The sequence below is a fragment of the Antechinus flavipes genome, chromosome 1, assembly GCF_016432865.1.
Source record: "Antechinus flavipes isolate AdamAnt ecotype Samford, QLD, Australia chromosome 1, AdamAnt_v2, whole genome shotgun sequence".
In the NCBI taxonomy this organism is placed as follows: Eukaryota; Metazoa; Chordata; class Mammalia; order Dasyuromorphia; family Dasyuridae; genus Antechinus; species Antechinus flavipes.
In genome coordinates this window covers 216,544,467-216,687,204 of record NC_067398.1, presented here as the reverse complement: position 1 = coordinate 216,687,204, position 142,738 = coordinate 216,544,467, and the positions used below count along the sequence as shown (strand labels likewise).

Here is a 142,738-nt window from a genome sequence, read left to right as displayed (position 1 = left end):
TCTTTCATCTATATGGCGTTTTTCTCCAAATTTACACTTTCTTTGCATTTATTCAATTTTCAGTTTATTTCCAGAGAATTTAATTAGAATTGATAAGAGTTTTTATTACTTGTCACACCATTTTCTTCTTAAACTCATAAACATTTCTGTTTGACTCAGTTAAAAATCTTAAAAAAACAAAAACCTATCAAACCTTTTCTGATTTTGGTGCTTCATTCCAATAGGTGCTTCATTCATACCACCAGGTGGGCCCTGGTGGATGCAACTTATTTCCATTATTGCCGACTGCTCCTTTTCCTTTTTTTAATAACAATAAATTAAGTTTCATTTAATTTTCAAATTAGGAGAAACTTGCTTTGCCTCTTCTCCTTCCCCAGATTTTTGAGGTATGAATTTTTCCTTACTATTCCATATATTTGCTGTGATTGCCTCCAACTGTATGATTTTTTTAAAATTAAAACTTTCTTTTCAAAACATGCATGTATCATTTTTCAACACTATTGCAAAATCTTGTGCTCCAAATTTTTCCTCTCCTCCTTATCCCCTCCCCTAGATGGCAAGTTATCCAATATATGTTCAACATGTGCAATTCTTCTATACGTATTTCTACAATTACTGATCTGCACAAGAAAAATCAGATCAAAAAGAGGAAACAAAATGCAAGCAAACAACAATAAAAAGAGTGAAAATGCTATGCTGTGATCCACACTCAGTCCCCACAATCACTTCTCTTGGTATAGACGGCTCTCTTCATCGCCAGATCAGTGGAACTGGACTCAATCATCTCATTGTTGAAAAGAGCCACGTCCATCAGAATTTATCTTCATATAATGCTGTTGCCATGTACAATGATTTCCTGGTTCTGCTTATTTCACTCAGCATCAATTCATTTAAGTCTTTCCAGGCCTCTCTAAAATTATTCTCCTGATCATTTCTTACAGAACAGTTAATATTCTGCAGCATTCATGTACCATAACTAAGCCATTTTTAACTGATGGGCTGATCCAGTGATCAGCTGATCCCACTTCAATTGTATGTGTTTTGTATATACACACAATTGGTTTGTGTGTGTGTGTGTGTGTGTGTGTGTGTGTATTGTTTCTTCAATTTCAGCCTAAAGTTTTTAAGGGCAAGACCATCTTTTTGCCTTTCTTTGTATTCCCAGTGCTTACTATAGTACCTGGTGTTTAAATGTCTGTTGACTAATTGACTATTGCTAATCTCTTGGAAAGTGACCTTTTGAAAGTAGCTTGTTCACTGGCAGTGATGATGCTTTTGACAAAAATATGCAGTTCTGGAACCTTTTCTTTCCCTGTCAAGTCAAAAACTTGTGAGGATTAAAGACATATGAATTTAAAGAAAACCTATTGTGTGAGGATTGAAGATATAGATATGTAGTCCGCTATGTGATCCATGATATACAATCAGGATATTTTGGCATAAAAGATGAAAAAAATGAAATGAGAGACTCAAGACTGGCATTTCCATCCTGATTTTTCTTCTGGTGTGTGTTCCAATTAAGTTCCATTGTCTTTAGATGCGTATTTCATTTGGATGTGTTTCCATGTGATCTCAAGCTACTTTATGGAGAAGACAAGATACCAGTGAGGAAGAGAATAAACTTTTATATAGTGCCAGGCACTATACTAAGTACTTTAAAGAATTTCATTCGATTTTTACTCTGATATTATGCCCATTTTACAATTGAGGAAAGTTGGGCAAGTAGAAGTTGTGACTTGTTTAGAATCACATAGGTGGTAAGTGTCTGAGACCAAATTTGATCTCAGGTTTTCCTAACTCCAGGCCTAGCCCTCTATCCATTGTACCAATTAACTGCCCGTTGGAAAAAAATGAAAACGGGAAAGCTTAATTAGCTTATAAACTAAACATAAGAACTTGTAGAATTATAACTAGGAATTTTTATACCTGAGACTAGTAGAATGAAATTCTACCTTTACTTAAAAAGTATAGTGGGCCACTTTTTGTGGGAGAAAAAGCCAGTGGCAACTGCAAGGATGACTACTAAGAGCAGGGGAAAGTGATTATATTTATGAATGGAGGTCACTTCACCCAGCCTGTCCTTTGATACGTTATTGTTTTAACTGTTCCAGCTAAGTGGGTGCCAAAGTCTGTAGTTTCTATGTTGTTAAAAGATGGTAAATGTGGTTAAAGCCCTAACTTTGGTGCCCCAGATAAATTCTTAGTTAAATTGCCCTAGATAGAGGTCTGAGAATTTCTAAGAAATAATAGAAGCAAATGATTAATTGTAAAGCACTTGAGAAATACGAATGGCAAGTTAGTTTATTGAAGTATTTCCCTTTCATATTTAAGCAAAGTTTACAATCATTATTAAGAACAGAGGCATTGAACTTGTCCCAAGGACATAGCATACTTCAGTATCTTACCCAATTGTTCATTTGCACACTAGAGAGGAATATTTCAGAAAATGTCCTGAATGGTCTCCCTAAGTTAGAATTTCTCTCTTCCCTCCAGACGAGAAATTAGAAACATCAGAACCTAGCTCCTGAAAGAACAGAACTGGAAAGAGTTCTGTCAATTCTAGATTGAGAGTTTTTGACCTTGCTGAAAGAGCACATCAGTACCAAGCTGAAATTTGGAATTGTGCTCCCCCAGCTCTCAAACTCTGTGTGTGTGTGTGTGTGTGTGTGTGTGTGTGTGTACATACATACATACATACAACTACCATTAATAGGTCTGATGACAATGAATTGTAAACTTGAGGGATATCATCATCAATTGAGGAGTGAGTTAACAGATCATTACCAAGTATGTGATGGAAATGATGAAAGGGATGGTTTCAGAGAAAACCTGGGAAGACTTCAGTGAATTGATGCCGAGTAAAGGGAGCAGAACCAGAAGGATAATTTAAATCATGACAAATATTGTAAAGATAGGTCAGCAAGGTATTTTAATCTTCAATAGGTTTTGTACAAGCATTGATTTTAATTGCTATTTTCCTTACTGCCTTCCAGTGGCATAATAATAGGGGTAAATTTTTAAGTAATGTACGTCCAGGTTATAGTGTAACAGAAGTTTTGTTTTGCAGTTTAGTTGGGTTACTAGATACCCTGGCTGACATATTAACACATTTGTAAAAGACTGAGTGTAAAAATTAATTTAAACCACCTCCAGAAAACATGATGAGGGGAAGTTTGTTGTTGCCTGTAATGCACTTAGACACGCAGCTAGTGCCTGATTTAATTAGAAGAGGTGGTGTGGTTCATTGCAAAAAATAATGCACCTACCGAGGATATGGCTTTGAATTTCATCTCTGCTGATTAGGAGCTGTATAATTTTGGGCAAATCACTACTTCTCTGGGCTTCAGTTCCTCACTTACTAAATGAAGTTGGACTAAATGACCCCAAAATTCTCAGCTCTAACTGTAATACTAGTGGAAATCAGATCTGGAAAGAGAAGTGGACAGCTATAGCCCTAAATTTAAAAACCAAATGAAGTCAGAGTAAGAACTTCTGCAGCTAGGTACCTCAGATTTATGTCTTAAAAGATCTAGAAGTGGTCTTACTGATTGTCAGGAAAATGGGATGAGTTTGCTTTTTTTTAATATACTTTTTAAAAAAGTAATTCAGTAATCCCCAAAATAACTGAATTATTTTAATGCCATGTTCTTTTACTTTTCTGGGAGAATGTCACCTAATTTTCAAAAGCCAAGAAGGAAGACTTCCCTCAAAAATGACCAGACTTTCTTATGCCTTCATGCTTATGTTCTTTATATTGTCACAATCCTGTCTTTGCTCATTTTATTTGCTGTTCCCAAGAAACATTTTTCTTTTTAAGAATTTCTCTTAGTTTTGCTTCTTTTTGTTATATCTATTGCCATTTGGCAGCTGGGGATGGGAGTGTTAAGGAACTAAACTAATTTGTAGCCTTTCACTCCACCATAATCTCAAGAGGTTTGAAACTAATAATAATGAGGATAAAGGGGAAAAGAACTATAATGACAATTAAAAAGCGTCTATGTGCTAGTCACTATGCTAAGTACTTTACAATTATCTCATTTGATTTTACCAATAATCCTGTTAATTAGATGCTATTATTGCCATTTTACAGATGGAAAATGAGCAGAGATTAAGTGACTTTACCAGGACCTAAAACGTGTCTAAGACTGAATTTGAATTCAGATCTTCCTGACTCCAGACTTGGAGCTCTGTTCACTATGCCACCTAACTACTTATGTGTTTGTACCCCATGAAAAAATGGTGTCTTCTCTCTTTGTTTGAATAAAAGGAATATGAGTGTTTTTATTTCTATAGTTCAGGATCAAGAGTAGAGTAGAAGGAAACATAGAGCAAGTACTAAGATAGAAAAAATAAAGCAAGTACTATTGAGTGAACATACAATAAAGAAGAGCAGTCAGGAAGGGTGGAAACTGGTCAATTCCAGTGAATCCCAGTGGAAAGGGTAACCAAAATTTGACAGAAGTCTGGTAGTTTTTGTAGCGTTCTTAGCTGGATTGAACAAGACCAGATATTGGGAGGACCAAGCCAGGAGCCTAGACCTTGATTGTTGCTGATTCATATATCACACTTTTGTTCAACCAATTTCCCAATCAGTGGGTCCCGTATGATGGGTTTTTGTTTTTCTAGGCTTTTGTTTGTCTTGCCACCCTCCAAAAATATGTTGATTTGAAATTTTTGGCATATGATATTTCTTTTTGTTTCATTGACCTCTGTGCCCTGTAATGGGTCAAAGAATTTGAATATGACTTTTATCACATAATTTCAAATTCATCTTCACAAGAGTTAGACCAATTCATAGCTTCTTTGTGACTATTTTCTACCATGTGTATGGCTTAGGACATGGTTGAAAGAACAGGGTAAAAAAAAAAGACAGAAAAGATGATACTTCTTCACTCTGGAAGGATTATGATTGAGAAGGGACAGGATCAAAGTTCATAAACAAATGAAGAGAATGAAGAAGAGGAACATACCCATAATACTAAACTAGTGGCCTGTCCTTTCAAGCTTTTCTTTTTGAAGCTTGCAAGGTATGAGTTAAGGACAAATAAATATATATTTACAACATTAGTATTAGTAGTTACCTCTAAGATAACATTGTTAAAAACAATCAACTTCAGAAGTAGTTTAAATTTATGTCAATAACTTATATTCAGCATTTTAAGGTTTATAAAATTTTATATCTTTGTTCTCACTTGAACCTCACAATAACCCTGTGAAGTAAGGTTTATTAAACTGCTGAGAAAATTTAAGATGCAGAAAACTTAAGTGACTTTATCCTGATCACACAACTCACTTCACCTCTCTAGGTCTCAGTTTCTTTGTAAAGGAAGAATGTTAGACTCAATGACCTCTAAGGTCTCTTCAAACTTAAGTTCTCTAATCAATTTTTCTAATTGATCCTGTTTTAAAAGTGGAATGTGAACACAAGTTTCCCTGAACTCCAAATCCAGCATTTTCCCACTATTCAATGCTGCTCCCAACTGTGAATGTAAGATGTAATATCAGCAATCATCCTAATACAATTTAGAATGATCACAGAAATAAATACTCTTGGTTTTGAGGAGTAATTAATGCTTCTCTGTCTCTTTGCTTATATTAAATTTCCTCTGTGTGATATTTTCCTTGAAATATAGAGTCTCCAAACTGCAGCAAAACATTCTTGGGGTTAAGAGCTAGTTTTCCCTTGCATTCACACAATCTCTTCTCAGTTAAGGTCAGGATTCAGATGCAGTACTCATCTCTTGGGGTTATCCAGAAGAGCATTTTGTGCCTCCAAAGGGCATGTTGCTTTGTTGTTTGTCCTTTCTGAAAGAGGCCCATGATATCAGGGAGGTGAAGCCATGATGTGCAAGTGAATTGGATTTAAGAAAGGGAAGCTGTGCAAAGTTGCCAGTCTAACCTCCTCCAGAGCCATCTGGGTCCAGTGTCAAGATACACTTCAGGACACTGGAGATGGCCCTGGACCCAAGGAGAAACCTTGGCCTTTTTAAGCTAAGATTTTTTTTAACAGGTTTCTGTAAACTTGGAGCTTCTGATCTCGTGCAGTCCCTGGTCATATGATTTTTTTAAGCAGAGGCTAGGAAACCAAATGAGTTGTACTTTGAAGCTGTCCTTGCCCCATGCAGATATGTCGTGGACTGATAATGACATCATCTATTCGGTTTAATGATAAATTCCTAACAAGAAAGCCCATCACAACCTGTTTTGTTCCTTTTTTGCCCTCATTCAGTCCTATACTGAAACAGAAGAGATCATGGCAGATAATTCCACCAGTGACCCTCACCTCCTTAGGCAACAACTTAACACGGCTGATATTGTTGTCATCGTGATCTATTTTGCTTTAAATGTAGCTGTGGGAATATGGGTGAGTCCCAAATGGAAGCTTCTTGCTTTTGACTTTTTGAAACTTAGGGCATTTTTTATTTTCTAGTAGGTTTCTGGAAATGGTAGCATGGTATAATGGAGAGAGTCTAAGACTTGGAAATAGGAATACCTGGGTACAAATCTTGTCTCTGATATTTATAATCTGTTTAACTTAATTCCTATGGGCCTGAAGTGACTTCCTAAAGCTATCTCTTGACTTAAAGATCAGGGATAGGTTGCAATCTGCAGTTTTTCTACTCTAATGAATTCACAATCATTTGATTATTTAATATTCTGGGGGATATGCCTTAAGTAATTAATGGAGACTATTAGAAAATATCATTGTCACATTTCCTTGTGCATCTTACACTGATTATGGCCAGACTTGAATTCTAGCCCTGGCTCCAGAAGTTCATGGCCAGGTAACTTTGGGCAAGAGTTTCTTCATCAGTCAAATGGGAACAGTAATAATATTTCTACTTTTCCTTCTTCACAAGCTTGTTGGGAGGATCCAAAAGTATTTTGAAAAGTATGAGCTGAATGCTGAGCAAATGTGAGATTTTTATGTGGTAATGGAAGCCTGGTATACTGGAAAGGGCAGTGAATTTGGAGCTGGGAAAGATCTTGAATCTTGCTTTTCTGAAATATAACTAGCTCTGTAACTCTGGGCAAGTCACGTGGCTTGTTTGAGCCTCGGCTTCCTCATCTGTAAAATAGGAATAATACCAATATTACTGCACAGATTGCAGAACAAATGAAATTATGCATATGAGGTATCTTATAAACTTTAGAGTATTATATAAATATAATTTTTTTTTTTTTTTGCTATTATTGTATTGTCATACTGCAGTCATGAGAAATAGCACTGTGTGGTGGATAGAGACTGTACTGGGGTCAAGATGACCTAGGCTTTTGACAGGTAATGTCTGTTTGACACTAGGCAAGTTCCTAAGTTTCCTAAGATGTAGTAAGAGAAAGGTCTTTAATTTTTTTTTAAATTTCCAATTAAATATTTATTTTGTCTCCCTCTTACCACCCTTTCATTCAGTTGGAAAAAAGGAAAAAAAATCAGAACTCTTGTAACAAATGTTCAGTCAGACAAATTAAATCCTCAAGTCCAAAAAGCTGTGTCCTATATTGAATCTTGAATCTATTGTTTAGATGAATCTTTGTTAGAAGATAGATAACATGCTTCATTAGTTAGAAGATAATTCATTGGGCAATCCTACCTAAAAAAATTTAAAAATCTGCCCCTCTCCCTGTCAAAATCAGTTGGGTATGAGCAACAAGGTGTTTGAAGTCTATCAGCTAGAACCAAGCACAGAAAGATTTGAGTGACAGTCATTCAGATAACTAGCATTTATTAGTCACTTATCCACCACGCATTGTGTTAAGCTCTAAAGATATCAAGAAATGTAAAATGAAGCCTCTAATCTCAAAGAACTCTGTTTAAAGGGGAAGACAATATGCAAACAACTATATATTGACAAGAAATATACAGATAAATTGGGTATAGTTTCAAGGAAGGCAGTAAGATTAAAGAGTAATGGAAAAAGCTTCTTAATATGGGATTTCAGCTGCGATTTGAACCTCCTCTTCTGTTTGATGTTGGACCTGAAGATTTCTAGGACAGGCTTTCCTTGGAAATCAGAGATCTCTAATGTTGGTTTCTTAACCTGCGCTGTACCTATCATCCTTCAATGCTGTAGATTTCCAGCAGTTTTTTTGCATGTAATTTAGGTAAATTAGCTCTCTATGGGAAAGTTCTCTGGTGTTGCATTCAGTTCTACTTTGGATGAGTAACAACAGATGCTCCCACTCACTTTCTATATTCTATTCTAAGCCCTTCCCTTGTGCTGCAATCACAGAAGTGTAATAGCAGGAGGTTGTGATCAGTGGGAAAAGCTAACAGAAGACCTGGTTAATGGAATTTTTAGCAAATCTTTCAGCCTCTCTTGAGTCTTAGTTTCCTTATTTGTAAAAGGAAGTAACAAATGGCAGCCTAGGTCATGGAAAAGGCACTGGATTGCGTCCCAGTGCTACCTTTTTTTTTTTTTTTTTTTTGATAATAACTTTTTATTTACAGTACATATGCATAGGTAATTTTTTACAATATTATCCCTTGCACTCACTTCTATTCTGATTTTTCCCTTCCCTCCCTCCACCCCCTCTCCTAGATGGCAGAAATATTTTATATGAATGTTATAGTATATCCTAGATACAATATATGTGAGCAGAACTGAACAGTTCTCGTTGCACAGGAAGAATTGGATTCAGAAGGTAAAAATAACCTGGGAAAAAAAACAAAAATGCAAATAGTTTACACTCATTTCCCAGTGTTCCTTCCCTGGGTGTAGCTGCTTCTGTCCATCCTTGATCGATTGGAACTCAATTAGATCTTCTCTTTGTCGAAAAAATCCACTTCCATCAGAATACATCCTCATACAGTATTGTTGTTGAAGTGTATAATGATCTTCTGGTTCTACTCATTTCACTCAGCATCAGTTCATGTAAGTCTCTCCAAGCCTCTGTATTCATCCTTCTGGTCATTTCTTACAGAACAATAATATTCCATAATATTCAAATACCACAATTTACCCAACCATTTTCCAATTGATGGGCATCCATTCATTTTCCAGTTTCTAGCCACTACAAACAGGGCTGCTACAAACATTTTGGCACATACAGCTCCCTTTCCCTTCTTTAAGATCTCTTCGGGGTATAAGCCCAGTAGAAACACTGCTGGATCAAAGGGTATGCACAGTTTGATAACTTTTTGGGCATAATCCCAGATTGCTCTCCAGAATGGTTGGGTTTGTTCACAACTCCACCAACAATGCATCAGTGTCCCAGTTTTCCTGCATCCCCTCCAACATTTATCATTATTTTTTCCTGTCATCTTAGCCCATCTGACAGGTGTGTAGTGGTATCTCAGAGTTGCTTTAATTTGCATTTCTCTGATCAATAGTGATTTGGAACACTTTCTTATGAGTGGAAATAGTTTCAATTTCATTATCTGAAAATTGTCTGTTCATATCCTTTGACCATTTATCAATTGGAGAATGGCTTGATTTCTTATAAATTAGAGTCAATTCTTTATATATTTTGGAAATGAGGCCTTTATCAGAACCTTTCACTGTAAAAATGTTTTCCCAGTTTGTTGTTTCTCTTCTAATCTTGTTTGCATTAGTTTTGTTTGTACAAAAGCTTTTTAATTTGATGTAATCAAAATTTTCTATTTTGTGATCAATAATGGTCTCTAGTTCTTCTTTGGTACCAAATTCCTTTCTCCTCCACAAGTCTGAGAGGTAAACTATTCTATGTTCCTCTAATTAATTTATGATCTCATTCTTTATGCCTAAATCATGGACCTATTTTGATCTTCTCTTGGTATATGGTGTTAAGTGTGGGTCCATGCCTAATTTCTGCCATACTAATTTTCAGTTTTCCCAGCAGTTCTTGTCAAATAATGAATTCTTATCCCAAAAGTTGGGATCTTGGGCTTGTCAAACACTAGATTGCTATAGTTATTGACTATTTTGTCTTTATTTATTTATTATCTTGTGAACCTAACCTATTCCACTGATCAACTAATCTATTTCTTAGCCAATACCAAATGGTTTTGGTGACTGCAGTTTTAGATCAGGTACAGCTGGGCAACCTTCATTTGACTTTTTTTTCATTAATTCCCTTGAAATTCTCCACCTTTTGTTCTTCCATATGAATTTTGTTCTTATTTTTTCTGGGTCATTAAAATAGTTTCTTGGGAGTCTGATTGGTATAGCCCAGTGCTATGTATGAATCTTAATAGCTGTGTGAATCAGGGTCAGGAACTTTCAGTCCTTCCAGTTTTAGATTTTGTTGTCCCATAATCTATGCTACCTATCCAAAAAGATTAGTTGGGTTATATGAGGATCAGAGAATTTAAATGAACTTTATCACTCAAGTAGTTCAACCCAAGCAAAAATTCTCCAACATCTCCAACAAGTTGTCATTTAATCTCTTTGAAGATTAATATGTGAGTAATTTACTACTTTCTAAGACAACCCATCTCTTTTTTTCCTTTCTCTTTTGTTCCCTCCCTCCCGTCCTTCCTTCATTCCTTCCTTCTTCCTTTCTTCCTTCTTTTCTTCCTTTCTTCCTTTCTTTCTTTCTTTTTCTTCCCATCCTTTTTTTTAAACATAGCTTGAACCTGCAATTTTCTATGTAAGATGAGAGAGTTATGATTTCCCTTAACCCAACTCAATTGACATCATAGCATTTAGTTTCAGATGATGAGGTCAAACTAACTGGAAAACTGTGGCCATTCTCCATCTGTTCTAGGAAGGACAGTCCAACAAAAATATTTATTAAGAAATGTGAGTTGGTGGGTGCAGCTAGGTGGCTCAGTGGATAGAGCACCAGCCTTGAAGTCAGGAGGACCTGAGTTCAAATCTGATCTCAGACACTTAACACTTCCTAGCTTTGTGACCCTGGGCAAGTCACTTAACCTCAATTGCCTCAGCAAAAAGAAAGAAAGAAAGAAAGAAAGAAAGAAAGAAAGAAAGAAAGAAAGAAAGAAAGAAAGAAAGAAAGAAAGAAAGAAAGAAAGAAAGAAAGCAATACGAATTGGAAGTGTTTCCCAACTATGAGAAAATGAGGTAGCTATGGCACACTTTGTGGGGAAATTGGGGCCAGACTAGAGTATTTCAGCTCTCGGCTGAAAAAAAAAAAGGCCCCTTGGCTTCTAACACCAACCTTTCATCAAGTTTTTTCATGGCATGGGTCCAGGACTGGGATACTAGCCAAAAAAGGGAACCCAACCCAGCCATGCCTGAAAGAAAGGAAAACAATTTTTTAAAAAATGAAATTAAAAAAATGATTAAAAAAAGAAATTAGACTGGAAGAGGAATTAATAACGGAATCCATTCATTTTGTACTGGTGAGTAGGATTTAAAGTCTGTACTTCATACTATTTCTCATTCCATCTTTCAAAGAAGAAAGACTGGGACTTTAAAAAAAAGCATTTAACAAAAACTTTTTTTAATAGGTTGGACCATCTATAACTCAGTATTAGAATTTGACTCCCAGGCAGTGCCCTCCCTGAACTTCCTCACATCTTTAGATAATCCAATTAAAAGAATTTTTCTATTAAAGCCTTAAAATTATTAAATTTAAGCTAAGTACATTTGATATTTTTATACTCAAGTTCTTTCTTTCTGGTTGCTTGTAATATTTTTCCCTTGACCTGAAAACTATAGAAATTAGCTATGATGTTCTCAGGAGTTTTCATTTTAAGATTTCTTTCAGATGACTGGTCAATTCTTTCTATTTTACTTTGCCCTAATTCTAATAGATTTGGGTGATTTTCTTTTAATTACATTTAGGCTTTTTTTTTGAGTATTGGCTCCATGTTTCTCAAATTATCTCTCCTTGATCTATTTTCTAGATTAGTTATTTTTGATATGAAATACCTTACATTTCAATAAAGTTGATGTTATTTATAGTAATGGCAGAAATAAAAACAAACATATATAATTGGGAAACTATTAATTGCTCATGAATAAATAAAAATTATGATATAACTGACATAAATTTAATTATATAATGCTATACCAATCAAACTTCCAAAGAATTACTTTATAGAACTAGAAAAATAATAATAAACTTCATGTAGAAGAAAAAAGGGTCAAAAGCCTTAAGATAAATGATTTGGGAAAATGCACTAAAAGAGCTACCAGTCTAATTGGCACCTGTTAGTAGTTCCTGCACAGCATCTCTACCCTCCATCCCAGATCCAGAAATGTTTCTTTTTCTAGGACACAGAAGCATGCCTCTTTCAGTTCCAAAATCAGAAGTCTCGACTTTTCCCAAAACCTCTGCCCGCATAAGCTGATCTTGGCTAGAAAAAGAACTCCCTTCTAATTTTTCCCTGGATATCTGGATCAAGACATGGCCTGGTACAGTTCCTAGGTATTTGTGGAATTGTTGTAACAAGGAGCTGAGCTGTATTGCTTCTTCTTATCCCATTATCCCTGCTAGTTTCCTATTTTATTTTACAGGTGAGGAAATTAAGATCTAAGGAAGTGGTCCAATGATACACAGGGTTAGAGGCAGGATTAGTCAACTCTATGATTCATTCATATAAGCAATCCCAGTGAGAAAACCCTCTCTACAAATGTAGATTTAAAGAAATTCCTTCAACCAATCTAAATCTATAAATATTTATATGTACATGGATATATGGACATATGTGTGAACATATTTCCTTATACCAATGAAATCTCAAATGAAGACATATGTATACCCACATATGTTCACATGTAAGCATTTAAATGTATATATTCAGATTTGTGATTTCATTATAAGGAATCATTTATATACACATTCATATTTATGTATCAACATAAGAAGATTCTAGGTTTGTATAGGTTGAAGGAAGGGTATCTCTGGTAAAAAGTAAGCCTTGCATTATTTTCCATTTCCTGGGGAATTATTTAGTAAGATGGAAAAAAGTAGAAAGAGATTTAATCAAGGGTTCTGCTAAAGGCCTCATTTCTAAAATACATAGAGAATTGACTCAAATTCATAAGAATTCAGGCCAATCTCCAATTGATACATGATCAAAAGATATGAACAGATAATTTTCAGATAAAGAAATTGACACCATCTCTAGCCATATGAAAAGGTGCTCTAAATCACTATGGATCAGAGAAATGCAAATTAAGACAACTCTGAGGTATCACTACACACCTGTCAGATTGGCTAAGATGACAGGAAAAGATAATGACAAATGTTGGAGGGGATGTGGGAAAAATGGGACACTGATACATTGTTGGTGGAGTTGTGAACTGATCCAACCATTCTGGAGAGCAATATGGAACTATGCTCAAAAAGTTATCAAACTGTGCATACCCTTTGATCCAGCAGTGTTTCTACTGGGCTTATACCCCAAAGAGATACTAAAGAAGGGAAAGGGACCTGTATGTGCCAAAATGTTTGTGGCAGCCCTGTCTGTGGTGGCCAGAAACTGGAAAATGAATGGATGCCCATCAATTGGAGAATGGCTGGGTAAATTGTGATATATGAATGTTATGGAATATTATTGTTCTGTAAGGAATGACCAGCAGGATGAATACAGAGAGGCCTGGAGAGACTTACATGAATTGATGCTGAGTGAAATGAGTAGAACCAGGAAATCATTATACACGGCAACTGCAAGATTATACGATGATCAATTCTGATGAACATGTTTACCATGTTTAACATATATTGGATTATTTGCCACCTAGGGGAGGGGTTGGGGGAAAAGGGAAGAGGAAAGTGGAATACAAGGTTTTGCAAGGGTCAATGTTGAAAAATTATCAAGCTTCATTAAAAAAAGAGAATTAAACCTGTAAGAATTCTATTTAAACCCCAGAATTCCCAAATCTGAGGGATATGATCTTAGAGGAGATTGAGGCTGACCCCTACCTGCACAAGGAACCTCTATACTACAACTATTACTTGAAGACCTCCAGCAAAGGAGATGCAACTAAATTTTTTTCATTATATCATGTGTACATGTGTATTCTCTATAATCATGGATTCAAAGATCGACTTCCCTGATAATCAGACTGATTATCTAAGCACAGGAAAAATCTGACTATGATTTCTTCCCTCAGGAACTTTGGCATTCCCCTTTATGCTTATACTTAATAAATCTTGGGCCACTAATAAAAGATTCATATCATCTTGACCAAGCAGTCAATGTAATGCTAACTTTGGGGAGGAAAGTTCATTGGCTGAGTAATAGATGAATAGAAAGGCCTCAGAGTCTCTCTTGTTTGGAAATCTGTGCTTGTTGTTTAATTTATTATTGGTGAATAAGGATTTCTCATTCAGGCATCATATAGGTCTTGAACTTTAGCTGGAGAAAGTTCTCAGAAATGTCTCTGTAGGACCTCCTGAATCAGGCTGGTCTATAGGATTCACTCTAATGATATTATACACTATTAATAGGTTTTTTCCTTTTTGATCTAAACTTAAGATTCAATCTTTGTAGTAAGGAATTCCTACTGTGGAAAATCCATCCACTGATACCATTCGATTCCTTTTCCGTATTAGAAAGTTTAGAGTTCCCTGTGCCTCTGAAAAAAAAATTTTTTTTGTGGTTACTAAATGACTATGTGCTTTTATTTTGTTTTTAATTTTTGTGCTCATATTAATTCATAAAGGTATCCAGAATTTTCTATTTTCTTATACCAATCAATTTTAATTCTTGATTTTATTCTTAGTGATTGGTAATCTAGAATTCCTTCAGTCAGTCTCAACTTGTCAGCTATTTCAGGCATCTCCACAAGAATACTCTTTTTAAAAAAAATTTCATAATTATAACTTTTTATTGACAGAACTCATGTCTGGGTAATTTTTTACAATATTATCCCTTGCACTTACTTCTGTTTCGACTTTTCCCCTCCATCCCTCCATCCCCTCCCCCAGATGGAAAGCAGTCCTAGACATGTTAAATATGTCACAGTATATCCTAGATACAATATGTGTGTGCAGAACCGAACAGTTCTCTTGTTTGTGCCTCTGAAAATTAAACGACTAACCTGGTTATCCTAATAAGAATTTTTCAAAACTAAAACTTGAATACAGGTTTTGTTTGTTTTATTTTACTCTAAGATTAGTTCTCCATCTACATTACTGCTCTCTGCATCTCTAGTAAGCAATAATTATATACAATACTACTTATCCCTCACATTTGTGTTTTATAGTTTTAATAATAGCTGAATTTATAGTGTCCTTTAAGGTTTGCAAAATACTTTGCATATTTTATTTCATTTAATTCTCACAAAAGTTCTGTGAGGTAAATACTACTATTATTCTCATCTTAGGATCTAGAGGATCATCTCTAGATCATATAGAGAAGGAAATCGAGTCTTGAGAGGAGTTAAGTGAATTACCCAGAGTCACACAAGTAATAGATATCTGAGGAAGAATTTAATTTTTCCTTACTAATTCTAGCAGACTTTTTAAAACAATGATCTCCTATCTATTATCTTATTTATCTTATTCTACTCTGTATCTTAATTTGGAATTTTGAGAGATATATAGGAATCATTATCTCTATTTTCCAGATGAGGACTAAAGTCCTGCTCTGTTATCTCATAGTGGCATAGAAGAAAACTTGGGTTGTGATAATTACAACTAACATTTATATAGAACTTTAAGTGGAAAGGTGTTTTATACACATCAACTCATTTTTTTGAATCTCACAAAAGCCCTCTGAGGTGGCTTATAAGTATCATGATCCCCATTTTACAGATAAGGAAATTGAGTCTCAGAAGAATTAATTGATTTGTATATATCATATAGCTTGGAAATATCACAAGCAGGATTTGAATTCAGATCTTCTTAACTTTTACCTGCTACATCATGCAGAGTACAAATTCTGCTAGGTCCTATCTAGCAAGCTAGAAGAGTTTCTAGCCCAGAAAGTTATGAACTCAGAAAGTAACTGTATAAATATCTCCAAGAATCAATTTAATTAAGGTCAAAGAGTCTCATTCCAAGTTCGATAGTGGGTGTTGAATTTTTTTTAGCCAGAATAATTCAGGAAGATCATCTACTAAATTGTAGAGAGGTTGTGATCTGAATTAGTAAAAGAAATATCATAAAAATATTTTATGACTGAAATATCTTCTGCCTTCTCTTTTACCTGGCCAAATTCTACCTGTCTTTCATGTCTCATATTCTTCACAAAAAAATTCTTCTATTACCCTTAGTTTACATCTTTCCTCAGAAATTCTTTAGTATTTCCAGCCTGTACTATAGTATATATATAGTCTGTACTATGTATTATAAATATAATTTAATGTTTAATTTATACTGCTCTATATCATTCTCCTTTTATTGCCAGTATACCAGGAAAGTCTGAGGCCACTTTAGGGAGGCCTTTACTTCTTATCATGCTTACTCCCATTAAGCAGTTGGAGATCTCTTGGGAGTCTCTTTCATTACTCTGTGATGATGATGATGATCGTTCTTCACACTTTGCTTTCTAATATACTTCTAAGACATTTCTGACCCTACATCTGAGATACCATTGGACCCTTACAATGATTCTATGAAGGAGGTAGGCCACAGGTATCATTATCCTAAATTATAGATGAGGAAGCTGAGGGTGAGAGAGCACGGTGGATCTATGTAATAGCTGGTTAGTAAATAGATAAGGAGATATTTTTCTTCTATAGATGTTCATCTCCTTGGTATGACCATAACTCTGGTCACCCCATGAGTCTTTTTTGAGTTGGTTTTGGCACAATTTTATAAATTATGAGAAACCACAGTTATTGATATCTGATTCTAGGGAGGAAGTAGGTATATTCATTTCAGGACTTTTCTCTCTCTTTTCAGTCTTCATGCAGAGTCAACAGAAACACACTGAATGGATACTTCCTTGCAGGAAGGGACATGACATGGTGGCCAGTAAGTATATGCTGAACTTTCCCTCTCTTCCTTGACACTGAGCTTTTCTCCTTTTATCCCCTTCTTCTCTTCTCTGTCACTCCTCCATTTTTTCTTATTCTATCATCTTCTCCCTACTCTCAGTTTTTTTTTTTTTAAATCTTTCTGCAGGTCCCTGAATTCTGCGAGCACTTCTATTTCCTCTTGGCTCCCAACTAGTCCATCTCCTTTTTAGTGTTGTCTTCTCTCAACTTTGAAACCTAGCTTCTTTATACTTTTCTAATCCTCTCAGATTCCTATTTCCAAATAACCTTTTTTTTTAATAGCAAGGAAAACACTGAAACAATTTGGAAGTTATGGGAAGGATTGACAGATGACTCCTTCCCTTAGGAATGGGTACTGAGTCTGTGGTAGAGACCAAGACACCTTGGGCACTGCCAGATGACTCTGGCTCATAAAGTCAGCAATAGCTGCATCCTTCATAAAACTTTCTAAGTCCTCTATTCTAAATGATTTTCCTTTGTCAGAGATCATGCACTCCTATCAAAAGTCATAGAACTCTTGACATATGGGCACAAAAATCATACATACTGAATTTTCTGGGACAGATATTATTTCAAATGGGATAAAAGGCTTTGCAACAAGATTATCTTTTGTCAATCCAGACATCTGAAGATCAGGACAATATGATTAAGATATATATTGGGGGTGTGTGTGTCATTTTTCAGACCCAGTGTTAGCTAGTCTGACTTAGATAAAGATCCAGCAAAGGAGAATTGAGAAGAAATGATCAGTTAGGCAGATAGAAGGAGAACAAGGAAGAGTAATGATCCCAAAACACTACCATGTGTAATGCTATGTTCCTGCCTCAGAAAGTCATGGACATATATCTAGTGCTATAACTTTGACTCCTGTTTCCCATCTAGTTGCTTGAGAAACCTGAGAGTGCAGGAGAAGATAGCAATGGATCGTAGAGGAACTGTTTACTCAGCTCTGTTCTGTTCTGCAGATTGGAGCCTCTCTCTTTGCCAGCAGTGAAGGATCTGGACTATTCATTGGACTGGCTGGGTCAGGTGCAGCAGGAGGATTGGCCGTAGCTGGCTTTGAGTGGAATGTAAGTGCCATCATCTGTTCATCTCCTCTCTTCCTCCTAAAGCCTGATATGAAAAGTCAAACAATTAATTACTAGAATTCTCTCTCTTCTGGGGCCACAGTTCTCAAGAGTAGGGATGAGTAAGCATCCCTGAAAGAATTAGAAAATAATGGGGAGATTTTTAGGGTATTTCCAGAATTTGCCTATCTTTAGACAGCTTCTCTTGTTCAGGCCTGTCAAGGACAAAACTCTCCCATTAGAACTTTTATGAGACAATCCTTAGGGATGCCTGTGCACCCCTGACAGAGCTTGCCAACTTGGAAGAATTCACAACTTGACTAAGAAACAGTGTGTGGGATGAAGTTTAATTGACTTTATTTTTCCTTGCTTAAGTATGGTATAAGGGAAAGAGAGCTGACTCTGGACTAAGAGATCTTGGATTCAAGTTCTGTCCTTGATGCTGTCTATATGACCTTTGGCAAAATTTACTCTCCATTGGCTTCTTTTTTTTTTTTAAACTATGAAATGACAGCAGCATTGGGCTATATGGCCTCTGAGATTCTTTCCAACTCTAATTTCCTAATCCAGCCCTTTATCAAGGAATCTAGAGAGATCCCAGGACCCCTGAACCCTATTTCTGGCTCTGCAACTTTGCATGAATCAACCATTCCCTCCTTTGGGACTCAGTTTCCTTCTCCGTAAATCAAAAGGGTTGGGCTAAATTATTTCTCTAAGGGTCCTTCCAGCACAGACATTTTCAGAATGTTGGTCAAATTAAGTTGCTTTTGTGTCTAAATCCATTTTCCTACCTTACAAAATTCTATTGAGAGTTCGATTGTTTTTTTGTTACTGACAGGACTTTTCAGGATCCTAATTCTGAATATTAACAATAGATCATTTTGGACTATGGATCTGTGAGATAAAATGTAAAGCCCCAAAACTAGAGGAGACTCAGAGATCACCTATTTGAAATAATCCCTTCTCTTTGCTGAGGAGGGAACTAATGTCCTGAGTAAATGGATTCAGCCAAACTTACCAGGAAGTGAGCCAGCACCAGGGCCCAGGCCCTACCTCTTACTGTAGGGCTCATTCTTTCTACTGCATCTGTGTCATGGAGAGAGCAAATACTTACACTTTGTCTTTGTCACTCTTTAGGCAACATATGTGTTGCTGGCCCTGGCATGGGTATTTGTGCCCATCTACATCTCTTCAGAGGTGAGTCTACATTCAAGATGACCAATGATACTTGGTGGTTTGAACCTTGGACATTAGTTGAGTGATGATGGGAAGGGGCTAAGAAAGTCAATGTGGTTTTTATGAAACATGAGTCAGGCACCAACTCAATCCCTGATTTCCAGGCTTTTTTCTGAGTTGAATCTGCTAATTAAAAAAAAAAAAAAAGATACATTCTTACATATCTTGAAAGAAAAACTTGGGTTCAGATTTTATCAATGATACATACTCTGTGACCCTGGGCAAATCATAGCTTGCCAAAGGCCCAGGTGGTTCTTTGAGATGAATAGTCATTGATCTTATTGGTAGAGAGAAGTTTTCTCACTGGGAATTCCCTGTACCAGTGACTTCATAGGTTCTTCTTACGCTCTCTCCATTTCCCTCCAAAGTGATTTGGATCTCTGAATGGGTATCTCTACTGGGTATTACTTAAAATGAATCACAGAATCATCACAGGGAATTTAGCAGCTGAAGGTTGATGAAGCACTCCTCATCAAGAAAAGTAGCTTCATTTTGCAGATGAAGAAACTAAAATTCAGAGAGGTTAACTAATTTATTCTTAGTCACAATAGGGATTCTGAAATTTTCTAATTTTAGATGCAGTGTACTCTCTCCAGTACTATGTTGGTTCTATCTTGTCCATACAACTCTATTTTTAGATGGTGAAAGTGGATAAAGTGCTGGACTTGGAGTCATGAAGGAACACCTGGATTTAAATCTGGCCTCAGATACTTACCAGCTATGTAATATTACTTGGGCAAATCATTTAATATCTTTGTGTCTCAGTTTCCTCATCCGTAAAAAAATTAGGGTTAATACCAGTATCTAAGGGTCATGAAGATAAAATGAGATATTTGTTAAGTACTTTGCAAACATTAAAATTCTATATAAATGTTATAGCTATTACCAATTCCTAATTTCCCCTACTTCAGCCTATTTTGATTTTAATCTTAATAAGTAAAACTCAATTGTAAAATGTCTACATTTGCTATATCTTACAAGATTAAAAGAAGAGTTAGGAGGTAACTGAGATGATTAATTTATCAATAACCAAAGAGCATTAGATTTATAATGAGACCTGGATTCAAATCCCAGGTCTGCTGTGACCATGGGCAAGTTGTTTTCCCTTGTTTATAAAGGATTCAATTTCCTCATCTGTTAAAGAGCAGATTGGATTAAATGATCTCTGAGATCTGTTCTAGCTCTAAATTTGTGACTTTATATGTGAATATTTTTCTTGTGCTCAATCCTGGCCAGTGGCTGCTGGGAGACAGGATCACAAGAACATAGATAATTAGATTTAGAGTTGTAGAGATCCTTACAGAGGCTATTTCCTGACATCCAGGAGTTGAAGGTAAGGCAAGGGATAGAATGTATCTGCCAGGGTTATTAGGGAAGTCATGCAAAAAAAAAAAAAAAAAAAAAAAATTGATGAACATTTACTTCGAATTTTTGAAAACATCTCCCCCTAGAGGGCATGGACGTAACCACTGATATGCTTTTTAAAAACCATATATTTTGTTTTGAAATTTTCCAATTAATTTTCTCCCTCCCTCTAGCCCCTTCTCCACATATTGAGAAGACAAACAATATGATATGATATGATAAGACAAACAAAATCATACATGTGAAATTGTGCAAAACAAATGGCACAATCTTAAGACAGCAAAAAATAATTTCTGATTAAGTTTTAGTGATTGAGGTTTTCCCCAAAATAATTTGTTAATTTGGGGCTAACCCTTCATGACTTAGGCAATGGGTTTCAGTAACTGGGGTTCCCTGAAGAGGATTTGGTAGATTTAGACTCTTGACAGAACAGACTCAAGAATACAAAAACACTAGTTCATGGTGATGTTTATTGTCAGCTGATGCTGGTAGATCTCTTGAATTCCCCCTATGAAGGGCAAACTAAAACAAGTTGGAAAAAATGGAGCAAGTTCAAGCCTTCATACTGATCAGTATTGGGATTGCCCTGTGAGTAGCCAATATACTTCTCAAACAAAACAAAACAGCAAACAAAAACCACTACAAGTTAAGTCAATCAGAAATCACTGAAAGTTAAAGTGGGAATGAGGGCCAGAGATATTTTGGACTTCAAAATGACTTTATGTATTTTCCCTCTACCCAGATTGTCACCATGCCTGAGTACCTTCAGAAGAGATACGGAAAGTCCAGGATACGCATGTATTTGTCCATCCTGTCACTGCTGATGTCTGTTTTCACCAAGATATCTGTGAGTAGCCCTGGCCTGTGAAAAGAATGAGTACATGGGGTTGTTTGGGATCTAAAGTGAGAAGGAGAAAGATCTTGCAGCTTGGGAGCCACCCACCTGCAGGAGAAAAATTATCTTGAATTACAGGGTCAGTAGAAAATTGTAAACTTAGAAAATGGGATTTGGAGATGTTGAAGGATGTGAGTATGTACATTTTTCGGAGGGAGGAGGAAAAAGGCTAGAGTGCAAGGACTAAGCACAAAGGAGTCTTCACTATTTGAAAGACTGCCTAGTGTAACCTTTGCTAGTCCTGTGACTAGAGTGCAGGAAATCTCCACTGGCATGTTGCTTTGCTAGTCTTGTGACATCTTGAGTCCATTTCAGATATTTGCTGGGATGTAGGTTAGAGAGCTGGGTTTCTTTATGATCTTTTACATTTGTATCTTTAGTGGAAGTTTCTTGTAACATTTTTGATAGTTTGTTTTTCATGTTAGTTCTATGATCTAGCTGTGACTTACTGTGATTATAAGATGAAAATAAAATGTTTTCTCACATGGCTAGTAAGTTTTCTCAACAATTTCTTAAATAATGAATCTACCTGACAGCTGGGATTACCTAAACATTCATTAAGCATCAGTCTTTTATCTATATTTTTCATTTGTTTCTGGGATTTGGATTCAGTTTTTTGATTTTTTTTTTAGTTTGTTTTTCTAAATTTTTTTGCCCAATATTAGGTAGTATTCATGCAAACTATTCTATAACAAGTTTTAAAGTCTAGTAGAGAAAATAAAATAAAATCTAGCAAGGTAATCTTCATCTTTTATACTTTTTTTCAACTTAACCTTTATCAATCTTATTCTTTTGTTTTTCCACATAGTTTTGCTATATATTTGTCCTGTTTTATAAAAAAAAAAACCAATAGAATTTTTATTGTCATTGAATCAAATCTATAAATTTAGAGATGATTGGCATCCTTGAATACTGAATTTTTTTTCTAGTTATTTAGATTTTTCCTTATTTCTGTCAGTTTGATTTTATTTATCTTTGTTTATTAATCATAGGAATATCCAACTAAATTAATTCCCAAATATTTAATTATTATTTTTGGTTATAAATGGGATATTTTTTAAAGAAAGCAATTTGTTCTTACATTTAATTAATGCATAAGAATGTAGATGATTTGTTTTACCTTGTGTACTATAAATTTGCTGAAATCATTAGTCTCAATTTGGAAGGGTTAAGACTGATGATATTTAGGTAAACAATGTCATCTGCACTTTTTTTTGTTTTTGTTTTTAATGCTAATGTCTAATTTCTTGTTACTTGTTAATATTTCTAATACTACTTCAGCTAGTTAAAATGGACACTCCTGTTATGTGTCTGCTTTTAATAAGATTGTTTCTAATGCTCCTCAATTGCCTAAAATTCTAACTCTGGGTTTTATATATTTATTTCTTATTGTGTCAAAGAAAAATATCTCTATTCTTATTGTAAATGTTTTATATTGTGAATGAATGTTATATTTTATTTCAGATTATTTAAATAATACTTTTATTTTTAATATCACCTTTATTCCTGAATATATTTCCTGGTTATCTCCTATCCTACCCAGCAAAACTTTGCTTGTAACAAAGGAAAGGGAGAAAAAGAGTTGTTCAGCAAAATTAACCATTATAGTCAGACAGTATCCATATTATTCCATATCCATTGTCCTTCATTTCTTCAAAGAAAGGAGACAAATGGTGTTACATTTCATTAAATGCTTTTCTACATCTATTGTTATGTTCATCAAGCAATCAATCAACTAGTATGTATTAAATATTTCCAGGTGCCAGGCACTGTGCAAAGCTCTAGATAAAAAGATAAAGGTGAAATAATCACTGACCTCAAGGATGTTCCATTTTAACAGAGACCCCATAAACATATGTAAACATGAAATATGCAAAATGAATATAAAGTAATTTTGAGAGGGCCGGCACTAGGAACTGGGAGTAGTAATAGAGAAAGTAATAAACAAAAGGTTAAAGAAGATGACCCTTAGACTGAGTATTAAAGGAAACTAAGATTGTAAGAGAGGAGGAGAAGGATATTCCAGGCATAGAATGGAACACAGACAAGCACAAGTACAGGAGATCTACAATATCTTGTCTGCTGAACAGCCAGGGATACTAGATCCCAGAATATATGGAGCAGAATAGTGTGAGAGAAAATTGGGAAGGTTGCAAGAGGCCAGGTTGTAAAGAGTCTTATTTTATTTTATTTTTTATTATTATAAACTTTAAAAGCATACCAAATACAAACATTTCAAAAGACTATCCCCAAAAAACACACAAAAGAGGGATTGTATATGAAACTGTCAGCTTCTATTATAATTTTTCCTCAGTCTGTACCATTTTTTTTAAAGAATTCAAATTTAACAGTGAAGTTCTAAAATTGTTTTGATTGCCTATAACTTTTCTTATCTTTCCTGATTATTTTTAAATGATTCATTTTTCTTTTTCTCCTTTTAAAAAATCACTATCAAAATTTCCACGCTCTTCCCATTCCCCTCTCCCCCCAAAAAGAAAAAAAAAACCTATTCTTATAATTAATAAGCATATTCATACAAAAGCTTTGATATTTTGGTATCATTTTTCTTTCCTTTCTTAAAACTTTTTTTTTTTAGGAGAAAAAAAGCACACTTAATCCCTATATTTGTCTTATTTCATTACATTTATGATTATTGAAGATATTAAGAATATGAAAGTATACTATTAGAATGTAAGCATTTCATCACTACTGAGTCACTTCTAATCATTCAAATGTATTTACCTTTCTAGATTGATCTTGATTATGCTTGTATTGTAATGCTGGAGAAACTGAGGCAGGATAGAGATTACAGAGTTTTTAATATTTTATTTGAAAGGGAGAGATTACTGGAACCAAATGGTTCCATGATTTGGTCCCAGGGCTGAATGAGACTATCATCTCCAAGAATCCAGCATCCAGCTGCTAACGTGTACTTCCCACATACGTAGCTCCGAGTAACTGGGTAAACTGAAGCAGGAGTGGAGCCAGAGCACTGTGAGCTGGAACAGACTATCAATCCAGTTCTGATAGGGTGGGGAGAGGCACCAGACATTCTGATAAGTTGGGATCAAGAAGAACAATGACAGATTGGGGGGAGGCCCTGGACATTCTGATAAATAGGGAAGGTCTCATGATATCTAAGATAGAAGGTCTTTCTCCTTATCTGGACCATGATGATTAGAAGGGAGAGGTGGTGTTGCAGGATTGAGCAGAACAATTAGGAACTGAGGCAGGCATTTCCAAAATATATAGAGAACTGACTCAAATTTATAAAAAATCAAGCCATTCTCCAATTGATAAATGGTCAAAGGATATGAACAGACAATTTTCAGATGAAGAAATTGAAACTATTACCACTCACATGAAAGAGTGTTCCAAATCACTATTGATCAGAGAAATGCAAATTAAGACAACTCTGAGATACCACTACACACCTGTCAGATTGGCTAAGATGACAGGAAAAAATAATGATGAATGTTGGAGGGGATGCGGGAAAACGGGGACACTGATGCATTGTTGGTGGAGTTGTGAACGAATCCAGCCATTCTGGAGAGCAATCTGGAATTATGCCCAAAAAGTTATGCATACCCTTTGATCCAGCAGTGTTTCTATTGGGCTTATACCCCAAAGAGATACTAAAAAAGGGAAGGGGACCTGTATGTGCCAAAATGTTTGTAGCAGCCCTGTTTGTAGTGGCTAGAAACTGGAAAATGAATGGATGCCCATCAATTGGAGAATGGCTGGGTAAATTGTGGTATATGAATGTTATGGAATATTATTGCTCTGTAAGGAATGACCAGCAGGATGAATACAGAGAGGCTTGGAGAGACCTACATGGACTGATGCTAAGTGAGATGAGCAGAACCAGGAGATCATTATACACTTCGACAACGATATTGTATGAGGATGTATTCTGATGGAAGTGGATTTCTCTGACAAAGAGACTTAACTGAGTTTCATTGGAGAAATGATGGACAGAAACAGCTACACCCAAAGAAGGAACACTGGGAAATGAATGTGAACTATTTGCATTTTTGATTTTTTTCCCGAGTTATTTTTACCTTCTGAATCCAATTCTCCCTGTGCAACAAGAGAACTGTTCGGTTCTGCAAATATGTATTGTATCTAGGATATACTGCAACATATTTAACATATATAGGACTGCTTGCCATCCTGGGGGGGGGGGGGGAGAAGGGAGGGAGGGGAAAAAATGAAACATAAGTGATTGCAAGGGATAATGTCGTGTAAAAATTATCCTGGCATAGATTCTGTCAATACAAAGTTATTATTAAATAAAATAAAATTTAAAAAAAAAAAAAGGAACTGAGGCAGGACAGTTTAGGGAAACTGAGTCAGGACAATTAGGGATACTGAGTCAGGACAATAAAAGGGAACTGTGGCACACCAGTATTTCTTTTTTTTTTTCTGTTAAAATTTTTATTCTTAACTTAACCACCAGAATAAGAATATTCACATATACACAGTAGAATATAGTTGTTTCTTGATAGTATACACTTTTATTTTATTTTTTAAATCTTTTCATTTTATTCTAATATTTCTTACTATCTCATGAAATTATTAAAGTTTGTTGTTGTTTTTGCTTTGATTTTGCTCATTCGGTTTTTTAATTTTTTTTTTTTAAGGAATCCACTACTTGGCAAGAATTTCTGTTTTCTATTTTAATTTATTTTCCTTCCCATTTTCCTCCTTGATTTCTAATTTTACTTATAATTTTATTTTTTAATCTTCATTCCTTCTGACCACTCTTATGGCCCTTGTGATCAAGACATTTTAAAAATGATTTCTCTGATATAGTTACCCTCCCTGCCATTGTTATTACCTCTTTAAAACATCCATTTATTTATTTATATTCATTCATTCGTTCATTCATTTATTTTTAGTTTTCGCTTAAATCATAATAAAGTCCATAAGACCAAGGCCATATCACTGGAAATGAACTTAGTGTTTATCTTGTTCAATTGCTCATTTTGCTCATAAGCAACCTGAAGGTGAGGTAGTCACTTTCTAAGTTTTCATAAGTAGTCAGAATTTGAACTTATCTCCAATAATTGCAAAGGCTGCCTCTGTACACAACAGATCACATGTTTCATTAGTTGTCCACATTTCAACTTAGGTCTTCCTGACCCCAGGGCTGATGCTCTATTCCCTGTGCTACTCAGCTGCCACAACTTTCACTTAACTTTTAATTTCATTTTAATCTCTTATTTAATTTCTTCTAGTCATTCTTGTAATCCTTGTGCTCAAACAATTTTTTCCTTTGAGATTCTTATAGAAGTTTTGGTGTTAGGACTCAGGCTGCAGAAGGAAGCAATTTTTTTCCTTCTTTCTTTTTCTTGTTTTTTTTTCCCCCTCTCCTTTTGGAGGAGGAAATGAGGTAATGAGGAGGTAATGAGAAAAATGTGTTTTTACATGATTTCATATGTGTAAGAGAAATTGTATTTTTTTTTTTTGCTTTCTCAATGAGAGGAAGAAGGAAAAAAGAGGGACAGTTTTGGAACTAAACATAAAATTGAATTTTTAAAAAGAAGTTAGACTTTTTCCTTTTGGGGGGGTTTACTTCTTGAAGTTCTCTTAAGCTTTAGTGTTTATTCTTGGCAGATGGTGCTTTCTTTTGCTTACTCACATTTTCAGCCTCAGTTCTTAGTTTGGCAGTTTATACTCAGGTCTTTCTCCTCTAGTCCTCTTGGTTGGCTCAAGTTGACTTTCTTTGGGCCTGACTTTAGCATTTAGCATAGTGCCTAGCACATGACATATGCTTAATAAATATTTATTGATTGATTGACTGACTCCTTAGTAATCTGAATATTGCTGCCATTGTTGAGCCAGTTTGGGATGACTAGTATTAGGTACTATCATTTGCTGAAATTTCTGGCTTTTTGCTTAGTTTCTAGATGGTTTATGGTGGATTCTGACCTAGGCCAGACTCTTATCCTTGTATGATCTCTAATCAGGAATTGTTTCTTTTACCTCCTATGGCTCTAATAGACTCCAGAGGAATGCTGGAGATCACTGTGCTCTCAGACTTCCTGCACAAACCTTGTGACATTGATACCCAGATGCTGAGTTGGCCCTGTCTCATCCTGTGGTTCCTGGAGGCTCCTCCGAAGCAAATATGATGGGGTCTGTTTTCTTGTGCAGTTCTCTATGGTTGCTAGTTCTGTCCCCACTTAGATTCTGTCAAGTAATGGTGGGGATTTAGCTTTGGGTCTCTGATTTCAGATGCATGAGGTGGCTAGTGGATCCTTCTCCCCTTTTCATACACAAGTGCTGGTTGGATAGTTTTAAGTTTATTTGTAGGAACTCATACTACTTCCCTATAGACTGCCATCCCTGCCTCTACTAGCTAAACTGTTTGCTTTCCATCCAGTTACCTTTTTTGGAATGACTCCCTCAGTTTATTAACCAGAATGGCTCTTGATTAGTTCACATGAGTGTGCATAGCTTTCTTGGTATGACTCCTCTCCCTTGATTTGCCATATTGTAAGTGGGCTTACAAGCATTCACCCCACTCTCTTTTTTTGGTGTAATTCTGACCTGCCTAGAGGAGCTTATCAATTTTTTTTTTTACTTTTAAGTTTTATCATTAGTCTTTCTGAAATCATTTTCAGATATTTATTGGGGCCTATGAAAGAATTGAATTTCTCTAAAGCATTTACATCACTATTTTAATTGGAAATACCAAAGATCTTTAAATACTATCTTTAATTTTAGGGATAATGGGGAGCCACTGGAGTCTCTTGACAGGCAGATGATATTGTCAGACCCGTATTTGGGAGAATCATTTTGGTAGTTGTGTGGAGAAGCTTAAGGTAGGGAGTAATAAGGAGGCAGGTAGTATTCAGAAAAGATGACAAATACTTGAATTAGAGTTGTGGTCATGTGAGAGAGAAGGAAGATATGTATACCAGAAATGTTGTGGAGAGAAAAGATTATTGAAGGGATAGCTGGGATGAATCAAAGTGAGAAGTTGAAGATACCATCAAAGTTGTGAGCTTGGAAAGATGGAAGTACACTTGATTGTAATAGGAAAGTTGGAAAGACAAGTAGAATTTTTTTGAGAAAGTTAATGAGTTTTGTTTTGAATGTGTTGAGTTTGAGATATCTGGAAGTATACTATTCAAAATATCCAGTAGAAAGTTTGTTATACAAAGCTGGAGCTCAAAAGAGAACATAAAGCTGAATAGATTTTTGTTGTTTGGTCATTTATTTATGTTTGACTCTTCATGATTCTGTGGACCAACTGTCCGTGGGGTTTTCTTGGAAAAGTTACTAGAGTCATTTGCCAACTCCCTTCTAGGGATTAAGTGGTTTGCCCAAGATCACAAGCTAATAAGGGTCAGAGATAAAATTTGAACTCTCTTCTTTCTGATTTCAGACCTAATGCTCTATTCACTGAGCTACTTAGCTGCCACAAGTATAGATACAGATAGATACATAGATACATAGATTAGAATCATCTGCATAGACCAAGTCAGATAATATAGAAATAACGGAGAAATAAAGGAGAGTAAGGGGATACTCACAATCCTGGGTATACTCATAGTGGGTATCACAAAAATGATGAAAACGCAAAGAACCCTGAGAAGATGGGTTTAGAAGATATAAGAAAAGAATAAGAAAAGAACAATTACAAAAATCCAGAGAGAAAAGATTCAGTAGGAGAAGGTGGTTGACAATGTAAAATGCTGAAGAATGATCAAGCAGGATGGGGATTGAGAAGAGCCATAAAATTAATTAGCTTAGACATCATTGGCACTTTTTAAAGAGCTATTTCAGTTGACTGACAGGTCAGAAGTTGGGAGTGGGGTTTTAAGAAAAGAGTGAAAGAAGAGAAATAGTAATGTAGGTATTGAGTAAAGACAGCTATTTTGAGTTTTGTTGAAAGATATGATAGTAAAATCTAGAAGAGTTTTTAAGGCTATGTGATACTTGGGTATGTTTGTAGGCAGCAGTGAAGGAACCAGTAGATTAAGATTTAATATGAAAGAGAGAGTGGAAATGATGGTGGGAGAAATCTCCTGAAGAAGTTGGAAGGGGGAATCAGAAGTGAAGAGAGAACTTTCCAGGCATGGAGATGGAAAGTAGAGTATCATAATCAAGGAACTGCAAATAGTTCAAGTCTAAGCAGAATTTTTTACTAGCTGAGGAAAGTGGGGGTCAAGTATAGCATATGATCCTGACTATAACAACGGAGTGACTATGATGAATCTCCTTTACAATAACAACAACCTTTCCAAGGTGAAAAACTTTTTTGTGGCACTTAAGGTTTGACTAGATTTCTTTAAAACTAACATCCTTATTGACCTGGAGAAATACAGTGAGATAATTGAGTCTGGAATCATGTCAAATAAGCTATTCTTAACCTGGCAAGAGATGAAACAGGCGGTGGAGCTCCTTGGATGGGAGACAGATGTGAAACTTTTGGTAGAACAAACGATGACACTATAGACACATATTGTAGATCTGTCAAGGACACATTGAGTTAGAAACAAGGGGGAATCTAGATGATGGGGGGAGACCTAGAAGAACAGGCAAGAGAGCTTTATCTGCAATTAAAGGAAAAGCCAAGAGACCAGAGAACTGATGGCAACAGTCAGGAAATAATATAGCTACTCTTTTAGGACTCCAGAGCTTTGAGAAGAAAATCCAGGTAATTTATATGCAGCTCAGTGAAACTAAAATTTGCAAGCTGAAGGTACTGGAATTGTTATTTCAAATAGAAGGTGGTAATGAGCTTAATGCACGAAGATGAAAAGACAACCATGAAGCTTCAGGAGAAAAGACAGAAGAAACTGTGGACTCTCCTGATGATAGCTTGTAGTTAGGTATGAGGTACATTAAGTGGGAGTCCCGATAGCGTGCATGCTTCTCAGTTGTTATGTCAATGTCTGATAACTCTCTACAGCTTACATAAGTCCGTTGAGAAAAGTGAAGAAGTGATGATAGAAATGCAGACCTTTTAAGCAACCAGTTACAAAATTTAGTAGAAGACACCAGGAAAAAGCGGGGTCAGAGTTTTATGATCCTGGACTACATTCTAAGGGAATAATGAGCAGAACAGCACAGATCGGAACCTCTAGGGCTGCTTGAATGGACTTACAATGAATGATGTTGCTGAATCTCTTGGGGCTTTTCTAATCCTTGGTATAAGGATGATCTCCTGAACTAGGAGTGGGAATCTCTCTCCCCCCGACCCCCACCAAAGGTGACACAGTTTGAACTGAAGCTGTGGGTCCCGGTGAGCAACACTGGCCCAGGGCAGGAAAACTGAAAGACCACCCTGAAGGAGACCATGACAAATGATGACAGATTACCAGTTTCCAGCATCCTGTCTGTGCTCCCAAGTAGGAGAATCTCCAAATGCAGATTTAGAATAGGTTTGGCTGCCATCTGGGTTAGTACAGTCTTTTGTAGCATCCTATATGAATGTCAATCTTTTTGTAACATCTTGGAGATTACTTGTCCCAGTTCCACACGCACATGTCCAAGGATATGCTGGAGCCAGCTTTAACCAGCTTATTCTTAAATTTTCAGTATGAGAATATATAATCAGAAATTGACATTTGCTACAAATGAGGTCTTGGTTATAATTTTATTGATTGTCTACTCAGAAGAAAGCAATGCAGTCAGATTAAGTTTAAAAGTATGAGTGTATACTTTTCTCCCCAGCTTCATCCATAGCCCTATTTATCAGCACAATCTAAATGAGTCCCTTTTCCACTTATTTTTTATTTGGTTTAAAGGTAGGTACTTCATCTAGATTCACATAAGTCTTTGTACTTTTGAACAAATTCTTCATTTTCTTTTCCTCATTCTCCCCCTCTGCCTGCTGGTATTAACTATTAACCTACTACTTTGTCCCATCACCCATCTCATTTACTACTTTGCTTACCATCCTTAACAGAGCCCCTAGGCCTAAGCATACCAAAGTGATGTTCTCATGATCATTTTTTCCAGTTTAGCCTTGGTTCACTATGGTTGGAATTTAGGAAAAACCACTTTAGGAAATTCTTTTGCTTGGGGGCCAGTGAAATTGAGGAAAACAGAGATAGAACTAGGGTGGAGCAATCAGGACTTCTACCCAGGATACTGAATCTAGAAAGAGTATAGCACTTGCATTCAGTATTATATGCTAATTATAAGCTTAGCAACCTTATTGGCAACGATAATTAGTTCAGGAAGCAACAACATATTTATTACCCATAATAACTTGCACAGGAGAAACAATATAAATGATATCATCAGAGAGATATGTGACTGGATAAAGAAGTGGGACAAAAATGAAGTGAAAGTGAAGGATGATTGGTAGGCAGATTTTAGGCACCATTGATATTCATGAAATGTCTACAAATCTAGAATGCCACATGCTTAGGTCCCTAACATATTTGGTACAATTCCTGTGAAAGAATTATGAAAAAAGGTGGACAAGCATCATGTGCGTGGTTTACAATCTGCAGTGCTGAAAGAAGTCCCCATATTAATGACATCACAAATACTTTAAAATATTATAATTAAATATATTTCAATCATGGGTCATATTGCAAGTAACCCAGGGGGTAATGGAAAGACTGATGGTAGCTATACATAAGCTAAGACCTAATGATAATAATAATATATAAAAGAAATGGCAAAAAAAAAAAATTACCAAAGAAATGTATGAATTGAAAAGGGTTGGCTAGGTCATGAGCAAAAGTAAGGAATAGCCTGGGGAAAGCCCAAACGTTGCATTGGTATCTATAAAATATAGAAAGCTCCTGAAGACTTCCATTTGGTATGTTGAATAGATACACTATAGAAGATTTATGGAAAAACATAGAAAAGTATAACATAGGTTGAGAAGGAATGGACAAATAGCGATTTGAACCAATGGAAAGTATACCTATACTAGTAAAATCACAGACCCATTAAAGTCTTAATGATTCAATTCAAGTTATTCTTCCTAATTTTATCTTTTCACACACCATTTTCCTTTCAGGTGAAACAGAGATGATAGAGTTTAAATGTCATAGTTTCACTATTCATCAAAGATGTGACTAGATTACTATAGAAATGCTAATCAGTCTATTTCTTTTTCACATCTCTTTGTTTATAGATAACTCCTTCCAGCCTAATTTATAAATGTGCTTGAGATGATCGGGCTTTAGGATTAACCAAACAATAGCATTCATTAATTAATGAATTGCCATTTAATTATTTGATTATAATAACTTTATATTATATGTATAAAATACAATTATAATAATTTTAGTTATTAATTAATTGTCTTTAATTATTTAATTTATTTTAATTTCATTTGATCATTCATTTTAATTGATTCATTAATTAATTGCCTGAATAATTATTTCTCCTATTTCCTTCTACTTACTTTTAAACCTCTAGCTTATAGCCCTACTATTACAATGAGACATATTTAAGTTTATTAAAAATCTACTAAATTTGGAGTAGTTAGATGGCACAGTGTATAGAACACCAGCCCTGAAGTCAGGAAGACTTGAGTTCAAATATGATCTTAGGACACCCTGGGCAAGTCACTTAACCCCAAATGTCTCAGGAAAAAAAAAAAGAATGAAATAATCCCTATTTTTTTTTTCATTCTAATGAGGGAGATAAAAAGTACATATATAAATCTATACAGCATAAATATAAAATGAATAAGTATAAACATACATAAAGTACTTTAAATACAAGGTAATCTGGGAGAGAAGCATTAATGGCCAGAGGGATCAGAAAAAGCTTTGGTCAGAAGATGTGCTGGAGCTGTTGTTTTAAATGAAGGGAGGAACTCTTAGAAGGTATGAAAGAAGTGCCTTCCAGGTATGTGGGTAAAGGCAAGGGGAAGGCAGATGCTATCTTGTGAATGAGGAACAGAGAGGTTAATTTGATTAGATGAGAGAGTGGGGGAAGGAGAGCAGATTACAAACTTTATGTTATAAAAGACTCTGTGTGTGAAAATCAGTTTGTGTCCTCTCTGTATCCTAGTTTACTCCAGGATACAAGTTTGGAGCCACATTAATATAAAGAGATGCTCAAAGACACAGTAGGGAAGTTATCTGAGTTGTGTCCGTTGTACTAGACACTCCCTTTTGATGATAACATGCTTTTGTGAGAGGGCTGACAGAGGTTAAGGGATTAGTCAGTGACCGGGTTTAAGGGTTGACTCAGTTGATGAGGTTAACCAGAATTCTTAAATGTTGAGTCAGGAGCATGTCACAGAGAGATTAGCAAAAAGGAAACACAAGAGGGCGCAAAAGCATTACATACTCTTGTTTTTTTTTGTTTTTTTTTTTTAATTTAATATTTTTCCGCAGTTACATTTTAAGCAATTTTTTACATTTGTTTCACTTTTGAGTTCCAGATTCTCTCCCTTATCCCCATTCCCAGCCCCCCTTAAAACCACAAGTGAAATTATGCAAAATATTTCCATAAAAGTCATGTTGTGAAGGAAAACATAGATCTCCCACCCTAATTTTTAAAAAACCCTAAAAAAATAAAGTTTTGAGAGAGAGAGAAATGGAAGGGGGGAGAGAGAGAGATGGAAGAGGAGGAGGAGGAGGAATAGGAGGAGAAAGAGAGAGAGACACAGAGAGAGACAGAGAAAGACACAGAAAGAAAGAGACAGAGAGAGACAGAGAAAGACACAGAGAGAGAGAGACAGAGACAGAGACAGAGAGACAGAGACAGAGACAGAGAGAGACAGAGAGACAGAGAAAGAGAGAGACAAAGACAGAGAGAAAGACACACACACACACACACACACAGAGAGAGAAAGAGAGATACAGAAAGAGAGAGAGACAAAGACAGAGAGAGAGAGGGAAGGAGAGAGAATGAATGCTTCAATCTGTAATAAGACAAAGAGGATTTTTTCATCACAAATTCTTCAGAATAGTTGTGGATCATTGTACTGCAAATTCGTAGCTATTCTCAGCTGGTCAGCTATATTCAGCTGGACATCCCAGAACATAGTTATTACTCTGTATATTGTACATTTCACTTTGCCTTCTTGGTCCTTCTGTTGTCTACTCCACAAATCAGCTTGTCCCATCATCCCCCAGCTGTCAACCCCACCAGGAATATCTCTACTGATTTGGAAGCATCTTTTAATTGTACTATGGAGTTCTCTCAATCATTCTCTCTTTTGTCTACATCTGAAGATTCCTGAGAAGCATTTTGTGTTGGAAGTCTTAGGGACGTTGCTGCCTATCCTGATTATCCAGCAGGTAGAACTACAGACTGGCAAGAAGATATTCTGCATTTTGCTTCATAATATGTTTAGTTAGCCACAAGGATGGTTGTGACATAAATCCCCTGATGGAGCTAGCAAATCTAGATCCATGTCTCTCTGCACTGTAAAAAAGAAACAAGTTTCCAGTACCTTTATAATGCAGCTGCTAGCTGAGTGTTATTTAACCTGAAGGAAAGGACAAGGATGCGCAGCTGTCAAGATCTGTCCTTTTGGCTCAGGCTCTCTGTTTTAGTCTCCACTGCCTTTTGTTATTTTTTTTCCCATGCAGATAAGATCCAGGTGATCTGTTCTCAGTAAGTGCAATCACTTATTTTTAATGAATGAAAACATCCTGCAAGTTTAGATGGTCTCCTGTGTCAATGATGTATTTGTTGTATTAGTAGGTCTCCTATGTGAATGATGTATTTGTTGTAGCCTTCAAGGTTTTAGAGAACTCAATCATGAAAGCTGGATTATAATCCTGGTTCTACCATGGATAAATCACTTCCCTATTCTGGACCTCAAATTCCTCTCTCTAGATTGATGAGATTAGATGAGATGTTATTTAAAGTCTCTTCTAGTTCTAATATTCTAGGATTCTCTTCTGTTAATTCTCTCAATTTCTTCATTGATAAAACGAGGGAGTTGGACTAGATGTTTCTTTCTAAATTAGATCAAAGATGCTATGATGTTTTAATGAATCATCATAAAAAGTTGTATACACAGTACAGCCATGGCTGTTTTCCTTTTGCTTCTAAGCAGACCCTAAAAACAAAATGTTAGAATTTCTTTTCTTTTTGGGTTCTTGATATTTCCGAGTGCCCCTTACCTTTCTAAGTCGGCCTTTTTAATTTTTCTTGTATGCCTGGCATTGTTGTTGTTCAGTCACTTGCCCAGCATCACATAGCTAAGTGTCTGAGGCCATATTTGAACTCTGGAAGATGTCTTCCAAATGCCCAGCCCCATGCTCTACCCATTGTGTCATCCCTTTCCCCCTGTAAAAATGGTAGGAAGAAACAAAGATACTGAAGTCTTTAGATACACAAAGGAGTGAAGTCAGGTTTCTTCTACAATTTCCAGGAAAACTAATTTCTGTGAAGAAGGGCTCTATTTTTTTCATAAAGGAAGGCCTTCCTTTCAGCTTTCTCATAAGTCAGGGAAGAGTGAATAAAGCAGGAGAGCAACTCCTTTCAAAGCTACCTCCTTCACCCAAAGAAGATGGGGGGTAAAGGAAGGATTCTCCTTTGCTTTGGAATCGATGACCTAAGCATCTCCCACATCCATTTCAATTAGCCACATATGTGTTGCTTCTCTTTGGGCATCCCAAAAAAGTGCAATGGCAATAGGTGTGTCCACAAAGGTGGAGAACATTCAGACACGAAAGTTGTTTTGGCAGAATAGGGGGTAGCTTCTTGAGCTCAGACTACAAAATGAGACAAGCTATGGGGAATGAATGACCTGAAGGGACTGGATGGGTGGGGTCTGGATGAGTAGAGACAAGCAGCAAGGAGTGGCCAGTGTTTGGGAGAATGTGGGTTGGGGAGCTGATGACGTGAGGAGAAGGGCAAGGCAGCTCAGGGAAGTATATAGTATGCTGAACTTGGAGCTGGGAAAACTGGGGTTCAATTCTTGTCCCAGTTGCTCACTTTGTGCTCCTGGACTCCTCTCATTCTCAGTTTCCTCATCAATAAAATTAGGGATAATTGTATTATTGTAGTTGTTCAATAGTTTAAGGATTTGGGGGTTTTCTTGGCAAAGATATTGGAGTAGTTTGGCATTTCCTTTTCCAGCTCATTTTACAGATGAAGAAATTGAGGCAAACAGAGTTAAGTGACTTGCTTAGGGTCACACAGCTATTACATGTCTGAAGCCAAATAGGAACTCAGAATGATGTCTTCCTGACTCCTGTCACTCTTCTTGCTACCGCACTGCTAGAATAATAATAATAATGAAGATCAAATGAAATAATATATTATTAGTGCTTTATAAAATCTTGAAGTGCTCTATAAATGTGAACTCTTATATTACTGTGAGATAGTTCTTGGAGCAGTTGATATAGTTCCCACCCCTACCCCTATAAAGATGATTCTTCAGGCAACAGAATGTCTGGTGGTGCTGATGAATCAGAACTGCACAAACAGACAATTGGCCTGTTAAGTACTTTTCCGGGCACATTTGGGGGTGGGGAAGCAATAAAGAATCTCTTTTGCCTCTACTGAATACCACTAGGCAAGCTTCAACTTGACACCTTACAAACTGGATTAATATTTAGGTGATATCATTCAAAATATTGAAGTAAGGAAAGTCACTAAAACTAGATAATTTCTAAGATGTCTTTTAGCTCTAAACCTTATGATTACATTAGACTGTGAACTCCTTGAGGGCAGGGACTGCCTTTTGTCTTTTTTTTTTTTCAGCAATTACCATAGTGTCTGGCATATTTAATAAATACTGTTGACAGACTGATTTTATGAACTATATATATAAATTATATAGTATCACTCTATCAGGATGCCTCAATAAAAAAAATAACATTTTTCCCCCTCAAGTCTCATTTTAAAGTTTCCTGCTTTTAAATCTACACTTCAAATGGATTTCCGATTTCATTGATCTGGATACTTCCTCCAACAGCACGGATTATAATCTATCCATGTCCTCTCATACTGTGGAACTCTTGCCTATACTCTAAAACTCCAAGTACTCAAATGGTTTTGTAATTTCATTGATGTAAATGTTCTAACAACTTATATATGTCTGTTCATCCTGCAGAACTCTAATATACTTCTTCTCACTAGTGCAATATAAGTAATCCATCAATGATTTGATACTGCTGCATTTTCTGTCTTTATTCACTTAGTGCCATTTCTATTTACTCTATAAGCACGCCCAGAATTAAGATATCATTGTCCAACTATGGTAGCTCTTGATACGGTGCCTGACACATGATAAATGCTGAATAAATGCTTCTTGCCTTGTCTTGTCGACTTGCCCTACTATCAAAAAGTTTGTAATAAAGAAAAAATCTTTTGTATTTTTCTTCTGTTTGTCATCCAACTTCCATTTTCATTCAAAAGTGACCTTGGGATGACTTTGCTTGGTTTAGTCTCTTGCTAAATTATTTCATAAGTTACTAGCAGAGATAAACTAATTTTGTTACATTTGATAAATCTAATGTTGTATACACATCAGAATTCTCTGTATTGCTCTGTAAAATGATATCTTAGTATTTCTATGCATTTATCATGTGTTCTGAGAACCCCTACCAATCCTTTTCCTACTTATTTGGCAAGGAGGTATTAATTTTTCTTTTTCTTTTTGGTATTAATCTTTCATAGCAGACTTGGTGTGATGATTCCTGTATTTTATTAATATTGCATGAATTTTTGTTCAAACACCTTTTAAATACTTTATTGTCTATTTTATTATGCCAAAAGTTTAAGATATTCTATAGCTGTTACTTATTACTTTATAGTAATAAGAGTTAATTGTTCTATATTTTTCCTGTTAAGTTTAGATTTGGGGATGCTAATCAGTCTCCCGACATACTCAGCCTCAGCTTCCTCATTGATAAGCTTTTAATAAGAAAAGCCTTACCTTTTTTCATAGTTTTATGCTTGATTTGTCTTGCCTGCAGAAGACTAAAGTATTTGTAACTATTGTTTTTTTCCCTTGGGCTTAATTTGACCTCTAGATTTAAACTCAGAGTTTTTAGCTTATCATCCTTAGAACACAATAAAAAATTATATTTGAATAGCCCAAATGACATTTGATATTGTTGAAGAAAGTTTCCAAGAAGTGAAGTAGATTTTATTTTTCAATAGAGTTCCATAATTTGATAACAATCATGTACATTAAGTGATTAATATGTTTTTTTTGGTATGATTCCTTCTTTGGTTTGAAAACTATATTTAATTCTACTCAATAGACAACATCAGGCACAACCATAGCAGGCTTAATTTATATCTGATTTTATGAAATATATATATATATATATATATATATATACATACACACATATTTTTCACACTAATGAATTGTTCTTCACATTACTGTGTTGGTGGTATGTTTTAAATAGAGCACAGTGTTCCATGTAGACATTAAATACTCAAGCATTCTCATTTCCTTGGATTTATTTGATATTGTAATTCTTAACTAAGTCCTGAGTATCAAAGTAAATCAAAGGCTTTATAATCATTCAAAGTGTTGTTAACAGAATAATGTTTTCAAAAGGCTTGCTCAGTAATCATCAAATCAATAATGAGTTGCTTTTTATACTAGCACTTTTTGACACACTTGTTGCTTCTTGGCCAATATATTTTTAAAAATGTTTATAAACTTTTGCAGCAATACATGATATGATTACATTATATAGAGCACCATAATACATTATTGGCCTATATTTGGAAGAGTTATTATTATTCTCATCATTTAGCAATAAATATATAATACTTTTTTTTTAGAATAATGGGATCAGACTTGCATCAGAGAGATTGCTGCTAAAGTGCTTTGCTAATAATTCATGCACTGCTGTGAAATGTGTGAGTCAATAGTTATGGATCTTATCTGGCCCCATTGCATTCTAGCTTTACAGAGAAGATACAGTGTCATACATCTTTTTTGACATAATTGTCTAGTCCATTCATTTCTGCTGCATTTTTATACAAGGGGCGTTCCCATTGTATTGACTTTCATTTGACCACATTGATCAGAAACTTTTTCACATGCTTCCTTTTTGTGGAGGAGGGTTGTCTTTCTTTTCTTTAATTTCTTTGCTTCTCAAATATCTAGTCTATTTTTTATTGATATTGAATTGTTTATTTCATACTTTGCACTGTTTGACTTTATATCACCTAAAATTTCTGGTTTTCACTTTCAGTTATTGATTAAAGGTATCAAGAATTTCTGATATATTTTCATTTTCTGGATTCTATTTCACTTGTTTCCTTTTTGCTCTTTTAACCGGGTAATATGGTATTCATGATTTATTCTGCTAGAAGAATTGGTTCAATATGGTTATATTCTTCTAATGTCTTTTTATAACTCTTTAGTAGTTTTTCAGTGCCCAGGTGATATGCTGCCTATTCTTAGGAGTATTCCTAGATACTTTCAGTTTTCCTTCTATGGTTCTGACTATGGCATTTCAGTTTTCCCTCTATGGTTCTGACCATGGCAATGACCACAGTATAAATTGCTGTCTTCAGGTCCTGAAAGAAGTATATATTCTCTTTTAACTATTATAGGGGAATGTGTGTATTATCCTTGCTATAGCAGGAACCAGCTGTTAAAAATTATTCTGTTTTGATATGGTTGGCCATTAAAAGTCATTCTTTCAGACTCAAAAAAGCTCTTGAAATTCAATTATTTTATTACTTTAATGAGTAATATTAGTGATAATAATAATAATAGCTAGGTAGTGCAGTAAATAGAGCACTGGAGCTGGAGTCACAAAGACCAAAATTCAAACATGACCTCAGATGCTTAAAGTCACTTAACTCCTGTCTGATTAAGTTTTCTTATTTGTAAAATGGGGATAATAAGAGCATTTGTTTTCCAGAGATTTTATAAAAACTGAAGTAATATTTGTTAAGAGGTCTACAAATTCTAAAGTGCCATATAAAAGTTACCTATTACTGTGAATGAGTAACTAGGTGGTGAACAGATAGAATGCCAGATCTAGAGTCAGTAAGACTCGTTTTCCTGAATCCAAATCTTATCTTGGACACATAATTGTGTGACTCTGGGCAAGTCACTTAATCCTATTTTCCTGTTTCCTCATCTATAAAATAAGCTGGAGAAAGTAATGTCCAACTACTACAGTAATTTTGCCAAGAAAACCCAAAATAGGGTCATAAAGAGTTAGGCATAATTGAAAACAATTGAGCAACAACAAATTATTGTGATCAATGATAAGAATAGCATATAATTATACAATGCTGTAGAGTTGCTTTATTTCATGAGTAGATCCTCTGTGGAGATTTATGGGATGTCATAAATAAGAATTGCATGGGATTGGAATGTATAAATGGGTTGCAATCCCTGTTGGAAAGGATTAACTTCAGGGTGAGCCTAGCAAAGTATGTATTTAAGATTTATAAAGTGAGGCAGCTAGTTGGTGTAGTGGATAGAGCACCAGCCCTGAAGTTAGGAGGATGTGACTTCAAATCTGATCTCAGACACTTAATACATCCTATCTGTGTGACCCTGGGCAAGTCACTTAACCCAAATTGCCTTAGGGGGAAAAAGATTTACAAAGTACTTATAAGCCCTGTTAAATAGGTAACACAATTATTACTATGCCCATTAACAGACAAGGAAACTGAGTCTTGGAGAAGATAAGTGACTTGTTCAAGATCATACAGCTAGCAAAGAAATAGGACTGGAACATAACTAACATCATCTAACTTTAAATTCAGCTTTTGCACAGCAAGAGAATGGAACCAATTGGAAAAGATAATTAGATAATGAAATCAGTGATATCAGCAACAACTGGTCAAATGACATCATAGCATTTAACTTATACAGGGAAAAAAAAAAACCCAACAAAAAACCAAACTCTTTGTTCCCAACACTAGGATGTGGTTAGGATGTTCTGAGTAACAGTGGGGTGAGACATTCTTAATAGAGACTCTGCTGACTGAGAAATCTTTGGTCATTTGGCATGGAACTAGCCTAAAACGGATCTTTGCTTTGTAAGCAAATCTTTTCTTTATGTTTGTACAATTAAATTACATCAAAAGAAAGTGTGTGGTTAAAATATTTTGAAACACATTTTTAAAGCATTTCAGATATGATTGGTTACATGTCAATGAAAGTTATTCAACAAATATTTATCATCTCCTAAGTGAATCACTTCTTGTCTATTCATTAAAGCAGGCCATTGCAGCATCACTCATATGTAACATCATCATGTACCTGAAAACTATTCTCTGGGCCAGGCTTCCATTTATTGAACCCTAAGTTTGCCCACTTGAGCCAAATGTAAGAGGTCTAATTGGTTGGAGCAATTTCTTATTTTACATAATTTGGAAAAGAGGGCCTAGGGCTGGATATCTAAGCCATATATTTCAACTTTGCCACTAGCCTAATAAGAATGTTAAATGGTTCCTTTCACCTTTCTCTGCCTTACTTTCCTTAAGAAATCATTTCAGTCTCCCATCCTGAGCAAGCTACCTAAAATCTCTAAGCTTCAGGTTCTTCTACTTGTAAAATAGGAATAATAATACCTACCTTATGTATTTCTCATGCTTGCTATGGGAGTCCTTTATAAATCTTAAAGAATAATGGAAATATGAATTATGTTCCAAACCTCTCTGGGAAAAGAAACTCCTTTCCCCCTATTTGGTTCTTTTGAGGTCAGAGATTCTAACAAAGTAGTTAAGGTTAAAATTTATAGCAAGGATTCTTGCCAAGAAAATCTCAAATGGGGTCACAAAGAGGCACAATCGAAAATAATTAATTGAACAACAACAAATTATTGTGAATAATGATAAGAATAGTTTATAATTATACAATGTTCTAGGGTTCCTTTATTTTATGAGTAGATCCTTTATGGAGGATTTATGGGATGTCATAAATAATAGTTGCATGGGATTGGAAGGTATAAATGGGGTTGCAAGTTGCACTGTTGGAGATGCTACCTCCATGATGAATTCTAGCAAAATATGTATTTAAGATTTACAAAGTACTTATAAACCCTGTTAAATAGGCAACACAATTATTATTATGCCTCTTAAGAGACATGACTTCAATTTTTTTTTTATTCCATCTAATTGGTTTCCTTGGTAATTCTACGATTTTTATTTTGTGCATTTAAAAACATTATCCTGAGAAGGGGATCCATTGCATAAAAAAAGGCTAAGAACCTCTCATCTTTAGCATCTAAGATTCTTGTCCTAAACCCTGGATTTGTTTCTAGGGAGTTGTGTGGTAACAGATGACTTAATATGCCCCCTTATAAAATGAGGAGAATAATATTGACATCATAGTCTGGTACTTTAAAACAAATGCAGACCAAACACAATAAAATATTGTAATGAAAGCAGCAATCTAGGCACAAGAATGAAAATACATTCACATTAACTACCGGCTCCTAATAATGGCTTTGGGGTAAAAGGTGTCATCTCAGCTGTTGGAGGTGTGTGTGCTGCTTGTGTCCCATCAAAAGGCCTTGATCTCATCTTGCACGTTGCTACAGCCTAAGGTTACTGCCTTGGTTATGGCCTATTTGGATGGTGACATCAGGGCATTTTTGTCTGCCTAAGGAAAATTTTGAATCAGAAAATCTGAGAAGGGCCTAGTGCCAAATACTTTTCTTGTTTATCTTGTGCAAAGTCTTGAACTAAATGCAATTGGAACATCCCAGAGCTATGGAAGACTCAGTCTTTATCCTCGCAAGGGTCCTCAAACTTTTTAAATAGGGGGCCAGTTCACTGTCCCTCAGACTGTTGGAGGGCCAGACTATAATACAAACAAAAAATTTTGTTTTGTGGGCCTTTAAATAAAGAAACTTCATAGCCCTGGGTGAGGGGGATAATGGTCCTCAGCTGCTGCATCTGGCCACGGGCTGTAGTTTGAGGACCCCTGCAGGGTTTTTCCTTATGAACCTCTTAGCTTAAGTGTGCTGGAAAGGATTGCCTGAAGAATAGTCTAAACCCTGAGAGGCTCCCTTGTATTTGGGGGAAAGAGTTGTACTGGCCTTAGCATGGGAGAGATGCTGCCTCTTGAATATAGAGGGTGTGGTTTGGAAATAACTTTCAATTCCATATTCTCTGGGTTATTTGGAACACTGATTCCTTTTCTCTGTCGGTCTCAAGTTCTCTCTGTGTTTCTGTCTCACTTCCAACAAAATGAATTAAGTACCTACTATATGCTAGGTGCTGGGGATACAAAAATAAAAATGAAGCATTCCTTATCCTCAAAGGGCTTACATTCTATTAGGATTTTCTTGGCAAAGATCCTGGCCAGGTTTGCCTTTCCTTTTCCAGTTCACTTTACAGATGAGGAAACTGAGGCAGGGTTAAGGGACTTGCTCAGGGTCACATAGTAAGTATCTGAGGCCAGATTTGAATTTAGGAAGAAGTGTTTTCCTGATTCCAGTCTCTATTCACTGTGCTACCTAACCGTTCAATACCTATATACGTGTGTCAGTATATTAAAAAATATATAAATTATATATAATACATATTACATATTAATATGTAACACATTTACATACATATACATATATATACATACACAAAGTTAATACAAGGTTATTCAAGGAGAGTTACTAAGCCTCAGGGAGTCAGGAAAGGCTTAATAAAGGAGATAATACTTGAACTGAGCTCTATTAGAAGCCAGGGATTCTAAGAGGCAGAAATGAGGAAGGAGTACATTCAGGAAGGGAGGGCATTTTTGCCTAGGCACAGAGACAAATGGAATGTCATGGGTGAGGAAGAGCAAGACCAGTTTCATTGGGTTACACAGTGTGTGAAGGGGATTGATGAACAGTGAGCCTAGGAAGGGAGGCTGGAGTCAGTTTGTCAAAGGCTTTAAATGCCAAATGTATATCTGATCGTAGAAGTAATAGGGAGCCACTGTAATTGGTGGAAAGTGATGTGATCAGACCCAAGCTTTAAGAATATCACTTTAGCATCTGTATGGAGAGTAGAGAGGAGAGGAGAGGCTTGAAGGCTGTTGCTTTACAGTCTAGGTCAAAGCTTTTTAAACTGTGGGTTATGATCCTATGTGGGATTGTGTAAGTGAATGTGGGGATTGAAGAAATGTGACTTATGTTTGATTTGTGTATCTAGTTTATATACTTATGTAGCTGGAGCCACATAAAAGTTTCTCAGGCAAAAAGGGATTATGAGTGGAACAAGTTTAAGAAGCCCTGTTCTAGGTGAGATAAGGACCTGAATTAGCAGTTGTGGTAACTATAAAGAGAAGAGCATAAATGTTGAAGAAATAGAACATATAAAGCATATATAAGAACATGTAAAGAAATAGAAGCACATATAAAGTGCTTCACAAACCTTAAAGCTTTATAGAAATGCTTGCTATTATTACTTATGATTATTACTAGTTGATGAGATTTAGAAATTGGCTGATTTTGTGTGTAAAGAAGGAAATGGTGTAAAGAAACAGATAACACAAAATATGTATTTTCTTTTAGAATGATATTTAATACATTTCAAACCTCTGCTACACCTCCTCACTCGCTATTTTCCAGTCAGGACATTCTTGTACCTTGAGACAAAGACTCAGAAAGGATCAAGGCCCTTGTGAATTACTGAGAGTGGATTGTAATGGATTCTTTTGCCTCTTATATTCAAGTAGTGTGACTTGATTCCTTCAAACCCTGTGGTCCCAGTAAAAGTATAATTATATATTATATATTGTCAACCATTTCCTTTCACCATCTCTTTCCCCCAGCCTCTGAGATAAGGTTTGATGGGCAGGAGAAAGTAAGTCTTCCTTCTTGTGGGGAATGGCACTGGGGGTGAGTAGGACCACTTGGACAGGGTTGGTGAAGGACTGAATGGGGTTGTGACGGGTAGAGAGAGGAGTTGACATTAGTTAGTCTTTGGCTTTAAGCCACAGGGAGAAGTCTGGCCAAGAAGAGAGCAGGCCCCAGCGAGAACACTGACTTCAAAGGCCTTGTGCCAGCCCTTCCCAATGAAGGCAGCAGCTTAATGAGGTGGCAGAATGATGTCTTTAATCAGATGCAGCCAAGTTTGAATCTTTCCTGCCGGGGGCCAAATGGTAACAGAGGGGAAGACAGCCACTCCTGTGGTAGGGCAGGCAGGTGGTGTTGTTGCCACCTTCTCTGACCTGAGGGGTAACAAGGAAAGGCCCAACCTTACTCCCTACTCAATTTTCTACTTATGCCTCCAAGCTGACAATCTGGGAAAAGCTGAGTTCCATCCAGTCTTGGCTGGTAGCAAACTCAGAGACGAAAGCTGAAATCATATATTTGTAGTCCGTGAGACTTAAAAGGTATCTTAGATCTTAGTTTAATTCCATTGATTTTTTACAAAGAAAGAAATTAAGGTCTAAAAAAGTAAAATAATTTATATAAAGCTACATAACAAGATAATGATAGAATGGGGATTAGAATCTAGCATTCCTGACTCTGCCCTATTATGCCTCCAGGTGTAGAAGAGAGAATTCTTCTGTTCATGCAATGGTCCATGGTTTCCTTTTGGTGTGATTAGTAAGAAAAATAAGCTGCTCTCCCATCCTTACCAGCAATCTCTTAATTGCTAAATCTATTGGTTTTCCTCAGTGCCCATCTTTCTTGATCTTTCTGTAGCTTTTAAAATAACCATTATTTTGTCCTCAGATTCTCCTAATTTTCTGATTACTCCTCCTAGTCTCCTTGCTGGATTATTATGCATGCCCTTCTGCCTATTATGTGTAGCTATCCTGCCCTTCTCTTTTCTTTTTACCTTGTTACATCACTTCCCATGGGTTAAATCATTTATACGGGTAATTCCCAAATCTGATCTTTCTCCTTTTTGCCACCTGGACATTTTCACTTGAATGTCCCATTGTAATCTGCAACTCAATGTATCCAAAATATAATTCATTATCTTCCCCCCCATCAATTTCCCTACTTCTTGTAAGGTCACCACTATATTACAGTTATTTGGATTTGCAACTTTGGAGTCATCCTTGACTTTGCCCTCTCCCTCATCCCCCTATTCAATCACTTTCCAAGATTTTTTCATTTTATTCCCTTCACTCATACAACTATCATCCTTGTTTAGGTAAGGACTTCTTGACTAGACAATTGCAATAGCCTCCTAATTAATTGGTCTTCCTGCTGTTAATTTCCTTCTTCTCTAATCCACATTTCACACAATTGCTAACACATACCTAAAACATGGTCTAACTATGCTACATTCTAAAGTCTTCAGTAGCTCTCCTTGTTGCCTCTATGATAAAATACAAACTCCTCACCCTGATGAAGACTCTCCACGATATGAGTCCTAGATATTCTCCCAGATATTTCCTATTACTCCTTGTAGTAGGCAAGATCTGGCTCAGGTGAGTCTGGTGTGTCAGAATTTAGTATTAGAATCAAATGTGACAGTCAACTCTCTAGCAGTCAATAAAAGGATTACAACACAGAAAGGATATTCAGCAAGGATTCAGCATTGACAATGGGGCCCAGTTTTTCTATCTCCACATTTGCTATATAGGCATTTCTGGCCTAAGGAAAGAGTTCTTGACTCCCTTTATTCTGGCTTCATCAGAAAACTGTAACTAGCATTGATGTAGCAATTTTAAAGTCTTTAAAGTGCTTTATAAATATTTAATTTTGTCCTCAAATCAAGCCTGGAAAATGGGTACTATTTTAACCTCTATTTACAGAGGAAGAAACTGAGACAGAAGTTAAGTGCCTTTTCCAGGGTTACATAAGGGGTTCAGCTGGACTTGAACTTGTCTTCCTGATCCAAGTTACACCCTTACCTGCAGCTTCATCTAGCTGTCCCAGCTTTGCTAATGGCTTGAACTTTAGCTCCCTGGACCAGTTAAATCCAAAGATTGGTTTCAATCTTTTACCTTTAAAGTAAAACAGGTCCAGCCTGAGTGGCAGGGAGGCCAGAGGGTAAGTGCTACATCACTTTCCCCTTCGTGCTCTTCAAGTTCCAGTCAGACTAGACAACTGAACTTGATATTTTCCGTGATTAGAATGCCTTTCTTCCTCTGTGTCTTAGTATTGCCACCTGTTATGCAAGGAATTTTAAACTTCTTTTTTTTTTTTGTATTATGAACCCCACTGTCAATTTCATGAAGCTTATGAACCCCTTCTCAGAATAATATTTTTAACTGCATAAAACAAAATATGTGGGATTATAAAGGAAATCTATCATATTGAAATACAATTGTCAAAATATATTTTTAAAATTTAAACAAGTTTATAGACCTCTGGTTAAGAACCCCTGCCATATGGATCCTTTATAAACTCCTTTGTTAATTATTGATCTCTTCCAAACTTAAATTATTCTATATTTATTGATATACATGCTATAATCTTTCTTTTTTTTTAATTTTTATTTTTTATTTAATGATTACTTTATATTGACAACATTATTCCTTGCACTCGTTTCTTTTCCGATTTTTTTTTCCCCCTCCCTCCCACTACCCCCTCCCCTAGATGGCAAGCAGTCCTTTATATGTTGGATATGTTGCAGTATGCTATAATCTTTCAATGGATTGTAAACAATCTGAGAAAAGGAATTTTTGTTTTAGTTTTTCTAGCACCTAATGCAGTATAGACATTAATAGATACTTGTTGGAAAAAATTGAATTCTGTAAAGGCCATGAATAAAAATAATGCTAAAGTGATATTTTTTCAAAGTTCAGGAAAATCGGGTGTTTGGGCATAAGAACCTCAGGTGGATAGATTTCCATCTGTAAACTGTTGCTCAATCTTTGCTTGGGCAGATTATTTCTTTTCCACCCCTAAGAAAGGTGTTTTTTCCCACTTCTCCATACCCCTCAAACAATCAGCAAATACGTATTGGGTGCTTCCTGTGTATGTAGGGCTAACAGGAAAGATTCAAAGATTTCGATTTTATCATTGGAGGATTGAAATTGAATCTGACTCTACCATTTTATGACCTGGTTTTGGGCAAGTCAAATTTAAAGTCCATAGACCTCAGCTGCTTATATGTGGATTGAGGAGATTTGACTAAATGGCCCCTAAGGTATTTTTAATCTCTAAATCTATCATCCTATGATTATGGTTAAAAAGACTTGATCCCTTACTTCAGGATAGGGAGATAAGATTCACATACAAAAAATGAAAGTGAATTCCACTGGCAGCATATAATTATTATATTCTGTGGTATGGAGCCTAAGTGCTACCAAAGCTTAAAGGAGTTAGAAATTAATAAAGATTAGAGAGGATTATGAGTGATGAGAAGTCTATCACTACAAAAATAAATAGTTATAAAAACTAGCAGTTATGGGGTGCTAGGTGATGCTATAGTGCACAGTGTTGGACCTGGAATCAGAAGAGTCATCTTCCTGAGGGTTTAAATCCAGCCTCAAACACTTAGTAGTTGTATGGCTTTGGGCAAGCGACTTAACCTGTTTGCCTCAATTTCTCAACTGTAAAATGAGCTACAGAAGGAAATGGCAAATTACTCCAGTATTTCTGCCAAGAAAATCCCAAATGGGATCACAGAAAGTCAGACATGACTGAAGTGACTGCTTTGCAAAGCACTTACAAATGGACTAGAACATATTTGAAAAATATCCTAAAAAAATTATAATATTATTTTTTTTTTTATTTTTCAAAACATATGTATAGTTTTCAACATTTACCCTTGCAAAACCTTGTGCTCCAAAAATTTTTTCTCCCTCCTTTCCCCTCCCCTCCTAGACTGCAAGTAATTCAATAAAGGTTAAACATGTGCAGTTTTTCTATACATATTTCCATAATTATCATGCTGAACAAAAAAAATGAGATCAAAAAGGGAAAAATTGAGAAAGAAAATAAAATACAAAAAAAAAAAAGTGAAAATACTATATTGTGATCCACATTCAGGTCCCACAATCCTCTCTCTGGGTGCAGATAACTCTCTCCATCACAAGACCATTGTAACTGGCCTGAATCACCTCATTGTTGAAAAGAACCACATCCATCAGAATTGATCATCATATGATCTTATTGCTGTGTACAATGTTCTCTTGGTTCTACTCACTTCATTTAGCATCAGTTCATGTAAGTCTCTCCAGGCCTTTCTGAAATCATCCTGCTATTTGTTTCTTATAGAACAATAATATTCCATAACATTCATATATCATAACTAATTTAGCCATTCTCCAACTATGGGAATCCATGCAGTTTCCAGTTTCTTGCCTCTGAAAAAAGGGCTACAACAAACAAAAAATTCATATTATTATATGAATTAATGAAATAAAGTTGTATTGTTTGAATTATATATATTTATGGATAAATATTATAACATATTGCATGAATAAGTGAAACACAAGGTCCAATGACATGTGACTATACACAGGTTAATATTTCACTGCCAAAAAGGAAGAAAAAAAGACTGATATTCTCAGAGCACACAAAAAACAGATAAAAAGAAATATTTTTAGAATAAGCAATCATCACATAATTAGGCAGTAACAAAGGTAGATAAAAGATACCTAGCACTGAACTGATCCATTATAATTGAAAGAAGTTCACCTATAGATGGAGTCTTTGAAACAGCTAAGCTCCAAACATGAAACAGATAATTTGAGCTAAATAGAGAGATAGCTTAGTGGACTTGGGAATCAAGGAGACCTAGCAGAAAGAATCCAAAATCACATGAGTATCACCCCTCTTAGTGGGATTGAAATAAGATTTCAGTGAGTCTTCAGAGAATCCTAATACTTTTGTTTAGCTAAACAAAGTAGTCAATTTTCTCCATATTTTCCTAGAAGATTAAATAAAAACAGTATGAAACTGAAAAAATAATGGACTCAGGATTCAGAATGAGATCTAATTTAGGGGCATACTGATGAGGTTTGGCTCCTCTTAATTCCCGGTCAGGGAACCAAATGATGAGGTTTGGCTCAGGGCAGGGAGTTGTGGGAACCCCCTTTTGGTCTGTGCAGGTCCTTTGTAAATGAATTTATGAACCCAAAAAGTTAAACTGACAAAAGAAGTTTATTATTAGAACTGAGAAGTCAGCTTTTGCAGATTGACTTCCTTTGTGGTAAGGTCCCGACAGAGAAGTAAAGATCTAGCAGAGAAAGTTTCTACCAGAGAAATCCTGACAGAGAGGTGAATAAGGTCTTTTAGGGAAATAGGTGAGAAAGATAAAGAGGGAGTAACGCTGAAAAGAGAATGTCTTTTCAGCAGGCAGAGGGTCGCAGCTATTCCAAGGAGAGAGAGAGAGATTCCTTGGCATAATTCCTGCTTTTGGCCCTCTGCAAGGGATTGAGCTGAAGGAAGCTTTTATATGGATAGTTCTTGTTGGGGGCTGGGAGCAGTTTGACTTGGAATTAGGAATTTTCCCAAGCTTTTTCCCCAAAGTCAGAGAGAGAGAGAGAGAGAGAGAGAATTTCCAGGCTGTCCCTTCATCAATACCATCATGAGAATTTAATTTCTTTGACTTTGCATGTTTGTTACAAGAGTTTTTGTTTTTGTTTTTGTTTTTTCCAACTGAGGTGATAGGAGAGATAGAGAAAATGGATTTTTGTTCACTGAAAAAAATTAATTAGATTAAGCTAGATAGTGACTTGTCCTAGGATTTTATAATATGGACCATATTTTAAAAGTTTAAAATGAAATAATAATGATGATAAAAATTCCAATATTTTATTTATTTACAAAAAATCAGGCCCTTTATCTATCTGCAAGATACACTGCAAAATATTAAACATTAAAGAGGTATAGTAAACTAGGGATCTGTTGTAGGTCCATTTTCATCTGAACTTCATGAGAACAACAACAAAAAAAATAATGGCATAATACAATATCTGAAAGATACCTGAAGATTTGCAGTGGTTTACATATAGTTTTTCATTTGATCACTATAACAGTCTTATGGGGTAGATGCTCCAAAGTCTTATCATTCCCATTTTACATATGAGATTATTGAAGCTCAACAAAATTAAGTGATTTCCCTGAGATCACACTGATAGTGAGTTTTTGAAGCTGTTTTACACTAGGTCTGACTCAAATTGGTTCCCTAGTAGATTAGTTTTAATATTGAAATAAAATAAGTGTCTAGGTCATTCAACTGTGAATAGTCAGTAACATTTATTAAGTACCTCCTATGTGCCAATTACAGTGCTAAACTCTGGGAATACAAAGAGAGGCAAAAGACAGTCCCTCCAGGAGTTTACAACTGAATCTCAGAAAACAATATGCAAGAAGAAAGCAAAAATGGGGTGTGTTTAGGGAACTGAGATAAGGAGGAGATGGATAGGGGCTAGGAAATGGTGCCAGATGTGGATGATAATAGAGCAGTTCTTAGCAGTGCAGCCAGGTGGGAAATGAAGAGATAACTGACCTTCCTTCCTTCCTCAGAGATCTCTCTTCAATCAGAGGAAAGGAAGGATCCCAGGGGCGAAGGGTATCCATTAGAAGGAGTGAGTTCCAGGGCTGAAGAGTGGTTTACTTTGTGTGGTTCAGGTGCTCCAGTCACGTCCAATTCTTTGTGACCTTATTTGGGGTTTTTTTTGGCAGATACTGAAATGATTTGCCTTTTTGTTCTCCAGCTCATTTTACGGGAGAGGCAAACACTGATTCAGTTGAGGACAGCTTGCTTTTCTTAGTCAAGAAGTCAGTGCACAAGAAGAAGCCTCAGGGAGAAAGAACTGGAGCTTTTCTTGTTCTTTTGTCAAGTAACAAGGAAGCCCTGTCACAACTTGGCCCCTTAGCTAATCAACTCTCAAGGATAGTATCCATGTCTCTTAAGCAAAAGAACTAGTCTAATGGGGAAGGGGGTAAGGAAGAGGGAAGAGTTAGGAAAGGTTTGCTCATTTTATACTTTCCCTTGACCTTAGGAAATATTATTTTTATACAAAGTAATATTTGAATCTATGGTTTCCTAACTGAAATCATTTCTGTCGAGGTGGGAATGGTAAAATAGATGGGGTGGAGAGATGAAATTCTAGGCAGAAAAGGTGATAGACAGCATGGCGCTCAGCCAGGCAGACAGGGGATTTCCACTGCAATCGGCAAGGCGATGAGTAGGAAGGGAGTTCTATGTCGGCAGGATACCTGCCCATGAAAGAGCTGTCCCTAACCAAGTGCGCCAAGCCAGCTCAGAATGAAGGGAGAACTTGCATTGACTTGACCAGGAATCTTTCTTTGCTCTCTCCCAGGTGGTGACACCCTAACAGGCTTCCTTGGGTGGGAAACTTATCAGTATTGTGTTTTTCCCACCTTCCCACCCCATTGAGCAAACATACAAATCACAAGTTTTTAAATTGTAGAAAAAGAAGCTTTGGGGTTGGGCAGCTGGTATGAAGCCAGCAAAGCTGGTAGCTCACCTGGGCCTTGCAGTATCTCAGGAAAAAGTCTCATGAAGTTGTTATTGATGCTGATTACTCCCCTGGCTCAAGGGCACTGTTCTAGGCTGGAAAGGAAAATTGTTCACATCTTTATTTCCAATCCTCTTAATGAATTCTAACAAAAGATCAAGTAACTTTAGCCAAATGCATTGTTCTTCCAAAATCATTTTAATCAGCTCATATGCCTTTTTCCCTATAGTATTTGATTTCTCTTTGGTATAACTAGCTAATAGAGAGATTTGTGTTGTAGCTAGAAGAAATAATTTTTAAAGGCAAAATAAGTACACAATAATTACCCAATGATAATAATAATTTAAAATCAAGTCATCATAATAAAAAATTTCAAAATTGAGAATCCTTAATTGATAACCAATAATTGATCATTAATATCAATAATAGCTAATAATATCAAATTAATAGCCAATGAATTAACCTCTCCTTTGATCACAAAAAAGTTTAAGAATCCTGTTTTAGAAGATCATTGAATATTAGCTGAAATTATTGCTTTTTAAAGTTCAAGACAGGCTGTTAAATAAACATTAAAAAGTCACAATTTATCACTGTGCTTAGTAAGTTCAATTATATTAATGAGAAATCTCATTATAAAACAATTTGCTTTAAATTTATTCCTATGTTAAGATACCATATTGTAGATTTCTGGTATTTCAGGTTTGAGAATGGAACAGAATGAGATATGTATAGTTCATCTTGTTATTCACTTGCATCCAGCTCTTTTATGAACTCATTTGGGGTTTTCTTGTCAAAGATACTGGAGTAGTTTACATTTTCTTCTTTAGTTGATTTTACAAATGAACAAGATCTAAACTTTGGGTCTTTTTGACTCCAGGCCTGGTGTTCTATCCACTATGCCATTTAGTTAGTGCATCTAATGGTTAAAAAAAAGGGATTTACTTAGATATACTATAGATAGTATATTCAGCAAGGTTACAACACTGGTTCAGGTAAACACAGCCCTTCCCCATCTTCTCTATTTCAAAACACATCTGATCATCACTATAGGACATTATAGGATATCTGTAAAGTCCTAGGGTCCCTCATTTCACATAGGCTGGCCTCTATCATGTCCCTCGAGCTAAGATTCCTTGTCTTTTAGGGAAAAACAAAAACAAAGACAATCCTAATCCACATGGTATGAACTTTGGGAGATATTGTTCATATCACATACTATATGATTATTTTGAATTTTATGAATTTTAAAACCTAGTTTAATACTAATTTGAGGTCAGTATATAGCATTAGACTCCAAACAATCAAGGTAAATAAATAAACTTCAATGATTTATACCTAGGATATTTTTTCTTAAATATTTCTGAGAGCCAAATCTACCATGATTGCCATTAATGGGGATTAGGAGAATAGGAGGAAGAGCATGAAGAAGAGAAATATAAAAAGTATTATACCCAATAGGAAAGGCAATAACAGAAACACAATCATTTGCATATGCTATAAAAGAAGTCAGATTTCTAGGGGACAAATCATCAAATTAATTATAACATGTTTCACAAGCAGATTTTTCAACTTTTGTTGTTGTTTAGTATTTCAATTGTGTCTGACTGTGACCCCATTTGGTATTTTCTCAGCAAAAATATTAGTTTGGTTTAGCATGTTCTTCTCCAGATCATTTTATAGATCAGGCAAAGGGAATTAAGTGACTTGGCTATGGTCACATAGATAGTAAGTATCTGAGGCCATGTTTGAACTCAGGTGTTTTTGAGTCTAGACCTGTTGTTCTATCCACTGTATCACCTAACTGCCCCTTCTTCAACTGTTATTTAGATTACAATTTATATTTAATATCACACTGTTTGTAAGTGGTCTGTGGTTAGTTTCTCTATAGAGAAGAAAAATGGTAACACATTTTTGAAATAGCTATGTCCCATTATTTTCCATTAATTTAATTATCTCTATCTTACAAATATATCTAGCTCCAGGCTTTCCCCTGAGCTTCAGTATTGCATCACTATTCTCCACTCTCAAATCTCTTTTTCCTTTGTCTTACAATCATCACATTTTGACAAACCTCAACTCTGTCCTTGCTGGTAAATGAATCTATGAGGAAATCATGAAAGAATACTGAAAGGGTTTGCTACAAATTTATACTAACAGACTGAGTGCTCACTACAGTAAGAGCATTCTTCTAGTCCTCCCTATTTAATTCCCTATCCTAATCATTTACCACACTGACTCTTTTTTTGTGTGTGTGTGTGTGGTTTTTTTAAATTTTTATTTGGTAATTACTTTATATTGACACTCGTTTCTGTTCCGATTTTTTTTCCCTCCCTCCCTCCACCCCCACCCCTAGATGGCAAGCAGTCCTTTATATGTTGGATACCACACTGACTCTTAACAAACCTCTTCCTTCCTCAACCCCCTCATCTCCTACCCTATCAAATCTTTCCATCACCTTCTCAGATAAGAACTTTCAAGTTTCATATTCTGATGTTTAAAAAATTCAAGAGATATAGTTCCTGTGGAATTAATCATTTTATTAATAGTGGTTATTAATAATTATCATTGATAATGCTGGTATATTGCCAATAAAATCATTCAGTGATATTGACCAGAGATGAATCATGGATATGGCCTTAGAAGAGTGAGTGTTTCTGAAGGTGACAATCAACTTGTATTGTTTCACAATGAGAAAGATAACTATTTCAATGAGAAACAGACATATTCTAGTGCGGGAGGGAATATGACTTTGATTATGTCATTTACCTCTAAATTTCCCAGCCTTGGGAAATCTAATTAAAGAATCTAAATAAAGAATTAAATAAATACTAAAGAAAGAATTTAGCACTGTTCTTGAAAGACTGAACAACATTCAAACTTCTGAAAAGATCCTGGTCCTAATTCAATAATTGATTTTTAATAATTGATTCTCATTAGCTACCAATAGGTCCTAGGTCAAGTCCCATTTGGTCATGGTTTGGATCCTGATTGACCCAGATCAAATGTAAATAGCAATCATTTCTGCCTTGGCCAAAAACTCTGAGTGTCTTCCTCTCCCAGATTTATTTATTTTTATTTATTTAGATTTTTTTTTTTTGGGGGGGGGAGGACAACTAGGTAAAAGAGGAGATTTTTTTGCTTCAATTGCTACCTAGCCTTAATCACTGAATGGGTGGGTTCTCAATTAAACTAAGACCAGTTGAAGACAGCATAAAAAGACAAAAGTCTCCCGTTTCATTTAGAGCCATCTCCAGTATCTTTGATCTGGCCATTGGACCCAGATGGCTCTGGAGGGGAAAGTGAGGCAGGTAACCTTGTACAATCTTTTTTCACTTAAATCCAATTCATTTGTATGTCATGGCATCACCTCCCTGATGTCATGGTTCTCTTTGAGAACAAAGGACAAACAACAACAATTATAGAAAAAGAAATAGTCATCTGCCAAGAGCTTCCTCTTCTTCCCTTCTCCTTCCCTCATATTCATCATTATATTCTCTTTCACTCTATTCTCTGATGAAGATGGCCCTTCTTGCCAAGACCAGCTGTTGTTCTACATTCTTCATTCCATTCTTTCCCATCGTCTCCAGTTGATTGTCCCAGTTATTATCCTTTATTTATTTTTCATCTTCAATCTCTCCCTATCTACTGGTTCCTTTCCTGCTGACTACCAAATCATTAGCACAGTGCCTGGCACATAGTAAGTGTTTGTTTCCTTCCTTCATAACCTGTTTCTTTTCTAAATTTCTACTATTCCATAGTTCAGCCATACCAACGGTTGTTTTTCCACACACGATGAGCATCTTAGTCCAAACTTTTATCACCTTTCACTTAGATTATTGCAATGATTTTCTAACTGGTCTTTCTACTTTAAGTCTTTTCCCACTCCAGTTTTATCTTTCATATTGTTAACAGATGCAGATCTGATCTTGTCACTCCCCTCCTCAGTAAGGTCCAGTAGTTCCTGGTTACCTCTAGGATTTAAAGTCCCTGAATAACCTGCCCTCAACCTACCTTTCTAACCTAATTTTATATCACTCTTTTCCCATACTTAACAGTCCAGCCAAAGTGACCTCTTTATTCCTCACACATGACACTTTCTGTTTCCTACCTACCTGCATTTCAACAAGTTTTCCCTCAAGCCTGGAAGACCTTCCCTCTTTACCTCTGCCTCATAAATTCCATCTCCCTTTAAGACATAGCTCAAATACCACCTTGAGCAAAGATCTATTAGTTCCCAATTCCCTCATTTTGTGTGTGTGTGTGTGTGTGTGTGTGTGTGTGTGTGTGTGTGTGTGTGTGTGTATAGAATTCAAGCTTCTTTCAAGTGGGATTGTTTCATTCTCTATATTTATGTCCCAGAGCCACACAGTCCCTGCCATACAGCAGAAACTTTTTTGATTTATAGTTGGCATGAAAAGGTTGCAACACCTTGCAAGCAAAGAATTATAAAGAAGTGTTGTAAAGGATGTCATCAAGGAACTATGTGACTGAAAACCAAGATAGATTGAGCGGTGGTAAGAGCAAGGGATAAATGATGAGCAGTCTGCACACTCCATTGGTATACTTGAGAAGTCAGCAAAATGTTAAGGATGGGCCCCCAGCACATTGGGTGAACTCTCTGTGGTGAATTGATGGGAGATTATGGACAAAAGTCTACAGAATGTGCACACATGGAGGGCTTTCAATCTGCATTATTGGAAAGAAAACCCAATTGAATGAGATCACAAATCCATTGTAGTATGATAAAGTTGTAGACTGATATAGTTGAGAGGAATTCTTTAGTTGCTAAATTTAGAAGGAAATACCATTATGGTGAAGATATCCAGAGTGTAACCTGGGACTATGTGGAGACTACAGACCCTATCATATGTGAATCATTTGAAAGGACTGAGAATGTTTATTTTGAAGAGAAGATAGGAGCAACATGATAGTTGTTTTCAAATATTTGGAGGGCAATCATGTGGAAGAAGGATTAAACTTGTTTTGCTTGTTTGGTTTAGAAAGAACCAGGAGCAACAAATAGAACCAATCAACCAATCAGCAATCATTTCCTTAGTGCTTACTATGCCAGGCATTATGGTAGTTTCTGCAGATACAGATACAAAAGCAGTCCTTGCTAGTAGAAAGCTTATTTTCTATTAGGGGAAGCAATAATACACATATAAGTAAAAAACAATATATACAAAGTAAGTCTAAGGTAATTTTTTAGAAGGAAGGCACAGCCAATCAACCAATAATAAAATAATAGCTAACACTTATTTAGCATTTTCTAGGTGCTTGGGTATGTAAAATTATTATCTCATTTGATCCTCACAACAGCCCTGGGAGGTAGGGCTGCTATTATTATCCCCATTTTACAGGCAAACCAGTTAAGTGACTTGCCCATGGTCATTCATCTAGGAAATGTCTGAAATAAGGTTGTTCCTGACTCCATGCCTGGAACTCTATCACTGTTCCACCTAGCTGCCTCATTAATACTTATTAAGTGTCTACTGTGCCAGACCCTGCCTTCAAGGAGTTTACAATATAATGAGGATTGGCAGTTTAGAACATTAGGAAAACTTTTCATGTAGAAAAGAGATTTAAACAGACATTTTAAGGAATTCTAAGGGATTTATGAAGTAGAAGTGTGGAGAGAGTGAGCGTATTCCAGGTATTGAGAACAATCTATTCAAGGGAACAGAGGATTGAGATAGAATATTTTAGGTGAAAGCCAATAAATGTTCCAATTTGGTTAGACTGTAGAATCGATGAATAACACTGTAAAGAGAGGCTAGAGTCAGATTTTGAAGTTCAAATACCAAAGGAATTTAAATTTTATCTCAGAGGCATTAGGAAGCCATTGGACCTTTTTTTTATATGGAATCAACACAATCATAACTTAGCTTTAAGAATGTAATTTTTTATCCATATCTAGAGAAAGAACTGATAGTATCTGAAAGCAGATGGAAACATACATTTAAATTTTTTTTCTTTATTTTTCTTGAAAGTTTTATTGTCTATGCTTTTTCCTCCCACAACATGACTATTATGGAAATATTTTGCATGACTGTACATATATAATCTATATTGAATTGCTTACATGCTCTGTGCAGGGGGAGGAGGAAGGAAAAGAATCTGGAACTCAGAGTTTTAAAAACAAATATTAAAATTTGTTTTTTACATGTAATTAGGGAAAAATAAAATACTAAATAAAAAAAAGAAATGTCACTTTGGCTGTTATATGAAGGATGAGTTGGAGATCAAATAGGAAATAATTTCAGGAGTCCAAGAAAGAACTGATTACAATCTAAACTCCAGGCTTTAGCCACCAGGACAGGGACAGATATAAGAGATGGTATGGAGATAGAATGAACTAGATTTGACATTTGATTACATATGAGGGACAGGATGCAAAAGAAGAAAAATATGGGGAAATGTTTAATAATTAGACCTGCCTAACAAAGAATGCCTTGCCTTAGGAAGTTCTCCATCACTAAGGTGAAAATACTATGCTTTGATCCACATTCAATCTTCACAGTTCTCTCTTTGGATGTGGATGGCACTTTCCATCACAAGTCTATTGGAATTGTCTTGAATCACTTCATTGTTGAAAAAGAGCCAAGTCCATCACAGTTGATCATCACATAATCCTGTTGTTACTGTGTACAATGTTCTTTTCATTCTCCTCACTTCACTTAGCAACAGTTTATGTAAATCATTCCAGGTTTTTCTTAAATCATCCTCTTCATCATTTCTTATAGAACAATAATATTCCATTACATTCATATACCATAACTTATTTAGCTAATTTCCCAACTGATGGGCATCCATTCAGTTTTTAGTTCCTTACCACTATAAAAAGGGACTGCTACAAACATTTTTGTATATATGTGTCCTTTTTCTTCTTTTGTGATCTCTTTGGGACACAGACCCAGTAGAGACATTGCTGAATCAAAGGGTATGCACAGTTTGATAGCTCTTTGAACATTGTTCTGAACTGCTCTCTAAAATGGTTGGATCATTTCACAACTCCAACAATGCATTATTGTCCCGGTTTTCCCACATCCTCTCCAACATTTACATTATTTTTTCCTGAAATCTTAGCCAATTTGAGAGGTGTGAAATGGTACCTCAGAATTGAATTTGCATTTCTTTAATCAACAGTGACTTAGAGCCTTTTTTCATATGATAAGAAATGCCTTTAATTTCATCTTTAAATTGTTCATATCCTTTTGATGTCCAGGTTAACACTCTGGATGCCTTAGAATCAGCCAGAGTCAGGATAAGGAAAAGTCCCTGGTCTTTACGGGGGGAAAAGTAAAGGAGCTGGACAAAACTTCATGAGCTCTCCACAACCTCCTCTCTCCTTCTTGTCCACAGACAAAGTGACCCTAGCTTATCTTACTCCATCCCCTAATCTCTCCTACAATTATCTGTGTACACCAAAAGATTGATCCAGCACAGAATAGTGGGAAGGGCCATTTTCCAAGCATATGCTAATAGAGTATTGTCCAATCGGTAATTAGCTTTAAGTGCTCAGTTGTCTGATTCCAGTGCACCTAGTCAGAGTTTCAACCATTTACATCTCCCACTTTCTTTTGTTTTAAAACACAGGTGGTCACGCCATCCCTGACTTCTCAGGGAGGTGAGAACCCCAAAAAGGAGGTGATCACACTCCCCCTGACTTCTCAGGAAAGGAGGTGAAAACACCAAAAAGGAGGTGATCACACTCCCCCTGACTTCTCAGGAAAGGAGGTGAAAACACCAAAAAGGAGGTGATCACGCTCCCCCTGACTTCTCAGGAAAGGAGGTGAAAACACCAAAAAGGAGGTGATCATGCTCCCCCTGACTTCTCAGGAAAGGAGGTGAAAGCACTAAAAAGGAGATGATCACAACCTCCCTGACTTCTCAGGAAGAGAGATGAAAAACACCAAAAGGAAGTAAATGGGGGGTCAAGCCAGATATTGCTAGCATGTTTCTGGGCTGAAGGGTCTTACTAGAAACAGGTATGTACAAAACATCAGCATGGGAGGTATTACACAAGCACATAGCAATGAAGCACAGCCTAACAGTAATGACTCTCCCCACAGCCGGTGCAGGCTCGATGTTGTGTAACAAACATAAATTGTACATGCAAGTAGTGATATAACAAACACTATGAATCAACATGGTATTGTAAAAGATTTCCAGAAGCCCTAGAAGGAGGGTATGTAAACAACAATCCCACATATGCCTTCTTCAGCAGCCAAGAGATAGTCCAAAACCAATCTATTGTCCATCGCTTTACATGTCAGGAAATCCGATGATCCCTGGAAGTTTTTGAAGTCCTGTAACAGTCTTTTTATGTGTTAGGGAATCCAATGATTCCTGCAGATAGTGAAGTCCTGCAACAGTCTTATTTCTCAGAAAATCCAATGATTCCTGAGGGTTTTCAAGTCCTACAACAGTCTTATCATGTCTCAGAGAATCCAATGATTCCTGAGGGTTTTCAAGTCCTACAACAGTCTTATCATGTATCAGAAAATCCAGTGATTCCTGAGGGTTTTCAAGTTCTACAACAGTCTTATCATATCTCAGAGAATCCAATGATTCTTGAGGGTTTTGAAGTCTCACAACAGTCTTATCATGTCTCAGAGAATCCAATGATTCCTGAGGGTTTTGAAATCCTACAACAATCTTTTCATGTCTCAGGTATTCCAATGATTCCTGAGAGTTTTGAAGTTCAACAATTTTTAATGTCCATGAGTCAAATGCCATAACTGCCATGGGTCTTCTCTTTCATTTCAAGAGTCTGCTCCATCTCTCTCTGATGGACAAGGCAAATACGGCTCATTGGCACCCATCTGATTCCTTCTCCATCTGTACAGATACAAGCAAATCCTCTCCCCCAAGCAGTTAACCTATCTGGTCCCTTCCATTCACCACTTTCTGGGTCTCTCCACATCACCTGGCGATTATCTAAAGATAGTGGAGCAGCTTGCACTGAACACTGCCCTTCCAGTGGGTTATAAAACCTGTCTGCTGGAGCCAGTACATCTTTGTCAAAAATCAAGAAGTTAATAGTATAAAGAGCTAGATTTAGAGGTTCTCTAGGGTTACCTGTGGCTTCCTTTTTCTTTTGTTTTTGGAGGAGCATCTTAATGTCTCTGTTTCTCCTCTCTACTATCTCCTGTCCTTGAGGATTAAAGGGTATGCCAGTAGTGTGTAAAATCTTATACTGTGCACAAAAGTATGTAAAATGTTTAGAAGTATATGCAGGTCCATTATCTGTTTTTATTGCTTGTGGCACACCCATGATTGCAAATGCTTGGATAAGGAATTCAGTGACCACTCAGACTGTCTCTTTTGCTGCTGGTATTGCAAAAGTGAATCCTGAAAAGGTGTCTACCGCAACATGGATAAAAGACAGGTGACCAAAAGAGTTATAATGGGTCACATCCATTTGCCAAATTTCACTGGGTCTCAAATCATGAGGGTTCTTCCCTGGAGGGAGCATAGGAGCGTGGAAAGGAAGGCAAGCTGTATAGGCTTTTACTATGCTCCTTGATTCCTCTCTTGTTATTCCAAATTGTAAATGTGAAGCTCGAGCAGTCTGATGATATTTAAAATGAGATCCTTGGGCTTCTTGAAATAAAAGAGTATTGGCCAACATAGTTAGAAGGCTATCTGCCTTTGAATTACCATCAGAAATAGGACCTGGAAGTCCACTATGAGAGTGGACATGCAAGACATAAATCTTACCTGAATGCTTTCTCACTAGCTCTTGAAGTTCCTTAAAGAGCTGATATATATTAGAGGCTACAAATTTTATTTGGACTGTGGCAATTCGTTGTACCACACTTACTGAATAGGCCGAACCAGATATATTTATATCTCCTGGATATAAGTAAGAGCTAGAATGATTGCATACAATTCATTCTGCTGAGTGGACTGAAAAGGAGTTCTGACTACTCTCTTTATAGTTAAGTCACAAGAGTATACAGCATAAATATTATGTTTGGATGCATCTATAAAGATAGTTGGTCTTTTAAGAGGAACTTTAGAAACCTTTTCTTCAAGAATCCATCGCCAATTATGTAATAGTCTGGTTATCTTTAATGGAGACCTGTGTGTAAAATTTAGAGCCATCACTAATAAAATTTGCCACTCTGGGATGGTTTCATAACATACATTAATTTATGCATTAGTAGAAAAGGTGTATATCTTGTTGGGTCTTATCCCAAATAATTGTACTGCTTGCTTAATGGCCTTTAATAAAATTCTAGCCACAAGCACTGGGTAAGGAGTAAGGCTTTGTTCTGGTCATGCTGGGAGGTTCACCCACTCTATCACACTGTCTCCTTGATGAAGGACTACTGTGGGTGCCTCTTGTGTAGCAAAAACTGATATTTCTAAGGGTTTTTGAGTGACTCTTTCAACCACATTGGATAAAGCCAGTTCATCTTCTCTCAAAGCCTCTTGAGCTTCTTTTGTAAGCTAGTGTGGTGAATTTAAAGCACTGTCTCCCTTTAAAATATCATCTAATGGTTGCAATCAATAGGTAGTCAAGCCTAACACTGGACGCATCCATTGGATATCTCCTATCAATTTCTGAAAGTCATTTAAGGTGTTTAGCTTCTCTGTTCTTAAGGAAAGTTTTGGTACTGTAAGCACCTTAGGGTATATTTCATATCCTAAATATTGAAAAGGAACATGTCTTTGAATTTTTTCTGGAGCTGTGTGCAATTTGTAGTATCTTAGTGTTTCTATGGTCTTTTGCAGACATGCTTCTAGCATTTGTTCCTCAGGTGCATCTCCCAATATATCATCCATGTAATGTAATAACATTAATTTTGGAAATGCTTTTCTTACTGGAGTAAGAGCAGCAGCAACATATATTTGACACATAGTAAGGCTGTTTTTTATTCCCTGTGGCAAAACTGTCCATTCATATCTTTTATAAGGCTCAGCTAAGTTAACTTTGGGCACTGAAAAGGCAAATCTTTTCATGTCCTCCTTATCTAGAATAGAAACAATCCTTAATGCCTATAACCCAAAGAGGTCATTCTCTAGGCAACTGAGTAGGAGATGGAAGCGCAGGCTGAAGAGTTCCCATAGTTTCTATCTGTTCATTTACCTTTCTTAAATCAATCAACATCCTCCATTTTCCAGATTTCTTTCTTACAACAAATACTGGGGAATTCCAAGGACTTAGAGAAGGTTATAAGTGTCCTTGGTCAAGTTGCTCTTGAACTATATCTAATAAGGCCTGAATTTTATCGCTAGCTAAGGGCCACTGTTCTATCCATACTGGTGTATCAGTTTTCCATTGAACAGGAACAAGTGAAAGTGTTGGCAGGCCTTCAACAGCAGCCCTGCCTAAAAAACCCAAGTACTCATTTTTAACTCTAATTGTTGAAAATGTCTTTTCCCCACAGATTGATGGGGATTTTTTCAACTATAAAAGGAGTAAAAACTCCTTTTTCGCCTTCAAAAGTGTATCTCAAAGGGTTAGCACTAACTTCAGCTGCTATTCCTACACCAGACATGTAGGTGTCTGCCTTAATCTTTTGCCAGTGACTGGGCCAGTTGGCACCTCTAATGACTGTATGATCTGCACCTGTGTCTACCAATCCTTCTAATGGTATGCCATTTATATAGATAGTGAGCATAGGTCAGTCAGCTGTCACAGCTGCTGTGTAGAATATTCCTGGATTTTGTTGCTTGGAGTTCGAATCTGAGCGACTATCACTAGATTGCTTATTAGGAGTTTGTAGCAGTAAATGTGATGCTACTACTTCTCCTGGTTGATAAGTTACACTTTGTCTATCTGTATTAGTGACTGGGATATTATCTACACATTCCCCAGTTTCCCACATCAGTATGGATGAATACTGTTTTGTAAGTACTCTCAGGAGGTGAAATGGTCAAGCCTACTGTGCCTGAAGACAAGCGAGCCATAGGTTGGAGAGGAATAGATTTCACCTCTCTAAGGGTTATCTCAGTTGTCCCAGCTGCATACAACTCTATTCTCCCCAATTGTAATTCCTTTCTCCCATCAGGTTGCTTCCTGGCTGATTGGTCATGTGTGGGTATTGAACTTCTAAAGGCTCTCTGGGTGTAGCATCGGCTGCCATCATGCCCCAAGTATTTTTTGTTTTGGATTCTGGGGCTGTGCCCTTCATCCTGTTTCCCTGAATCAGTCTACATTCTGATGCCCAATGGAAGCCTCTGTTACATTTTGGACATGGGGTTTTGGGTCTTGTTTTCCCATCCTGTTTTCTCACTCTGTCTCTATGCCAACACTGAGCTTTCAGATGTCCTACTTTATCACATTGAAAGCATTGACAAGTTTGAAAAGTCTTCCCATGTTCGGATCTTGAGGTATCATAGCCTAACTATAAAAGGTATTTGTGCCCACTTGTCTTATGATCTCCTCTAAAGGAACATCCTTGCGCAGTTCTAGTATAATTCTTCTACAAACCTCATTAGCATTTTCTTTAGCAAGTTGCTTTATCATAATGTCTGTTACTGCATTTTCACCGTTAGTTCATATGACAGCAGTCTGCAGACATCCCACAAAATCAGCAAAGGGTTCTTTTGGCCCTTGTGTTATTTTGGGGAAGCTTTCACTCTTGTCATTTTTATTGGGGAGCGAAGTCCATACTTTGATAGCAGCAGCAGCAATTTGCCCATAAGTTACTATGGGGTAATTAATCTGTACTGAAATTTCTGCATAAGAACCTACACCTGTTAGTTGGTCACAGGTGATTGGAGGATTAACTCCACTATGACTATTTTGTTGGGCTTGTATCCTACAGAGCTCACTATATTCAGAGAGCCACAACAAGTTTTGTCCAGGTTCTAAGCATGTCCTTGCAATAGATTTCTAGACCCTAGGGGTTAAGACTTCATAAGCCAAATTCTGAAATAACATGTTAACATAAGAGTACAAGCCTTTTTCAGATCTTTGAGGATTTCTAGATCAAAAGGAGTGTATCTTCTACTTTCTTGATCTGAAGAGTTAAACTGTTGAATCACAGGATACATTTCTATTCTCAAATCAGCTATATCCTGCCCTTCTTCAGTGGCTTTAAGTAGTGCCTTTTAATAATAGAAGGGGGTGATTGCTAAAGGGGAAGTGCTAGTGGTATCACTGCCCCTCCCACTACTACTCCTCCCTCCATCCCGGAAGGTGAAGTTGATGGGGGGGGGGTGTCAAGTACCTGCCTTGGTTTAGCTGGTGTTGAAACTGCCTTGTGAGAGTAAGAATCACTACGCCCTTCAACTTCACTTAACTCCTCATGCCCTCTGGTGATATTGCCATTAATCTGTCCTTTGTCTTCCTCTTTTTCCTCACACTTCCTCATCTGGTTGAGGAACTTTTTTTTTTATAACCTGCAGGATTCTTTAAGGCCAATTGTATTATGTTGTATATATAGAATGTTTCCTTGGAAATTGAATCAGGACCTTTATCATTATAGTATTCACATAGTTGACATCCTATTAGTTTCCAATTATTTGCCCCTTTATCTTCTTCCTTTAAGAACCAAGGGAAAGTGTGTTCTAATGTACCCAAGAGTCTAGCGATCTGCTCCCAAGTTACAAATAAGCCTTGTCCCTTGATCAACTTGAGAATGCTTTCTATAGTGCCCCCCTCAGGGTGGGAGTAGGGGTGGAGGTGGGGATGGGGAGAATCTTTTCCTAATATCTTCCCCATTTCAGCTAGAAAAGGTTACTAGTTTAGCCCTTAACAAAATAAGTTCCCTGTTTGTCTATTAAAATACTCACCCCATTTCCTGGTCACCAGGGACTTCTTCAGTAAAATTAGCGTCCTTGGTTCACATGTTGGGCACCAAATGTGATGTCCCGGTTAGCACCCTGGATGCCTTAAAATCAACCAGAGTCAGGATAAGCAAAGTCCTTGGTCTTTAGGGGGAGAAGTAAAGGAGACACTATTTGACAATCATGACTTTGAACTCACTTCCACTTATTCTGGATAAATCCCCTAAATAAAACCCAACAAACTTGGAGACTTAAATTACCAAACCATGGCTCATAATAAAAGACTGCTATGAGACCTTTTTCTGTAGTAGCAGGTGATTAGGATGGGAGTTGATATTCCTTCTCTAGTGACTTAGAAGAGAAAAGGGGGAAAAAATATATTTTTCTACTTGACATGAAAATGAAGTTTCTAGATAATATTCTTAACCTCCCTTCCTCCTAGATGAAGGAGGTGTGATTTCCTAGGCAGCAAAATCCAGAAATCTTGCCTCCTAAACAGGAAAGAGGGATTTCCTAGATAGTATCAGGCTCAGGATTACCTTGTGAGTAACTCCAAGTTCAAGAGTTTGGGGATCCAACATTCTTCTATCCAGAAAAGAGGAATTTCCTTTATTTTTTTTATTTTTTTATTTTTCACTTAATGGTATTTTTTACAATTATATGTAAAGATAGTTTTCAACAAATTCATTTTTGTAAGACTTTTGAGTTCTGATTTTTTTCTCTTTCTCTTTCCTCTCCCCTTGCCAAGAAAGCAAGCAATCTGATATAGATTATATATGTACAATCATGTTAAACATATTCCCGCATTAGTCATGTTATAAGAGAAGAATAATCAGGACAAAAGGGAAAAACCACAAGAAAAATAAAATAAAATGAAACAGTATGCTTTGATCTGCATTCAAACTCAGTAGTTTTTCTCTGGATGTAGATAACATTTTCTATCACAAATCTTTTGGAATTGTCTTGGATCATTGTAGAGCAAATTCTATCATAGTTAATCACGTAATCTTGTTATTGTGTACAATTTTCTGGTTCTGCTCACTTCATTCAACAGGTTTCTCTGAAATTTGCTCACTATTTCTCATAGAATAATAACATTTCATTAAATTAATATTACACAACTTGTTCAATCATTCCTCAATCACTGGGCATCCCTCAAAGTTCCAACACTTTGCCATCATAAACCCTTCGCTATAAATATTGTGGGATATGTGGGGTTTTTCCCTTTTTTATGATATCTTTTTGATAAAGTCCTAGTAGTGGTATTGCTGGATCAAAGGGTATACATAGTTTGATAGCTCTTTAGACATAATTCCAAATTGCTCTCCAGAATGGTTAGATCAGTTCACAACTCCACCAGCAATGCCTTAGTCTTCCAGTTTTCCTGAGAAGGGAGATTTTTTGGGCAGCTTGATTATTGGTAAAGGAAGAAAATGTATCAGAAGGCTGAATATCTATTGGTGGTTTTATATCTAGACAACTTTATATTCCTATGGAAAAGTGGGATCGCCCTGGAGAGGGAGAAATTGATTGTGAATTGTTATAAAAGTCCTTTATGCTTTTGTTTGTTTGTGGACTTGGATAAATCCTTTGTGTTTCCTTCATTTTCTGTAGTTCATCCTGTACCTAGAAATGTTTGTTACTTATATGAGAACTGAGGATCTTTTTAGTTACATTTGTGGAAACCTAAAACTGAACTATGTGAGATGATTTTTCCCATGTAAAGTCTGGGTGGGGCAATATAAACAAGAAACTGGATAATTTTTAAGTGCTATTCCCAAGACTGGATATAGACAGTTTATGTCCACTTCCAAAGATGCCTTATCTTTTGTCAATAGAGTAGCTTGTCAAGTTTGAACAAAGTTTACTTATAGCTCACATTTTTATATATTTTTAAATGTGCATAAAGAACTTTTCCCACAACAATTATATGAGATAAATGGCATATTATGATGATCATTTTATAGATGAAGAAATTGAGGATCAGCGATACAAAGTGTCTTTCTAATTGTCACACAGCTAATGAAGGTTGAAGTTGGGATTTGTGCCTGTGTCTAATGACTTCATAAGTACAAAATGGGAGTCATATGGTTAGACAGTTCGTCTTCAATAGACTTGAAGGTCTTGGCAAACTACCAACTCATTATGTATCAATGATATGATGTAGCTGCCAAGTTTTTTTTGTTTTTTTTTTTTTTTTTTTTTTTTTTTTATGTGAATACAGATATAATGACCAAGATAAGGGAGGTAATAATTCCAATGTACTCTTTCCTATTCAGCGTATATATGGAGTTGTTTGTTGTTTACTCCTGTCTGACTTTTTGTAATCTAAATGACAATAGCATACAAGGCTTTTTTATCCTCTATTATGTTTGTCATTTCCATACTATGTATCCATCTCCTCCTTTGCCATCCTCTTTTCCTTTTGCCTTGAATCTTTCCCAACATTAGGGTCTTTTCCAGTGAGTTCTGAATTTTCATTTTGTGTTCAAAGTATTTCAGCTTCAGCTTCAGTATTTGACCTTCCAGTGAATAGCCTGAATTAATTTCTTTAAGCATTGATTGATTTTATTTGTTTGTTATCCAAAGAACTTTCAAAAGTCTGTACCACCATTCAAAAGCATTGATTTTGTGGCACTCAACTTTCCTTATAGTCCAACTCTCATAGCCATACATTACTTCTGGAAAAACCATAATGCCAGACTCTGAAAATAAATGGCCAAAGAACCACAGCGGTTATGTAAAACTGTTAACTCTGAAAAACAAAACAAAACAAAATAAAATAAAACCAAAGAGCTCACAGAAATTATAACCAAAAATCTTTCTTTATTCCATTGGAGAGGGGAAACTAAATAGGTATGCTGGGGTCTCCTCTCCCCAAGCAACAAGACTAAGTCTTGATACATACAATAGTGGCTAGATAAAGAACATAAAGTGAACTGTAGCTTTGAGAATGAGGGAGTAACAGCACCAATGAGACAAGTTTGATTTATAGTAGGGTTTTATGACTGTACCATGGTTCCTTCAGGGACCATCTGGGATTGTGTGAACTAATTCTGTGATTTAGCTGCAGCAGAGTTCATCCAGAGGGTGAGTGCAAAGAATTGTTGTTATGCCAAATTCAGGGCATAGCTTGCAAGGTTGCTGGGCCTTAGTTCTGGAAAACAGACTATCTGCAAATAGCTGGGGGGGAAAGAGTGAAAAGAGAGGGATGGTTTTGAAATGAAATCCTGAAAATGAGTTTGACTGTACAGACCTTTGTCAACAAGATGATGTCTCTGCTTTTTAGTATACTGTACAGACTTGCCATAGCTTTCTTTTAAAGGAACAAACATCTTTTAACTTCATGACTGGCGTCATTATCTGCAGTAATCTTTTACTATGGGATATTTTGGGCAACACATTTTAGGAAGGGCATTGATGAATTGGAAAATGTTCAGATCAGGGTAATCAAAATGTGTAATGCCAGAGAAACTGAGGCAAGATAGAGATTGGAAAGTTTTTAATATTTGAAAGGGAGAGATAGTGCTGAGGGCATGCTGCCCCCATGGCAGATGTCCAAACCATCCAGCAATCAATGTGTGCTTCCCATGAAGTATATATACACACATGTGACTCAGCTACAGGGGTAGACCGAGGCAGGGGTGAAGTCAGAGCACTGAGAGCGGGAATGGACTATCAATCCGGTTTTGACAGGATAAGGGGAGGCAGCAGATATTCTGATAAATTGGGATAAAGAGAACAATGACAGAATGGGGGGTAGGACCATAAATTCTTGATGACTTAGGAGGAGTTAGGAGCTAGGAAGTCTGAACTCTCCCTTATCTTGAGTTTACACATTGACAATTTATTACGTTAGAGCAAGGAGCCCTGAGTTAAATCAATCTTAATGAACTGGAAGGCGGGGGGCGGGGCTTGCAACTAAGGGGATCGAGACAGAACAATTCAGGGAAACTGAGGCATAACAATTTAGGGAAACTGAGGTAGGACAATTTAAGAAACTGTGGCACAACAAATGGTAAAGTACTTTCAGGTCAGTTGGATCAGTTGAAGAAACTGGGAATATTTAATATAGAGAAGAAGAGATTTGGAGGTAGGAGTGTGCTAATCTTTACTGACTAATTGAGGGGGAATGTACAGAGGACACACTTTTAAATTTAATCTGAATTATTGACATTTGTGTTAAGTCTATGAAATCAATAACAATAAATTAAATCCTGATTTGTAGCCTCTACTCACTGTCCATAATATAAATGCTCAAAATTTAATAATAAACTATTGGTAGCTGGTTCTGAGCTGCTATCCAAGGAGGAAAATATAATAAACATTTTTAAATAATGTGAGGCAACATTGTACAATGGAAAGAAGACTGGAGTTGAAAGAGAGATTCTAGATTTGAATCTTGTCTCTATCAGTATTACTTATGTGATCATGGGAAAGTTATTTAATCTCTATGAGCCTCAATTTCTTCAACTTTAAAATAAACGGACTAGATAACTTCTAAGGTCCCTTCTACCTTTAAATCTATGATTATATGAGAATTGGATTGTAATGGGCTAGAACTCTATACTTGAAACAAGGATTCTTACAAGGTATTAAGTCAGTAGAATTGATAAGACAATGATTATCTAGTTTAGCATGGGGATTAATAGTTCTCTAGTTCAGTATGATTGAATTAATCTTACAACACATAATGGTTACCTAGTGATATAATGATTGGCTTATACTCAGTATGATAAATGGATTTAATTGTAATAAAGTATTTAAGAGGTCAGAGTCAGACCTAGAGAGGACTCAGAGACAGACTCAGAGAAGACAGAGGACTGGAAGCTGGAGGTCAAGGTCTCAGAGCCAAGGAGAGACATTCAATCCATCTCCCAACATCATGGTAGCTGGCCTGTCCTCCTGCTTCCCTCACTGAGACCAAGGTCGGTCTGAAGGGCTTCCAGAAAGCTAGCCAAGCCCCAGGCAAGGAGACAATAAAGAATTTGGACTTTATCTCTGGCTATTCTCATGGTGGTTATTCAGCTGAAATGAAAGCTAGTCCACCAAGCTAAACCAGAACATTACATTGGACTTTCCCCACTTGACCCCAGAAGGCAGAAGTTAGTAACAGGTAATGGTATATTGCTAGTAATAATGAGTGCAAGTTTTAGAGAAGTAGATTTAGGCTTAATATAAGAAAAAGCACCCTGACAATTAGGGCTGTCCAAAATGAAAAGGGCTACCTTAGGAAGGGGTGAGTTGCCTCTTATTAGAGATCTTTATTAGAGACATGTTATCAAAAGATGACCAAGTTAGATATATTGTAGAAGGAATTATGGCAGCTAGGTGATGCCATAGTTCATAGAGAGCTGGGCCTGGAATCAAGACTCCTCTTCTGGAGTTCCAATAGAGCCTCAGACTTACTAGATGTGCGACCCTGGCCAAGTCACTTAATCCTTTTTGTTTCAGTTTCCCCATTTATAAAATGAACTGGAGAAGGAAATGGCAAGCCACTCCAATATCTTTGTCAAGAAAACTTTAAATGGAATCATAAAGTGTCAGACATGTTGAAAATGACTGAACAACAGAAGCGATTGTTATAGATGTAGTTTCACCTATATAACCTCAGATGTTCCTTCATCTTTGAGTTTCTAACTTAGTTTTCTAAGTTTCTAAGTTTTTCTTTGAAAAAACTGTGACCACTTAAATCCAGTCTTCTCTCTTCTATACAATGCTGCCTCTCAGGGCTTCCTGAAGAAGTAGGGCAATGGACATCCTGTCCAAGAGTGAACCAAGTGAATTATCAGAATATTAGACCTGGGAAGCTTCTTAGAGATCATCTAGTCCAAATACTCCATTGTACAGATGAGGAAACTGAGGCCCCAAGAGGGGAAGTGACTTTCCTGGAATAGAATGTGAATACAATGTAAACTCCTCCAGGGCAAGTCAGTGCTTGACACTTTGTAGATTTATTGTCTGGGGATTACAATGTATTCCTTTCCCTGGTTTCTTGTTTCCCAGTCTCATATTTATTCCTTTGTGACACTTCAAAATAATATGTATTTATTAAGGGCAAATAGGTAGTCTCAGCCAATGGAGTGCTAGATGTAGAATCAGGAACAACCTGAGATTAAATCTTGCTTAAAAACTTCGTTTTGTGGCCCATGGCAAGTTGCTTAACTTTATACGAAGCCATAGTTTCCTATTCCATAAAATGGGGATAATAATAGCACCTACATTACAGGGCTATGGGGTGAATTAAATGATGTGCTATTATTTGTAAAGTACTTTGAAAAAACTTAAAAGTGCTAAATAAATGTTAGGTATTATTATTATTTCTTCTCATTTTAAAAATTATATAAATTAGTCAAGACTTTTTTCCCACTCTTTGAATGGAGGGTAGCTCTAGACTTTGTGTCCCTTTGCCTCAGTTTGCCTTCTGAGCTCTGAAAACATGTGTTTTTGTTGTTGTTACATGATTCCTGAGTATCTTAAGACACTCCCTCTGAGATTACCCTCAATTTATCCTATACATATTTTATTTGTACATAGTTGTTTGTATGTTGTCTCTCCATTAGCTAGTAAACTCCTTGATAGTTCATAGACAGGTTTTATTTTTCTCCTTAGAACATGGCATATTGCCTAGCACATAGCAAGTGCTGAATAAATGCAAATTGATTGACTACTGTCTTTGTGCTCCCTCCAGATTGACTTGTATGCAGGATCGCTCTTTGTACAAATCTGTCTGGGCTGGAGTTTTTACCTGTCTACTGGCTTAGTGTTGGTGATCACAGCACTTTACACTGTTGCAGGTAAGGGATGGAATGAAATAAATTGTGGATCTGCTTCAAGGCAACCTTTATTTCTATGTCATGCTCTTTCATCCAGCACCAAACTCCCACTTCTCTATCCCTAGTGCAACCAGAAGGATGATACAGGGAAAACATAGATTTGGTTCCTACCCTTTGCATATAGGTTTATATAAATCTTCAACCCTGTCTGAAAAAAATATGGTGTTCCATATAAAAAGTGCAATATATTTTCTTACTTAATATTAGACTTGGAGTCAGGAACAATTGGTTCTGAATCTTGGCTACTTCTGATAATTTATAGCTGCATGATCATGGATGAGTCACTTACCCAGCTTTCTCATCTCTAAAATAAGAAAAATAATAACAATAATACCTTACTCATAGGATTATCATGAGTTTTTAAGATAAGAGCAATGTGAGAACAGAATAACATGAGCAAAGATACCAAGAAGGGAAAATGGGGACATCTTCAAGGAATGATGAGTCTGTTTGATTGGATTTGGGGAACAGGGAAAAGGAGGGACAGAAAGTCAGAAAAACAAAGCTGTGGTATTTACAGTCAGGAGAGAACATGGAAGACAGTGGATGCTACGCTGAGGAGTCAGACAGGCAACATGAATGACTCTTCATCTTGGAAGAGGGAATGTCGTTGATACATAGACTTCCCTCACTTCCCCCCCCCCAAAAACTTAATTGACCGGATCATTGTTTCATCTATTCATTCATAATGACTGTCCTTTGTTGACATAGGCCTCTATCTAACCAGTCAGGCTACAGGCCCCAGTCCTGAGTACTGTTATCCTTTTCCCATAGGTGGCCTGGCTGCTGTCATCTACACTGATGCATTACAGACACTGATTATGGTAGTTGGGGCAATCATCCTGACAATCAAAGGTAAGGAATCACCCCTTCCCCCAACCCCATCTTGACTTGAGCTGTTTGTTCCCCATGCTCAGCAATCAGACACACATGCTCAGTGTAGGGCCCATTCCAATTTGGAGTTTTTTATTGGGCTTAGGCTCTGAAATACAATTTTTTTTTTCTGCATCTTTAAATACCAGGTGTGGGATAGTAGGATCATAAATACAGGTTAACAGGTGAGGTGGGGTGTCATGCCCTGCAAGAATGGCCAATGGTTCTTAAAAATGGCCCAGAGAATGCAGAATCTGTAGAATTGGCAAGGTTTGGTTGGGAGAACAAAGGCTTCCAGAGATGAGAACAGGAGCCAGCGATTCAGCAGAAAGCACTTTCCAAGTTCCTTCCCAGGCTTCTTCTTCCCTGGCCAGTTTTCCCAGCTCTAGCTCAGCCTCTGGCTACCAGACTTGACCGAAGAAACACTGGGTAGTAGTTCAAAGTTTTACAATGAGGTACAGCAAGAAGTGGATTTTAAATAGTGCATTTAAGAATAGAAGACAACCAGAACTTTTCATCTATTTAAACTAACACAAAATAAATTGCTCAACAACAATAACACTTCACATGAGAAAAAAGAGGTAGAGACAAGGAGGGATGGTTTGGAATAGGATGAGATTTAGCCTGGCTTAGGCTACAAACAATAGAGATCTTAGGGAAGGAGCTGGCTATCTGTTAAACCAATCTGAGAGGTACAGGAATATTTGGCTCCAAGTGTCTCTGACAACAAAGTTGTAGCACAAACATGTTCTTTCCCGAGAGAGAATGGCTGCCCAACCCATCCTCGCTTGCCTCAACTTAGCTGATAAATCTCAAGCCACAAGTCACCGTTATTTAAATTTAATATTATCTCTTTTATGACAGTAGCAGCCTAAACTAAAGGAATTTGCACCACAGCTACCAAACTGTAGCACAGTTGAAAAGTCAGGAGATCCAGGTTTGACCTTTCTCTATTGCTTTCTAGCTGTGTAATCCTGAACAAGTCATTTAATTTCTCTGAGCTTCAATTTCCTTATCTATAAAATGGGAGACAGTAAAACTATACTGACTACCTAATTCGCAAGGTTATCATGAAAAAATGCTTTGTAAACTTTAAGTGCTATATAAATATAAGTTATTATTTGTAAGGAAAACGGGGTGAGGGGAGGATAATTTTCTCCAGCTAGAAAACAGGTTCAATTCTTAGAAAATAAACTTACTTTTATTTAGAAGCTGGGGAACTGTCTTGACTGGCTACTTGCTTATCCTGAATCTGGGAAAGGTCACTTCCCATTGTTCCCATGATCTGCTATTGCAGCACTAACCAAATGACAGGAGATTGAATCTTATTGATAGGGATATTCTGAGCTCTACTGGGCATTCATTGAGACTTGAAGACTATTAGCTGATTCCTAAATCTCAGCCTGCCTTATTTGTGGGGTAGAAAGATAGAATAGTGCTTTATTCCTGATTTCTAACCTCCTATAGTCTTGATTACCTATCTTCCCACCAGGGAGTGTTCAAAAGACTGCCAGCAGGAGTTGTCTACCCAAACATGCATGTCCAAACATATTACTGATAGATGTTTTTCAAGGAGACTCAAACTCTGAAAGGTGATTGGAGATTGGATTCACTCTGAAGAGTGAATGGAAAATCAGACTCAAGGGTCATTTGTTTGCCCTCTCTCAGACAATAAGCTTTGGGGTGAAACCGTCATTCATTATGCCAGATTAAGGGTGAGAGGTGAAATTCATAATTTGGTAAAGTTCTGATTGTGTCTTTAGATGGATGAACTTTCCAAGGGATTTTTTATCCCTTAACTAAATGTGGGGAGGCATTCACATGCACTATTAAGGAAGGCAGCCATGGAGGAAAGGAGGAAAGATTAGGTGCAATGCCTCAGCAGATCCTCCAAGTTTGAAATTCTGGAGAAGCATGGGTGGAGTGATAAAATAATGGTGCTGATCCTTTAGCAAATGTTGTTCAGTCGTGTCCAACTCTTCGTGACTCCATGGACCACAGCATGCCAGTGCTGTCCACAGGATTTTCTTAGCAAAGATACCAGCATATTTGGCCATTTACTTCTTTGGTAGATTAAGGCAGATTAAGTAATTTGCCCAGAGTCAAATAGTTAGCATTTGAGGCAAGATTAGAAGTCATGTTTTCCTGACTCCAGACCCAGCGCTCTATCCACTGAGCACCTAGCTGCAAAAATACTAGAACCACAAGAGCAATGTGTTCTTGAAGCCCTGGATTCAGCATCAGATGCTCTTAACTCAGTTTACTAGCTGTCAAAGAACCTTAAGTCCATTCCATATGAAGACTCATTGAAGGAACTAGGGATCTTTAGTCTGAAGAAAAGAAGCTTTTGAAACTGCTTTCAAGTATTTAAAGGGCTGTCACATTAGAGAAGAAATAGGCCTGTGTAGTTTGGCCCTAGATGACAGAACCAGGAGCAATGGGTAGAAGTAGCAAAAGCAAATATAAGTTAAGGATGAGGAAAATTTCCTAACAATTTGTTATCCAAGGGTGGCATAGTTTGCCTTGAGAAGTGGTGAATTCCTTTTAATTGGAAGTCTTCAAGCAGAGATTTGAAGTTGTGTAAGTTGTAATGCATTTTTTTTTTCAGGCATGGGCTGGACTAGTTGGCTGCTGAGGAAATTCTGTGAATTTATGATCTTGGCCAAATCACATCACTTCTTTGACTAAAGGGGTCAAATCCTGGTTCCTTCGACTGAACTTTGCATGGCATAGTTTCTAATTCTCTGCTATCTTCTATATGTACTTCAGGTTTTCAATATCCTTAGAATGGGACAAGGTGTGTTATGAGCCTTGTAGAACAGTGACATTTCTTTTCTGTGGAGGAGCAATGCAGACTGTAATCATATTTCCTTTTTTGTCAGCTTCTTCACATTACTGATTATACTGAGCCTACAGACATGAGAGTAAGTGATTTCTGAAAGCGATGTTGAGTTTGGGAAGAAAAGCATTTCAGTTATCGGGAACAGTGTTAGTAATTCATGAAGGCAAGAAAGTGTGGAGTGGATGGGACAATGGCATAAAGTCCAATTTGGCTAACGTGTAGAGTGCACAGAATGAGACAAGGCTGGAAAAGAAAGGTAGTATCAGATTGTGGAGTGCCAAGCAATGTGAACAGATTTATGAGTAAGAGGTATGGTAGTAGTGCAATTGGTTGAGAGTAATGAAGTGAGTGGAGTTAGGAGTAACTATTAGGCTACCTTCTGGGAGATATTAATGATGATAGTCTAGGCTTCTAACAGTGGAAATGGGTGAGAGGAGAGGAAAATACAAGGAACATTTTTGAGACAGAATTAATGAGACAGAATTAATGGGTGTGATTGGGAATGTGTCAAGAGAGTTGTAATATAGCATACGAATTTTAAACTTGGGAGACTGTGACACTAACAGAAATTAATATCATTAAGAATAGCAAGTTGGAGGGGTAGTCAGAGGTTCTTTTTTCTTCTCTTTCTCTTTCTCTTCTTGGCTCAGATACTTATCAGCTATAGAACGAACACTGGGTAGGGAACTTCTGTTATTGTCTCTAAATTGAAGACATTAATCAAGTTAATATCTAAGGTTCGATGATCCTAAGGCCAGATAATGTCCAAAGTCTATTATACATCTAAATTGTATTTCATGGGCAACTCTGCAATGACTCTGAGAGCCTGAAGATCATTCTTTGAAATATTCATCATGGCAATAAATTTTTGGATTTGCTTGGAGGGAAGATCTGATTCTCAGAAAGAACCAAAAGCTACAATGGGGCAGTGTCCAGGGATCCTATTTGGGATAAAAATAAATAAATAAATAAATGCAAAGACATGAAAACTGGTCCCTTTTTTTGGCCCAGATATACCTGGGTCTGAAGGAAATTCCCAAAGATATCTGAAGAATGGTGAAGGGGAAAGTATTGCATTTCGTCATTGTACTGCATTGAGGTCAGAAGACCTGGTCTTTAATACTAGCTCTTCTACTTAACTATATAGGCCTGTGTGACCTTGATCAAATCACTTCACTCTTCTAGGATTCAGTCTCCTTATATGTAAAATGAGGGGGTAAGGTTAGCTGATTCTGAGTTTTCTTCCCTTTATGAGTTTCTGTCCTAATTAAGCAACAGCCACGAAATAAGGGTGTAACATACTGCTTGGAAGGGGGAGAGATATTGCTCATTTGAAGAGATAAATTACCTGTATCCATGTTTACAAAATATATAAAAAATATTTTTTAAGTTGGAGGTCACAGGAAGCTGCATGAATTTTTAGAGGCTATTGAGTCCTGCTTCCTTGCCCTCTTTTTCAGTCAGGGATGAAGGTGTAAAGATTGAAGGGCATAGGAATTAGGGGGAGAGAGAAGAAGTTAGAGCCATGTGAAACAACCTATTTGTTATTAACTTTTTCTAAGGTGAGTTTTAATCTAAAGTGAGTGTAGGCTTGGCCTGATCCTTTCCCAAGGCTTGTGTCTTGTCTCAGTTTTTGACTTCCTGGCTACCATAAAGTTCATCCTTTCAGCCCTGAGTACTTTGTCTTAGGCACTAAAATAGGGTCAGGGTCAGAGAAAGGGGATACTTCTGACACTTGGTAGCATCTTAGCCATGATACTACCTAGAGGTAGCATCCTCTCAAAGCTGAAACCCAACTGGGGGGGTGACTCTGAACTTATATCTACCTGAATAGGATGAGGGTAATTATAGGAAATAAACCCTTTTTTTTCCCTGAAGAATGTAGGACTTTGATCAGTAGTAGTCAATATTTCCTCTCCATTCCCTTATCCATCCCAAGGAGAAATTAGCTTGCTCCTTGAAGTTAGGATAGGCTTCAGAAATGCTGGTCTCCCTCCTTTCTCCATTGAAGGGCAGATAGGACAGATCCAGACAATTTGGAAGGTTAAGATGGAGGATACAGAAAAAAATAAGTGGTCACTATGGCGACCTTCCTTTCTCTCCTTGGCAGCAACTAGATTTAGTTCTGCATTTGGGTTTCTGGCAGGTGAGACTAAGACATGTTTTCCTGCACTATTTTTAAGGAATGCCAAAGCATTTCCACATGTTCAAGGACTAAAATGAAGGATGGAATGAATGGGGAGCAGGGAGTTTTGAAACAAGGGGTTTCAATGGAGGCCTATGTACCAGAAGTGTCCATGATCACTGAATAAGATATAGGACAAATCATCTCCCCAAGGGAAAAGTCTTAGCATTGCCCATTAGATGAATAGATATGGTATATGCTAAAAATAACATTGAAAAGCAAATCAGGAGACAAAATTATAGGATACTATAGCTGGGAGATATTAAAGAGTATCTAGCTCCAAACCTTTATTTTACATGAGGAAAACTGAGGCCTGGAGAAGTGAAATGACAACTCATTTTTGTGATGGAGGAGCTTTTCTTTATATCCCTAGTGTTAGTCCTGTGTCTGGCACATAGTAGGTGTTTAATAAATGCTAACTCACTGACTCATCCAAAATTAGACAACTAGTTAATAGTAGAGGCAGATTTAAAACCCAGGTCTCTTGATTCTTGGTCCTCTACACCACCTTTTGTTTGGGTCATTTTGTTTTGTTTTGGCAAGGGTCACATAGCAGCTAAGTGTCTTGGATCATATTTGAATTCAGAACTGACTCCAGGGCTGGTACTGTATCCACTGCACAATTTAGCTGTTCCCCCTATCCCCCCATGTCATCTTAAAAAAAGGAAAGCTGTTTCCCCACTGAGCTTCAGTCTCCTTGTGTACAAGATGAAAGGATAGAGCTCTTCCCTAGAAGGCAGATTAGCTTCTAACTCTAATTCTCTAAGTACAAAGCAAAGCCAGGGGCCCCACATCAGGCAAAGATCCCAGCATGGAACTGTTAGACCCAGAGTTTAATACTTTAGACCTCACCACGGGATCCTTGGTTTGGAACAAAAATACATTTTGTTTTTTTAAGAGTACAAAACTGAGTAAAGAAATCTTTACTCTGGGATTGTTGGAATAACAAGTCCAATAAGATCCCTCCATGACAACAGGAATCTAGTAGTTCCAATGTGCAAAATTATCTTTTAATAATTTTGTTCTCTTTAAATAAAAATAAAATACAATCATGAAATTATCTTTTTTTTTTTCACTCCCCAACTCCTTTCCAAACTTATGTGTGGAAATGATGAGGTTGTAGGAAAATTTTAAAAATTGTTGCACCAGGAAATCAGTTGCAGGAGGAGGGGAGACATTAGCCAGTCCAATTAGCCAATATCTCCCTCCACTGCTTCTTCTTTTCCTTTCCCCCTCAATTTCCCATTTTCCCTTTCAGCTTTTGACCAAATTGGGGGTTATAACCAGTTGGAAGCGGCTTACTTACAGGCGATACCAAACAAGACCATCCCTAACACAACATGCCACCTGCCCCGGGCCGATGCCATGCACATGTTCCGAGACCCCCGCACTGGAGACCTCCCATGGACTGGGATGACCTTCGGTTTAACCATCATGGCCACATGGTACTGGTGCACTGATCAGGTAAATGTAAACATCATATCCCCTCCTCCTGCCCCGTATGTCATATGTACAACAAATGCAGTTCCCCCATCCGAGGTCCAAGCAGCATTGGTTTAAGAATACTTGCATTATCAGAGTCTAGTGTCAAGGGCTCCAATGAAAGGAGCAAGCAGCTCTGGGCTGAGCAGGGTGAGGGAGAGTGGGCTTGCTTTTTAATCTTTGTGGCTTGTGGGTCCCGGAGCCCTTCGCCGAGAATCAGCAGAGGCCCACTGGCCCCCACCTGACCTGTTCCTGAGGATTTTATTCTGGGATAGTTTGGAGAGGGGGATACCAAACGGAGTCGACAACTCTTCCCGGCTCCCACTCTCAGCTGGGCTGCCTGGAGTTCTAGCAGTCCTCGGGTTTCTGCTGTCCGGGGGGCCACCTTTGGTCTGCCAAATGCGTAAGCCCACTGATGTCGGCCCAAATTTTTTGGTGGAGTGCTGGAAGCCATCAGCTGCATGGATGCCATCCCGTCGGTATTTGGAAAGCTCTGGGTTCTTTCCTGATTGCTGGAAGCTGCCTTTGTCTCTGGTCCCAGAAGCAGGTCGTTTATCTCCATAACGGTACAAATGCTGGCCCTGGAAAGGGGATATAGGGTAAGGACAGAGAGAAAGTTTATAAGAAAATTTCGGAAAGGCAAGAAAACTCCCTTCAATATAAAAGACTGGGATGAGTGGGAAAGCATTCAGATCAGTTTTCCCTCTCGTATTTAAGAGCCAGCAAGTTATGAAACTTATTGGAGTCTCAGTTTCCTTTTTCATAAAATGGAGGCTGTAATACTGGTCCCACTACCTCAAAGGGTCATTGTGAAGAACATTTTATAACCTTTAAGTGTGTTGTAATTTTTCCTACCAAGGGAAAGTGCTGGGCTTTTTGCTTCTATTTAAGGCAGCTCTGCCATTAAGTAGTTAGTGACTTTGGATACTTCAGTTTCTCCATAAGCAACAAGATTGAATAAAATATATGTTAAAGTGCCTTCTTGCTCTAATATTTTCTGTCTCCATTTTCACAATTGGTTACTTTCTTTCATTTTTTCCTGGATGTGTAACAATGACTGGATCTGGCCACAGCAGTGACTAGGGGAAAAAAATTTCCTACATGGGTCAGAAATCAAATTGGGAGGGGTAAGAGAGGGAAAGTGGTTCTTTAAGTCAATGTGAGGTCTACAAAATGGAAAAAATGGTGTTATGAACAATTGATGTTTAGGGATCAGCCTAGTTTTTAATCTGATTCAAATAATCCTAGAGGTCACTTGACTCATTTCACAACATGTCTCATCTTGTCATGTGCCTTGAGATCCTTGGCCTCAACCTGGCCTCCCTAAGTTTAATGTCATTCAGGTGATTTTCCCAAGGAGGCCAAATGAGTCAGCATTCCCTCAGGGTTGACTACCTGGCCAGCTCAAGGGAGGACCAGTTCAGAGATAGATGGGCCCACCCAGTGGTACATGTTCTGGTTCTCTGCAAATCTGAAGGCTCGGGGCTAGACTGACTGACTCCATCTGGGTAGGTTTAGGATAGCTCATTTATTCCTCCCAATATTGGGCTTCAGAACTGAAGGCCTGCAGTAGAACTGAAGAGAGAGTAGAGGTGAGGTGTTGAAGGAGAGAAAACAGAGGATCCCAAAATTCCAGAGCTGGAAAAGATCAGCTAATCCCGGGACTCTTAACCTTTTTTGTGACCTGACAGGAATCTGGTGAAACCTATGCACTATTTGTTAGAACAGTATTTTTAATTGCCAAAAATAAAACACAGAAGATTACAAAGGAAACTGGTGATATTGAAATCTAACCATCAATTTTTTTTTTAAAGTTCAGACTCCAAATAAATAAACCCTGGTCTAGTCCAACTTCTTTATTGCATAAGTTAAAAAATTAAGCCATCAGAAGGGGAACTGGCTTGGAGAAACTGAGTTGGGGAAAAGGTCAGTACTATATCTAGCACACATAGTTGAGTTGGACTTTGCAATTTTTGCTAGTTCCCTTTTCTTAGTTCCCCTTTTCAGAAGTCAGCTTTAAAGACCTAGTACTTTCCAGGACAGACTATAAGCCTTCACACAGCCTGATGTTATTGAACACCATGCCAACAGTTTGGCTGAAAGAAACATAAGCCAATATAGTGGCAAAGAGGCGTTGGTATCCTGGGAGGCAGGGAGAGGAGAGTAAACACCTGGATGAGACGTGTACACCCTTACACCTGGGCAAATGCCTAATGTTCCAAACATTCTAATTTTTCCAAGTCAACCAGGCTGGAAACAATCATAAAACAGAAGGTGTGTTGAGACTTCCTGTATATTTTCTGACAACTGGATTTTCCACCTGACCTTAGTCCCTTGGGGTAATAATAGTAATTGCTTACATTTATGTAACTCGTGGCAGCTTACAAGCAACTTTACATACATTATCTCATTGAACTGTGTGAGATAGGGGAAAGGGCACTGAATAGGAATCACAAGGATTGGAATTTGAATCCTCTCTTTGTAGCATATAATTCTCTTCTTAGAGTATGTGTGACATTGGGTAAGTCAACTGACCTCTCTGAATCTTGATTTCCTTATCTATAAAACGGGGAAAGGTCCCTTCAAAGTCTTGCTCTATAACCCAAGGATCATGCACTACCACCAACCTTGATGGCACGTAATTGTCTTTTACAGACAATTAGGGTTCAGAAAGACAAAGGGGTCAAGCTGGGATTTGAACCCACCTCTCTTGAACTCTTTCCACTATATCGTACCATTGAGGTAGTACTTTAACAGACGTTTTAAAAAAATCTCTTCTAGCAACTCTGAGGTAAGATCACGTGATCACGTGAGAAGGCAGTGTTGCATAGTGGATGAAAGGCCAACTTTGGAGTCTCTGACTCAAATTCTACCTCAGATACTTAACTTCGGGGTTTTACTGAACAAGGCATTTAATCTTTCTCAGCCTCAAGGTTCTCAACTATAAAATGGGGATAACAGCACCTACAATGCAAAATTGTTGTGAAGGTCAAATGAGATCATATGTAGAAAGCACTTTGTAAACCTTAAAAGTGCTCTGTAAATGTTAGCCATTATTATCACCTTCATTTTATTGGCAAGGAAACTGAGGTTCTGGAGGAAAGAAGCTAAAGTTATATAACTAGTATCTAGGGATTTAAACCTAACTTTTCTTTCCACTACTACTGGCCTTAGACTAGCAATTCTTAAAATGTGGTCTCAGGGGCCCTGGGGGTTTCCAAAATTCTTTCAGGGAGTTCATGAAGCCCAAACTATTCTCATAATAATATCAAGACATTGTTTGTCTACTAAAATACTCCCACTCCACCCCTTTTTAATGCTGTATCTGTGTGAGGCCAGATTTTCTTCATAAACTTCAATCAAAATGACAAACTGCAACAGACTGAATGCCAAAGTGGAAATAAGAGCCCAGCTATCTATTAACCTAGAGAGGAAAGGGATCTGTAAAAATACATAAAATAATACCACTCTTATGTAAATACTTTCATTTTGGAAAATATAGTTATTTTTCATCAAATATTTATTTATGTTAACATATAGCTGGTTTAATATTGTTAAAATTAATAATTTTAAATAACTATCAGTTAATCTAACATATTTATAGGTATAACCAACAAAGACAAAACTCTATAAAATCCTTAATAATTTATAAGAGTATAAAGAAATTCTGAGGCCAAAAAATTTGAGAACCCCTTCCTTAGATATCAGACATCACTCACTTGTTTCCTTATATGCGCATACTTCTGAGATAGTCAACAAACAATCACAATCATCCAGGACTGCATTCTTCCTTACTAGTAAATTGAAACCTGATCCTGACAAGACTCACCTCCCTAGCAACCTGGAATCCTGTCATTTCCCAAAGGCCTAGGGTAGCATTTTTGGTGATTCCCTTAGTTTCTCTCAATTTCTCTAGGGTGTTAATTAATTTAAAGTTGTCCTCTGAAATTGTCTCTTAAATGATTTAAGGTTATTGGGCCGAATCTGATCTTTGGGACTAGTGTTCTTGAGGAAAAACCATGTCAATATCCTAGTTGAAGAAGTAAGCTAGTTCTTCATGAATATTGAACCCAAAGAACAGAGCCTAAGGAAGGTTTGGAAAAACCCAAAGAGGTTGACAAATGATGCTCTTTCAGTTTTGCCCATCAAAAAGATGTTTAACAGACTAAAAATTTTATGTCCAAATAAGCATCACCCTTCACCCCAGACTTCTGAAGAAGTTGCTCTTTTATTCTAAGGTGCTACCTTTGCTCAGATTATGAGCAAAACCAGTCTAGGGAGAGTTTTATTGGGAATAACTTCTCTGGGAATATACTGCCTTTACATTTTCTCTAAACCTTAAAGGATATGTAGGATTTGAAGACAGAATAAAAAGGCCTTTAGAGACCAAAGCTAGAGACTATGGTAAGTGTCTGTTATTTAAGGTAAAATAAATAAATAATCATCATGAAGTCACAAGACTGGGTTTTTGTTGTGAAGCCTTGAAGGCTGTTGGCAAACAACATTTGGACCTGTGCAGCTTCCTTAAGGGGCTGCTTTGATAGAAACATCCATATACATATTTAAGTTGTGGTCTGTTTGTGTGCCAGAAATAGCAGGTCCCAGAGCACCATTTATTCTGAGCATAGAAGTAAGGGCACTCTTATGTATACTGAGGTCTCTGGGTACCAGGAAGTTACCCTGTGGCCAATTAATCAGAGATTGTCGTGTGCTTTTGAAAGCTCAAGGACAATGGCTTATAATGTTTATGTGAGGAAGAGGAGCTGGGGCTAGACTTCTGAATCTTAGAATAAAGTTCCATGTTCTTCCTCGCTCTGGGTGAAAATTCCACAAGGATCAAGTCGTCTGTGTCAATGTTTGTCTGGCAATATCCTTTTCTTTCCTACTTTTTTCCCCCAGGTCATAGTACAGAGGTCCCTTTCTGCCAGGAACCTGAATCATGCCAAAGCAGGCTCCATCCTTGCCAGTTACCTAAAGATGCTACCCATGATCCTCATGATTATGCCGGGCATGATTAGTCGGGCACTATACCCAGGTATGGCACTATTCCCTTTTTATACAGCAACTCTGCTAGGAAAGTATGGAATCGGAGGACCGTGGGGATGGGCAGGACAAAAGAGTCTACAAGTGGTTTACTGTGTAATTGTGGGTGGGTCACATCCCTTCTCAGCCTCAGTATTCTGGCTTGTTCACTGGAGATCATGAAAAAATTGGAAGCCAAAATAGCCCCTTTTAAATAGTCTTACTTAAGATGAGGCAGCTTTAATGAGTTGTGCGTTAAACATCTGGGAAACATAGGAACTCCCCCAACCAGCCACTCCTTGAGGATGTGAGGAAGGAAAGGTCTGAGGAAACTGGCACACAGATTCTGGGCACTTTGAGGGGAAGGACCCCTTCCTAATGCACTTGAAGACGCCATCCTACCTGGATTGCAGGGCTAGTATAAGCCTTGTTGCTGTCACGCTGGGGGCCCCTTCCCAACACATGTTTAATTTCCTCTTTGCCGTTGTTTTTCTTCCTGCCATACTCATTCTCTACCCCTGAGCTCTGCAGACATTGGGAGCTCCTCAGAGGACTCATGAATGTTCCCCGGCTCATGTGGGGGTCACTCAGTTTCCTGTATAGTGGTCGTGTATGACCAGCCCCATTGGGCATGTGCTCTGAGTGGCGCCTCCGGAGTTGGGCGAAGTTGTCCCTCACCTCAAAGTATTCATCTGACACAGAGGATGCTGCAGATTGTCTGTGGCGACTGTTGGTGGAGCCACCTGAAAAACTGTCCTGGTCACTGATGGTCACATAGTCATCATCATCATCCTCATCCTCTTCTATATTGAGCCCATTGGGAGTCCCTGGAGAAGGTAGGTCCTGGCCCTCACGGGACATGGATAGCTGTCGGAGAAGCTGGCAGTGCCCACTGGCGGGGTTTTGGCCAGAGTTCTCGTGAGGTCTGTACGGAGTGTCATTGGATGGCCCTTCTTGCTGGAGTGATTCCTCTTCTAGGGGTCCCCTACCCTGGTAGTCTAAGTCACCATCATATGAGTTGCCTTTGGTGAGAAAGTCTGTGACATGGACTGTCCTGGGCTTAGGGACTGGTGGCTTGATCTCTGTGTCCTCCTGCTCGCATCTATCCCGGAGATGGCTGTTTTCAGCCAGCGCGGCAAAGACTCCCTGGTCCCTGTCTTTGCCTGTTGGAGTGGGAACATCTTTTGGACTGAGCTCTTCATGGGGTGAGGCAGGCAGGTCCTTTGTCTCTTCCACAGCTGCAGGAGGGTCAGGAAGTACAGCAGCTACAGGGCTAACTACCTCCTGGCTCTGCCGCCTTTGTAACAGCTTGTACTGGGCCACAGCCTGAGAGGAAGAGTCACAGATCTTGATTCGGTTCATCTGGCTGGGCTGTGGATTCCACACATTGGGGTCAATGATGTTAATGTAGCCCAGGATGTCACTGCCAGGCTCGGGGTCTGGCTCTACCCACGTGGGCAGGTAATCAAACATGTTGGCCCGCTCCATGTTCAGCAGCCCGGGGTGGATGGGTAGGGGCTGTTCTAGGAAGTCACCAGGCCGCTCTGCCAGCTGGTTCCCCAACAATACTTTCCCCTTGCCATCCAATTTCTTGCCCGTTCCACTCTCCTGCTTCTCAGAAGAGGCCTTTGCAATCTCATCTGCACTCTTGGCCTTCACCAGAGCATATTTAGGGTTAATGAGTTTCTTGGCAACAGTGCCTGATGGAGCCAACGGGATGACTGTGGGCAGGATGATAGGTTCAGGCTCAGGCTCTTTCTCCATGGGGACCGTTTTAAGGCTGACCCCTTGAGACATGAGGTACAGCTCTTGGAATTGCTTGTCAAACATTTCTACTACCTGACCTGAGAGAACAGAGATCACATTCCGGTCTGTCCTGGCTGCTGACCATGTGAAGCTAGAATGGAAAGGAAACAAAGTTAGTTATCTGGTGAAAAATATCTACATGGTTATACACTGTAACTCCTCTTTATATCATCTCTCACTACCTTCTCTATGTTCCAGGAGACCCCTTTGTCAGTATATAGTCCAAGCTCTTAGACATGGTTAAGAAAAATCTCTTATTAGAAGGGTTACCATCTTGCAAATAGCTACCCTTTCAGGTAAAATAAGTTAATATTAGATGAAAAATAAAGAATTTTTAAAAAATAAAGTTAAAATTTATTTTAGTATTGAGATCCTACACTATTAGAACAGAAAGCTATATTAAAAGTCATCTAGTGCTGAACATTATGCTAAGTCCTAGAGACACAAAGTAAGTGCAAAAACATGGTCCTTTCTTTCAAAAAGCTCATGTTCTAACAAAAGTGACAATGTGCAAATAACTACATACATGCAAGATATAGATAGGGAACATGGAAGGTAATCTCAGAGGGAAGGGAAAGAAATGGAGGACCAGGATAGAGTTGAGTCTTAAAGGAAGCAAGGAAAGCTGAGAGTTCAAGATAAAAAATAAGAGCATTTGCAGTGGACAGTCAGGGCAAAGACTTGGACTCAGAAAACCAAGTGTGACAAAAAGCATGAAGACCGAGTGACAAATAGACAGGGCAGTGTAGTTGGAGCATAGAGTGAGTAGTGGAAATAGTTCAATCTCCTCATTTAGAAAATGGAGACCAAGAGAGAGCATGGGGCCAAAATTTGAACCTAAATCCTCCAAATCTATCATGAACTGCTGATGCAACACTGGACAAGTCACTTAACCCCAATTGCCTTGCTATCCTCAACTGCACCACCCTCCCCCCCCAAAAAAAAACAAAAACAAAACAAAACAAAAAAAAAAAACAAAAACTCAACTGTACTGTATTGAACTGTACTGAAATTCCCTTATTTAGTAGCAAGAAACTAAGGTCCAGGGATGGAAAAGGTCTTTCTAGTTCATCAAAGTCTACTTTTTTTGGGCAGAATTGGGCAGAATCACATTGCTTATGTACTTCCTATAAGGAAAGTAAAATCAGTGGGGTGTGGGGTAGGAGAAGTTGTCCCCCTGTATCTGCAAAATCAATGTAATAAGAACTTAAGTTTGTCTTAAGGACGTGTGCTCCCTTACCACAGTGTTTGCTGTAGTTTATATACAAATCCTGTCACTGGCTCATAATAGTCTCCTCAGCTATTTGGTAGAGGAAGATGTCAACACAAAGACTATTTGAATAGATCTGGCAAGACTAGTGTGGGTTGATATCCTGTTTGTAAAAGTGAGTTAATAGCCCGAATACCTCAGCTCTTCTTACTGAGCTCCAGATCATCCCAGTAAAAACTGGCTAAAGCTAATCTGACTTTCCTGGATTCCTGGCCTAAATGCAGTGTAGCAAAAATCCTGGAAAAGGACAATTGTATTCTAGTCCGAGAAGTCAATGTAACTTCTCTGGACCTCAGTTCCCTCATCAGACAAACAGGAACAATAGTTCAAGCCTGCCTCTTTCACAGGGTTGCTGAATTCCCTAGCCATAAAATTGAAAGTATTTTCAAAGTATAAGTCCCTATACAAATGGGAAGCATTCCTCAAAGAGGCCAGGAAAATAAGAACTACTTCTTCCTCCTTTTCCACACCTTTACTGATCTGGGAGAACATCCATACTCCACATCCCAGACATGGGGTGCAGATGATGACAGAAGGTGGGATTCTAAGAAGATGTGGGATCAGCACAAAATAAGAATCAATGTCTGGAGATGGTGTCAATGAGCCAGGCTTGGCTGGAGGAGCTCAGACATCAGCAACTTTGAGTAATAGGGATGCCTTAATTAAGACTTTCCCAGGATAGGAATGTCTGGAGTGTTGCAAGACCAGATTAAAAGTACAATGAAAGCATGGTGCCAGGGCTCAAGCTGAAAGAACTGGGGTAAGGGAAGAGGAAGGAGGAGTCGCTATGACATGGGAGAGCTCATCTATCCCAGCCCAAGCTCCTTGTCAACAGACACTCCCACCCCCAATGCTAATCTTCACAGCCCCTCTCACGCTTCTATAGTTTTGAAAAACTAGCTCTGTGAGAAACGGGCTCGAAGAATTGGAGGAAATATCACTCAGAAAGAATCACCTGTAGGAGCCACACATTGCTCGGTCACCATCCACAAACATGAATTTCTGAGCCAAGGCTCCCTTGAACTTGGTAGCTGAACGTGTGAAAAATTCCGTTCCTCCAATGCTCCGGACTCTGAGATTCTGTGGGGGGAAAAAAGAGAAACTGAAATGGTAAATTAAAGGTTACCTGGTTGATCCCAAAAGTCTTCAAGTCAATATAAAGAATTGGTATGAAAGTGCTTTGAAAAGCAGCAAGTAACAGCATAGAAACTAAGCTGTCAGTCAATGCTCTTCTACTGTTACTTTCTGCCTCGGCCAGGTAGTCAAAAAAAAGTTTCTAGTTTTGATCAATTGGCACAATTGTTATATGATCAGCATCAAACATCATAGTCTATGGGCCTTCTCAATTCTTACCTAGACTACCTCAATGGCCTCTTAGCTGACTTCTCTGCCTCCAGGGTCTCCCTTGCCAATCCAGCCTGGGTATACGGCTATGTTAATTTGTTTCTGATTCCTCTTCAACAATGTTACTCCTTACTGGCATAGACTTACATCTCACACCTCACACCAAAATAAGATCAAAATGATTTGGGCATAAAGGATGATACTATAAACACATCAGGAGAACAAGTAATAATTTACCTATCAGATCTTTGGAGAAGGGAAGAATTTATGACCAAAGAAGAAAGCACTAGAGAACATTATGAAAGGTAAAATGAACAACTTTGATTACATTAAATTAAAAAGGTTTTGCAAACAAAATCACAAAAACAAGATTAAAAAGGTAGTACAAAGCTGGGAAAAAATCTTCAAGCCAGTATTTCTGATAAAGATCTCCTTTCTAAAATATATAAAGAACTGTGTCAAATTTATAAGAACACATTCTCCAATTGATAAATGGTCAAAGGATACAAACAGATAATTTTCAGATGATGAAATTAAAATTATCTATAGTTATATGAAAAAATGCTCTAAATCATTATTGGTTAGAGAAATGCAAATTAAAACAACTCTGAGGTAACAGTACTCTTCTGGTTCCAACATAGAAAAGCTTTTCAATGGACAAAATACAAATTCTTTTACTTAGCATTCAAGGCCCTCTACAAGTCTCACTCTGAACTACCACTCATCATAATTTTTTTTGTAATTTCATTGGTGAAGTTACATGGAGCAGTGAATAGAGTACTGGACCTGGAGTCAGGAAGAACTAAGTTCAAGCTTTGCCTAATTACTTAGTAGCTGTATGACCCTGGACAAGTCACTTACGCCTCAGTTTCCTCATCTGTAAAATGGGAATATAATAATAATAGAACCTACCTCCTAAAATCGTTGTGAGGATCAAATAAGATATTTGTAAAGCACTTTGTAAACCTTAAAGCACTATATAAATACTGATTATTATTAAAACTCCCTCCACCAATGTATCTGTCATAATATATAGCTTGTCAACTCATCTGTAACTTATAATCTTAGAGAACTGACTGGGATTCTGAGAGAACTTTTGCCCAGAATCACAGCCAGTCAGTGTCAGAGGCCAGATTCGAATCTTTATCTTCCTGTGAAAAATCTGGGATCATTTCATTTTTGCATTTGAATTGCTTGTGCCTAACACAGGGGCTAGTGCATAGGAGTGCTTAATAAATACATGCTGATTGATGACAAGATCAGTTCTCTATCAATATGCCACACTGCCACTCTCCAATAATAATAATGATTATTAGTATATTAACTGATATTTACATGGTTGGTCTATATGATTTCATTTGAATTTCATAAGAACCATGTGAAGCAGATGCTGCAAGTATTATTATCCTCACTTTATAGGTATGGTTAAATGACTTGCTCATGGATTCTCTGAATGGTATCAGAGATGGGATTTAAACCTGGGTCTTCTTGACTTTTATTCCAGTAATTTATCCACTAGAGCATGTTGCCTTTCAGATCGTGTCTTCTGCTATCTGATATTCATCCTCTGTTTTAGACAAGCTAAAACATCAATGTTTATTCCCACCTCAGACCTTTTGTTATTAGTGGTCTTTCAATACAGAGTGTCTTTCCTTTCTTCTATTTATCTAACGTTTTCCCATCCTTCAAGATTCTGTTCAAGAGTTGTTCTCTTCTTCTTCATTACAGCTCATACAGATCTATCTTTTCAATTCCTGCATTAAATTATTTTCTGTTTCCCTTGTTTTAGTTTTTGCAGCTAGAATACATCCCCTAAAGGGAAAATGTCAATTCTCAAGTTAATCAAGGACAGATTCATTCTTCATTCATGTGTGCATTTCTTTATTCACTCATTAAAAAAAAATTTATTAAGTACCTACTATATGCAATATCATATTAGTTTTTAAGTTTCTCACTGGAAAGTCCCTACATTAATGAAATCAGAGTTCTGATTTTAATAAAAAGATACATAATCCATTGCATTAATATCGTATCCATATACTGCAACAACTTGGCAATCCTGAAATAAAGTAAAACACTCTTTTCCCAACAGTACACACAAATCTACAGCATTGAGAAAGATTCTCTGTCTTCAAAGAGCATACAATCAATTAGGGAAAATAAGGTATGTGTACAGAGTAATACAATACAGATACGTAATACAATGTAATACAATACAAATGAGGCTGTGATAGGTGCATAAGGTGGGCAGTGGAAATTACTTCCAGCTGGGCATTTGAGGTGGACTTTGAAGGACTTAGGTCAAGAGTAGGGTAGAATGGTATACCCTTACTTTGGGTAATAAATCCTTTGATTTGTCTATTTCTCTGTTGTCTACTGGAGGGCTATTTCAGTCCTTATTAGGGTAAAGAGAAAAGAGGAGGCAAGCAATACTAAAGAAGAGTCCTTCTGAGATCCCTGCAAATCATTACAATGTCAAGTTTGCTCATATTTGGCAGCTAAAATGAAGCTACTGGGTTCCCTGTAGATTTCAATAATTTCCTTCCAGTCCCAGGTCTTCAAGGGTGATGATGCATAGATATTTTCTCAGCTGGGTATGCACCCCTTCTCTATCAGTTCTCCACCATCACAGCACAGATAAATCCACTTAAATTGTCTGAGACCTGGTTTTCCTATTGCCACTCATGATCGAAAGCATGCAAAGAACTCTTTCAGATAACCAAATAATCTTGCCTTTTGACAACTTTTTCTCTGGTTTCTCATATAATTTCTAAAAAGTTATCTCTATCTTAAAAGATACAATCATGGACCTGAGTTCAAAGTCTGTCTCAGACACTTATTGGCTGTGTGACCCTGGACAAGTCACTTAAACTTTCTTCAGCCTCAGTTTCCTCATCTATAAAGTCAAGGTAATAATAGCACAAAAGTGGGTATTAGCTTCAGAAAAATAGAATGTTCATGCAAAGAATTATGTATATTTTCTTTAATCAGACTTCTGATTTCATTAATATAGAGAATGTCCAATGAGGAACATACACTAACATAGTATTACATGAAAGGGACATTTAAAATCATTTACTTTACATCCCTTGTTTTAGGGAGAAGGAAACAGTCCTAGAAAGGTGGTATGACAAGGTAACAAAGGTGATAGGTACTGAAGAGCAAAGACTAGATCTCAGGTCTTGAGATTCTTAGTTCTTTCAATTCTATCACATCACCCACATGACTTCATCTCCCCCAAGTATGGCACAAATACTTTAGGCTCCAAGATTAACAGCGTTCATCAAATCCTGGGAGTTTGAGGTGATACTAACATGAAGCTCTACCAATTCATGTACCCAATAGCATTCTAGATTTCACATCCCATAGCTAATCCCTTGCCTAGTTATATTCCATGCTTTTTTGAAAAGCAGAGAATAAGATGTTGTTCTTAGGGAAGACAGCACATTTTCAGTGGGAACTCTGCCCACATCCCACTCTCCTTGGACCTCCTACTTTCCAGGTGTATCTGTTTATGCTATCTTCTGTATATGCAAGCAGAAAGAAAGAATCAGAAACACTATGGCTGGTTCCTTGGATAAGCCCTTTCAAAATCATAATGATATAAGACCAAACATTTATCTGGTGCTTTAAAGTTTGTAATGTGCCTTACATATATTATTGTATTTGATACTCAAAACAATCGTATACTGTAAGTGCTATTTAGAGAGGAGGAAACTAACTTGGCAGGCTTTGAAATCAGATCCATGACTGTGCCATTTAAGTTAAAGAGAACTGCTAGAAGCTGTGTGAGAAGCCAGAGGAATCCTTCGCAAAAGGCAAGAAAGTCACCTGAAAAAATCTTTCACATGCTATCAATCACAAAGAACAAGAAGGTGTGATTACTCCCAGCACTGAAATGCAGCTACTTTTGGGGAGAAGCTAGCTACCTTTTATTACTGCCTAGGAAAAGAAGGTCAGCATATTGTTCCCTGTTTAGGGGAATCTGACAGCACCTAAATATAACAGAACCAAAATACAGAACCCCACTAAAGCCTCCCTGTTGGGATTTGCGTGCACTCTTAATGCCCTTTTTCTATGAAGGATACCCACTGGCAAAATCAATCAATCATCAAATATTTATTACATGCCTATCGGGCTGCAGGGACCTCGAAACACAAGTGCTATAGGTAGGATCTGCTAGAGGATAGAATGGCATGGCCATCAAAGGCTCCTATGGTTTGTTTCAGACATAATATAAGCCCTTTTTTTTTTTTTTTTTTTTTGGTTGAAAATAGCTGTTGCCAGGTTCTGGAGGGGATGCAAGAGTAAAGGACTAGTTTCAAAGCTGAAGTATCATCTCTTGATTTCCTGGGATAGTGAAAAAGAAAGAGAATAATGTGGCTCCTCTAGAGCTCTTCTAAACATGAAGGAGTGGGACTAGTCCTGGAGGAGATGGGCTTTCTTGTGGTGTCATTGAAGTAGAGTCTCAAAGTTAGAAAAAAATCTTCAAAATCACTGAGTCCAGTATAAGAATATCATTTATAGCATCACCAATATGTGGGAAGGCCATCAAGCTCTGCTCAAATAAAATGGAACTTACGATTTCAGTTCAATAATTTAATTCAACAAACATGATTTAGGTGTTTACCATATACAAAATATTGTACTCTATACTCAGGATACTAAGATGAACTAGGATACAAGTCTCGGCTCTCTCTAAACTTGTAAGTGCAAAAGGAAGGTATTTTTCATTGTCAGTCACCTCTAGTTATAAAATCTACCTTCCTGTTAGTTTTACTTTTGGCCCTTGCTCTGTCACTTAGAACTAATTATACAGAGGTGAACAACTAGCATACATTCCCTAAGTCTTCCCTTCTCTAAATTAAATGTTTCAAATTCAATCAATCAATAGATATTTATTAAGCACCTACCATATAGACTAGGCATTGTGTCAAGCTGTTTCAAATGATATTCAAATGACATGAATTCTGGATTCCTTCCCATCCTGATTATTCTCCTGTGGACATCACACAAAATCTCAGAGCTAGAGGGACCTCAGAGGTTGGTGATTGCAAACCCTGACTAAACAACAAATCCAGGTTGTCTGATGGTCTCAAGTGAGAAAAAATTCACTACTTTCTAAAGCAACTCACCTGACTTCTGCATAGCTCCAATTGTTAGTAAATGTTCCTTATATCCTTATGCACTCCTTGCAGTTCTGCTTTTTGAGACCAAGCAGAACAATCCTAATTCTTCTTCCCAGGCAACAAGTGCTTCAAATAGTTCAAAGATGGCTGCATACTCACTTGCCAAACTGTCTTGCTGTCAAATACTTATAATGTGTTTTAACTTAATTTAACAATTATCAGTTATTTATTACATGCAAGAGAATGTGCTATGCTAGTTGCCAAGGGGTAGTGTGGCCTAATGGACAGAACCAAGGATGAAGTGAGGAATATCAGAAAAAATTTTAGCAGATCCAGGAGATCTGTCCAGGACTCTTCTCTTCAGTCCCCTCAAACACTTCCAGCACATTTCTAAGAGGATTCCATAAGGGACACCCAGTGTATTATGATCTAGCCCTGTAAGAGACATGGAGATAAGTGTACCCTTTATCCCTGAGCTCATATGCCTCCCTGGCATTGAGCATACAAAGTAGGAAGCTGAGTTTCTCCTGAGGCAATTAGCATTTGTAACTTCGTACCAGTCATGGAACCACACTTGGGATTGGAAGTAGGAACAAAGCAGATCTGGGAAGGATTTGCCAGACGTGTGTTGCTACCACTGTTATAACCACAGAACATGTTCAGCATTTGTCTGTCATTTCTTGAATATCTGTCTTATGAAAGAAGCTGTCAGGAAGCAGGACAGTTTGGAGCTGGGCTGAGGAAGAGAGGAGGAAAGGAAGAAGGGAAGGAGGGAGGGGAGAAAGGAAGAAAGGAAGGGGAAAAGGAAGAAAAGGAAAGAAAGAAAAAAAGAAAACATAGCACTTCTTTCCAATGAGGAGACCCTATCATGGAAAAAAAAAATGGTAGAATGATGAAGTGCAAAGGGAACCAACCAAAAGACATCCAAGGAAAGTATAAGAAGAAAAGTAGCTAATTCTGCTAAGGATCTCCCCGTCCTACCTCCCACCTCCACCCCAAGAGAAAAAAAAAAAGAAAGAAAATAGCTCACTGGTCAACCTATGCACTTTTTGGAACAATGAGACACTGTATTGGACAATGGTATTTGTGACAGGAAAAGGCAGGAAGGAAATGTGACAAGAACCACCCCCTTCCAACTATTATCAGACATGTGTGGGCTTCGTCTTCCTCTGCAAGGTTTGAAGGGCAGAACTAGTAGAATCATCTCCATCTGGCTGAAGGTGGGGCTGACAGCCACATCTAATTGCACAGAGGTGTATACAAGGACCCAGATAGGTTTCTCATTAACAGAGCAGGTGGCTGGGAAGAAAAGTCCAGATTGCCTAACTCCCAAATGATGTTTTCTCCACACCTATTATGTTCATGCTCCTCAGAAATAGCTTGGGGCCATTGTATCTCTGTCTACCAGAATCTTACTTAGTTCTGGTTTTAGATGACTTAGTGCTTGCATTATGGTGGCTAACTGGCTTTAAAGTCAGGCAGGTCTGGAATCTCCACTAAAAACAAATTTTAAAAGAGAGAGAGAGAGAGAGAGAGAGAGAGAGAGAGAACGAGAACTTGTATAGAGCTGATCACTGGCTAAATGGGAAGGTATTTGGGCTTGGTCTTTCTCACTTTTTTGAGCAAGTCACTTAAACTTCTGCTCTAGGTCAAAGGTGCTAAGTCTGGGCATCCCTCTAAACCAGATTAAAACACAGCAACATAAATAATGTTCATTCATGATTTTCTAAGCCAACAGAGGACTTTCTGGGATCCATTTCTATTTGAATTTGACTCCACTCTTATAGGCAACTTTCTAAATTATTGATATGACAGGGAATTTCCTTCCTTGGGAGTTCCCTAAATCTGTAAAATCACAAATGGACTCCTTATTTCAAGGACGAAGGTTATGATCTGGGCCACCTAAGATAGTCAGTACAAGGGCAAAGAGATAGCTGCACATACCCTCAATGCAAGTTGGCCACATGCTAAATATGCAGTCTTCATTTTATCCTGAGTCACACCTGTTTGTTTTAGAACATGTCTTCTTTGAGGGTCTAGTTGAGCATTCTAAATCACTTTGGAGCAGGAGCTTGAGCCAGTTTTGCTTGCTCCAAACCAGAATGACTTACATCAATTTGCCAACCTTCTAAAGTGAACTCCAATATTTTACCGAACTTGAACCAAAGTAAATCAGTATGAACAGGGACCAAACCTGGATGTTTTCTAAAAGCAATAAACTATGAACCAAACATTCTTTTTGCCCAACTAAAATGACATTTTTAGATCATTCACCTAACTATATCATAAGCAGGATCTCATAAAGTATTATCTGATGTTAATGGTCTAGAGGTAAAGTGTAGATGGGCTAACTCAACAGGGGACAGACAATGTGGCTTAGCAGGAATCACAGAATTAAGCTCTAAATTCAGACATCTTTTTTAACTTCTCAGTTTATATTGTGACTGGTGTTAATTCTCCAGTTGATATTTTAGTTTCCCCATTTATGAAGTTGAACTGTGATACCTCACTGAAAAATTCTAAGAATCACCAGTTTAGATCTCTTAAAAGGTTTAAGGCTTCTCGGATAAGGGCCTAGGTCAATGATTTCCTCAAGCCATAGCCAAGATTATAAAATTACCAAAAGGGTTTCACATAGATCTATACATACTGTGTAAAATATTTTCAGAAAATCTTAAAAGCTAAATTCTAATTGCTCTCCTTCAGAAAGCCAAGTTGATTCGAAGCTGCCTGTTATAAATGACTCAGATCTCTAATCGTAGAGATGTCCAAAAAGAGGACACACACTTATACAATGAAAGGAAGGTAAAGGGGGACCGTGACAGGGATGGGGAGGCCCAATTATAATTTCTGCTGGATCTCTAGGTCCTAGCTATAAGTCTTTATTTAAAGAAACCACATCAGAGAGTAGCAAAGTGGTGCAGTAGACAGACATGAATAGTGGAGTCAGGAAGATCTGAATTCAAATGTGGACTCAGACACTAGCTGTGTGATCTTGGACAACTGTCTCTGCAAATATATATGAAAAATTAAAAAAAAAACACTTTCCTCCACTTACATGGATATTGCTATATATCACAATCTCTTATAACCTCTCAGTTAAACTATTAAAATAGCCTCCTAATTGGTCTTCTTATCTCAAGAATCTTCTCACTCCACTCCAGCCTCTAGCCATCACCAAAGTGATTCTCCTAAAGCCCAAGTCTGACAATATTATCACTTTGACACCCCTCCTCCATACCCAACTCACTCCATCCTCCTATGTTTGTTAATTAACACCTTCCTATCTTTCTGTTTGCTTTATACATTACTTTCATCCATGAATTCTTCAATCCTGCCACAGTCACCTTGGTGTTCCTTAAACACAACACTCCATTTTTGTGATTTAATGCATACTGATTCCTATGCTTAGGATGTTCTTCCTCCTTATCTTTACCTTGAAAAAACTCTGGCTTTCTTCAGTGATTGAGATCAAACCCAACCCTCTACCTGAGACTTTTCATAGTCCTCCAAGCTGATTCTGCCATCTGTCTAACTTTTATGTGCCTTTTTATGTAGATAGTGTCTCCCCCATAAAAATTTCAGTTTCTTGAGGGCAGATGCTGTTTTTTTGTCTTTTATTTGTATTCCTAAAGTGTAGTACACTATCTGGCTTATAGTATGCACAATAAATTTTATTGACTCGCTGAAAAAAAACCTAGGGTATTGTTTCTGAGGAGAAATTAGAGATCTGAATATTCCTGTGAATCTAGGAAAAACAGACAAGATGGATTAAAGTATAGGCATCAAAATTAAAAAGATAAAATCTCTCACAAGAAGAGTAATATGTTCAATTCTAGTGACAATTTCTTAAGGGTAACATTGAAAAACAGAAATACTTCTGAAAAGGATGTCTTCTCTTCAAGTTAAATTCCTACCAACATGTTTTTAGAGTGAGAGATTTTTTTTATAGTATTTTATTTTTCCAAATACATGTAAAGATAGTTTGCAACATTTACCTTTGGTAAACCTTGTGTTTAAAATTTTTCTCCCTCTCTCTCTCCCTCCCCAAGACAGCAAGCAATCTGATATAGGCTCAACATGTGTAATTTTTCTAAACACATTTCCATATTCATCATGCTGTGCAATAAAAATCAAATCAAAAGTGAAAAAAAAAAAGCCAAGAAAAAAACAAACAACAACAACAAAAGTGGAAATACTATGCTTTGATCCACATTCATATTCCATAGTTCTCTCTCTAGATGCAAATAGCACTTTTTTATCACAAGTCTATTAGATTTAAGCTGAGAGATTTTGATTTAATACTGACCAGAGTTCGTTCTCCTGGAGCCAGTTACTTCTGCCAATGTTATGCTCAAAGCTCTTTCATTCAGGATATTTATATGCAAAGCTTTGTCCATGTTTTAAAGGGCACACAGTGGGAGATATTAGGCTTACTGTCACAGAACAGAAATCAGTATGGCTTATAAAGGATGAAAAGCCCACTGACAATACTGAGCAGAGACCACCCAATTCCCTTCACATATTGCCCATGGCTCCCTTCCACTTTATCTTCCCAGGAACCAACTGGATGAATCAGAAGGTGATTCTCCTCTCCTCACCTGACATCCCCCTAAGGAATACTGGGAACTTGAAACGGGGACACAACAGAAATCTGGGCTGAAAGGTTTATTTATTTATTTATTTTTGGACAGGAACAACTAAGCAGGAGAGAGCAGATGACTGAAGTTGGAGATTAACTGTTCTCTCAGACACAGGGCTTACAATGGCCAGACTATCAGTCATCTAACCCTGGATGATTTTGTTTCAAGAGATGGTCTTGGCTCTGGGGAAAAGCATCTAGCCATTCATGCTGCTGTCCCCATTTCTGTTCCTTCTTCCTAGGACAGGGAGTATCCCTGGCATCATCATCACCATCACCATCCTACAACCTCACATTGGTACAGTTTACAGAGTTTACTGTTTATAAAAAGCTGGCACATCCCTTTCTCCATTTGTTCTCACAAGATCCTTGCCAGTAGACGAGGCTAGAATTGTTAGCTCCTCTTGATAAATGGGGAAATTGAAGATTAGAAAGCTTTTCAAAGGTCATATAGTTAATAAACAAAGCATCAACTTTCAACAATTAGACTGGGTTCAGGGGAAGTGGAGCAGCTAAACAGCACAGTAGAGACTGCCAGGTTGAGAGTCAGGAAGACTTCTTCTTGAGTTCAAATATGGCCTCAGACGCTTATTTAATGTATAAACCTGGGCAAGTCACTTGACCCTGTTTGCCTCAGTTTCTTCATCTGTAAAATGAGGTATAGAAGGAAATGACAAACCAGTCCCAGTATCTTTGCCAAGAAAATCCCAAATGAGATCAGGAGGAGAAGGACATAACTAAAAAATGACTGAATGACAACTAAAGGAAGTGAATCTGCATATCCTCCATGACACAATTAACCTCAGGCACAATATCCTCTCTAAGCCGCAGTATGGACTAGCAATAGATAAGCCAAACCTGTTAGACCCTGATTTAATGTATCCCAAGCCTATGATTCAGGTTCTTATCATAGTGCTATGTGGGAAGAAACTCATTTCCTTTTATGGATAACCTTTGTTTTTTTTAAGGATGCCAATGGTTTCAAAGGGACCACATGCAGGAAATGGTGTCAGAGAGAGAAAAAAGATCACTATACAGGGGTGCTCCTTGCTGCAATGTCTATAATGTACAGAAGCAGGGAGAAGGCTATATAAATTGCCTGAGAAGATAATTTTTTCTCTGTATTACTCACTTTTAGCATGGTTCTTGGCACATAGTATTTAATAAATATCTGTTGAATTGAAAGGAAAACCAGTGTGATGAAAGTTATCGTGCAGGCAGACTGAAGATGAGCCAGACCTTAATTTGTTTCTGTGACTTGATTGGCCACATGGTTCCTCAAAGGTGTTTCTACTGTTTCAGAAATGGTCTGAACCAATGACAGCAGCAGACAGCTTTCTAGTTCCTCTGTCCTCATACATGCCTCTGCACTCAAAAGCACTTCTGGCATAGTCTTATTTTCCTTTGACAGAACTCAGCAGAAGGGAGACACAAATAATAAGGTGAAATTAAAAAAAAGAATTGTGGACTACAAGTTAAAATGCTGAGATTCTAGTCCTGATACTGATTTATTGGATGGTACTCTGAATCTTGGTTTTCTCCACAATAAAGCATAAGGATTGGATTAGATGTTCTCTATGAACTCTTTTGGTTTTAACATTTAAAGTCTAAGATTCTGAAGAAGATAGCTTCTTAGGGAAGAAAGCCAAGGAGAGACAAAAGCTGACCCAAAGAAACACTGAAACAGAATGTCTGGGAGAGGTGAAGACCCTGAGGCTTGGCTTACAAAGAAAGAATTTTTCTGGGTTTCTGCTTCCTCTTCTTTAAATGGGAGGTTGGGAAAAATGGTTTTTTAGATCCTAAGATAACCTCTGTTAAAAAGCTAGAGGGAAAAGAGACAGTTGCGGGTGTTTCAGCATGGCAACTATGACTGAAATATTTGGTCACATTACTCTTTTGCTGGAAAAGTTCAAAGTCAGGCTAACTTTGCCTAGGGGGTTGCTTCAAAGTCCAGAAAGCAGAACCAGAAGAATCCAGATGAATGCTATGCTGCAACAACAGGCCAAAAGAGTCAGGAGTCTGGAAAGTAAAAGTCCTTGGGGCTGAAAAACAGACTTGAATTGACTATACTGTCAGTCTGAATGACAAAGTGGTCTCATTGCTCTACAGAGACAAACCTGCCTTACATTCTCATTCCCAAGACTATCAAAGTAAAAAAAAAAAAAAAATCAGAACTATGTAGCCACAATTTGGGCTCAGTTACCAGTTTTTCTAGTTTAGCTATAAAAGACTGACTTGGGTATTTTATTTTGTTTTATTTTAGCTAGTCAAGTTACTGGCATTTCTTGCCTCTGATGGCTGACTCCCAGGCATCAGGGCTTCATCTGGTCTCTAACCCACTCTTGGGGACAGAAAGGCCCTTCTATAACAGAGCACAAAACCATGTAGCAGAGATTATTCATGGCAGATACAGCTGGGGAGCTTAATCGAGACAGAACTCAGGCAGAAAGTTGTGTATGAGCCAAACTACAGAGAATTACTTGAACCTTCAGGACTACATGATAATTTAAGACCTTCTAGTCTTGGTGATCTTGGACAAGTCACCTTCATCATTCTGGGTTTCAATTTCTTCATTTGTGAAACAGGAATAAATCCAGTCCAGTCTACCTCCAAGAGGTATCATAAGGATTTTTTTAAACAATGATAACAACTCACAATTATACAAAGCTTTAAAATACTTTTCCCACAATGACATTTTAAAGAATGCAGGGCAAGAATTTTTACATCAATGTTAAAAATAGGGAAAATAAGATTCCAAAAAAGTGAAATGATTTTCCTAGTCTCATAGCTAAATTCCTGAGACAGGATTCTAACCCAGGTCTCTTCATTCCAAATCTAGCAATCTTTCCACTGTGTCTCTAAAGATGTAATAGGGATTCAGGGATTATTAAGTTCTTCTAACCCTAACTTTAACAACACTGAAAATTTTGATCCAGAAATCATTTGACTTTGCTCTAAATCAGAAACAGAAAATGTAGGAATTATCCAGTAGTAAAGTAAGTCATTATAATGCATTGGCTGTTCTTGATTTACAAAAGGTTAGAGTTTCCATAGTAGTTTATTGTGGGTCCTAACAAGGCAGAGTTCAAAACTAGCACAATTCCATGGTCCAGGAAGGGCTGATATTGCTACAGGCCTTCAGTGGGTATGGCTTTATACATTCTTCCTAAATATCCTCCCTTCCAACCTCACTTCCTTGGAGTTACAAACTGCCTTCATTAGTAAGTAACTCAGCCTGTGACAAATCTTAGGAAGCATTTCTCATAAAACGATTCCATTCAGGCTCTCTTGTCAACATCCTGCAATGGGGAGAGTTGACAGCAACTTTCTTGAGCCAGAACTCCAGAAGTGGGAATAAGCTGGGATAGCATGTGCCTTCCCAGCTTCCCCACAGTCTACAAGCTAAAGTCCAGATTCCTCAGTCTGAGTTCTCCTGTTGTGAACCCTGTGTTCCCTTCTCACTGTCCTTCACCACACATGCATGCCCTTCACGAAGTTCTTACCTGGAATGTCCTCACCACCCATCTAAACGTTACTTGTCCTTTAGGTCCCAAGTCAAAAAAAACAAAAGTTACTTCCTTTTGTTGCAGAACCCATTTCTATTTACTTACAGTCACTGCTACCCTCTTGAGCACTTGATCACGTACGGCCTATTGAGTCTTTTTCCCCCCCATGTGTGTATCTTGTTCCTTCCCTCCCCTTCACTCCTAATTAGATCAGAAGCTTGTGTGGGCCTGGCCCACCCCCTGGCTTGGATCTCCCACCACACCCAGGGGCATGATATAGACTTGCTTAATGAATGAGAATAAGGAACAGCCAAGGGATTAACAAGAGAGGAAATTGCAAGGAAAAGCCTCTTCAGGACAAGCTCTGGCCTATGCCCACCTGAGGGAAGGGAGGGACCCAGGAGCTGGCCAGCTCGGAGTAGGGCAGTCAGGGCAGGGCCTCAGGTAGAAGTGACAGCTCACTGGAACTGGGCTTGTAGGAGCTTGAGGAATAATGTCAGGCTGTTTGGGGAAGGGGATGAGATGTGAGGAGAAATCAACTTTTAGAAATGCCTTTGAAGAGATACAATGTGGTATTGTGAAGAACTTCTTAAACTTTTTCACTCAACCCCTTTTTGCTTGAGAAATCTTTATGTGACCCTGTATACCACTATATAAAATAGGTATACAAATCAAACATTTACTAATAATAAATCATTATTTCACGATCCCCACATTCAGTTAGGAGACACCATATGGAGTCGCAAACTATAGTTTAAGAAGCTGGGTAGTGAACATCCCCAAAGACTGGGAGCCAACCAGAATTCTCTTTCTTAGCTCTCTCTGAGCCTGAATCTTCATGTCTTCTATTTACCACACTTAGAGCTGCAAGAGACCTTAGACACCATCTACTCCACCCTGTTTTTTAATAGTTGAAAAAGCTGGATCTACCACATGTGCAAAAATGTTTGGAGCAGTTCTTTTTGTGGTAGCAAAGAATTGAAAAAGGAGTGGATGCCCATTTATTAGGGAATGGCTGAACAAATTGTGGTACATGAAGGTAATGGAATATTATTGTTCTATTAAAAATGATGAGCAAGCTGATTACAGAAAGGCTTGGAAAGATTTACATGAACTGATGCTGAGTGAAACAAGTAGAACCAAGAATACATTATACACAATAACAGCAAGAATGTGTGATGATCAATTATGAAAGACTTGGTTCTTCTTAGTGGTTAAGTGACTTAAAGTAGTCTCAATAGTTTTTGGACAGAAAATTCCATCTGCATCCAGAAGAACGAAGTAGACTGAATGTACATCAATACATGCTATGTTCATTTCTTTTTTTGTTTGTTTGTTTTTTTAGTCTCTCCCATGGTTTTTCACTTTTGTTCTGATTTCTCACCCAAATGACTCATAATGTATATTAAAAGTAAACTTACTACAATAAAAAAAAAAAGAAGAAGAAAAAAAGAAAAAACTGGGTCCAGGGAACTTAAATGATTGGTTCAAAATCACACAGGTAATAAGCATCAGAAATTGAGTTTGAACTGAGGTCTAGGATCTCTTTCAATTGTAAATACCACACTGGAGTTTCAGGTGGCAAAAGCACCAAGAGGATGATGGAGAAATGGACTAAAAGCGATTTAGCATATGTTGTCTCCTTTCCTTCCAAGAATTCACAGGATGTCCACTGGTGATCAGTTTCTAATCATGTCACTGTTTTTCAATGCATATTACATATGTTTCTCTTACAAAGATGTTTATGGTATACAAATACCCAAGCTTTTCCATTCTAAAACTCTTCTGCTACCTGCACAGAGAAGAAAAGCCACAGTGGTATTTGTCCATCACTAGATTTGAGTGGCCTCCTTGCTAAATGGAAAAACAAGGGCTGGACAAATTAGAGGGCCAAGACATAATGAGCACTCTGATATCCCCACTACACTCTCTTGGCGTTTGTATATACTTGCATTCTGTTGAATGGAGTTCCCTGCATCCTAGTCCTGTTACCTCCAATTTCTCTGACTTTCCTTTGTAAGTGATCTTCTTTAAGCAGTTATAGTTACTCCAAAAGAAATCAGGGAAAGATCAGGTCATAGCTGGGTAGGATGAGAAGTCTTGAACAGGGGTAGCATGCCAGATTTATTTAAATGAAGGCTCAGAACATTCTCTTTTGAATGGTGAGTTATACCTTAAATCTGGCTCCTCTGGGGTTATCAGGGACTCACAGGTGTTTTTATAATGTAATAAAAGCTTTTCTTATTACAGAAACCTCCCTTGGTTGCACTGATTACAAGGCTTGGCTAATAATAATTATAATAGCTAGCATTTAGACAGTGCTCTAAGATTTGCAAAGCATTTTACAAATATCATCTCATTTTATCCTTACAATAATCCTGGGAAGTAAATGCTAATATTTTTCCCTTTTTATAGCTGAGGAAACTGAGGCAAACAGAATTTATATGCTCAGGATCACACAACTAATAAGTGTCTGAAGCTGGATTTAAATTCCAGTCTTCCTAACTCCAGCTATACTGTTCTATTCACTATACAATCTAGTTGTCTAGAAACATGGATACAAAAAATTTACAAGTTATTGCAGAGTTTTCAGATGGATCAAGCTAGCTTTCAGGAGATAGAATGGTGAGTGATGGAAAGATTTATCTATTTGAGAAAAGCAAACAAACTATTTTAAAGAAAACCCTATAGGAAACACCCACAGCTCATACCCAGACCACTAATCCATTAACACCATCAATCCTTCAGTTTCTTTGGAAAACCTTGAAGATGTTCTTGAAAAATGAAGTCCTATTAAAATGCAAAGTTCTTGAAGGCAAAGCTACTATCTCTTTGTAGGTAACTGACATACTTTAAGTACCAGTGGAATAAAATTAACCCAAAAGCAAAGTTTTAATACTTTCTGGCTTACTCTCACAATGATTACTAAGATGTTGACTTGCTCTCTTCACCCATGGCCAAAGTTCTTCCTTATAGTCAACAAGAGTCTTTTCTATATAAGAATGCTTCCCTTCTCTTACAACCTAATTTGCCCTCTCCAATTCATAGGTTTCTTTCTAGGCCTGGTAATATGGGGATAATAATATTTGCATTATCTAACTCACAAAATTGTTTTGAGGATTAAATGAGATAATGGGTTTGTAAACCTTAAAATATTATATAGGTGATAGCCATTAGTTAAAATTTATGATTTTATGATAAATTATTTGTTGATTTATGATAATGTATTGATAAATTATGATAAATTATTGTTAAAGTAATATAATCAATAGCAATATTTAGCTATGTGGCCTTGGGTTCATGACTTAGAATAGAATCAGAGAATTTTTTAGAATGTTTAATACTAACTTTTTTGAACCTCTTGATTTTTTGAGATAGAGAATCTTGTGGTTCAGGAGAAATGAAATGACCTGAGAAGGTCATTCAATGAGTCAGTGATAGAGCCAGGATCAAATGCCAGGCCTCTCAAATGCCCAGATCACTGGTTTTCCACTATACCAAGATGATTCTTCTATAGTTCAATTTCTTTATCTATACAATGACAAAGTTAGATTAGACAGTCTCTAAATGATCATCTTCCAACTTTGATATTATTTTCCTTTTGATAATTATATGGAGGACAGGCATAAGGGTCAGAAGGAATAAAGCAAGGGAATATAAGAAAAGCCAGCCTACCAGTTGGTCAGATCCAAGCACAATGGAATCTGCAAACTCAGAAAAAATATCCTTTCCTGCTTCACTTAAGCCACTTGAAAGGGCTCGGGCTTGGGAGTGGGGGAAAAAAAATCACACTTGGAAAAAATGCACTTAAATTACAGGCGTTGGAGCTTGGTAGCTTGTTAACTAGGTATGTCTGGAGTCTCTCTTATTTCTGAAACCTTGTTCATGCTTTTGAGGTTATTCAGGTTAATTAATTCAAAGTTCTGGCATTCGGATTAGGGTCTAGGCCTTTCTCTGTGACTTTCTGGAAAGAATTCCTCCTTCCCTTTCCACTCCCCAGGGCTTTTCTTCCTTCTGCCAGGTCCCCTAGGACAGTGAAAATCTGACTGATTGATTTCTCACTATTACTTAAAGGAGAAAATAACAAAATCATAAAAAGTTGGGCCTGGGAAAGACCTTAAAGATAATTTAGTTCAACATTCATTTTGCAGAGGAAGAAATTGAACCTCAGAGAACGGAAGTGATCTGTTCACTTAGTGGAATTAGTGGAAAAATTCCAACTAGGATCCTAGTTCTCTGATCTAATCTTTCCATTGCCTTTTTCTATATTCTTTTTTTTTTTTTTTTTTTTTTGCTGAGGTAATTGGGGTTAAGTAACTTGCCCAAGGTCACACAGCTAGCTTTTTCTATATTCTTTAGCCTGACCGTCCACATCTGATTCCAAACCCCCCACTCCAGTAGGCTAGTAGCCTAAGTTTCCTTGAAAATCCCAGTATTCAGTACTTTTCATGCTGCTCCCAATCCTAACAATGTTCTTTTTTTCTCTTCCACTTCGTCAAATCCTATGCATACTTCTAAGTTCAGCTCAAATCTTATCTTCTCAGGCCATCACAGCTCACAGAGATGTCTTTCTCTGAGCCCTCTAGCATTCCCTCATTCAGCATCCATCATTCTGCCTAGATGTTGGTTATCTTTTCCACATGTGGGAGTGTCATGTTTACAACTCTCCTGGAAATCCCATGAGGCTAGGGGCAATGTCTTACACTTCTTCACATCCTCCCAAGAGCCAGGTACCGGAAGCTAATCTGGAGGCAATATTCTTTGACTATCATTTGCAAGATATCTTCAGGGGCAGTTAGGTGGTGCAATGGGTAGAGCATCAGCCCTAAAGTCAGGAGGACCTGACTTCAAATCTGATCTCAGACACTTAACACTTCCTAGATCTGTGAGCAAATCATTTAACCCCAATTGAGTCAGGGGGAAAAAAATAAATAATAAAAATAAGGCTCTTCAGCTTCTGATCCAAATGCTGCATTCCTGGCGGAAAGGCAGCTCAACCTTACCTTCAGGTGTCCTGTGTGCATCTGGGCTCGCTCACACATGTGCAAGAAATGCTTCACATTGGCTTCATCCACAATAATATACACAGCCACTTTCCTCTTGAAACCAGCATCCAGCAGGTCCTTGAAGATATCAACATCTGTGAACATGTCCATGACTACAGCAATCACCTGTCAGGAGAGAAGCCGGCAGAGTGAGACCCCCCATCCATTCGAAGCACAACGTGCCCAAACCCATCAGAGCTGGTGCAGTTTTGAATGTGGTCTAGGTCAGGGCTTTCTCCCTTATCTTACAACCTTAATTGTAGCTAATTTCCCCAGAAGTTCCTGGTGTGGAGACAAGAATCAGAATGTCAGATCTGAAAAAGACCCAAGAAATGACAACATCCATTTGAAGCCCCCCAATTTTATTTTATTATTTTTGAGATTGGGTCTCCCTGGGATAGAAACACAGTGACTTATTCACAAGTCCTATCCCAATGATGATCACTATGGAAGCTTTAATCTACTCCATTTCCCCACTCTGGTCTGGTTCATCTCTCCCCTAAGGCAATCTGGTGGCCCTCTGATTACAGAGACTGATCCTATTCATGCCAGAATTAAACATGGTCCTGAAATGGCCCTAATACAGCTCAGAACTCCTAGTATTAGCAGTCTCGATTTTCCCAGTAGCAGGAATTATAAGCAGACACCACCATACCTAGCTATTTTAATTTTTGCTAAACAACTTTTGTTGATGCATTATTCTGCATTATTCATTGTAATTTCTGGAAACATTTTTTGGTAACAAAGTAAAACAAGCAAAAACCAGCTGTTACACAGTGAATACATCTGACAATGTTTATATTGTTAATGCATTTTGTTTATATCATTGTTAATTTCTGGAAACTTTTTTTGGGGTAACAAAGAAAAACAAGCGAAAACCAGCTGCTACACAGTGAACACATCTGACAATGTTTATATTCCACCCTCATAATTCCCTCTCCTGTCACAAAAAGGGCGTCCTTCGTCAAACAATCAGAAAGGGGGAATTCACTTGCCCAATGTCACACAGTGAGCTCAAGTAGAGACGCTGAGTATGGTGAGCCCAAGTTGAGCTTCCTTCAAGATCTTAGAAAAAGATAGAAAGCCTTTTTCTGTATCTAGAGCTGAGACTTTCTCAATAAATAGTCTGAGGAGCAAGAAAAAGATGGAACAGGATATTTTCATATTTGAAATTTGAAAGTTGAACTCCTTGATTTTGATAACATACTATAGGTTTTGAGCCTTTACTGTCAGATATGCATCTTGATGCCATGGAGAATAGAATTTCTTGGGAATGCTTCTAGCTAATCCCCATTACAAATAATACAAATGATACTAATTATCATTTTAAGGAAAACTCCATTTATTTTTTATTAGGAATAGGTACTGTATTTTGTCAAATGCTTTTTCTGCATCTATAGAGATAATCATATGTTTGTTGTTAGTTTTGTTATCGATATGGTCAATTATATTGATATCTTTCTTGATATTGAACGAACCCTACATTCCTGATATAAATCCCACTTGGTCATTATTATTATTATTATTATTATTATGTAAAATTATTATTATCTTGGTGATAAGTTGCTGTAATCTCTTTGCTAATATTTTATTTAAGATTTCTACATCAATATTCATTAGGAAAATTGGTCTATAATTTTCTTTCTCTGCTTTGTCCTTTCCTGGTTTAAGTATCAGCACCATATCTATGTCATAAAAGGAATTTGGTAAGAATTCTTCCCCCCTTTTTCCCCAAATAGTATACATAGTATTGGAATTAATTCAAGAAAAGAATTTCCTGGCATTAAAAATATGTGCACTTATAAGAAGAAATAGGTACAAGAACTACTCTGGCCAAGTAATTTCACTATCTCAACACCTGGCTGGAGGAGGCTTGGTCCTCTCTGGCTCAGTTTATGGATTCTTGCTCACAACTGACTTGACCAAGAGCTGGGCAGTTCCGAGCTGCTGGCTTTCCCATTCAGCATTATCTGTCTTCTGAATTCTCCTGCCATCTCATCAAGGGCAGAGATCGTGTCCTTTAGACTTATGGCAGGAAGAACAAATAACTTCTTATCTTTGACCTTATGATGAGGCTTGGCTTCCACAACACAAACTCAAAGTCTATTTGTTTCTCCACAGCTCCTAGCCTAGTTTCCCACTTTTCATAAGAATTTAACTTGCTGAGGGCTTGAAAACTTACTATGCATTGAGTGGTAGCATAGTTTCTTTAACTCCAGAGTTGGTACATGCAATTAGATAGAGTCCAATGTCCACATTCTCCCATTTTAAGTTCAGCTAGGACCAAGAATGACTTCCCTCAGATTCCCCTTCAGAGACTCATTAGTCTATTAATTACAGCATCATGTAATATAAAGGGCTCTGTGCTTGAAGTCAGAAAACTTTTAGTACTGGCTCATTTATAGCATACTATTAGCTCAGTAAACTCCTTTTCCTTATCTGAGCCTCAGTTTCCTATACTATAAATCAAGAGGGTTTGACAAGAATAGGTTTTTAACCTTTTTTATGTATTCCAGACCCCTCTGGTGGTCTAAAGTCTGTGAACCCCTTTTCAGAATAATGTTCTTGAATTCAAAAAGCAAAATACTTAATATTATGAAGGAAACCAATTCTACTGAAATAGTTTTCAAAATATTAGAAAAACCAAGCTGATGGAGTTCAGGTTAAGAAGTCCAATCCCAATGAGAGTTTTCTGCTCTCCTATCCAGGACTGTACAAAGAGTGATGAAACTACTGGATCCAGAAGTTAAGAAGACCTGAATTCAAATCTAGCCCTAGACATTTACCAGCGATGTGATCCTGGAAAAGTGACTTAATCTTTGACTTGGGGATAATAATAGCAAGTTTATATTAAGGTTGTTATGTGCATAAAATAATATAATATCTATAAAGGGCCTTACAAAGTCTTAAAGGGCTATATAAATGATAGCTATTTTAAAAAGTTTTTAAAAAACTATTTTTAAAATTTTTATTATTATCAGAGCACAGGGGCTATTAGCTTCAGTTATCCTACTAAAAAGGAGAAAAAGTCATTCTTATGCATGATATGCATAATATGAAATGATTAGAGAAGTATAAGGAAGGCTCCCCTCCTGATAATATGATCTTCATTTCTAGAATTCTATCAGAAATAAATTTCTCTGTATGTAAGGATTTTGGTCAGGAAGAGGCAAAGATTTTGGGAGAAATTTAAAAAGTGCAGGTTTCTAATACAATCAGCATGGATGCAAGGACAACCATTTTTTAAGCGCTTACTAGGTGCCAGGGTAGGTGTTTTGGGTAGGGAGATGAGAGAGATGAGTTCTAGACCTCATTCTCTGTTGAGGGTGGAAGAAGGTAAAATATTAAGTTTGGAATCAAGAGGACCTGAGTTCAAATTTTTGTCAAATGATGAGGCTGAATGGGATATCTTTTTAAATTCTAAATCTATGAAACTCTTATTAAAGTTACCATCTGGGTGACCCTTAGGTATAGCTGGGTTTTTCTGAGACTTATCTGTCAAATGAGGGGTTCAGATGATCCCTAAGTATCTGAGAAGGTAAATGCTCAGATTTTGAGAAAAACATGGAAAAGCATGGGTGGTAAGAAGAGAGGAACAGGGCCTATATGTCAAATCTCAGACATTCGCAGGGCTGCTGGGCATTATCTCTGACCCTTTATAGGTCTTCTTAAGTTGATTCTATTTCAAAGTCACAAAACCTCCGGAGAACTGGCTGATGTCTGCTTAGTTGAGCAAGGAGAGGCTCTGGCATTGGGTCATGGGCATTAGTGTTACTCTGTGCCAAAAAAATAGACAATACAAAACTAACTTCTAAGTGGTTCAGTGACTTTATGTGATAGCTACTTTTCCAGCTGGCTTAAGTATTTACCATCAGCTTGGTGACAGTGTGGGTCACACCTTGGTGACAGTTAAGGAACACACCTGCTTCTTATCCCTCCCCTCCGACATACCACACTGCACATCTGTGAATTATTCTTCTGGCCTGCATGTGGCAGACCCATAACTGTGGTCACCACATGATTACTCCATTCAAGACCCACAATCTTACCTCTTCCCTCCTTTTTTCTTTCCCCTACCTCTTTCTTCACACCCAACAGAGAAAGCTGCAGCCCAATCACCCCTCCCATCCATCGCTCAGGGCCACAAAGACTGTAGCCTGCTCTTGGGCGTGTTTGCACGCTCTCTGCAATGAGCTCACCTGGGCCCCAGCACAGGGATACATTGTCCCAGACAGCAGGCCCTTACAGGTTGGGTCTTACTCCAGCCTTGATTGAGTGTAGCCAGTTTGGAATGGTCAGATGTTCTAACCAGGGATCTGTTGGTACATACTTAACAATCGGCTCTCATGATATAAATATATTTGTAAAAAATATTTTATTTTTTCTAAGTACATGTAAAGATAGTTTTCAACATTCATTTTTATACTATTTTAAGTTCCAAATTTTTTTCCTTTCTTTCCCCATCCCAAGACAGCAAGCAAACTAATATAAGTCAAACATGTATAATCATGGAAACATATTTTCATATTAATTGTGTTATTAAATAAGAAACAAAACAAAAGGGAAAAGCCATAAAGAATTAAAAAAAAGTTAAAATAATATGTTTCAATCTTCATTCAGACTCCATAATTCCTTCTCTGCATGTGGATAGCATTTTCCATCGTGAGTCTTTTGGAATCAAGATATATATATATATATTTTTTAAGGTATGTGGGATATACTTCAAAGTTTAAGCTACATTACAAACATTTTCTCTATCACTTTAAGTCTAGACAATTAGTAAACAATAAATCAAGCCCTGATTTGTAGACTCTCCAGACTACCGAGATGCTAGTCCAAATTCTTACTAGCTTCTATTTTCACGTCAAAATCATACTTGTTGGGTAGCAAAGTCCCCATCAATGTAGGGCATTAGCAGAATTCCTATGGTTGTCATAGAAAGATCATGGACAAGAATTGGGAGCTCTGAGTTCAAGTCTTTTCTAGTTCTGAGTATTATATGGTTCAAAGATTCTGTCATAAACTCTCTTTCCATCTTCTTCCTGCTCCCTAAAGCCAATAGGCCAACAAAAGACAGATAGGATCATAAATAGACATAGAGGCGCAAGTCTGCCCTGAGAGGCAGCAATAATGTAGCATAAAAGGAAAAATGAACTTGGAATCAGAGACGTGGCTTTGAATTCTGGCTGTGTAATTCTAGTCAGCCTTGTTAGTCATACTAACCTAAGTCTCAATTTCCTCATCTGTAAAATGGAATTCTAATATTTGGACTTAAACACACACCCTGACAGGGCTGCTATGAGGAAAAGCATCATGTTACTCTAAAAATTCTTTTATGAATGTGAAATAAAATTCTTATGAGAAAAGACTCCAAATGGGAATAGAAAAGAGAAGCAGGATATGGTTTTTCTGTGGCCCAATGCCTGAATTTCATTAGGCTCAGGTTTATTTTCTTCTACATTCTGGGTATATAAGCTTGTATTCATGTTCAAGCTGGCTTAATTGATGGGTTTGGCTCTTGACAACTCTCCATATGATTAGGAATCTAAGGCCCAGAGCAAATTGATCCCTGGCAGATACCATTTTCCTCACTAACTTCCATTATAAAACTGAAGAGGTGTTTGCTGGGAAGCCTTTTTTTGGTAACTCTCCATATGATTAGGAATCTAAGGCCCAGAGCAAATTGATCCCTGGTAGATACCATTTTCCCCACTGACTTCCATTATAAAACTGAAGGGGTGTTTGCTGGGAAGGCTTTTTAGAGCCAGGAGGTAATAAAACTGATCAATTTACCTGGCTTCCTCTAACCTCCAAGCCCACCATTGTCCCCTTGCCCTCTGAGCTCCAGGACATTCTCCATCCTTTAGCACAGCTTATTGTGCTCAGAGAAAACACTCATGAAGTGGTTTCTATCTGTAGCCTTCTTTAAGGTCAACTCTTATCTTCAAAACAAATACTAGTCATAGACTCTCTATGTCACTTTCTGATTTAAAGTGTCTTAGTCCTTTCATGGAAAGAAGGGTACAGCAGTGGTCATATTGGCTTCTTATCTTTACCATCTGTCCAGGTGCATTCCCTAATACTAACAGAATAAACAAAAGCAGGCCCTGGAAAGGACCTAGTCTGATGCAAATTCCACTGAGAGGGGGAGAGCCCTGACATAAAGTAGGTCAGGGGCTCAATTCATTACCCCGCCCTACCCAAGACAGATGGGGACTTGTTTCATGGGGATTTGAGGTAGCTCATCACTAGGGCCAGGGCAAGATGTGATCTAACAGGACTCACGTAATCCCCAGGTACACACCCATTGCTGTGTACACGTCACCTTTCTGTACCTCCTAGGTGCTTGTAAGCCTATAAATTCAGAGAGTTCATAAAGTAAAGCAGAAGTAGGCAAGGGGGGCCACTCACATCTTCCCCACAAATTGAGGACTGGGTCAGACTTCCTCTGGGAAAACTAGCTGCAGGACACCTTATTGCCTCAGAACATTGCCCGTTTTGGGGAAGCTCGTAGGGTGCTGGACAAATATTAGATGTAATATGGAAAGCTCATAAAAATGGCATAAACAACGAAGTACTGGACTTTCAGTCAAGAAGCCCTGAGGTTAAATCTGGCCTCATACCTAATAATTCTATTATCTTGGGCAAATCACAACTTCTGTCGCTCTCAGTTTTCTCATATGTAAAATGGAAATAATGCCAAGAGTTATCATGAAGACCAAATGAGATAATATTTGTAAATCATTTTGCAAATTATATAGTTATATAGAGATATGACTGTTAGCCATTTTAGTGTTGATATTATAATTATATCCTGAAGTTGGGTAGACATGCTATTTTCTGAAAGCAAAGTTATCTCTAGAATTCTTTTCCAAATATATCTTAACTCCTAGCCTTTCACCCCATAGCCCAGTGTCCAGAAACACTACAAAAGAAGTTCTTAGGATTCCAGGGTAGCTTTCTATAAATGGAGCCCAATCTGCTAGATCTAACACAGTGGAGTAAGAACTAATTACAGCTGTATCTGAGAGTCAGAGTGCTTTTTATACAAAGGGGGGTGAGACCAGTCTTATGAGTGTGGGATGGAAAATGTTCTTGAGATTGCTTTACACAAAAGAAGGGAACACGTTCTTATTCAGCACCTACTTGCTGCACCATGCTGGCAGATAGGTGTTATTACTTCCCATCTTACAGTTGAGGCAACTGGAACAGAGATGACGTGATGTGCTCAGGATGACACTGTTAAATATGTCTCTAAGATCTTTCCTCGAGATCCAGTCCTCTAAGCCACTTGGTCATCTCTCTGCTTCTAGCCTAGGGATTCCAAACCTTTTTGTGTGTCATGGACATCTTTGGCAATCTAGTAAAGCGTGTGGAGTCCTCCTTAGAATAATGTTTTTAAACATTTTTTAAAAAGCATTTAAAAATTTAAGCACTTAAAAGATGAGATTAGAAAGGAAACCAATTATTGAAATAGTTATCAAAATATATTTTTTAAAAGTTCAGAGATCAACACAATAATCAAGGCTTACAGTAATCTAGTATTTGATAAACCTCCAGCTTCTGGAATAAGAACTCACTGTTTTACAAAAAATTGCTGGGAAAACTGGAAAATAATATATCAGAAACTCAGCATACACCTACATCTCACACACCATGCCAAAATAAGGTCCAAATGGATACATGATTTGGGCATAAAGGATGATACTATAAACAAATTAGAAGAGCAAGAGATGTTACTTATCAGATCTTTAGAGAAGGGAAGAATTTATGACTAAAAAATAACTAGAAAACATTATGAAAGGCAAAATGGACAACTTTGATTACATTAAATTAAAAAGGTTTTGCACAAACAAAACCAACAGAAACAAGATTAGAAGGGAAGTACAAAGCTAGGAAAAAATCTTTACAGCCACTGTTTCTGATAAAGGTCTCATTTCTAAAATACATAAATAATTGTATCAAATTTATAAAAACACAAGTCATTCACCAATTGATAAATGGCCAAAGGATATGAACAGACAATTTTCAGGTGACAAAATTAAAACCATCTGTATTCCTATGAAAAAATGCTCTAAATCTAAATTGATTAGAGAAATGCAAATTAAAATACCTCACACCTCTCAGATTGGATAAAATGACAGGAAAAGATAATGATAAATGTTGGAGTGGATGTGGGAAAACTAGGACAATAATACATTGCTGGTGAAGTTGTAAAATGATCCAATCACTTTAGAGAGCAATTTGGAACTATGCAACAGAGGTTATAAAACTCTACCCTTTGCTGTAGCAGTGCCATAATTTGGTCTGTATCCCAAGAAAATCAAAAAGGAGGGAAAAGGACTCAGTGTAAAAATGTTTGTAGCAGCTCTTTTTGTGGTAGCAAAGAATTAGAAAATGAGTAGAAGCCCATGAATAGGACAATGGCTGAACAAGTTGTGGTATAAGAAGATAACGAAGATATTACTGTTCTACAAAAAATGATGAACAAGATGATTTTAGAAAGGCCTGGAAAGATTTACATGAACTGATGCTGAGCAAAACAAACAGAACCAGGAATACATTATACACAATAACAGCAAAAATGTGCAATTATCAACTATGAAAAATTTGGTTCTTCTCAGTGCAATCTCAATAGACTTTTGGGCAGAAAATGCCATCTTCACCCAGATGGAGATTCCAGCTATGGAGACTGAATGTAAAACAACATTTACTATGATCACTTCTTTTTTTTTTCTGTTTTTATATATCTCCCATAGTTTTTCCTTTTTGCATTGATTTTTCTCTCCCAACATGATTCATAAAGCAATGTGTATTAAAAACAAATAAATTTAAGAAGTGGAAAAAGTTCAGAGATCCCAATTTAAGAACCTTAGAGAGAGCTATGCAAGAGGCTGCTCTTCCCCTCTCATAATAAAAAAAAATGTGAATTTCCTCATCTAAGCTAGCCATGGCAGTCTAGATCAGTGGTGTTGAACTCAAGTAGAAATAGGGGCCATTAAACTACATGTAAGACTCTATGTGGGCTGCATACCAAGAAAACTACATATTAACATTATTATCTATGTTCCATTATATTTTCTATTTATTTTTAAAAATATTTCCTAATTACATTTTAACCTGGTTCCTGGGTTGGTCCCATGTGATTGCCACCTCTAGATGAATGACTCACTACTTTCTCTGAGAACAGCCACAGCCTCCTCTTCTACATCCTTTCTCTGCAGATCCTCTGCTCTCATATACCAAGAACTGTGTTCCTCAGATATACTTTTCCATCTTCCTATCCCTGTATTTTTACATTTTACTCTATATGGAATGTCTTGCTTCTCATTCATTGTTTTTCAGTGTCTCACCGTGACCCCATTTGGGGTTTTCTTGGTAGAGACACTGGAGAGGTTTGCCATTTCCTTCTCCAGCTCATTTTACAGATAAGAAAACTGAGACAAATAGGATTAAGGTGAGTCTTCTGAATTCCAGTGCAGTATTCTATCCATTGCACCATCTAGCTGCCCTTCTCATTCATACCTACTATCCTTTTCATCAAGGTCCAACTCAGAGGCTTCCTTTTTCATTAAATCTTTCTTGATACTCTCTTCCTCCTCTGAATTCTTCTAGTGCATATACATAGCACTTAGAGAAGAATCATAGAGCTACAAGTGACCCCTAAGGTCCTTTAGTCTAACCTTTCCCCAAATCAAGAATTCCACAGAACCCACAATCACAACTCACTCTCTCAAAAGCAGTAACCCATTCTGATTTTGGATAGCTCTCCTACTGTTCAGAAATTTTCATTTCTTTATCCTTTTTCTCCCTCTTTCCTTTTTTGAGTCTTCTGTTAAATTGGTTAGGAAGGGAAAAGTCAAAGAAATAAGCTCAAGCAAAATGTGACTTTCAGAGAAGGGGCTATACCTTTTCCATCAGTTCAGGAAGTGAAACGCTTTTATGGAAGCCATATCCTAGCAGAATAACTAGCATTTATATAGTGCTTTATTTCATATGATCCTTAAAATAACCCTCTGAGGAGGTGCTGTTTTTAATCCCCATTTGACAGAGAAGGAAAGCAAGATTGAAAGAAATGTAATATCCATGAAACACAAAAATAATGTGTGAAACAGGATTCGAATTCAGATCTTTCTGACTTTAAATCCAGCATCCTATCCATTAACCAAGTGCTGACAAACTCAAATAAAGATAGAGTCGCTAAACTGTACCTAAGGACCTCTGTGGGATGCATATTGACTTATTTTTAAAAGGTAATGTTATCTATTTTTATTTATTTTATTAAATATTTACCAATTAATTACATTTTAATTTTGTTGAGACTATATGAGCTTTGTGCTTGCCACGTCTGCAATATACCACTTCATTGCCTTTGAAAGCAGCCTACTGTCTAGGTACTATCAGCTTGGTTTGGGTGTTTCAAGTGAGAATGAAGGGTTTCAGCAGATACCTGCTCTTTTAAGATAACCTAAAATACTGATTAAGAATGTCTCGTATCCACTGAACTCCAAGCTTCTTGAAGGTAGGGACTATGTTTTATTTCTCTTTGTATCCTACTATAATTTTTTACATGAGGTTTTACTAATAGTAGGTGCTTAGTAAAAGTTTGTTAGATGAATGAACTGCTCTCAGCAGGGACACCTGTCAGAAGGGAGCAGGGCACTCCCAGAAACAGAAGAATAAAGGTGACTCTCCTAAGCCTCAAGTCTAAAGGTGAGTGGTATGGTTTTACATACCACTTTTATTCTTTCATTCACCTGGAAAGGGTAGAAGTCCAAAGCTGTGAAATGGAGCAGAGTCTAATGCTAAAAAGAACAATTCAGAACTTCTGTGTTTATCCTGCAGGACCCTAGCCTTCTGAACTTGGCCATTTCAAATCACAACCCCAATTTGTTATTGTTTAGTCATGTCTGATTCTTTGTGACCTCATTTGGGGTTTTCTTGGCAAAGATACTGGAATAGTTTTACCATTTCTTTCTCCAGCTCATTTTACAGATAAGGAAAGTGAGGCAAATAAAGTTAAGGGATGGATAGTAAGTATTTGCAGCCAAATTTAAACTCAAGAAGATGAGTCTTCCTGACTCTAGGCCTGGTACTCTATCCACTGTACCACCTTGCTGCTCCAGACAATTCCAATAGTTACCCTAATAATCTCCACTTAGAGATAAAGAGGCCCTCTTCAGGTATATGATGACACAGGTCAGGTCTCACAAAGTCACGTAGGCGCTAAAGGAAATGATTTGGATAGCTTCAACCACAAGCAATGAAGTGGACCTTAACAAGTAAAGGGTAGTTTAAAAAATTAAAAGCCCATTGCAAACCTTAAGTGCTATGTAAATGAGATTTTTTTTTTATTACAATCATCATGACTATGAATTCTGCTTCAAGTCACTTCCTGGCTGTGTTATATTAGTCCAGTCTAACAACCTCTCTTAATCTCAGTGCCTTCATATGAAAAATGAAGATAATAATAGCACCCACCTTCCAATGGTAGAAGAATAAAATGAAATTACATGGAAGGTGCTTTGCAAATCTTAAAGTGCACTATAAATTCCAATATTTATTATTATATAGAGATAAAATATTTATTAAATACATTACGTGCCAGGTGAGAACAGCTAGGGGACACAGTGAATAGAGCATAGGGTCTGAAGTCAGAAAAATTTCTCTTCCTTAGTTCAAATCTGGCCTCAGACAGTTAATAGCTATGTGACCCCGAGTAAGTCACATTCCCCCTGCTAACCTCACTTCTTCATCTGCAAATGTGCTGGAGAATAAAATGGCAAACCCGCTCCAGCATCCAAGAAATCCCCAAATGGGGTCACAAAAAGTTGGACACGATGGAATAAAAGTGTGCCAGGCACACAGTTGCTAAGCAACTGGGCATAAAAATTTTAACAAGCAGGATAGTCTTCACCTTCAAGTAGCTTATATTCTACCATAGAAACACCAGCACACAAAGAAGGGAAAGGAGGGGAGCATAGAACTGTAGATGCCCAAGAAGTGCATTGAGGCAAGAAAGAGCCAAAGCTATCCGATCAAAGCCCAGGGTGGTTCCAGGGGCAGCTGATATTGTTATTGTTATTAATCTTCATCCCATTCAGAAAGCAGGCATGGGAAACTAGCAAGTAGTACTGCTTTTTTGTCACCATTTGAGATTTTGGGTGTGTAACTAAAGGCCTTCTTGATCTGAGTCAAGTACTGTCAGAACACTGAGGATAACTCTCCAAACTCAGCAAAGTAGGAGGGACTGCGTGCACACCCAAGGGTGTTAGCCCATAATTGGTCTCTAATGACCCAGTGAGCATCCCTGGCACCTGTCCATCTCCAAAGCCCATGCACTTAGATCCTTAGGAAATGGATAATGGAGAAACACTTCCATTTAAGAGATGAGGAAAAAAGTGAGCTAAAATGCTAACTCAATGCAAAGCAAGCATTTGTAAACAGTAGGTACTTAATAAAAATTAGTTAGAAAAATGAATTGCCTGGATTGGACCAGCTTCAAGGAGGAAGGCAGCAGTGTAATCCCAATGGTGAGTTGTCCCTATGTCGAAAAAATAACATTGACACAGCAGTCCATTGCCAGAAAGGAAGGAGAGGAGATCCAAGCTTCATTTCTGGATATCGCCTGACTTCTCTCCGAGTCATATGGGCTGGGTTTTATAAACCTGTAACAATGGCTTAGTTTCCTAGTGGAAGGCCTGTTGGGTCAAAATCTTTTGAAAATCCCCTAATACTTTGCTCTATCCTGCAGGCTCATTGCCATCTGAAGGTGAAAGCAAGCCAGGGTTTTATTTAAATGACAGGGCAGAGAAGAATCCACAAGAGTAGATAGCTAGATCTCAAATCCATCTTAGCCCTAAAAGGCTCTAATCCAACTCACTGTACCTATCAGACAGTGAAAATCCTTTTTAAGGTGCATTTTTAAAGTGCCTACAATGACCAAGGATATAGGATTCTTTATAATTATAACTCTATTGGTAGAAGAAGCTACCTTGTTCAAAGTTCTTTCTTAGTTTCACCTAGTAATTTTCTGTGTTGTTGCTGGGTTATTCTTACTGTGTTATTGTTCTGGTGGATAAAGGCAAACAGATTGCGTAGGAAATCACAGATATCAATGAAATCTCTCTACCAAAAAAGGTATAAGACACTTGCTCCACTCCAAATCCTTTAAAAAATAATCTGCAAAGATGACTCCTCAAGGGAGAGTTATGGACATTAGCCAAAGTAATTCCCCACTTCCTGATCTTGTTTATCATAAGGGTCTAGGACCGAAGTCCTCACCCTTTGGCCAGTGATTCTGTAGATACAGGAGTTAAAGAGAGGCAGCATTTTATAGTGCAAAGAATAGTGGACTACAAGTCACAATGCTGAATTTGTGTCCCAGATGAGAGATTCAACAGAAGCCAGTAGTAGGGAAGATCAATAGAACCCTGGCGTCAGCAAGACCTGATTCCCAATCTAACAGATATTTACTACCTGTGAGATCTTGGGCAAATGACTCAACCTCTTTCCTTAACTGTAAAATGGGGATAACAACAGCATCTACCTTATAGAGTTGTTATGAGGATCAAATGAAATAATCATGGTAAAGTTCTTAGAAAATATTAAGTGTCTGAGGCCAGATTTGAACTCAAGTCCTCCTGACTTCAGGGCTGGTGCTCTATCCCCTGTGCCACTTAGTTGTCCCATGAACCAGTATTATTAATAAGTACTTGTTTTCTTTCTTATTTCTTCCCTTCCTTCACTCTCAGTTTCCTCATTTGGAAAATGGTCATAATATTGTCACTGGCTACTTTGTACATACTATAGAATACTACAGCATATACTATACTTAAAATACTATAGAAAACGGAGCCATTATTTTTAAAGAGACTTACTTTTGAGTTCAACCTATTAATTTGCTGTTGTGATGGTGTTGTTGTTCATATCTAACTTTTCATGATCCTTGTCAAAGATGCTGGCGTCATTTCCCTTCTCTAGTGGATTGAAGTAAAGTGACTTGTTTAGTAAGCTAGTAAGTGTCTGAATCTAGATTTGAATTCAGATCTTTCTGACTCCAGGTCTAGTACTATATCCACTGAGCCAAACACTGCCTGTGTTACCTGGTGACCTTTAAGTATCTTTTCCTGAATTTAGATTCTGCTCTCTATAAAATTGTACTAATTGGACCAAATCTTTTTCTCTTCCTACTATGATTCTAACTTTTATTATTCTAATTTCCTATTGTGATTCTATTATAGTATCCTGATCTCCCTTTGAAGTTCACTGAATGTAATCCATATTAATATGTGTGCTAACAGTTGTTCTTCAAGTCTAGGGCTGGAAGGGACTTTATAAGTCATCTAGTCTGACTTCCTCATTTGACAGATAAGGAAACTGAGGGCAGAGAGATGAAGTGTTTTGCTTAGTAATCCTTAAGTAGTAAATGGCAGAAACAGGCTTTTAATCTCTGACTTCAAGTTCAGTGCTCTCCATCCTTCTCTATTGACTTCTAACACCTCTCTTTTCAGCTCAGTTACACTGAGGTCAGATCACTGCTTGAAGAGCTCAATGAGAGCAAGAGACCTGAAGTCAGGAGGACCTGACTAAGTTCAAATTTGGCCTCAGATACTTAACACTTCCTAGCTGTGTGACCCTGGGCAAGTCACTTAACCCCAATTATCTCAGGAAAAAGAAAAAAAAAAGTTCATTGAGGCAGTCCCAATTCTGCTGATGTCTGGCAAGAACTATGGCTCTGTCTCCAAGAGCCTGTTCCAGAGCCCAAGTCTATACAGTTCTTCCTGTAATTTGCCTGACAGAGCGGCAGATACATTTAAATAGTAAATGTATGTAAAATGCTATATAAACAAAATTTGTTATTAATGATGACTACTTTATGTGAGTATATCACATCAAAGCTATTTGCTAAGTAATCTACTTTTGTAGTAGATGCTTGGAACAAAGAATCATAGAATTTCAGACAAGATTAAAAGACAGTCTCTGACCTCAGCAATGCTTACAATCTAATATAGAATACAGGTCTCATGCACAAGAAACAAATGTCAATAATACTAAGACATAAGAGGTACATATCAAGCATAGAATATTTCAGTAATTTTGAAAAGGAAAAAAGAAATCACTGTCCTAGAGAGATCAGAGAAAACTTGAGGAGTCTTGAAGGATGGACAGAATTTCAACAGGTATGCTGGGGAAAGGAACAATGGGATCACATCCTGGCAGGAAAAATAGACTTTGTAGGATCTGTTATCTCACAGATATTTAGTATTCTTTTCAACAAAGCACAACTCTTGTCCCTACCTTCCTCCAAATTCACCACAAGGGATCCATTTTGATGTGCTGGGGAGAAAAATAGAGTGAGTGAGCGTTGAGTGTAAGTGTGAGTGTGAGTCTGAATGTGTGAGAGTGTGTGTGTTATATATATAAAAAAATAAAATTGATTTTTAAATGAGAGTTAGGAAGCATAGTTACTGCATCTCCAACTTTATACATGACTCCCCTTCTGGCAATTTATAGTTCAGCCAAAGTAGCCTTCTTGCTAGCCTTTCTCACTCAGGAGGCTTCATCTTCTATCCCACCGCTTTGTTTTGGCTGCCTATCATGTCTAAAATGTACTTCTTCCTCATCTTTGTCTCTGGAAATCGAAGTTTCCTGCAAAACCCTGCTCAAGTACCACCTTCTACTTACAGTTGTAACTGCTCATCCCTCAGATGCTAATGTACTCCCCTCATAAAATTTACATTGTAATTTTATTGTACTTATTTTGAACATGTCCCCCCAATAGCAGTTTCCTGAAGACAGAAGTTATCTTTGTATCTCCAGCCCATAGCACAGTACTTTCCACATAAAAGGTAGACACAATAAAGCCTTGATTACAAGTAATAATGGGGTCTGAAAAGATACTAACTAACCTCAATATCTGAAAAGATAACAAAGATTATAGAGAATAATAGATGAACTTTAGTGGGAATATAAAGGTCCATACTTGGATGCAAATAAAATCATTGGCATAAGATAGAGAACCTGTAGTTAGAGAACAGTGCATGTGAAAGCTTTAGAGCCCATGTGCATTTATGTGGTATGTTGACCCACCTTTCTCCCACCCAAAAATGTAATATCTTAGGCCATATTAATAGAAGCCTAATATACCAAAGAAGAGAAGTTTCTACTCTGATCATTGCACCTCTGTATTCCATTGTGGTGCCATATTCTGGATAAAGTATTTACATGCTAAATAAAATACATTGAGAAGAGTGACTAGATGAGAAACCATATCATATGTGAGGATCAGTTTAAAGAAATGGGGATATTTTGCCAAAGAAAAGAGTAGAAAATACACACTAACTGTCCCTAGATAATTTAAGAGCATTCATCATAGATTTAAACTGGAAAAGAACCTTTGCTGTTTTTCCCAAGTTTCTCATTTTATAGATGAGGATACTGAGAGCCTCAAAGATAAAGGGATCATTTAGGAAGTAAATAGTAAAGGCAGGATTCAAGTCCAAGTCTTCTGAATCCAAATTCAGCACTCTTTCCACCATGAATCCATCATAGATTCAATATATTTTGCTTAGACCCAGAGATCAGAACTTTCTAAGATTCCTTCCAGCTTTAAATCCCCTGAACTAGGAACAATGGGAAGAAGCTGCATGGAGGCATTTTTCCTTAATTTAAAAAAAAAAAAAACTTGCTAGGTTGTGGGGAAGTCTGCTATACAATTAAGAGTTTGAGGTAGTAATTTCTGAAGTTCCTACCAGATCTGAGGTTCTGGACTGATATCACTGTTACATATACATCTCTCATATTCATGGATGCATAGTCCTTTGATCTTGTTAGACAAACATGCTCTCCTCTTTATCCCAGCAATGCAAAGAATTTGATAGTTATTTTTCTTTGCATGTAAAGAATCTCTCTCCCTTTTCTAACACAAAAAAAATTCAAAGGAAACTGAGCCTAGTTTAGTGATGAATAACTGTGGGAATATAGTGGACTAAGTTCTGGACTTAGAGTCAGGAATATCTAGTTTCCCATTTGACTGTGGATAAGTCACTTTAACCTAAGCCTGTTTCCTCATCAATAACATGGGGTTAAAAATGCCTGTCTTACCAACTTCACAAAGTTGTGGTGAGGCTCAACTGAGTTAATGTGTATAAAATGCTTTGAAAACCTTAAAAAGCTACAAAGATGCTATTTTTAAATTATTAAATAAAACATTTATCCTAATAACCTTCTCCCCACCCCCTTTGAATTCCTGAATAAAGAGATCATATCTTTATGAATAGAGGAGCAGAGAAGAAATGTCCCCAGCCCCAAACTGTCAGGACAGTGGTGACAACTAGCACAGTGAATGCATAATTGATATCTTTGTTCCCTCAGTAGACTTCCTAGGGAGTCTTATCCCCTGAGAAAAGAAGATAGTACCACTACAGGGCTAGGACAATTATCAGTTAATCAAGAGACATTTCTTAAGCAATTACTGTCTGCCAGGCATTGTGCTAAGGTATTAAACTTTCAGGATTTAGATCTACGTACCCTGCCTCAGTTTCCTCAACAATCTGATGCTACATTGGAATCTCTCTCCCTCTCTGTGGCGTCAGAAGGATTAATAAGACAATGTCTGGCTGGGGTTATAGAAACATACTCATTGAGGCAGCTTCTGTGATTTTTCCAGGATGAGTGACAGGAGAAGCTGGTGTTGTGGGAGGTGCTAACAGCTCTGCTATTGTCAGCACAAAAGAAGAAGGCTCCACTCTTCAATCACTTCCCAAACCAGTTTACCCCACTCCCATTGTCATAAGGCAATTCATCCACCCAATATGCACAAAACAAGAAATGCTAATCTAACAGTTAGGAGAAAAGTCGGCATGAGCCTGCAGAGAATAGTCCTGTGTTCCACCTTTCTTTTCTGAGAGGATGGAGGAGGATGCTGGAAAGTTTGCTTCCCAACAGGGCTGAGCTCTTCAAAAACTAAATATATACTCTCCTTTCCACCCATTTTAAAACTGGAATCCATGATTGAGACCTTAACCAAAAAGCCCAAATTAAACTTCAACTACCTTCTTGGGACTAATATTAAATTTTCATTAAAAACTAATAACAAAAGCAGCTGCCTAATTATTGAACAACATTAAGACTATGCAGGCAGCTAGGAAGCATAATGGATAGAGTGCTAGATTTAGAATCATAAAAATCTGAGTTTGAATTCTTCCTCCGGCATTTTACTCGCTATGACTCTGAGCAAGTTACTTAAGCTCTTAGCCTCAGTTCCTTCATCTGTAAAATGAGTATAACAGCATCTATTTCATAGTCTGTGGTTGGATAAAATGAGGCAACATATAAAATGCTTTGCAAATTTTAAATTACTATATGAATATTAGCTATTAGAAGTAGTAATGATGATGACGCAGATTGTACTTTGTTATTGTTAAAATTCACCCTGTGGACTTGACATAACTTGTGGGATTAGACATCAGCTGACATGGGTTCTGAGCCACTTATTCAGTGGAGGAATGTAAAGGGGAAATTAAGCAAATTCTAGTCTCTAATTCTGAGATATATAGTAGTATTTGTTCAGTTTAGAATGAGAATACTAAATAATGAAAGCAATCAATCTGTGAAATGTTCTGAGTTTCTTTAAAAATAGCCAGCCACCAGATAAGGCAAAGAGACAGTGATTGACAGTAGAGTTAACCTTGGGGGAAAGGTCATCAGGCAAAAATGCAAAGGCAAGGAGGGGATTAGAGATCTTGGAAGGCAAGGCAACCTTTTCTGAAGGATCCCATCTGACTAGGAGTCACAAATTTGGAAGTATTTTCACTCCAACTGCCATGGACAGCCTTACAACGGCCAGGCTTTGTAGGTGGAAAGAGCCTGGGGTTACTGACACAGACAGCAAACAAGTATATCTCAACCTACTAGCCTCTTAAAGACTAGGTTCCACCCTCCTACGATGGAAGAATTCCTGGCTCAGGCTCTTACATCTGTTGGTATAAATGGCTGCTGTAAGTGAAGCTCTCACATGGAAAGGTAAAAATGGTTGCCCAAACAAGGGAGTAGGACTGTTTAATGAGGCTGCTGCCCTGGATTGTTCTGTGCAGAGACTTCTTGTTACAAACTCATTATACAGTCCAAAAAGCAACCCACATCATATACATAGTTAAAATCTTGGAGGGCCTGTGGCTGGTGTATATCTTAAGTAAATGTTGACTCTTCCTCTACCCCACCCTGCCCTGAAAAGATTGTAGCTAAATTTACATTGGTGTTAAAGGATATTATGAGCATTAAGTTATGGTAATAATAATCATAATAACTCACATTTACACAACTCTTTAAGGTTTATAAAGCACTTTCTTCATAATAATCCAATGAAATACAGTATAAATTATTATCTCTTTTACAGATAAAGATACTGAGGCTGATTAGGTAATTTGCCCAGTTAGCATCTGGGACCGACAGTCAACAAACATTTATTAAGAGTTTACTATGTACTAGGCACAAAAAACCAGGTTTCTTGACCTTGAGTCCAATATTTATTCATTATATCCTACTGTCTATGTGTTAGTACCACAGAATCTCAAGCACTGATTACAAGACCAAAAGTCATCTAAGCCAGTCTGTCCTTAATAGGAATCCCCTCTATAGCTACCTTAATAAAAAAGGCAGCCTTTGCCTGAAGACCTCCATTCTTCTTTTGGCTAATGATAATTATTAGACTTCCTGTTTCCCAAGAAAGATTGGTTGTTTAAGTTGATGCCAGAAATCCAGAAATCTGTCGTCTTGATAATGGGTGAAACAGGAAGTCAACTTGTAAATAACTGACTTGAGTGGGATTTCCTATCTGGTCCTCTCTCATCTTTGCCACTGGCCTAACCACACCCCTGAAACCCTTTCATTATCTCAGTGGGAGAGGTCCCTCTCAAATTCTATTTAACTGGAGAACCTACATTCTGAGGGTAACTCTTAAGAGCATGTTTTCTATAATAGAGAAGGGAATTCCATTCTTACATATAGGAAACTAGAAGCTAATGGTACAGTGGGCAGTGATTCTCAAATTCTTTTTCTCAGTATCTTTATGGTATTAACAACTATTGAAAATATGTCCAAAGAGTTTTTGTTTATATGGGTTACATAATAGATATTTATCATAAATAGAAAAAAAAACTAATTTTGAATTTGTAGGCCCTCTGAAAGGATTTTAGAGACCCTCTAGAATTCACTGCACCACACTTTGAGAACTACTGGAATAAAGCAATGGTTTTAGAAGCAGAAGATATAGGTTCAAATCCCAGCCTTTCTACTTACTATCTTTGTGACTTAGGCAAAAAAAGTTTCTTCATCTATAAAATAAGGGGATTGGACTAGAAAAATTCTAAAGTCTCTTCTAGCTCAAAACTTTTTGATTAATGTCAGAAAAATGGAAAACTAGCCTAATTTTACTAAAACTGGTCAGGTAGGAAACTTTGTATAATGTGATCTGAAGAAGGCTAGGCTGGACTTCTTGTCCCACAAATCTCCTTTTTTTTCTGCTAGACACAGTAACCTGAAATTCTTTTGGAAGGTTTTTTAACCTGGAGAAGAGAAGACTTGGAGGGGTCAAGGGACCTAATAACCACTTTCAAAGAAGGAACAAATTGATTCTGTACAGATGTAGGGCCTAAGATTGGGACCAGTGTCTGAGTTATAAGAAGGCATATTTCATTTCAATATGAGGAGGAAAATGTTGTAGCAATTAGAGAGCTGCCTCAGAATAGGCTAAGTTGTCTCAGAGGACAGCAAACTCTTCAAAGTTGATTTTTAAAGCACAGACTGAATAAACTACCTGTTAGTATATCTTAGAAGGGTTCCATATGTGTAATGAAAAGATGGAGTAATCAGAGCTTCTTAAATTTTTTCTACTTGCAACCCCTTTTCATCCAAAAAAATTTCTAAGCAATCCTGGGGATATAGGTATATATAATATGTATACAAATCAAATATTTACTGATAATAAATCATAATTTCCAAAGCCCACATTCAGTTAAAAAAGATACCATATGGGATCACAACCTACAATTTAAGAAACTTTGAATTAAAAGACCTCTTGTTCATTTGTGTTTGACTCTTTGTGACTCCATGAACCACTAAAGGTCAATACAGTCCAAAGAGTTTTCTTGGTAAAGATACTGGAATGTTTTGCCATTTCCATCTCCAGTAGATTGAAGCAAAGAAATATTAAGTGACTTGCTCATGTTCACACAGCTAGCAAATGTCTTAAACAGAATTTGAGCTCAAATCTATCTTTATATACTAAGCCCAAATGATCTCTAAGATTCAATAATTCTAAGAGTTTGAGTTTTTCAGATTCCTCTTCTCAAAATACAAATTCCCCACCTAGCATTTTCAGTCATTATCAAGCAAAACTTTAAATTAATTTTTAAGGTCCTTTTTAATCTGTTCAATTAGGGCAGGGACCATGAAGTAGGTAGAAATGTATAATGTCCGGGCTAGCTTTCTGCAGGACCTCAAGATCAGCCTTGATCTTAGTGCAGGAGACAGAAGAGACAACAAGAGGATGGTCAAAGTCCTTCTTAGCTCTTATATACCTTAGTACAATTACATCATTACAGCATGCTGAATATGTGTGAATTAGAGAACCATTACATCACCCTACTAAGTACTAAGTATATATGTGAACTAGAGAACCATTATTTCATCAGTTGCACTGAGTTAACACCTTGTTTCAAGTATACTTCTCCAGAGTTCCAACCCTCTACAGAAATGTCACTAATTTATTTAGGAAAGCACAGGCTGATCTTGGGGGGAGTTCTACAATCTACATTTCCTGGTTTTCCAAATTTACATTTATTGAGTGAATCTGGAAAGGAGGCTGGAAATGGAAGAAAGGCTCCAGAGAGAGGTTTGCTTCAAGTATTTCTTGTTTACCTGTACACAACTGATCAGGTCATCATGCTCTTGAATTGTGTGCATCTCTGGCTGCTTCCCACTTACATGTCTTTACTGGGGCACAGTTTCTCTGTCCTCACCCCCTCCCCACGCCACTTGATCAGAGAGGCTAACACCCTGGCACAAAGGTTGGATTGACAAGAGTTAATCAAATGAGTGCCATTCTTCTTAATTTTAAGAACCTTAGAGAGAGAGAGTAATAGAAAATTAGGGAAAGAGAGCTTTGGAGTCAAAAGGAACTGGGATGGAAGGTAAATCAAACTTGCAATGTATATTAGCCCTGTGATCATGGGCAAGTCACTTAAACTTTCAATGTTCCAGGTTACTAGCTAGGATTGGACATCTGCATCTGTAAAGGAACTTCTAAACAGGAAGTAGAATTGAATTAGCCCAAAGGAAATGCAAGATGCACAAAATTAGAAAATCTACTCCCAAATTTTGTGTCAGACTATTTATGTCTGACCTGTGGCAGAGCATTTTGAGCTCATATTGATATGGTCAGCCACAATTGAACACACTGTAATTTGATTCTAATATAGTGATGTTATTTTGCCTCTCTTCAAACAAAGGGCAACAGCCAACAAAACAGGAAGTACTAAGTGACAAAAATCTCAGCATAAGACATACACATACACACCCTCAAAGTCCCTAAAAGTCCTAAGGGCTTTTTTTCCCCTACAAACAGCTGGCTTACAGACATCTTGCTTTCCCAGCTCCCCAAATGCTTTCTAGGGGGCACCAGAATCAGGGAATAATTCATTATAAGAATAAAGTCATCAGAATTTTGGCTAGCACAAGTTTTACTCCAGATCGCAGGTTCAGAGCTAGAGTGATTCTAATTTTACAAATTAGGAAACAGAGGCCATACAGGCAGTAAGTGACAGAAGTAGGATCTGAACCACTTTCACTGTGCCACAATGCAGGGGCCTAGTTCCCTTCCAACTTAAATAACAACAGGCTTTCTGGTGAAAACCAATGTTAAAGGACCACAGAACTCAGTTATTGCTTCAGTCAGGACAAATACCACTAGAACAGGAAGCTCAGAGATCTGTTAAGGCCTGCCAATAAAACCCATCTATAATCCCAGATCAATTGTCTTTGATTAGTTGATCTTTGTTGGGAGGGGAAGCCTTATTAAACTAAATTGACTGTCCTCAAATGAAAGACTAGTCCTAGGCTTTTGTGGTGGCACATGCACACTCACTTTGATTAAGTAATCACTCAATGAAAGCCACCATGAGGCTGAGTTCTAAAGCAGGACTAGAGGCTGCTTTGTAAAAGCCTCTGAGGTCATTCTTTTAAAAAGAAGTCAACATTCCTCTCTACAAAATTGGGAAAAGGGAACTAGTTGCCATGGGGTGGAGGAAGGAGAGGTGTGAAGTTTTTTGGGCCAGAGTGGGGAATCCTTTTGGAAAACTAGGCAAGATAAGAGGAAATGAGCATGTTTCTCTCTGAATTTCTGTCTTTGAATCTTTGCTTAATCCCCTCATTTTTATCTGAAAAACCTTCCTTTTCTTCAAAACTTAGTCTTACCTTCTTTATCAACCTAGCCTAAAATGATCTCTTCCCTATCTAAATGATCTCTTCCCTATCTAAAGTCACATGGCAATACTGATATACTATAAACAGAACAAGAATCTTAAAGCTCCCATATTGCAACCCTTTCATTTTACAGATCAGAAAACAAGCCCTTATGATTGACCCAAAGCCTCAGAGCTAAGATTCAAACCCAGCTCCTCTGATTCCAAATGCTCTCCAAAAACTGTATCAGAGTCTGTACCACTCTACTTAGCATTGTTATCATATATGCCCCAATGGTATTTGTCGAGACCTTCTGACATGTGCTGTGTCACTTGGTATCAGTTGGTTGGTGGACTGGATGGAGGCTAATACATCTTACAATTTTATAATGTTAGACTGAAGCAAAAATCTGACTGATGAAATGGATATTATTAGGGACCCTTCCTCTGAAAGTGTCAAATGGAGAATGACTCTAAAAACCCATATGGATCTTATTTTCTCTGTTTTTTTTTTTTTTTCTTTACTTCCTGTGAACTTCCTGAGGGCAGATCGTTTGTTTCTTTTGTTATCCTCTGAAACACTGGGAAAAATGCATGGCACAATAAGAACTCAACAAATAAAAAGACAATCTTTCTAATAAACATAAATAAATCCCATAAATATAAACAATGTCAAGTGAAACAACGTTACAAAGGCAGTGAGCTACATGGAAACAATATTGAGTGGAGTTGTATGCTCAGGGAAACAATTACTGTGTTTGGTTAAGGGTAGGGGGAGAATCAAACTTTTACTGACATGTTTTAGGCAATAAGCCAAATAACCTTTCACTGTTTCAGTTATGACGTATGTCAAAGTATTGTGAAATGGCATTGATTGGGCCGATATGATGTTGGGCTGTGCCTGTAGGTGTTGATTGGCTAGTGGGCTAAACTGAGGATAATTCAGCTTACAGGTTACAAGAAACTCAGATAATTGGTAGGTGGAATAATAATGAATATTGTCAGGAAATCTTTCTCTGAGCAGGTCACTAGAAGCTAGAAATATCTGATCTTGTCCAAATATCCTGTAAGCTCCTACAGGGCAGAATGTATTGTCCTCTTCATTTTTTTCTCTTTCCCCTTAAGGTAAATCTTTGTTAAGTGAGGAAATATATGGCCTGACCTTATTCTTGTGCCTTCGACTCTCTCAGCTGAGTATGCATCTCTTCTGTAGCTGGTCTAGCCATCAACCCTGTTGCTAAAATTCATTTGCAAAGTTCTTAAAGCCATGAACCCACATCTACTTGAGGCTCTGAGGAAGCTGGAACTTCTCAGCAAGACTCTGTTGTTTTCCAACATGAAACAACATGCTACTTAGTATGGGGATGTCACCCCATGCTGCTGGAATTTCCAGCTGCTGTAGGTAAAAATCCAACTGGTTTTTCCCTGATAAATCATGATTTCATAATCACAGGCTCCTAAAGGAAAGGTGGGGCAAGATGGTAGGGAAAGGTGGTGGGAAAATGAGGGGAGACTGTGGTAGGAAAAAAAAGAGTTAAAATCTAAGACCAAATACCCTAGAACCAAGTACTGATAATCCTCACCCAAAAGGAATACCAGTGGCCCTGTACCTCCATCTCAACTCTAAGCCTGAACAGACATAAAAATTCAGTCTTCTAAACATTCAAAATATCCAACGCTTCTTTCACTATGGAAAAGTCAAAGAATATTAGAATTAGAAGTTATTTAATAAAGCATCTAATCCAAACTTTTCAATTTCCAGAAGAAGCCCTGAGAGATAAAGTGATTTGTCCACAGTAACAATTTGTCCACAGTCACACAGTGAATTAGTGGCAAAAACATGTTTCCTGATCCATGGTCCTCTATTTAAAAAACAAACAACCAAACAAACAAAAAATTCATTCTCCTCTGATAGCTACTGGCCTTCTTGATGGGAAAGGATCCCACAGTAGTTCCTAGTGGAGTCCACTTTTCCTCCACCTTGTTAGGGTTAGCAACGAGTCTCAGTTATATCACATCCTTATTCATATAAGGACTAAATGGAGAAGGGAAGAAAAAAGGGAACTTAGAAGGGATGGCTTAGCTCTACTACTGATAGGGTGAAGAGGTATCAGGACATACTAGCACTACTCAGAGGCATGAGTCACCACCCCTTCATTCCCTTGTCCCCCTAAGCAGCAGCAGCTCATCTAGACACAGACACTGAGGGAGAGAAACCACTCACTTGAATTAGCAAGGATGAGTAAGATAAAGAGACATCAGAACCCAGAAACAAACATACATATGCACTACTAGCCCCAGTGATGTACTAGGATCCAGAACATCCTGAGGGGACCTTCTTAACTCAGATGTACCCAGTATCCTGAGCTCTTCTACTAATTAAGGGAATACTGGGTGTGGGGAGGAGGGTGAGGCTAAGACCTGATGATTCAGATGATGGAAACCAAACTGAGGAGAAGAGATAAGAACCAAAGAGCATGTCAGGAGGTAGGATGTCAGCTTCAGGGTTCTGGCAAATACCCAGAGCCCTATGGGAATGTACTCTGTCAGCATTCGTCAGCGTCTCTGGACCTTGCAGCACCTTTCCACTGACAATCCCCAAACACTGGGACCAGCCCTCATAGCTTGGTGGGAAAAGCAATGCACATTTCCACTTATAGATGCGTGGGGAGGGGAGGTAGTTCCTAGGAAGGGAGGACAGGGCAACATAGTCCCTAACTATCACACTACTTGCTGATCAGCAGGATATGCTAATAAATTTTGAGCACATCTTTTCTTAGCCATATCATTGAGTGATGTACCCTTCTCTTCCCATAAGTTTCATGTTTTCTGCCAACAGATACTTGAATGGCCTACTTGACCCCCCCCTTCCATGTCTGGGGACAATTTCAATCTTTGTTAACCTGTCTTACCCACACAAAGGCTAGATACCAGTCACTTCTCTGGAGCCTGGTATTAATGCCAGCCAGGTTACAACTACTCTGATTACTGAAGTGCAACAGAACTAAGTTGTCATTTGGAAAGTTGCTACCAAAGATAGCCTCCCACAGGCCTCAGGCTTCCTCTGTCTAGCTCCATCATCCATGTGTCTGTCTGTCTGAGACATACTAGGATTCTGAATTCAATTTCCAAAGCTGAGTTTGCAGCTTGACTTTATAGTATTGCTTTTTCTTGGCCATTGAATCACTAATAACTGAGAGAAGAGGCCCCTAGCTTCCTAAACTGCCCTTTAAAGGACAGTTTCCAGGTCAGATCACCCCTTGATTATTAGACTTGGTAGAAAATTAATCCTGGTCATTTTGAATCTGAGTAATATCCTAGCAGGGGTCCTAGAAGAGAGGCAGTATAGATCAGTGAAAGTAGTGGATTTGAAGTCAGAGAATTTGAGCTTTGAATCCCAACTCTGCTAACTATCTAGATGTTAGGCAAGTCAGTTCACCTATCTGAATCTCAACTTTCTTATCTACAAAATTGGGGGGAGGGTGGGAGTCAGACTAGATGACTTCTAGGATCTCTTCCAGTTCCAAAACTGATTGCATAACCATCCAATTGATCACAAATCACAAGAGGAACTAGCAGTCTCTACTCCAATACCTTCCACTTATCCAGACCAGAATTTCCTCTAGAGCTGGCTTTCCTTTTATAAATTAGAGCTAAAAATAACAATGGAATTAGGATTGGAGGCTATCAGCCTAGTCTAAAGGAATTCACAGAAAAATGGAACTGGAAGGTTTCTTAACAGTCATAATCAGCATGCCTTTTCTCTTCTGCCTAGAGCCTAATACAACAATATTTCCCTTCCCTTCTCTAATTCAGAATTCCAAGTTAAGAGAGACAATTTCTCATTTCTTCCTTATTTTGGGGGGAGGAAGAGAAGGGAGGAAAGGCTTATAATATTCATAAGGAGAATAGGGCAAAATCAAGCCTTTTTTCTTTCTTTATTTCTTTTTTTTTTTTTTGATGGAAACAAACTTCTTTTTTTTTTTTTTATGGGGCTCTAAGGAGAAGAGGCTGGTGTAAAACATCAAACAGGTCAGTTTTGCTGAGAGAAGCCTTTGGACTTTTAGGCTGACCTTCAATGACAAGGGAGAGATGAATTCTTCCAGAGTCTATGCTCCAGATTCTCTATTCCTTTCTCCAAAATCAAAACAGAGAGAGAACTGAAAAGCCTGGGCCACAGCAGACACAAACTTGGGACAGAGAATCTTTTTCTCATCTGCTCCTGCTATTCTTTGCTCTGCCCCTCAGTCACAAATCTATCCAGGGATTATACCCAGTCTAACTCTCAGTCAACCAAAAAGGTGTCAACACAACAGAGTTCAGCTTTGCACCACTCTTCCTCCAATTTTTAAACCAAAAACATACCAACTTTCACCCCTGAGTAAATTCATTGGCCCTTGGCCCAAAAATGGCTAAGAAGCATCAGAGTTCTATGCTTAAGATGACACCAATCTCTAAGAAGCACCAGGATGTATGTAGATGAGAGAGGATTGGATTTGGAAGAAGGAAATCTGAGTTCAAAACCCCATTTTGCCACTTTGTACTTGTGTGACCTACTTTGGACCTCAGTTTGCTCATCTGTAAAAATAAAGAGAGGAGACTGAATGATCCTGAAGGGGTCTGGCAGCTCTCATTCTTTTGACTAAGTGTAAATGTGATCAAAATAGCAGCTCATTTACAGCCAGACAAGGCTGAAGCAAGACCTGTTTTAAGTGGACTGCCCTGTTTAATAGCCTAAGGACAATGTTGAGCGCGCGCGCACACACACACACACACACACACACACACACAAAAGTGTGAGGCAGGCTCTGAAAATTACTTAATATCTTCTGAGAGCTAAAAATAAAACAAAAAACTCAGGGCTCAATTGAAGGAGTTTGTGTTTTGAGCTGAGTAGCCTAAGTAAATTGAAGAGAAGCTAAATCTGCCTCATGCTTCATTCACCTCCTTGCCTGCAGAGGTGGAGCCAAATTATCTTTGAGGTTTCTTTCAACTCTAAGCTTCTACAAAGAGTCAGCCTAACCATCCTTTACTAAAATCTGAATCTTCCTACCTAGCAATTCACTACCTTTGTCCAGTACTCAATTCAGCAATAAACATTAGCCTGTTCATGCCAAATAACCACCAAATAACCTGGATCCAAAAGTAGACTCAGATCTTAAAGTTTACCCAAGCAGAAATGAAGGACCAGAGAAATCAAGTGATTTCCTCAGATTGCACAGACTGCAAAGACAATGTGTGAACTTGAACCTTAGACCTCCCAATCCCTTAGCCCATAAATGTTTCTAAGATCACAGTATCCTTTTATCTTAGACACAAATAGGATGGGTTGTCTATTTTTTTTTTTTTAAACTGTCTTCTTGTATCTAAATCACATGCTTAGGAGCATGGTAGGGAAATTTCTGGCCCAGAATCATAATCCAAACCTTCCCATGATCTGAATCATATACACGCCCACCCTGGTCTCATCAAAGACTCATCTGCGTAGGCAGGATCTTTCTTACTATTCACTATGTCATAGAGAAAAACATACACACACACACACACACACACACACACACACACACACACGCTGCCCAAAGGCAAAATATGTCCAGCTACTGAATTCTTCCCTCAGGAAACCTTTTTGGAAAGGAAAGAAAGCTGATATGAATTAACAAAAATATTTAAAAAGGCATCTTAGGCATCTTAATGCAAAAGGGGAGTAGGAAACAGTTGAAAGTAGTTAGTTCAAAGATAATTTGAGTCTTCATTTTTTTTGTCTGACTACCAAATATTCCCTCAGGCTATAAGATTATTGTGTCTTTCCTTCCTTCAGTGTCCTAAAGCTGAAGGATATGTCCTGCTATCTTCTAATCTCTATGGGAAACATTTCTCTCATTGACATACAATAAACTAAACTAAACTAAACAAAACAAACAAACAAATAAATCCAGGAGTCCTATCTTTCCTGAAAGGCAGCTAGGTGGCAAAGTGAATAGTCCTAGGACAAGAGTCAGAAAGACAAGTTCAAATTTGATTTCAAGTAGCTCTGTGATCCTGGGCAAGTCACTTTCTCGCTGTGTGCCTTAATTTCCTCATCTGTAAAATGAGGCAAGATAGCACCTATCTCCCATAGTTGTAATGATCAAATGAGATATCTGTAAAGCTCTTTGTAAACTTCAAATATACGTTAGCTATTATTATCTCTCTCACCCTCAGGATTCCCCATCCCTTTTCACCTTCTGTGCCTGGTTGATCATCTTCCGGACCACCTCCTTGATGTGGGCTTGTCCATCAATGGGAGGTTGCATATACACACTGGCACGGGTCACTCCACGATAGGCAATGGTATCAGGCCAACCAAGGTCTAGCTGTGGGATAGATCGATCTGATTTTTGTGGCCAGTACTCCAAGGAAGGAACCAGATCAGCATCAGCATCACCACCTCCCTCTCCATCCTCTTCTTTATCATTGGGCCCAGAGCCCTCACTGAGACCTCTTTGTTCCCGGGGATCCTCAGACCCTGGATCATAGACTTCAATTGTCTCCAGGATTTTCTTGAGCTCCAACTCGGACAAGAAGTCCCGAATATTCTCCTTCTTGAGAACTTCATAGAAGGCATCAGGGCCATCAGCCACTAAGGCTTCCAGGGCCAACCTCTGCCCCTCACTATAGAAGAATTCAGGTTTAGATTCGCTAGAACGCCAATTCACGTGGCTGTCGTCCAAGCACTGCACCTGAGAATACGCCATGGCTGTGCCAGGGGCACATACACTAGTCAAGTGAGGACAGGAGGAAGGGGTGATTGGTGTTCGAGCAGATTTAAACTAGAGGAAGGAGGGGGAGCTTCAGGCTTCTAGTCTATAGAACTTCCCAGAGGCCAAAGACGCTCTTCTCTCCCCCTCCTTCTTTCTTGCTCCTTGGATCCTGAGCTCAGATGCCTGACTCCCCAGCGATGACCCAGCAGGACAAGTGGTGGTTGGCACTCATAGGCTTCACCTGCATTCTGCCCATAGGGAACCTGTGTGGGGAAAGAGGCGGAGAGTATGAATAAGAGCTTGCGGAGAGTGTGAATAAGGGCTTGCGGAAAGGAGAATCCAGGATAGAAGGGTTAGCTTGGGGATCAAATGACTCAGAAATCTGGAGGGGCTTCTAGATGCCGGTGGCCGGAAGCTAGTCTTCTCCCTTCCTCCGGCCTTCTCTCTCCTCCCTTCCCCCAACATCAATAAAACCCCCAACAATACACCCAGGAGGCAGCATGGCCTGCGCTTGGATCTCCAAGCACTCCAAAGTGCTGGGAAATGCTTGGAAGAGGTGAGTGGTGAAGTTGGGTGAGAAGGCCGTCTCGGGCGCCTCTGGATGAATAAGCGAATGGGGAGGTGGGGAAGTTTCCTTTTTACCCCAGCTCTCTCCAGCAACCTGGGACCCAGCGGCTGATCGGGCAGGCGGGCGACCGGGAGGCAGAGCGGAGCTGCTCAGGTAAAGCGGCGCAAATGACAAGCGGGAGGGAACGAGTCGGAAGCAGCCGAGAGGGGAGGAGCGGCCAGCAGAGCAGCATGAGTCATAGCCCCGCCCGGCCCCACCTGCGGAGGGGGGGTCACGTGCAACGATGGCCCCGCCCCTTCGGGCTGGGATCCGCGCGCTCAGGTGCGTGTTGATCCAGCTCTGTGCTGGGACGCAGGAAGCTGATTCATCCCCGGTGTCTCCCGCCGTGTCTGAGCTCTCAAGGGGTGGGAGGGAAGAGACAAAGCGCCCCCATTCCCGAAACCCACGGGGATAGTTCACCTAACACCTCCCAACTTCCTTCTCAGCTCCTCCACTATCCCTTCCGGGCACCAATCTTGAACGATCTCTTCCTCCCCGCAACGCCCCTACCTTCGGGGAGGAAGTCTGATAGGGCAGCTGAGAATTTAGCAGATCCCACCTCCTCTTAAAAGCCTTTCCAGACCGAGATCAGCCAGCCCACTTCACTTGTTCTCCGCCACACGCAATCTAGGGCTGGTAGTATATAGACCGTAGTACTTTCTGGAGTATGTTTTATCTTAGTCTTAGAGAGCTTACATTAAGGAATCTCTCTGGGCCTCAGTTTCCTCATTTGAAAATTCCAACGACTTGGAATTTTATAGGTGAAGAGATGGGCTCAGAGAGAGAGGAAGTGACAACCAAAATTATAGTTTAGCAGTAACAAGCAAAGCCAAGATAAGACCTCTGATTAGACCTCGAAGTCTCCCTCCAGGACTTTCCACAACTCCACTGATGTTTTGGTTTGTGTTGTTTCCACCAATTCATAAATTTCTTAAGGGCTTCCACTCTTGGCATTCCCACAGAACCAAACATAGCACCAGATGCAGAGCCACAAAAAAAATTTACTGTACTGTGTTCATTAATTCCCAGAGATGATCCATGGCACGATTTCTCAATGGCAGTTAAAATGGTATAGTTGAAAGAGCAGTGGTCTTCAAATTGGGAAACCTGGTTCTGAACTTGGTTCCCTGTGGTAGGGAAGACCAGTCACCTTCCTCAGTTTCTTTATCTCTAAAATGGGAGTTGGTTTATTGGATTGGATGATGCTTATGAATCCTTCCAGCTCCAAAGTTTTATAATTGTATCACCTTAGATGCTGCTACTAGATCTCATTCTTTCAAAAGATCCTTCTCTGTTCTCAAAGCTCTTCCCCATGTTGATTACTCTCTAGCTTATCAATGTACTAGAGTGAGGCTGTCACACTCTGAAATGCTGGAGACTCAGTTTAGTGTACTGGTCTTTTAGGAATGTGCTTGGCCTGCACTAGTCAAAACCCATTCTTCTATTCCAACCTTAGGACCAAGCAAGTCTCCTCTTCCCCTTCCCTTGATTGGATCCTGTACTGGGAGTTTCCATGTTTGGGTTTGTTGTTTATAGGTAAGGTGGAAAGAGTGCTGAACCTGGAATCAGAAAGATCTGAATTCAAATGTGGCCTCAGATCTTTTAAAGCTGTGTGACCTTAGGATAGTCACTTAACTCTGCTTCAATTTCCTCATCTCTAAAATGAGCTGGAGAAGAAAATTATCTTTGTTTAAAAAAAGAAAACAAACAAACAAACAAAAAAACCAGAATCAGATATAACTGGAAAAAACTAAAAAGACTAAACATTCAGATCAGTTCTCTAATCCTAAGATGGTCCATATTTCTCGCAATCTTGCTATCTCAATACATTTACAAAAGGGAAGCTAAGTCCTTTATGGAGGTCTCAGAAGGCCATCATTTTAGGGGGAGAATATTCTTAGGGTGGATCCCCTAAGGGCAGCCTTTCCTTAGCTTCAGAACAAGCTCAGCTACCTGGACAGAGGACTTGGCGTCTCTGGAGCTTGAAGGCTCTGGGTTATGGGGTGGTGCAGCTGCCACATCTGATGGCTAGAGCCTCCTTTAAACAGCTGCTTGGGCAGGGAGGGGTTTAATTGGCCAGAGCCTTAGAAAAGCCCATTAAAAATGGACCTACTTTTTTGGGCTGTTCCTCCTCAACCTAATGACAAAGCTAGTTTGGAAGAAGACATTGAACTACATGTGGTGAGCTTCAAGAGGGCAGGGACCCATGTTACCTCCTTCTACCTCCTTCTAACTCCTCCTGATATGGAACCAGCTCCAAAAACTTGTGAAGAATTGATGATGGATTTGGAAGTTAGCTGAATAAGCAGTATGTTGTGAGGAAAAATAAAGCACTAGACTAGTCCAAGAGTCCTGGATGCTTATTCTGTGTGTGTATGTGTGTGCGCGCGCGCCTCCCACTACCATCTTCCCAAGAATCTATACCATCCTGAAAGAAGGAGCAGAAAGTGACAGATATAATGAAAAAGAAAAAAGGAAGAAACAGGTGGAGCTTATTCCCTGTTCTTTGGCTTTCTATAAGTCCCTGCTAAAATCTCACCTTCTATAGGAAGCCTTTCTTGATGTTTGTTAATTAACAAGTTCCTTCCCTCTATTGATTACATCCAATTTATCCTGTATATAACTTGTTTGCATGGAATCTCTCCTATTTGTGAGCTCCTTGAGAGCAGGGACTGCTTTTGCCTTTCCTTGTATACTCAGTGCTTAGTACAGTGCCTAGTATATAGCATGTGCTTAATAACTGTTTATTGACCGACTTACTGCCTGAAATGAACAATGCTTTGGAGTGGGATTCAGAGATTAAAAAGACTTGGGATCTCATCCCTACAATGATAGTAAGTAATTATAATCTTGAGTAGTTTCTTCCTCTCTCTAAGCAAATAATCTATAAAAATAAAGATTTGAATTGGATATTGAAGATTCTAAATATTGCAGTTTCTCCTAGCCTTAAAATGTTATGACTCTTTTATACTGAGTTCTCCCTCCTGGAATCATAGAAAGGGAATGTTAGAAATTGAAATTTGGCACCAGAAGCAAAAGGCCTGGGTTCCAATTCTAACTATGCACTTTTGTTCATAGACAAGTTATTTCACCTTGCTGTGCCTCAATTTCCTTATCTATATAATGAGGGAGTCAGACTAAATGATCTCTAAAGTTCCTTTCAACTCCAAATTTGTGATTCAAAATCAGGTTTAGTCAGCTAAATGAGGCAGGGAGTAGATAGAATGCTGGGCTTGCAGTCAGGGAGACAGGAATTTAAATTTGGCCTGAGACAGTTAGGAGCAAGTTACTTAAGTCTGTCTTCCTCAGTTTCCTCTTCTGTAAATTGAACTGGAGAAGGAGATAGCAAACCAATCCAGTCTCTGCCAAGAAAAACCCAGAAAGGGGTTACAAAGAATCAGACTCAATTAAACAACAAAATTAGGTTTGAAGATGCTACGTGGGGGTGCTATTTTTAATATTGGAATATATTATAGATGAAGTGACCCAATGGGGTCTTCGCCATATGTAATAGTTATGATAGTTATGTCTTAGGGTCATTCTCTAGCTATGTTACTAGAATTTCAAAGCTT

The 142,738-nt window shown here is 37.9% G+C and overlaps 2 protein-coding genes across 3 annotated transcripts; one reads left to right on the top strand and one right to left on the bottom strand.

Moving 5' to 3' along the window:
* Positions 1-73,834: 73,834 nt before the first annotated feature.
* On the top strand, positions 73,835-80,671 carry LOC127561436 (sodium/glucose cotransporter 5-like). The gene is made up of 2 exons (XM_051996682.1): positions 73,835-74,066; positions 80,370-80,671. Exons 1-2 carry the CDS (start codon positions 74,033-74,035, stop codon positions 80,669-80,671), a joined length of 336 nt encoding a protein of 111 aa, XP_051852642.1. The 5' UTR covers positions 73,835-74,032.
* On the bottom strand, positions 80,092-139,811 carry FAM83G (family with sequence similarity 83 member G). Of its 2 annotated transcripts, none has more exons than XM_051996673.1 (6): positions 139,202-139,811; positions 138,041-138,822; positions 108,316-108,483; positions 89,647-89,771; positions 86,294-87,512; positions 80,092-81,174 (listed from the first exon to the last, which is right to left on the bottom strand). In XM_051996673.1, the coding sequence occupies exons 2-6, from the start codon at positions 138,551-138,553 to the stop codon at positions 80,767-80,769; spliced, it is 2,433 nt and encodes an 810-aa protein (XP_051852633.1). In that variant the 5' UTR covers positions 138,554-138,822; positions 139,202-139,811; the 3' UTR covers positions 80,092-80,766. The 2 variants fall into 2 exon arrangements, with proteins under 2 accessions (XP_051852633.1, XP_051852629.1); XM_051996669.1 differs by having other exon boundaries at positions 86,018-87,512; positions 139,202-139,809.
* Positions 139,812-142,738: the final 2,927 nt, after the last annotated feature.

Excerpts from the sequence above, each read along its gene's own strand:
- LOC127561436 (XM_051996682.1), top strand. The coding sequence starts at position 74,033 with ATGGTAGTTGGGGCAATCATCCTGACAATCAAAG. Across the intron at positions 74,067-80,369 it reads AATCATCCTGACAATCAAAG|CTTTTGACCAAATTGGGGGT; the intron begins GTAAGGAATCAC and ends TTTCCCTTTCAG.
- FAM83G (XM_051996669.1), bottom strand. The coding sequence starts at position 138,553 with ATGGCGTATTCTCAGGTGCAGTGCTTGGACGACAGCCACGTGAATTGG. Across the intron at positions 87,513-89,646 it reads GCAATGTGTGGCTCCTACAG|CTTCACATGGTCAGCAGCCA; the intron begins GTGATTCTTTCT and ends TTTCCATTCTAG. Across the intron at positions 81,175-86,017 it reads ATACTAGCCCTGCAATCCAG|GGCCAGCATTTGTACCGTTA; the intron begins GTAGGATGGCGT and ends TCCCCTTTCCAG.